Here is a 121896-nt window from a genome sequence, read left to right on the forward strand (position 1 = left end):
AACGGAAACACACTGTAAACTATGATGGGAAGAGTCGCCATCGTTGCACCTGTGTTTCATAATATTGAGATTGAAATGGGACCTAAGCAATCAGATACAAACTCGTTTGCTTCCCAGCACCCATATATACTGGATCTCTAATGTTCTTGTCTGTAAAACGTGCCACCAGAAAAAGCAGCAGGAAGAGGTTCATGTTGGGGAGATGCTTACACCCATATTTTGTTCTGGTGTCTTCATAAGAGCACTAACACAGCACTGCTCACTGTGGAACTTTCATTCCACCTCCCCCAGCGAGTAGCAACTGTGGAGTCTGCATAGGACGACCTCACCCCCAGCTTCAAGGGGCGGGGAGGGGACCCAATCAGTCTGAGCCACTAACATCATCCCCTTGACACGTACATCTCCCTTGGTCGCACTATTGTTTTAGGGAAAGGCGAGTGGCCCAGCCCCAAAGCACGCAGCCCCAAACCATCCCTGGCCATGGTGATGAGGGGTGGGCACGACCCAAGTTGTTCCAATCAAAGTGTAGCAAAAGATTCTTGTCTGACTGAGGAGACAAGAGAAGCTCCCACTCCTTCTGGATATGGAGATGGAAGCATGTTTCATGTTTCTCTGGAAGCTGGAGGCATTCATCTTGCAACCATGAGGAGAGCTAGCCTTCAAATGAAATGGACACGGTTGAAGATAGAATGGAGAGACACATATAAATGTCCTTCTATTGCTGAAATACTAGATCGAACTGATCCTGAACCCCAAACTACGGCTGGATTTTCTAGTCAAGTGAGCCAATGTTTCTTTATTGCTTAAACTGCTTTGGGTTGTAACTTTCGGCATTGCCATTATTAGGTTTTGTGCAAGGAAATGTAATCATTACAAGAAAACTTAAAATCTACAATCGGTTGAATTGAAGCTGGCAAGTAACGAGGCCCTTGGGTTGGAGTGTTGGCCTCTTGGTTTGCAGTCATATAGCAGGTTTAATAATTATCTGCGGTTCCTCAGGATACAGACCATGGTTCACCAAGGCTGCAGCACTGGAGCTGAGAAGGGGAAAGTCAGATGTTGAGGTGGGCCGGCTGCTTCCTGCAGTCTTCTGTGGGGTTCTCCAAGAAGAAGGTAAGCTTTGCACCAGAGGGGACCCATCTGAAAGCAAAAAGTGAAAGAGAAGAGAATGTAACTTTGCCAAGAGAGGCCTTCTCTGCTCTCTCAACAGAATTAGACTGCTACCCAAAAGAGCCGAAGGCCCAGGAACTCAGAGCTGGAGAAGCCAGATTGTCTTTAAAATTCCCCCTAAGCTGTTACTGGGAACAGAAGCAGGGTGGGGTGGAGGTGGGGAAACATAGCAGAAGAGAGGATTCAATTGGGTCCTACGTTTTTCTTGGACCCGTTGGTCACAGCTGGGGACCAAGTAAATGTCATAGACACGGTCACTGGGACCCCTTGGGGCCGGCAGGCATCCTAATTGTCCACAGCCGATCTTGGAGCAAGCTTTGCTGGATGGGATGGGAATGAGTCTGAGGTCTGGCAGGGCAGAAAATAGAAAGAGAAAGCCCACTAGAAGGATCTAGAAAGACAAGAAAGGCTACCAACAGTGGAATCCAGTGACCAGGAAATAGTCCCTGACCAATTTGCCCCACGACTCCAGCCCGGGGCTGCCAGTGGCACAGGTCCCAGCTCTCACTGACTACGCTGAAAATCAGTAAAACCGTCCCTGAGTTGAGCTCAGGGGATTCACTGAAGGTCCCCAGGACCTGGGGTACCAGGAAGGAGAGCTCAATCCTGATATGAAGGGTCAGGGTCAAGGTAAACTAACCAGGAAAGGGGTTGTGGCTGCAAGTGGGAAAAGCAGGCACGCAGGTAGTAGCTGGAAGGTCAAGGCAAGGACAGCGTAGACAGCAGGAAGTGCGGCCAGTGAGGGGCTGGGACAAAGACTGCACAGCAAGAGGACACACTCATCCTGTGATGCGGGCCTGCGGCAGGCACTGCTGCCCCTGCAGGGTGCTTCCTCCAGGCATCACTCCCCTGGGCCTGCAGTGCCCAGAGCTCAGCACGCTGACCGCCTGGGGTTGCAGTAGACAGAATGTGGGTGCGGAGTCCTTTCCCTCTGAGCCAGGACCCCCCCCCCCCCCCGACTGCCCTGTCTGCTGGTCTCTATCCCGGCCCACACCTAGCCAGCACCTTAACAAAAACCACTGTCAAGCAAAAGGTGTACAGCTCGCAACTCCACAAAAGCATAGCGCGTGTCTATAAATGAAACCAAACGTTGCCAGTCATGCATGTGGGTAAAGAGCAGAGAGCAGGTAGAGAAGACAAATATATGCACATGTAATGCTATAGATGTGTCTACGAATAACCTGCACATTTGCTCCAGGCTGTATGCTGCCCATCAGACGCCCACCCCACCCTTCCTGGAAGCACATTTGGAGAGGCAGTGAGGAGACAAACTGCTTTTGGTTAAGGAAAGAAAAGAGGCCTGCGATGCCTGTGGTACGGCTTTCTGCCACATGGGCATTCTCGTCTGCGGAGAAGCTTCTGGTTGCAGATTCTACATGTCCAAATTCAAATTTGTCACTGTCCCTTCCAGGCCTCCTTTGGGCCCCCATCTCAGTCAAAGGAGCCCCATCTCCCAGTCATCCAGGCCAGGGGCTCTGGTTCATCCTTCACTTGCCAAGGTGACCTTTTATAATTCACGTCTTTGCTTGGCATCCCCAGCAAGGAAAGAAGCCTTCATTCGCTCCCTGGCTCAAGTTTAAGGCCCTCAGTGTTGCTCTCAAGGCTCTGCTGAGCCTTGGCTCTCAAGCCTGGCACAGTTCCTGGCTCCCCCAGTCGCCTCCATATTCTTCCTGACTCCCCTTCCTGGCTGATTCTCCTCCAACCTGCAACCCTGAACCCCACCCCCAGGGACCTTTGCCCTATCCCCAAGACAGATGGTGCCCCTCCCATGTTTTCCTCACTGACCTCTACCACAGCTCTTTCTCACTCTGGGTGGCAATGGTTGATTAACGTGTGTCTGTCTCCTTCTCCAGACAGTGAGCTCTGTGAGGGTAGACGCCATCCATTTTGTTTTTGTGTCCGCAGCACCCAGCATAGGACACGGTGAACGTTTGAAGAATGAAGGGATGGATGGATGGATGGATGGATGGATGGATGGATGGATGATGAATAGATGGATGGATGGATGATGGCTGGATCGATGGATAGATGGATGGATGCTTCATGAAAGATGGATGATGAAAGGATGGGTAGATGGATGGAATGGATGGGTAGATGGATGGATGGGTAGTTGGATGATGGATGGATAGATGTTAAAGGCTCTGAATTTGAGGGATTTTGCAGATAGGGGAGATGGGAAGTACATAGACAGAAGAGAATGTTTTCCTATACAGCCTGTGGGAGACTTTCCCCAGAGAACAACACTAGGCTTCCCTACACATTGTCTCATACCAGACTCACTGGGCGGGTGGCAGGGGAAACAGGCAGCCTGGCAGGAGCAGACAGCCGCGGCCACAAGCCATTGCTGGCAGGAGACCCGGGCAGCCCATCTCCAGGTCCCTGTTCTTTTTAAGGAAGATTCATCTCACCCCATTTTTGAGCCAAATAAGGGCAGCTGCACCCTGGCCCTTTCCTCTGAGGGCTTCAAAATTGAAGGTCTGTGCCTCCGTTTAAGGACCGGAGAGCACTCACTTGGCCAAGACTGTCCGATGTGAAACTGGGTGCAGGCCGCAGGAGGGGTGGTTTCCATCTGAGCTCTCAACAGGAGCTAAGCCGGGGGTGTGACAGGTCTGAGCCCACATCTGGCGGCTCATATTTCTGATAACCCCTGAGGTCAACTTCACACTTTCAAAATATCCACAGATTCACGGCAACACGGTGTTAACAACCTGCAAAAGGGTTTACAAAAAAGAGGCAAGAACGCAGAGACTGAGTCAATCCAGATCTGCCCGTCCAGACTGGCCCAGTCTCCAGCTCTTGGCTACAGCCAAACTAACCTGACTCCTCCTACCACTTCCGGGCTCAGATGGAGCACAGTGCATGGTTCTGGTTCCCCACACGGGCTGGACAATAGGACCCAGAGTTGTGGAGGAGTTAATAACCATGAGGGCACACTTTCACCTGGAGAGCCAGGAGCCAGAAGGGGCTGGCTGATGAATGTGCCTCCCTCCCTAGAAACCCTTGACCCTGATGGATGGCTCTGCAATGTAGTCGTTCAAATGGTTTCTCCAGAGACATCTGAGGGTCCTTGAAATCCTGCATTTGCTTAGGGGCTGTGGCCTGCCTGGTCTCGCATCGCTTTGAACTCACTTTCCCTCCTTTCTTGTCTCACTTCCTTCTCTCCTCATCCTTGCTTCTCTGGAATTGCAGCACCCCCCTCCCTCCCCAGAAAGTCTCACCTCCAGCTCTGCTTTCTAGCAAATCTGGGCTAAAACAGAGCTCTTTATTCCTAGAGAGAGCTAACCCCTCATCTCATAAGTACCCCTAACCGAGGACATCATAGGTGTATAATCTGGGGGTTCACCTGATAGTCCCCCATCTTAGATGACATAATCCAAGTGTCCTCAGGCAGTTGTGTTATGCTCAATGGCATGGCAGGTTGTAGGCACCGGTGGCATCACAGGCCTCACTAGTAATAGTGTATTGTGGGTTGAAAGGTGCCCCCTAAAGTATGTGTTGAAGTCCTAACCCTGGTGCCTATGAAGGTGACTCAGAGAACTCTGATCACAACTCCAGCGTGTGTGTGGTGGGAGAGGATGGTGTTGTCCCGCCAACAAGCAATTCTGGTGTCGTACGACCAACCCCAGCCAGGTGTCATACAGCCCAACTCAGTCTGATATACCCAGAGACCGCAAGGGAACAAGCAGGTTACGAGCTCTGTCCTCCGAGGCTGCTGCCCACGCCCCCACTTCAGACCCCCGTCACAAGTCTCGCCATCACTTGTGCTTCTGACCCACCAGCTATACATGGGAGGTTCCAATGACCCCCCCCCCCCTTGGGTTTGATTAATGTTCTAGAGCGGCTCACAGAACTCAGGGAAACATGCTACTTACTAGGTTACCAGTTTGTTATAAAAAGGGTATAACTCAGGAACAACCAGATGGAAGAGGTGTATGGGGCAAGGTCTGTGGGAAGGGCCGTGGAGCTTCTGTGTTGTCTAAGTGTTCTGTATGCCCCACATCGCCACATGTTCACCAACCCAGAACCCTGTCCTTTGGGAGGCCTCATTCCACAGGCATGCTTCGATTAAATCATTGGCCATTGGTGATTGGTTTGATCTTTAGCCCCTTTCCCCTCCCCTGGAGGTGGAAGTGGGATGTCTGGGGGTGGGACTGCAAGTTCCAATCCTCTAATTACATGGTTAGTTCTCCTGGCAATCAGACCCCAAAAGTCACCTCATTAACATAACAAAACATACCATTATGGATGTCACCGCTTAGGAAATTGCAAGGGCTTTGGGAGCTCTATGCCAGGGTCAGGGTCCAAGACCAAATATAGAAGTGACCTTATTTCATAGGAGTGTCTTTGCAGATGTAATCAATTTGAGATGCATTATGAATTATGCTGGACCCTAATCCAATATGACTGGTGTCCCTATAAGGCTCACGTCACCATTCCCACCTCCACCTCCCAGTGCAGGAATGAAAGGATCTTCTCTGGGAAAATGTACAGCTTCTCATATCAGTTCCTCTCTTTTTGTACAAGTCATTTAACCACTCTGAGTTGGTAGGGAAGTCCATAAACTGGACTTCCAGACCAGAAACTACATTGTAAAGATGTTGTGAGAAGCAGAGATGATGAAGGTGAAAATTCTGCAAACCAAAAGGTACTCTGCAGTCTCCCTCGCTATTATCTTACAGCCATGTCGACCTGTCTGTGTATGACCAGCTTTGCATCTTTCAGAATTGAAACAAAAACCCTGGCAGCAGGTACAACCACGTCCCGTAAGACCACAACCTTCTCAGCAATTTATTTGCCACTGGATATAAATTTAATTGATTGCAGCGCTCCCTAAGATAATTTGTCACAAACAGAGCTTCTAAGGTAGCCGTTCCCTCGTTTTGCTTTGTACAAAATAACTGGAGATAAAGCAACTGTTAACAAAGAACCCCTTTTACCCACAGAATATTCTCTTGACTCAAGCAGAGCAAGGTGAATTGTCACTCCCAGATTTGGCATAAACGTTTGTGGCTCTGGGTCCATTATTGAACAAGTTTTGGGAAGCTCATCAGGCATCTGTCGGCACGCTGGCTGAAATCAAACATGTAAACTGAGAAGCATGAGCCCAGATAAACACCACCTGCCTCTTCATTTTCTAAGATGGTTTATTAATCCCTCCAAGTCCAAAATGTTTTTCCTAGACATTGAAAACTTCTTGAGGAACAATTTTTTTGCAGTGAGAGTGGAATCCCCCTCCCATCCCAGCCCATTGCTTTGACAGGTATTAATTATACCCTTGATCAGAGAGAAACATCTGCACACTTCAGCCTGGGGGAAGGCAATTTGCAGGCAGCTCAGCAGGCAGAGGATGGGAAACTGCTGGAGAGTCTTTCTGACCACTTGGCGGCCATGGCTGGGGTTCCCCACCCTCAATAAACAGTCAGGCTCCCCTCGTGTCTCTGGAGAATGCAGGACCGTGGAGGGGAGAGTGTCAGGAAGAAGCCCCCAGACTCGCCAGCTTTTCTCCTCTCCATATGCTATTTTTCCTTTTCCTTCCACTGAAAGTCAGGTCCATCTCATTGTTCCTGTCCACAATCCTCGAGCGGCCAGGCAGAAAGTCTTTTCATAAGTTTGTGGCATTCTCACTTGGTGGCAATGCTAGTCCTGACCTGATGTGGGGGCTTTATCTAACCCACTTGAGACGCATATGCCCAGATTTCTCCCCAGAAATATTCATGTGCGTGATTCCAGGGTGTGCCCAGCCCTCCAACCTCCTGAGGGTGTTGTTCAATGTACAGAATATAGGCTGTAGTACTTTTTAAAATTTTGAAACATAATCTGATTCTAAAATATATATCTGCACCTGAGGAACTGTCCACTTGTCCTTGGGTGACATGTGTGACCTGTTTTCACTCTCTCTACCCAGACTCAGGTGAACACTTACCAGACACACAAGAGCACATCCTGAGAGTTTTCCTGATGACCCTGCACACTAGTTATTTCTCCCCCAAGTGTCGCTCTTTGAGAGTAAGAATAAGGTGGACACAACTAGTTGAATCTCTCACTTTCTGTGTCACTTCCCTGTGGCGAGCCAGCCGCCACAAGTCGATCAGAACCTAAATGGGGGAGTGGGAATGAAATAAAAGACACTCACACAAATGCTAATGCTGCAGGTCTTCAGTGATGCTGAAGCCTCGAGTTTATTCTTCTTCACCAATATATGCAGTTTGAGTACGTGCAACTTAACAAAGAAAATATGCATTACCTTAGCAAATGTAAATTTTTAACTTTTACATAGAGGATACAAAATCACTGAAACTCCCAAAAGTAATTATCCTATCAATTACCCTGATAGCCATCAGGCCATCAGTCTTCTGTGTCCGGGAACTGGCCGCTCCCACCACATTCCTCAGTAGCTTGTAAGCACCCTCCAGGTGTAGGCAGAGACAATGCCTTAGGGGAGGAAACAGGTTAAGCATAAACCGAGCCATTCTGTTAAGGCTCAGAGTTAGCTGTAACCATGGCTCCCCACACTTCCCCATTGGGGCCTCAGTTTCCCCATCTATCAAAGGAAGGCCTCTACCTCCTAACATCTAGCCCTGTGTGCCCTTGGGCTCTAAAACACCAACTATGAATTCCAGTGTGATGGGCTGAATGTGTTCCCCAAATCCATATGTTGAAGCCCTAATCCCCATGGTGGCCGTATTTGGAGGCAGGGCCTCTAAGGAAGTGATTAAGGTTAAATGAGGCCTTAAGGTGGGTTCCTGATCCCACAGGGTTAGCGTCCTTGTAAGAAGAGACACCTGAGAGAAGCTCTGGTTATATTCTCTCTCTCTCTCCTTGAACACAGAGGAAAGCCCATGTGAGGACACAGTGACAGTGTGACAGTCTGCCAGCCAGAAAGAGGGCTCTCACCAGAAACTAAATCAGCCAGAACCTTGATCTTGGACTTCCAGCCTCCAGAATGGTGAGAAAGTCAATTTGTATTGTTTAAGAAATGTGGCATTTTGTTATGCCAGCCAGAGCCGACTAAAACATACAATAATTATTCTAGTGTTACAGGGTAAGAAAAATAAGCTCAGAAAGGTGACATGGAACCTTAAAGGATGAGTGAGAAATTACCGAGCGGAGGTGGGAAGGGGAGGCTATTCACCTAGAAGCACAAGGTCGTGGAGCTATAAAGGCCAGTATGTTCAGGGAACCGGGTAGTCTGGGGTGAGGACTTGGGGTGCCATCCTAAGACAGCCATATGTCCTGAAAAAAAAATTGGGGCATATGGCCTGGCTTGAATATGTAAATGAGCTTAACTCTGAGAAATGGAAGTTATGAGGGTACAGCCTGTATTTCAGGAGTGGGTGGCACAGCCTCAAAAGACCTCAGTTCTGAGAATGTCAGTGGGATCCACCCCATGGGCAATAGCTGAGGTTCTTTTCACCTGAACACAGAATTACGGGAACTCAAAGGGGTACTGAGCAACACTGAACCATACTGTGAAGGCGGGAGAAACTCTCCTCTACCCTCCAGGTTCTTTCTGGTCTAATTATCAGATAGACACAACACAGATTAACAAGAGAAAATAACCAAATTTAATGCATACACATGTACGGGAACCCCGCATACATGAGAGAGTCAGAGACCCCACATGCACAAGAGGTTCCAAGATAAAAAGGGAACATGGGGTATACGTGACATCCTGAGCTAGGGATGAAGTAAGGCGCCTTGGGGGCTTCAAAGGGTCATTGCAGGATGATAAGAAGAGTAGATGTTGAATAAATAGAAGTTTGCCCTGCCCTCTAGCTAGGTCAAAAGAAGTCATCTCTGATAATCTCTATTATGGGCAAGGCCCCTAATTCAAATTCTTCTAGGTAGTTAAGTGGGGGCAGAAGTTTCTCTCCAGCCCACAGGGTCTCATTTGCCTTTAACTCAAACCAACCCACGTACCACTGAGGCACATCTTGGGGTGACTCACTGTGAAGCCCACAGCACCACGGAGTGAACAGAGCTTACTAAGCCCTCAGAGCAGCGTCCAAATCAGGTCCCAGTTTACAGCTGATCTCTCTGCCAGTGTAGCTGGAATATGCCACGTCCTTTTCCTCTTGCTTCCTACTGTCTTCTGTATTAACTGCAAATCTACTTCTCAATCTCAGGAAGAGCCACAGGGACCATCCCACAGTTCCAAGCTAAAACATGATGGAAAAGAGTTGTCAGTATCCTTTTCTGCACCTGTCTTCCACTGGCTGCTTTTCTCCTTCCAATGGCCGCCTTTGTCTGCCCTTGAACAAGTGTCTGAAGGGACAACTCCCCTCCCATGCAAATGGGTGCCCCTATTTTTCTGGGCAGCCACTGAGAGAATTTTGAGCTTGAGGGTTAGAAGAAAATGTCATCTGGGCAGACTCCCTAAAAGCCTCTGCCATTACAAAAAGTCCCTTAAATGATAATTGCTGACTTTGTCCTGTTATCAACCACCCCCACCGCCCCCCAAGCAGCTGGGCTTAAAAAATGCCTGCTGCCTGCCTCCCTGGGGTTGGCTCCTTAACTCTTACACCCCCAGTAATATTGCACATGTGCACATATGCACGCATGCACCCTAAAACCACAAATACTAATTGAACACCGTGTTTAAGACAGGGAAGTTCTGGTAGGAAATGACCCCTGGCCTCAAGCTGTGACAGTTGTCTTGCAAACAAAGTGTGTAAATCTGTGAAAAACTCATTGACAAAGCAAGAGTTAAATAATACCAGCGCCAGTGGAAGAGATAATCCCTCCGACAGAGATAGCTTAATGTTTACTGAAGCTGTCACCCACTCAGCTCATTGCTCCCAACAGCTCCGAGAAATACCCAAGGCAAAGATGGAAGGTAGGACGGAGGGGTTCAGCTACTGGGATTCTGGGATTCTTGGCAGTGACAGGAAGATTGGCCTCTCAAAGTCCTCACAGGAACAAATGTTTCCTTTGTAGTCTTTGGCAGCTTGTCTGTTCCAAATAAATAGACCAGCTTAACAAATAGACCTTGATTTTGATGGTTTTAAAATGGGAGCGGTGTTGATTTGCCCAGTGTCTGACTTTTGCAAATATCCTCCATTTGAGCTCTAGAGCACTCCTGTCTCCTGGTGTAAATTGACTTGTAAATGAACATAGCTAAACCCTCAAATCTCCGTAACCAGGATGAAGGCTGAAAAGGGCGCCTTCCTCCTATGCAGACTTGTGGGTTTCTCAAGTGGTTTCTTTGTGAAAATTTTCTGACCGTAGGTGCTAAACCCTTTCCTACCCTAGCAGACACAAGAAAGCCAACTGGGGTCAGACCCCACTAAAGCAGACTCAAGCCAGAGGCTGGGAGGGGGCAGCCTCTGACCTGGGACTGGAGGAGTTACCAGGAAAGGCATTCTCCACCCCACTGCTATTTTCTTTTCTCCTTCTCACATAAAAAAGGAGAGAGGATTGAGAACTTGGAGCGGTGGTCCCAGCCTGTGGCCTGGGGACTCGGGGGGATAAAGACTGCTGGCAGGACTCGTATGTGGGATGCCCATCGCTTTATCCCCCCATCTGCCCATCCATCACAGCTCCACCAGACATTTCACAGCCCCTCCCACAACCACCTCATAACTATGCTAGATGCTATCGTCCTTGCTCTCATGGGTACACACACACACACACACACACACACACACACGCACACGCACAACTAATGTAACCCCCACAGGGCAGTCTGTTTGAAACTTGTGGCTGGACCACTGGCTCCAAAGCATATCACGTCAAAGACGAGCTCTGCCACTCACTGGCTTTTGGGCCTGAGCCTCCCGTTTCTCACTGGCAAACTTCCAAGTCAAGTAAACGAAACGGAACGCTCTCATGTGTATGAAGTCTCTGAGTACACAGTAGGTACTCAGTAAATGTTCGTTCCCATTCTCCTTCCTGTTAGATGATCACTGTGAGCCTAAAACTGGCCTACAGGACATGGGGACATAACAAACCATGACGAAATTGGGAAAGACCTTGGATGCTGTACCTAAGGAGTTCATTCTCCTGCTGTGTGCGAGGGGCTGCTGACCCGCTCCTGCGCAAAGCACTCAGCTTCCTGTTCTCTGCGGCGTCTTGGCCATTATCCCCAGGACCCAGACACATAGCGGACATCAGTAGGGTGTCGTCAAATAAGGGTCTGCTGGCATTTCCCGTCCATTCTAGGAACTATATGGCTGTGTTTCTCGGCCATCCCCATGTATCATTTACCATACAGACTCAGCTGCTATAGACATGAAGGAAATAAACTTCCATCATGTAGGCCGTCCAGGGAAGCTGTGATCTTTTATGGGGGACCTAGTTTCCTCAAGGCCTCATGCTAACAGTTGTACGCAGTATCTAATTTAATGCTCCTCATAACACCAGAACATATGACACTATGGGCTCAATGTTTGCCTCAGCCCAAAATTCATATGTTAAAGCCCTAACTTATGTGGCTGCATTTGAATATGGGGCTTGTAAGGAAGTGATTAAGGTTAAGTGATGTCATCAGGTGAAGCCCTGACCCAATACAATTAGTGTCCTTATAAGAGGAGACACCAGAGAGTTCTCTCTCTCTCTCTCCCTCCCACCCCCCACGCACGCACGCACACACGCGCACTTCACCACATGGGAACACAGTGAGGAAGCATCCGATTGCAAGCCAGGAAGAGAGGCTTCAGCAGTAATCAAATCAGCTAGCACCTTGATCTTGGACTTATAGCCTCCAGAACTGGGAGAAAATAAATTTCTGTTGTTTCAGCCACCAGATGGTATTTTGTTAAGGCAGCCTGAGCTGACTAAGACAGATGACAATTATTCTAGTATGACAGGTAACAAAAATCAGTTCAGAAAGGTGACATGACGTGCCCAAGGTCACACCGCGACTGCGTGGTAAAGCCAGGATTGGGGCCCGAGTTTGCCAGACCCCCCAGGTCAGTGCTGTTTGCACTGTTCCACAGCTGCCTCTTTTGATGGCCACATGTGGTGTGGTGAGTATGTGGGCAGAACCCGCAGTCCTGTCTCTAGGGCAGCGTTTCCCAAAGAGTGTCCTGGGGAACCCTGACTCTATGGGATGTGTGATGGATCAAATTGTGTCCTCCAGATAAGATACACTGACGTCCCAAACTCAATACCTTAGAATATTCAGAAGCAGGTCGTTACAGACACAAAAAGCTACTGTATGATTTCATTTGTACGCCACTCAGATAAAGGAAAAAATATATGGACAGAAATCCAGTCTGAGGTTGCCAGAGCCTGAAGGTGGGAGGAGGGACTGATTCCAAAAGGGGCAAGAGGGAACTTTGGGGGAGGATGCAAATGGTCTGCCTTGATCAGGATGGTGTTTACACAGCTATGCACATCTAGCAAATCTCACAAAACTGTACACCTAAATTTTATGAGTTCCATTACACCTTAATAAACCTGGTTGAACAATTTTTTATTATTATTACCATACTCAGAGAGTGTGTTTCCCTTTTTCTGCAAAAGTTTGTCATTAAAAGAAAGAAAGGAAGCATGATTTATGTTAATTCTTCCGACTAGTACATGACTAAATGCCATATTTTGTATAGAAAGAGCTATAAATAAAGATACATATCACACTCACATGGTCCCTTATGTACACGGCACCTGACAAGGAATTTCAGAGTTGCTGCTTCCGTACTAGAGGCTGAAACAGAATGAAGACGAAGAAAGTGGTAGTTAGCATTCTGTTCTGCTTCTCAGCACAGCCAGGGGAGGTAGGCAGGGCCAGCGTTAGTATTATTGCCATTTTATTAGTGCACAGATGAAGTTACAGAGCTGCTGAAGGTCACACAGCAGCTTGGGGACAAGCCCTGCACTTGAGTCCATGTCTTTTCACCACCAGAGAAAATCACGTTTTCCCTAATCTTCTCCCCAGAAGCAACAAAGTGAAAAGAATGAGGCAGGAGCTCGTACATAATTGTAACCCCAGTTGAGGAGAAAAATCCATGAGCAGAAAGAAAACTTGTTTACAGACCTGTGGTCTATTTTGGGTGCTTTCCACAAGCCAGCTGGGTAGCCATGAAAACACCGCCCACGTCCCAGTACCCGGAGCCTGGAGGTGGCGCGGGCCCAGGTGTGACAGGAGCTGGGACACACCAGATGCTGCATTTATACAGCTTCTTTGTTGTGATGGGTTACGCAGTGGGAAAAGCTCCTCTGGAGACAGATGACGTGGACCCCAATTCTGTTCCATCCCACAGTCGCTGGGGTATCTCAGCCAGTCAGGTGAGCTTGGTGGGGTGTGGGGGGACCCCAAGACAGCATGCACCTGGCTCCTGGGACAGCCGGGAGCCCCTTCCACCCCTAGGGCAGACCTGAAGAATCTTCTCTTGTGCAGCGCTGGGGAACGCTGACTCCTGTGTCCCCATCTTGTGGCCCTTCCTTTTCCTCCCAGAGTATCAGAGGGGCATCGGCCTGGGAAGCCTCCTCTGTGGTTACCCCTCCCTTATGTTGGCCCCATCTTGTTCATCCCAAAGTGAGTGCTCTCACCACCGAGGGATTATCAGAGGGCATTTTCAAAAGAGTTCTGACGGGGGTGGAAAGTGCTGTGGAAATTCTGGGCTAAACTAAGAGTCATGGGTTGAATTGTGTCCTCCACCAAAATATGTGTCAACGTCCTAACAACCCCCAGGACCTCAGAACGTGACCTTATTCAGACATGGGCTTGCTGTAGATATAAGTAGTTAAGGTGAGATCATACTGGAGTGGGATAGGTCATTAATCCAATAGGACTGATTGGTGTCCTTATAAGAAGCGGAAGGCTGCCATGTGACGATGCCAAGAGGCAGAGACTGAGGTGTGGCAGCTGTGAACCAGAGCACCCAAGGACTGCCGGCAACGCCAGAAGTTGGAAGAGGCCAGAACACATCCTCCCACGGATTTCACCAGGAGTACAGCCCAGCTGACCCCTGGATGTTGGCTTCCAACCTTCAGCTGTTTGAGAGAACAAATTTCTATTTTTTAAACCACCCAGTTTGTGGCACTTGGTTACGGCAGCCTTGGGAAACTAATACACAAAGTTAAAAATCATTATTTACTTCTCAGAAACTTTACTAAGCTAACCTGTAACAATTTCCAGGAAGGAGGAAATAAGCTGCATTTTCTCAATTTATTTTACCACAGAATTCTTTTCCTAAAAAAAAAAAAAAAAAATTAGTCTTCCATGAAAGGATCTTTGGGAAATGGGGCTTTTCAGGACTCATCTGTGGTACCCCAGGGGGATGAGAGAATGAGGGGCCCAGCAGGGTCCATATGGCCTGGGTGCCCCTCCCTGGAGGGTGCTCCCTCCCACCGGCCCACCTTCAGGCCCCACAGAGAGCCCCACTCCTGTTCAGTGAAAGAACGAATGAATGAATGAGCTACTCTGATGGGCAGTGATGCCATCCCACTGACAGGTGACTGACCCACTGCCCTCAGGGGCTCATCCCAAAGGGAGGCTCCATAGGACAATTGCTAGCCTCTCTGGCCTCCCCTCTCTCACCCTTTGCACACCCAGAGCTTTAGTCACGCCTAAGGTGTGCCATGCTCTCTCTCCTCTGGGCTTTGCACATGCTGCCCCTGTTTTCCACAGTAAGCCCCACTTCCACCCCGAACCCATACTTTGTCCTCTTTGTCCTGTTGTCCACTCATTCTTCTTCTTCTTCTTCTTCTTTTTTTTTTTTTTTTTAAGGAGGGTGCAGCTCATAGTGGCCCATGCAGGGATCGAACCAGCAACCTTGGTGTTATTAGCACCACGCTATAACCAACTGAGTTAACCGGCCACCCCTACCACTCATTCTTTAAGGCCAAGTTCAAAGCCTACAGAAGCCCCTTGCAGACCACAGCTTTTCCCCTAGGACCGTACAGAGGACCCTATTACAGGGCTCACACCTGTTCCCCAGCCAGGAGGCCCCAACTGCAGACATAGTGAAGAGAGATGGGCCTCAGTGTCCAGCTCAGTCAGGCCTCCTCGCTCTGACCTTGGGCAGTTTGCTTTGCCTTTTCCAGTTTCTGTTTGCTCCTCTATAAACTATCTATTTAAAAGATGTTTGTGAAAATAAAATAATGTATAAAAGGTGCCAGACATCCAATATTATAGATGTAAATAAAATTGTGTTATTAGTACTGTTTTTATGATGGCATTTGTTTAGGGGCATATCTTGCCAGCTGGACTGTGAACCCCTTGAGGGCAGGGCTGGTTTGTGTCCTTCCTCTCTAAGTCCCAGCCCCCAGCACAACACAGAATCACAGAAGTGTTTGCTGACTGAACCAGAGAGGCTCCCCTGGGGCACAGCAGGCTGCCCATGTGCTGTCAGCCCTTCCTCCTTGTGTTTCACAACCTTCCCCATGACTCAGGTACCCTGGCAGCATTACTGCTCCCACAATGCTCTGGCTCTGCCAGTTCCTCAGCCATCTTTTTCACCTTTCCCCACTGCGTGAGCCTGACAGCTCAGAGTAATGGTGAGTCACGGGGAATCATCATGCAGGGGTCTCCCCCAAGCACTCCATTTAATACCCACACCCACCTCAGCACTTAACAGCACAGCAGACAGCATTTCCTATCTCAGAAAGTCCTTGTCAATTACTGAAGCAAGCTGAAAACTGCTGTAGCCAATCCCACTCAAAGGAAGTACCTGGGGAGTAGGTGGGTTAAGAAGCTGCGTAATCGCTTCAGGGTTCCACGCTGTGGGGGAAGAGGTTCCCTCCCTTTGCATGCTGTAACTCCTCTGTTTTCCAAATTTATTGATTCTGGATGTCCTAATACACTGATAAAAGCCATATGAAAAAGCATACATTCATCAAACAGATATTGAGCATCTTCTAATCACCAAGCTCTATGGAGATAATGGAGACAACATAAAAAATAAAAATTTCTACACTTAAGAAATATGTTCATTAAGGTACAAGCTAAACGGCTAAAACAGAAACTCCCTAATTACAATAGCTCAAACTATAAAAGAGTTTATCTTTCTCTTTTGCAACAGTCCAGGGTGAATTCTACTCCACAAGGTCATTCAGGAAACCAGCTTCCTTCTATCTTTTTTTTTTTTCTTTTTGTGGTATAACACGTACATAATAAAGTACAGAAATCTTAAGAGGGCAGCTCAATTAATTTTTATATACTGAGGGTGCCGAAAAAATGTATACACATTTTAAGAAAGGAAAACACTGTATTAAAATGGTAATACTCAATACATACCGATAACAAAAGATGAATACAAGTCATGTGTATACATTTTTTTGGCTCCCCCAATATGTATACACCTGTATAATCACCACCCAGATCAAGGTACAGAACATTTCCAGCACCCAAGGACCTCCTGTCTTATTGCTCTGTCATACCTTAGGGTGTTATCTTCACACCATGGTCAAAATTCACTCATATCATCATCTCTATGTTCCAGCCCACAGGAGGAAGGTGGGAGAGGCATGTGATTTCCTGATAAAAAATGTGTTCTGGAATTGTACACATCACTCCCCTCCACCTTCCATTGACTAACGCTTAATCATATGGCCATATAGGCTGCAAAGGTAGCTGAGGGAAATTGCTTCTAGTGGAGCAACCACATGTGCCAAAAAACAAAAAACAACAACAACAAAAAACCCTCATGAGGTTCTACTCCCAAAAGGAAGAAGGATAGAATGGATCTCAGGGAAGTCAGATAAGCAGGGCGAATAGCCAGACAGCACACGTACTCGTTCCTCTGGAGCCTGTTTATTGAGGAGATTCATGGAGCAGGGGCAGGCAGGCCTCAGAATCTGGGAGAGACATGGGCTCTAGCCCTTTGGCCATGAGGCTTTTTAGCTGCATAATTAGAGGGGCTTCAGCTTCTCCCTTAGCCTGATCAGAGGCGAGGATCCGACAGCAGTGTGACATGGTGGGTTTTGACTCCAACTCAGCCCTGTCATCTCAGCATCCATGGTTAGGAGACCACCAGCCCCTCCCATATTGTTATTGGGCTGGAGTTGGAGCCCTGCTATTACAGCTTGTATGACCATGCCATGATGTGGCCACCTCAGGAATCTACCAGAATTGATTGCCTCAAGCTCTTGGCTTTAGCTAGTCTCCATGGAACTTTGAAGGAGACCAAATTATAGGGAATCAGGTTTGGACAAATTCACCATTACCTGTAAATGGGACAATTGGTAGTGAGGGTCACAATAGGCTCACACTATAGCAGTGATATCAACCAGCTATAGCAAATTCAGTGTGATAGATGCTCTAATAGAAATCCAGAAGGAGTGCTCTGTAGGGAAGGCCATCAACACGAGAGAAAACACTTAAATTGAGTCATAAGGCAAGAAGGGGCTCTTCAGTGCATAGGGGTAAAGGACACAAATGGCAAGGAAATAGCATGGGCCAGGCACCAAGCAGTGTGACAGTAGATGCAATAAGTCCCTTAAAAAACAAACAAACAAACAAAATTAAATATACACAGGGAAGAAACACAATAACAAGAAACCTATGGTAATGTAAGCTTATTATAGTAAGCACTAAATATACCTGGCCCTAACTTTCCTGGAAGTCAAAGAATAAAGGAAACACACCAGAGTATATAATTTTCACTGCCTAATATAAATAACTACTCAAGTTTGTCGAGACTGATATCTTCCCAAAGTGCTATCTGGCATATACTTGGTTTTAAAATTAAAGGACTTCAAAACTTTTTAAAAATTCAAAATTATAAGCAAGATTGGTAAAATATGTCTACTATAATATCTTAGAAAGTCTTAGCAACCTATGTAATATTAAAGGTAGCAAAAAGTAATATAATTCTAAATAGAATCCAGCATAGAATTCTGGTACAGACAATCAGATACCTAACCACACCTTATGTCTGCTAACATACACCTTACTTAGAGTTTAGGCTAAACTGCTGTGTCAGAGGCCCCCAAATACAACAACTTAAAATACACATGTGTTTCTCTTTCACATAACAATCTGAATGTGTGCAGTGGGCCAAGGCTGGCAGGTGTCTCTGCTCAATGGGGTCACTTAGGGACCCAAGTTCCTTCTGTTTGTTGCTTTGCTATCCCCTACGCTGTCATCACTGTCCACATGGTGGACACTGGCTCCTCAAAACCACTTCCACATCCCAGCCCCGGAAAAGTGGAAAGAGGAAGCAGGGCAAGAAATTTATGTACTTAAAAAAATAATTTGGAAATTGCATGTCCCACTTCCTCTCACTCCTATTTGCCAAAAGTTAGTTATATGGACAGTTAGCTGCAAGGGAGGCTGTGCAATGTGGCCGATAGTAGTTGATTATGTGCCTGGCTAGAACTCAGGGGCTCCTATTGCCATAAGGAAGAAGGGCAGTGAGACGTCTCTGTCTCAACATCTAAATACAGCTCTTCTTCACACAGATAAAACAATTGAAGGTCAAAGGCCTAAGGAGTCAATAAGCACTGAGCTCACCAGTGGGCAAGGCTTTACATTTCTTTTTTTTTTAGTTCCATTTGCTGCTGACTCTCAATTACTGGTAAAGAGAAGAGAGTATTAGAACAATTTAGGAATGCCTTTGATAAACTCTCCAGGCAACAGCTTCAGATTTCTACTCCATTAAACCCTCTGCCAAGATAAAGGTCCACTTAAGCAGGTAGTTAAGATGACAAGCTGATGTTCCTTCTTCTAATTTCTGCTAAATCTGGGTGATGTTTAAACCCAGTCAGGCTGCCTCACACCACCTAACCCACTGCATGCATTTTCCAGGTTATGAAACTCTCAATACCACTGACAGGGCAGACACTTGCCTGCACCAGCCAGCAAATCCCCAGCAAAGCTGGGCCAGAATGGAGGAGAGCAGCAGACCCAGGGCCCGGTCCAGAGCACCTGTAATCACTGTGCAGAGATAGTATCAACAAATGAAGCGACCAGATTCCTGGGAACTTGTCTGTTCTAAATGGAATTCTCTTCCCCCCACAAGCAGGACCAGGGGTTAAGAAGTGGTGCTCTGACTCATAGAGACCGTGAGTGGTTGCCTAAGGACACCAAAACAGGAGATGGTTGAGAGGGAGTGCATAGCTGCAAGCTGAGCTGGCGTTTGATGAGGTGCCATGGACTTAGGGCAGGAATTCCAGCACTCTCCCACACGGGGCACCTCTCCCACAGACCATGAGCTTGTGAGGCCTAAGGGAGGCCCCTCCTGAGGACGCCTTCTATGCAGCAGCGGGAGGCCCCAGTCATGAACCCAAGACCACAGAACATGAGCCTTCATAATATTCTAATTAATGTCTCCCTCCTCCCAAAAGACTTTAAGTGTCTTTGACTGTTGTATCCCTAGTACCTGCCATACAGTCGGTGTTCAATAAATCTTTATTGACTGACATCCTCCCAACTCAGGCCTGGTCTGGAGCCACGGTGCAAGAGCGTTTCTTGAGCATCAGTACCCGCCAAGAACTGAATCAGGTATTTCCCCATATGTGGTACCTTAGTTCATCTTAATAACTTTGACAATTAGGTATTATTATCCTCGTTGGGGCCAAGAACAGAGCCCAGTGGCCTCTCTTAGACACTATGCCCTCGTCTCAAGATTAAGACTTCCAGGATGGAGGAGCAGACCCTAAAGATGGCTTAAACTCCTCAGCATGCAAAGAGCACAATTCCAAGGGCTTGCATCTCAAGAGAGGGCAGAAAAGAAAGGGATCGACTCTCACTGAGCGCTGCAAAGCAGCAGGTGGCGGTCTCGGTACCTTACACTCTCTCACCTGATCCTTACACAAGCCCTGGGAGCTATGGTCACGTCATCCCCATTTTACAGAAGAAGAGGCTAAAAACTTGCCCAAGTCCCTCAGCTACAGGCAGCAGAGCAGGCTTTGAACCCAGGTCAGCCTAATGGCTAAGTTCCAGCTCCTTCCATTTCTGCGGACTCAACACTTGAGGTTTGCTGTAGACTAAACTGTGTCTCCCAAATATCCATGTGTTGAAGCCCTAACCCCCATGTGACTGTATTGGAGATGGGGGTCTTTAAGGAAGTGATTAAGGTTAAATGAGGTCATAAGACTGGTACCCTTATAAGAAGAGGAAGGGACACCAACACCCTCTCTCCATGATGTGAGGACACAGTGAGAAGGCAGCCATGTGAAAAGGGTCTTCACCAGAAACTGACCATGCTGATCTTGGACTTCCAGCCTCTAGAACTGTGAGTAAATAAATCCCTGTTGTTGAAGCCCCCCAGTTGATGGTATTTTGTGATGGCAGCCCAAGCAAACTAATAGAAGATTTTTCAAATACCAAATAGCTCAGCATTAAGTGAAACAACCTCTAAGGACTCCTTTCCTTGTTGTTCAATATTTTAGGGGGGGAAATCGCTTGAATATCTCCCAAGAGGAACTGGGAATTGCCATAGGGCTGGGGCCTGCTGGTTCAAGTTCCTCATGAAGAATTCACGGGGCACAAGGACTTCCCCAGAACCTCCAGAATCCTTTAAAGCAGTTCTTCGCAGTGTGAAGATCCTGCGTTACGATTCCCTGGCCCTCATCACCCCTCCCTGGAGGGTGACTGCCTGTTCTCTTCAGAAGGCATCTGTTCTGCAAAGAATCCTGCATACCTTCCTGGTTGACACAGAGCATTCACACACATAGCAGCTGTGCCAGAACAGTGAGGAAGGACTTATCATCTCCCCAACTTCCCAGATAGGGAAAATGGGGCTCAGGGGGGTCCCCTGACTTGCTGAGTAACAGCAGTCTCCGAACTCCAACCCTGGTCTTCCAATGCGAAAACCAAGGTTCCCGTGTCAAAGTATAATGTAAGGAGTATATCTGAATGCATTTTGTTCAGTAAGTGAGTCAATTCATGGCAAACAATTGAATGCAAAATGACAATGAAATGATTAGAGCTGTTTGAACATCTCGCCAGGCAGAGGGAAAAATTACACAGAAACAAGGAGAAGGAGGAGTGGGAGAGGGAAAAGGGGGGCGGGAGAAAGAGAGGACTGCATTTTCCTCCTTCTTGTTCACCTAGGCTCCTACGGACCACCACCCAAGCCATTCTGTCTGGCAGCCATTGACAGACCATGAGCCAGGCGCTGGGCGAGGGGCTGACACTCGGAGGTGACTGGGCAAGGCCCGCTTGAAGCTCACTCCCCCTTGTCACATCTCCGCCAAATTATGCTGAGCAAAGCAGACCCAGGGATGGAAGGCGTATTTGTCTCCAGGCTAAGCCAATGGTTCTGTCACCGTGAACACGTGGCATGACCTCAGGGTCCTCTAATGCTCTGATCACACACTCCTTGGGACACACGGGGTTTGCTGGTAAATTCAAGTTAGTGCATTTACAGGACGTTTCCTCATTTACAAAGAGATTCCAAGTTCCACATCTCATGTATGCCTCACAATACCCTTGAAAAGCAGGTAGTGTAACCAACTCCATTATACTGAAAAAGAAAATGAGGCTCAAAGAAGCTAATTCACTTGCCCAAGGTCAAGTGACTAGTAACTGACCAAGCCAAGGTTTGAACTCAGCTCTTCCTGGCTCCAAACCCAGTGCTCTTTCCACCCTTCCAAGTTGCCTCCTGGCCCTGTGCCCAGCTCCTCATTTACATACACATATGTGCACCTAACCTGGTGCAGAGAGTCTAGACAGATTTGGAGCTGGGCACAACTTAAATTCACCTTGACTCTGAGTGTGCAAGAGACATGTGCCCTTTCAAGGAAACTCTTTGCACCTGTTTCCAAGAGGGATCTGAAGCCAGTGAAGAATGCCTGCCATGAGCCTTGTAAATCACTGAGCCAGACCAATGTGGGTTGGTGCCACGGTTAAGGTGACTCACTGTAAATCTGCAGGCAGGAGACAGGCCTGGGAGCCCCAGTTCACGCCACAAGGCCTCCGTGGGCTCTCTCCAGACTCTACCCAGCTGAGTCCCCCACCCCTGTCCCTTCCACATCCTCAGCATATCCTAAAGCATCCACTTTTCCATCAACAAAAATATAACTTAAAATATATTTGAGGATTCACCACAAAGAACAGACTGACACCCCAGCATCTTAGCAGGTATGGGTTTGGCCAAAGCAAATCCTTGTGGCTTTCAGCAGCATCACACGCTTTTTCAAAAGTGAAAAGTGATTCCAACCTTCTCAGGGACGTGAAACCAGAACCAGAGTTTCAGATCTGCATTCTGACGTGTTTTGTAGAGCATTCCACTGGAAATAGAAATGCTTTTGCTTCTTACCAAAACATACGAAGTATCTCATTTCTGAGCACTTTGAGTGATTTTTTTATCCCCAGGGGTGTGGTACAAAGGGGTGATACATGAGATTAGCTTGTAATTCTCTTACAAATGTTTTCCCTCTAATATCTAATTATCCCATTCAAATCCAAGCACATTGTCTTCTAAATTTCTAAGTGGTTTAATCATTGAACTGCTTCATTAACTTGGATACATGCTTGGGAATCAAGCAAAAAAAATTTAAGAAGAACTAGAAAAACAAGCGATGTCAGACACGGGCATTCCTGAGTTCTAAACACTTGTGGACTTGGGAGCTGAGGTGCTTCTATCAAAACCCACTAGTGGAGTCTTTTGGCTCTGGCAGGTCACCCAGAGGGATTGTCCTAAAGTCTCTGCTCCTCCCAAGCCAGTCCCCTCACTTCCTTACAGAGGGAGGCCATCTTGTCATTGCCATCGTTCTCTCCTGCTCTCTTTGCACCATGAGTGGGAAGTGGGGTCCCTCCTGCTGTGTCCAACATTGCCATCTCCTGGCTCATATGAGGGACTTCCATTTGTCTCCCAGCGGCAGCTCTAGCCTCACCTCACTTTATTCCTCCTTCCTTCCGGAGGAGATCTAGTAAGATCCCGATGCATAGAGTTAGCCCTGCTTCCAGGTGGCATCCACTCCACAGGAGGAAAGCACCACCTTCACAGACCACTTCCCAATCAGCTAGCACAGGCCAAGGAGCAGGTCCTTCCTCTCACCCCTCTTGTTGATGCCCCCCGATCTTCCTGGCGAGTGGTCTCCCTCCTTGTGATGTCAGTGAACCTAGTGTGGCTCAGCCTGGCGGCCTTTGGCTGGAGGGCACTGACTACACACACGTTTATTTACTGAAGGGGCTCCATGCCACACATGCTACGTGGTAATCCGGTTTCTCCCCACACTACGCTAGTAAAATTCTTCTCATGTCCTGTAGTTGTAACCACCCACCCCCCTGATCTCCTCTCCTAGCTCCTGTCACACTTGCTGAGCTGCCTCTCCCTCTATAGCTCCTGTGCATTGTCGTCTTGTTCTGGATGCTTCTTCCTTCATCCCTGGATTAGAGCGTCTGCAGGCTTCTGCTCTCAGCGTCGCTGTCTACATCATCTCCTTCAGAGATCCCATCTGTGCCCACCTTAAACTCTACCTTCCACACAAAGAATTTCCAAATTCTGTCTCCAGCCTCGATCCCTCCATGTGCTGAGCACATGGACCCCCACTTCCTGCTAGCATCTGAGTCAGAGTATCTGAAATTGCGGTCCTTCCTTGCCCCATAAGAGCTGACGCTACCTCATGCCTGCTCACCACCGCCTTCCTGGGTGGCAGAGGACCAGAGCTGGGGACACATCTATGAGTCCTTGTCCTGCCCACTATGCAATCCAGGACCATAATCACGACCTGTTTAGATTTCTGTGTGTGCGTCTCATGCGTAGAGAACCAGAGAACTGAGCGTAGTGGAGATCACTAAGTCTCTCCATTTTGTTTGCACTGAGAAAACAAGAACCCAGAGCAAGAGAAATGACTTCACCAAGGTGACGTCAACTAAGAGGCCAGAGCAGGAGTAGGACCCGTGCATTCTGGCTCTGCGTCTGGCACTCTTTTCTCCACCCCCCACCCCCCCCAGTAGCTCTCACATGATACCCGCTGCCTCCTGACTGGCCTCCTCCTGAATCACTCCCCCCATCCGCCTGTTCCCTCACAGTCTCCATGGTGATGTTTTATTCTCCCACCTGAACCTCTTCGATGTCTTCCCAGGTGCTGCAGGCCAAATAAAGACCCCAGTCTTTCACCTGGCACGCGGGGACCTAAATGGATGCTCCTTAAGCCCACCCTGCTTTTGCCTCCTCCAGTCTTGTTCCCTTTCAACTCAAATGGCCAGTCAGCATCTCCCGCTGTCTGTGGCCCCACCCTGGCGATGCTGGAGTCCTCCGTCAGCACCTGTGGCCTCCTGCGACTTGGCCCAGCTCCCTGTGGGTAAGGATTCACTCTGCTGGGTGGTGGGCTCTGTGGGGTGGGAACCACTTCTTAACTATTTTTGTATAACTTTCCCTTTGGGCCCAATGCTTAGCACACACCAGACATTTGACAAGCAGGCAATTAATAAAGGTGGAATGAGCGAAGTGACAGTCCTTTTTCAAAGCACTAGTTCTCTGCATATTAACAAAACTTCTTCCAAATTGTCACTATGAGTACCGTCTATATTGTGAAGGATTTTCAACGGAAAGAGATTCCAAAGTCAGCCTGCCCTCTAAAGATGTTGAGTAGGGAAATACTTGTACCTCAGCTCTAAGTAAGGCCCGAGCGGAGGCCCTTCTGCAGAGTCACCAAGGAGTCTCTCATAAATGGGGGTACACATACCTCCCACTAGGGATCACTGAGCCAAGAGAACCAGCCCTACTCTCAATGACTTCCTCACTACCTCTCTACCATGTAAAGACTGCAAGAGGGGCGCGGGGTGGGGGGGCTAAGGGACAAATGCCCAGCACCAGGGAGCTCAGAGCCCAATAGGACTCGCAGGACACCTCTGAATAGACCTCTCCACCGAGCAGAAGGCTACAGATGCAGTCGAAGGGGACCCAACAAGATGCTACCAGATTGGGGGGGGTGCTGATTCCGAGGGAGAGGTGGCCTCTCAGAGCTGGATCCAAGGGTTTGACCCTTCCACTCAGCCATCATCGACAACGTACCCCCTCGTGGCCATCAGGCCATCAAACAGGCTCTGTCACATGCAAAGTGATGCCAGTCATGGGGATGGGGTGGGTGGGGGGAGTTCCTCTTGGTAATTCTTTCTTTAGAGAGAAATGCTTTCCCAGAACTACTGCCCCTGAAGACTCACCCACTTCCATGGGCCAGGATTGGGTCTCATTCCACATTTAAACCATCACTAACAAGGGGAATAGAACTGTCACGGCTAGTAAACCTTTACCCTCTGGGGTGTGAGGGGCCCAAGAAGCAAAGAGCCCCACATAACTGAATAAAAGTGGGGTTCTGTGGGCAAGGAAGAAGGGGGGCAGTGGCAGTATCAGCTACTAACCCCAACACACTGAACACTTCGTAGCTGACTGCTGACCGGCACACCCGCTCCTGTGATGTAACAAAACGTTAGCAATGAGGCGGTTCTGGGCATAGGGAGAGTGCTCATCAATGGCTGCCCCAGATCTGGGTTTTCCATTCAGTGCTGATACCTGTGAGTCATCTGGCTTCAGGCAAGTCACTTAACATCTCCCAGCCTGTTTTCTCATCTGAAAAACGGGTGTTACCTTCACCGAGGCACTGCGGTAAAGATGAGATGAGGCATGGTTGTGCTCTGTGTAACCTTATTCCACGTAAAGGGGCCTACTTGTCTTCTCCTCAAAACAGTGTAAAAGATGATCATGATATAGGAGGCAGTTTGCTGGCTTGGCACCAATGGAGGCTATTTTGGGAGGATTGGTTACTAAGAAACCCGAGGCTCTGGTAACCTTGACAACCATAGGTAAGGCAGAATGATGGTGCATCCACTTTCTGCATTCCATTCTTACTTCCGCCTCACAAAGCTTGGTATCTGGTGATTTATTTGTCAAATGAGGCATCTCCTAGGGCCGAGCAGGGCCTGGAATTGGCCTTGCTAAACTACTCTTAGACAAAGTGATCCAGATGGACTCTAGAAAGACACAAACGACTCCCTGCCTCTGAGGTCATTGTGGCAAGTGCAGAGCGCCCTCCTGGAAAGCCCACTTTCTGCCTCCCTCCTTGTGTGGTCTTTGGCACCACTCCAGCCTCACTCCAGCTGGCCAGGGTACCCCAAACACTGTGCCAGCAGTCAGGATTGTATATAGTAGACCCTCATTAGCAATTACAAGGTTGCAGAGCAGCTATCAGGTACAGGCAGGCTACCCATAGAGATGCAACAGTTATGCTGCCTTGTAAACCCAAAGTGTGTGAACCATTGTTTTTGAGTAGATATAGAAGATGTTAGTAGATACAAGTAAATATAGGTGTGTAGGGTATAAAGACTCCCAGTGCTACAAATACCCACATACCCACAACCCAGTTGAAGAACCAGAACTCGGCTGGCACCTTCGTAGCCACGGGCATGCTTCCCCATCCCACCCCCTCCCCCACGTAGAGGTGCCTCTACCATGAACTGTGTGTTTACATTTCCCTGCTGTGCATACATAGTTTTACCACGTTTGTATCCCTTAAAATGCATTTAGTTTTGCATATTTTTGAACTTTACATAAATGGAATGATATAGGCTCATTTTCTTACTGCTTTTTTTTTTTTGCCCACCATATATTCCTGAAATCCATTTTTTTTCTTTTCTTTCTTTTTTTTTTTAAGTGGTTAGACATTTATACAATTTGCAAAGTGATCCTCCTGACTAGTACCCACCTGGCACTATACATACCGTGTTGCTCCAAAAATAAAACCTAGCCGGAAATCAGCTCTAATGAGACTTTTGGAGCAAAAATTAATATAAGATCCGGTATTATATTATATTATATTATATTATATTATATTATATTATATTATATTATATTAAAAACCGAGTCTTATATTATAGTAAAATAAGACAGGGTCTTATATTAATTTTTGCTCCAAAAGACGCATTAGAGCTAGATTGTCTGGCTAGGTCTTATTTTCAGGGAAACATGGTAGTTATTACCATATAATTGACTATATGCCCTATGCTTTACTTTACAACCCCGTGCCTATTTTGTGACTACCAATACATATTTCTTAATCCCTTCACCTTTCTCACCTTGCCCCTCAACCCCCTCCCATCTATCACTGCAACAAATCTAGTATCCATCTGACACTATACAGTTATTTCAATATTATTGACTATATTCCTCATGCTATACCCTCCATCCCCATGACTACTGTGTAACAGTCAATTTCTGCATCTTAATCCCTGCCCTTTTTTCACACACACCCAAAGCCCCTCCCATCTGACAACCATCAAAATGTTTTCTGTATCTATGAGTTTGTTTCTGTTTCATTTGTTTGTTTACTTTGTTCCTTAGATACCACACATAAGTGAAATCATATGACATTTGTGTTTCGCTGTCTGACTTACTACACTCAGCATAATATCCTATAGGTCCATCCTTCTTGTCGCAGATGGAAAGACTTCATTCTTTTTTATGGCTGAGTAATATTCCATTGTATATATGCACCACCTCTTCTTTATCCATTCATCCAGTCAGGGACACCCAAGTTGCCTTCATATCTTGGCCATTGTAAATAATGCTGCAATGAACATATGGATGAGCACATCCCCTCAAAGTAGCATTTTTGGATTTTTTCGGTTGAATACCCAGAAGTGGGATTCCTAAGTCCTTCTTTGTCTCTTGTTTAGTCTTTGTTTTAAAGTCTTTTTTATATGGTACAAGTACTGTTACCTCAGCTTTTTGTTTGTTTGTTTCCATTTTCATGAAATATCTTTTCCCACCCCTTATTTTCAGTCTGTGTGTGTCTTTCAATCTGAAGTATGTCTCTTGTAGGCAGCATATGTAAGGGTCTTGTTTTATTATACATTATCCCCACTATGTTTTGATTAGAACATTTAATCCATTTACATTGAAAGTAATTGTTGGTATATAATTGTTGCCATTTTATTATTCATAGTTTTTATTTATTTTTCATCTTAAAGAAGTCTCTCTAAGACTCCTTGTAATATTGGTTTGGTGGTGATGAACTCCTTTCGCTTTTTCTTGTCTGAGAAGCTCTTTATCTGTCCTTCGATTCTAAATGATAGCCTTGCTGGGTAGAGTAATCTTAATTGTAGATCCTTGCTTTTCATCACTTTGAATATTTCCTGCCAATCCCTACTGGCCTGCAAAGTTTCTGTAGAGAAATCAGCTTATAGTCATGTGGGAGCTCCCTTGTAGGTAACTAACTGCTCTTCTCTTGCTGCTTTTAAGATTCTCTATTTGTGTTTAACCTTTGGCATTTTAATTATGATGTGTCTTGGTGTTAGCCTCTTTAGGTTCATCTTGTTTGGGATTCTCTGTGCTGCCTGGGATTGTATATCTATTTCCTTCACCAGGTTAGGAAAGTTTTCAGTCATTATTTCTTCAAACAGGTTTTCAATTCCTCGCTTTCTCTCTTCTTCTTCTGGTACTCCTATAATGCGAATGTTGGTATGCTTGATGTTGTCCCAGAGGCCCCTTAAACTCTTCTCATTTTTTTGGATTCTTTTTTCTTTTTGCTGTTCTGGTTGGGTGTTTCCTGCTACCTTATCTTCTACATCGCTGATTCAGTCATCTGTTTCATCTAATCTACTCTTGATTCCCTATAATGTATTCTTCTATCAGTTATTGTATTCTTTATTTCTAACTGGTTCTTTTTTATGTTTTCTATCTCCATTTTTATGTTTCCTATCTCTTTGTTGAAGTTCTCCTTGAGATCACTGAGCATACTTATAACCAGTGTTTGGAACTCTGAGTCTGGTAGATGGCTTGTCTCCATTTTGTTTAGTTTTCTGGAACTTTGTTCTGTTCTTTTATTTGGGACCTGTATCTCTGTCTCCCCATTTTGGCTGCCTCCCTGTGTTTGTTTCTACATATTAGGTAGGGCTGCTATGTCTCCTGATTTCAGTAGAGTGGCTTTATGTAGTAGGTATGCTGTGGGGCCGAGTGGCACCGTCTCCCTGGTGACCTGAACTGCACACTCCAGGTATATCTCTTGTGTGAGTTGTGTGTGCCCTCCTGTTGTAGTTGAGGCTTGGTTGCTGTTTGCACATCAATGGTAGGACTTGACCCTTGGGCTCATTACGAGGACTGGCCATGACTACAGTGGAGGAGCTGTGGTGCAAGGGCTGACCCTACAGAGCAAGAGCTGCCTCAACAGGGCTCTAGTGCCTGCCCAACCTGCCCCTTGGGTGTGTGTCATCCTTGGAGGAAGCTGGGTAATGCTCCAGCTCGTTTCAAAGCTGGCTACTGGGCATGACAACCCCAGGCCACCTGGAAGGGAACCCACTGCAGGTCAAGTTCAGCCACAGCCCATGCCCCACTTGGGGCCACCTGGCAGGAGTCACAAAGCAATCTGCAGATGGCGGCCACCTGTGCTGTGCTTGGAAATGCCTCGAGAGGCCAAGCTGCAAACTCAGGCAGCTGCTGCTAGTGCCAGGCTTAGGACTGCTAAGCCAGAGGTACCTCAGCCAGAGGTACAGAATATGTTAAGCCAGATGCTGCTTATCTGGGTTCCATGAATCTTTGAGAGACTTTAGGAAAGTCTGTAGCATGAGCCAAGGCAGGCAGTTGGTATGAAAAAGCTACTGGAAGTGGTTTCGCTGTGCCCAAAATTTAGGCCGGGTCTCAGAATCACCAGGGCATAGTGAACAAATGGTGTCAGCCAGCTTGATGGAGACTCAGATATTGCGGCCACCTGTGTCTTCACGCAGGGAGGGGGCGGGCTCAACGAAGAAACAATGGCCTCCGCCTGCTCTTCCATCTGGGAGAAAGCTGCCACTCCAGACATTGTGCTGAAGCCAGAAAACTTAGTTTCCCCTCTCTCCATATGTCCCTGTCACCTCTCCAGCTGCTGCCCCAGCCCTGGAGCTCAGAGCCAGGGATTCTGTAGGTAAGTCCATGTGTGGGCTCTTTAAGAGGAGCTGCTGGGACTTTAGCTTCCCTCCACCTCACTCAACCACAATTTCTGCTGGTTTTCACAACCAGAAATTATGGGGATTTCTCTCCCTGGCACTGGAACCCTGGGCTGGGGAGCCTGGTGGGCTGGGACACCTTGCTCCTTTGGGGGGACCTCTGCAGCTGAGATATCCCTCCCAATTTTTAATGGTCACACACAGGTGTGGGACCAGCCCGTTCCATGTCTCTGTCCCTCCTACCAGTCTCGAGGTGGCTTCTTCTGTGTGTCCTTAGTTGTAGGGCTTCGGTTCCACTAGACTTCAGACGGTTCTCAGTGATGGTTGTTTTGTAGTTCAGTTGTGATTTTTGATGTGGTTGTGAGAGAAGGGAAGCCCAGCATTTACCTACTGCGCCATCTTCACCGGAACTCTGAAATTCATCCTTTTTAATGCACACATTTGTAGCGCATTTGTTTTTGCTTCTGTAGAGCATTTCATTGTGTAAATACACCAGGAACTTGGGCCAGCCCAGTGGCTCCGGAGGTTGGAGCTCCCTGCTCCTAATGCCAAGGTCACCAGTTCAATTCCCACATGGGCCAGTGAGCTGTGCCCTCTACAACTAAAATTGTGAACAACGGCTCTCCCTGGAGCTGGGCTGCTGTGAGCAGCCAGAGGTTGGCATGTGCTGCCGCGGGATACCGTGTGCTGCTATAGGCTACCATGTGATGCCATGAGGCGGCCGGCAGCCAGCATGAGCGGCCAGCAGCCTGTGAGAGCTGCTGACCGATGACCAGCAACAGACGGCCTCAGCCGGGGGGAACGCAAGGCTCATTAACACCAGCACGGGCCAGGGAGCTGTGTCCTACACAACTAGACTGAGAAACAACAGCTTGAACCTGTGTGGGGCGGGGAGGAGGCGGAAGAAAGGGAAAAACACAAAATAGGAACTTATTTATTCCTCCTCCAGTCAATGGACTCTAGTCAACGGACACTCAGGCTGTTTCCAATTTTATGCCACTAAGAACAATGCTGCTGTGAGCATTCTTGGTAAGACTTTCTCTAGAATATGGCCTAGGAGTGTAACTCTGCTAGGTACTAAGGTGTAGGCATTTTCAGCTTTACTAGGTAAAGTCAAATTGGTTTCCCAAGTGCCAATTTACATTCCCACCAGCAATGGACAGATTCATGAATTATCTTCGGGTCTCTTTAATGAACAGAAATTCTTAATTTCAATGTTACCAAAATCTATCTATCCATTTTTACCTTTATGATCTATACTTCTTTGTATCTTGTTTAAGAAATTCTTAACTACAGGCCATAAAGATAAATAGTATCATCTTAAAGGGTTATAATTTTGACTTTCATAGCTGGGTCTTTAATCTGTCTGGAATTGATTTTTGTAAATGGCATCAGGAAGAATTCTATTTCCTTTTTTTCTATATGGTTATTTTTATCTCAGCGCCATTAATGAAAAGTACATCTCCCCACTAGTCTACACTGCTTTGTTTTGTCATAAGTCAGGCTTCTGCGTTTGCCTGATCTGTTTGCCTGATCTGCCTGGACCTACATTTTGTTCCATTGGTTTATTTTTATATTTAGAGTATGCGTCGTCAATACGTGCACCTTTATTTTTATAAATTTTATACGTGATAATATGATTAAACTACCACATTGTACACACTCTAACCAGTAAACCAAACATAGAACATTAGAACAGATAAAAAATAAATATAAATAGGGGTTCTAATATTTGTCCCAATCCCCAACGGACCATCTTATGCACTCCCACTTCGGAGACTGTGACCTTGAATCCCACAAACCCATGTGATGCTGCAGGAGAGCACTGCATGAGAAGTCTAAGGATATTGGGGTGGGTGCTGTGTGAACTCAGAGCCTAGGAAGAAGAAGCATCACTGTTGGGGAGCAGCAGCCTGGCCCGGTATCTTTTCCAAGGGACAGGACTGCAAGGTGGTGGCCCTAGGTCAGAGTTCTCTCTCCCAGGCAATGCTTCCCCCTTACCTGCAGTTCTAAGCTTTTTTGCCAAGCTCGTCCTTTGACTAGGTCCACATGGATCCCTCCCACATTAACACACAGTGACACTCAGGTTGTGCCCTTCCTGCTGGGCTAAGGACATTTTCTCTCTTTTTAAGGACTAGAAGTGATCCATATTCAGATTCCACCAACTTTTCCCCATCGTGGCCTTTTTCTTTTTTCTTTCTTTTTTTTTTTTTTTTAATGAACCAATGCCCTTCCTTCTGTTTTGAAGGATCTGTTCAGCTTTGTATATTACGGAATAAGCTGGGTGAGGAAAGACATCCAACTTGGTGGTGTAGAGTTTGATATGGTAATTCTGAAAATCTAAAATGACATCCACTTCAGACAAGCAAAGAACAATAGCCAACATCGCCCTGACAATCCTAGGAGACACAAATATTTTCATTACATCTGAGGAACCCAAGAATCAGGGAGGTCACAGCCTTGATCTACACCACACCTAGTGAGTGATGCGGGCAGGACTTGCATGCAGGTCTGTCTGGCTTCACAGCCACGTGTGCTCTTCTCACTGCACGCATTGTCTCCCCCCATTGCCAGGGGCGACTAAGTGAAGACAGGAGCTTTTGTAGGAGTGGCGTTGGCAGTGCTATCGCAGTCAGTAATTATAAGCTGACTTCAATGCCATATTTAATTTTTGTAAATACTTGGATTTTTTATTATAGATGAATAAAAATGCCCATTACACTAACCAGATACCTAGAATTAGAAAATAAGAAATGATTAAACCACTGAAATATCTACCGGTATATAATTATTCACTGCCAAGAGACTTTATGTTTTTAAAATAGTCACAAAGAGCAGGAATAATTAAGCTGGCATTATTCCTCCATTATTAGATCACCACTGTGTTGTCACACAATTAATGAATCTCCCTCCTGATTGAAACTGAAATGCCGATGAAGATTAGTTGGACTTCGGGGTCAATCACGGGAAACGATAAAAATGTCATGGGAGTTTTCACTCAACAAACCCAGAAACTGGGAGTGCACGACGTCAGAAGCTGGCTGCTGTCCTGGACAATCTGCCCGGTAACAATGTGACTTCCCTTTGATGCGATTGATTTGATGCAATTGGAAGAAAGTCACGTCGAGGTGACAAGCTGTGACTGCTGATGCTTCCTCCCCTAAAATTGACCTGGACAAATGACAGAGCCAGAGGAACACAGATCAGAGGAACGAACCACAAGAACAAGGAGATCCAAAAAATCGAGAAAATCCAAGACTGGCTTAAGTGGTGCCTGGTGTTGAAAGCTGGCTCCCAAACATTACCCACAGAGCCTGCTGAGCCGACGAAGCTGAGTGTCTTGCTCACCGAGGTAAAGGGGAACATCACCTCCCAAAGGTTTGCAGCATCTCAGAGGGGAGAAGGCACCATCAAATTTTACTGAACACAAGACCCTACTGTGCCTGTAACCCGAATGCCCCTGGGAAGATGCACGTTTCCCCTGGAAGGTCTGCCTCAGGCCCTGGGACGACAGGGATGGACCGTAGACCGAGAAGAGGCACCAGAGAACTTTGGGAAGTGGTGAAAATGTTAAATATCTGATTGTGGTAATGTACAAGAATGTCTACTACACTTGTCTAAATGCATCAAAAGGTACATTTAGGAGCATCATTTGTATGCAAATTATACCTTAATAAAGTTGGCTTTTTTAAAGGGGATGGATGAAACAAGATTGGCCAAATGTGTCAAGTGGTGATGAATACACGGAAAATTATTATTTTATTCTATTTTCATTGGTATTGCAAAATTACCATAATAAAAAGATTTTTTTTTAAATCTAAAGATACATCATTCAACTTCCCACACTCCACCATCCACAAAGACCCGCCCCCCCGTGGGACTGAAAAGTAAGGGCAGGAACCCCTGACATTTGCATGTTATTTACAAAATATGTTTCATAAGTGTTAACACTTATCCCCACTAGAACCCTGGGCAAGGATAGATTGTCGTCCACTCTCAGACGGGAAGACTCTGGGATCTCTGGGAAATGACTTGCCCAAGACCACACAGGTGGGGGGCAGGCTGGGACCCAAGCCCAAGGCGCCTGACAGAAGGCATGTGTTTCTCCCACAGCACTTGCCTCAAGGTCTCAGGGCCACGGGCACAGCCCCCACATGGCCAGACTTCTGCCTGGCCCAGCACCTTTCCAGGCTCTCCAGACTTTCCAGCAGGGCAATTCTAACCCAATGATTAGCAACTGGGGCTGGAGTGAGTTGTCTATTAGTTCCCAGGGTTATGTCTTACTCAGTTTCCCTTGAGCCCCAACCAAGAAGCTAACAGAGGGAGGCGAAGTCCAGGGCAGGGTCAGAAATGCCCGGCTGCTTGCAGAACATGACGATTGTCTCCAGTTTCTGAGAAGGACTTGACTCAGACATGGTTACCTACCTATATGTCAAAGGAACACCGTTTCCTGGCGTCCTGAGCCCCAGCTCCATGTCTCAAGGTGTCGCTCTTTAAGAAAGAAACCAGCAGCAGTCTGGCCATCTCTCCAGCTGGATCTCATGAAGTGGCTATGAGGATGACACAAGTTAGCTCCACGATGTGCCTTCAATAAGCATAGTAGCGAGTTCCTGCCATCCCGTAGGACAAACCAAAAACATAATGATAAAAACAAAGAAACTCATCAGAAAAGACCTGGGCTTGACCCCACCCAACGCCATTTTGTATTAATTTGTATACCTAATAAGAGAACCTGAGGAACGGCCCTGTCACCCCACTTCCATCTTCAAGGACCTCTGAGAATGAGAGGTCCTTGTTCTAAACTTTCCTAAAGCTCTCCCAGCCCCCAGGGCTGGGCCTCTCCATGTCCGTCAGTGCTCTCATCCCACAGCCAGGCTGAGAGGCCACATTCTGTAATCATCAGGGACATGGGGACTGACGGACGTGACAGGACGATACCATTGCACTTCACACTGATTTGCTCGGGGAGCCCCTCCCCCACCCTTGCCTGAAGGAAGTCCTGGTCCCTGTCATGTTGTCCTTTATGGCACAGCAATTGCTAGGTCTCCCCTGTGCCAGGTGCAATGGCAGGGGTACTGCATTTCTAGACTTTGAGCCCCAGCATTGCCAAAACCCTGTAGTTGTCGTTCCCCAAACATCCTGTGTTTGCAGAAGCTGCTTCAAGGGTCAGAAACATGTTTCCACAGCTTCCAGCAGGCTGACTCTTTCTTGTGAAACAAGACCTGGCTCAGACATCTCCTCCTCCAGGAAGTCTCTGCTGATTGCCCAGCACTGGGTTAGGCACCCCTCAATCTGGCTTCTTCCCTCTAGTTTGGTGCACTTCCCCCAAGAAAATTGTTTGCTAGGTTATCTCCTCCGCTCAAACATGAGTGCACAGAGGAGGAGATTGGAACCTTACTCATCCTTGCATCTCCGAAGCCCGGCACACAGCAGTCCCTCAGTACTTACCAGAGAAGAGAATTCCACAAAGAGAGTCCCAACAGCAACCTCTGCCTCAGAGACAGCTCACCATTTATCTACTGGAAGCCGGTGTTAGTAGAACTAAATCATTCATCAGTGGGCTAAGAGCTCTCCCTGAGGCATGTGAGGTGCCAGGAGGGAGCGCCAAACAGGGGACTGCAGCCTTGGAGGTCTAATACCTTCCCCCATTGTCTGTATGTCATTAAAAGCTGCTGAAAGTGAGCTACAGGTCGAACCAGCCAACACTGATGCGGGAGGAGCCGCAGGGGGAGGGGAAGGAAGGCACTGGCAGTGTTCTCTTGGGAGAACATATGACCCCACAGTGATGTCTTAAGAACATTTAGTGATGTCTGATTTAAAGGGTAGCAAAGTACAATTTCCAGCTCATTTTCCCTGCTGGGAACCCGCTCTTACCCTGTTCCCCTCCAGTTAACTCTGAATTCCGGGAGGTGACCCCGGCAAAGCTTTTCAGTTCTTTTACTGTAATAAAAGCCTTTTATTGACTACCTGTGAATTTAGACAAAAAGGAGGTAATTTTTACCAATCTCCTGAGAAGCTTTAAGTAGGAAATTGGCTGACAAAACCCTGCAGACATTCTAGAACACCGTGTTCCTGTGTAATTTGGTCTCCTGTTCTAGAACACTTACCTCTGTTGAAAAGACGCTGTTGCTAGGATACGACCAATGAGTAAACATCCTGATTTCTATTATTGTTTCATAGAATCCCAGCCTCTGTCGTTTAGTAAAACAGCTCCACTAAGGGTGCCTCCAACCTCCTAATTGTGTTATCTAAAGGACACTCTCTCATCCCTCCCCAGACCTGTCACTCACTAACTCAGGAGTTTATCTCTGTGGCCTCTAGAATATTCCTTGTCTCTTTGCTCCTTCCCGTGTGCCTCTCCCCTCAGCCTACCCCTTGAATATGGCTCACCCCCAGGTTTCTCCCCCAGGGCTGGGATAAGGTGACGCAAGGAGAGAACCAGGCAGCAACATTTAGGGAGGCCCTAACCCTCAAGACAGGCCCGTGCTTAGAGGGAGGGCCTCCTGCAATTCTGCACCTCAGGCCCCTGGCTTGTGTCTCCTCTCCATGCCATCTCCCCAGGCAGAGCGGCTCCGGCTGCCCCATTAGCTCACAGGCCTCCCCTCCTACACACACGGGGCTCCCCCTAGGGCTTCTCTCCAGCCGCGGGCCCATGTATCCACCTTCCTTCTAGATGTCTCCCCTTGGATGCCCCAAGTTCCTCCACAGCAAACCCCACCTATCTTCCCAGCAAACTGCATCCCCTACCTCAGTTCATAAGGTCACCTTCATCCCTTAGTTACCCAAGGTAGATAAGTGGAGTTACCCCCCCAACACCTGATCAGGCTGACTTTACCTCCTGAGAGACTGCTCTATATCGTCGCTTCCTCGCCAACCCCACCATGACCGCCTGCCATTAGACCCTTGTATCTCTCCTGGACTGCTGCAGTCATCACCTGGTCCCTCTCCCTGCCTCCAGCTGCATAACCCACCTGGGCCAGTCACTAGGACTCGCGTTCCTCCTGCAGTTAAAATCCACGTGCACGGGAATCTGTGCGTAGAATGGGTTCTCTTCCATGGAGGACGACTTGGAAATACTGATAACATTATAAACGTATATGCCCTTTGACTCAACAATTCCACGTCAGGGAACTCCTCCCGCGTACACATTCCTATCAATTGCAGCATCATTTGAAATGGCAAGAAATTGGAAACAACCACAGTGCCCATCCAACAGGGCAATTGTTGAAAACAACATGCTGCACCATGGAACATTTTAAAGCCAACAAAAGGCCTGCGGCTGCTCTCTGCGTACCAATTAGGATGACTTACAGGCACAGAAACAAAAAGCCAGGGCCACCCCAGTTGTACCATGTGCTGCCGCTGTGCCAACAGGGAGAGGTGTACATCACGCTCTTACCGTCAGACTCTCTGGAGGAAAACACTACAATGGGGAACAGTGACTGCTCTCCAGAAGAGGAACTCAGGCTAAGGGCAAGGGGGACTTACTTGTCACTGTATACTTTTTGTACCATCTGATTTCTTTACGTTGAGCATGTTTGATGTTTTCAAATAAAAATATGTTCCACCTGTCTTGGGTACTGCAGCCAGTGACCTTTCTGACGCGCAAATGTGATCACGTCACCCCCTGTACTTGAAATTCTTCAGGGCTCTCTAGGACAGGGTATCTGGGACAGTCACCGTTTATGCTCATTATAGAGCAATTAACACCTGGTAATTATTTTTAGCATCTGTTCACTCTCAAAAATATCCTAGGGTGGACCATAAATCGTATCCAGTGAACCTAGAGATACAGTCCACCCTAAGGTTCCTTTAAAACTTCAGAGCCTGAAACCCAGTTTTACTCTAGACAAGGATGCTGTAGGTCTGATGTCACGAGTGTCTACAGCTCGGGTGTAGGACAAGCGTGACTGAAAGGCTTGTGACCGTCTGTAATTGAACTACAGAGGCCTTGGTTTATATTTGCTCTCTGGGAGAGACCATTGGGAAAAGAAGAGGGTTAGCTCCCCTCTCTCACTCCATGACTGATAAAAGTAATTTGAGTTTGTCATAGAGAGAGAAAACAGTCTGGTTTAATGAGTTCTTAGTGCTAGGAAAGAGCCTAGTATTTGGTTACCAAAAAAGATGAAACTTGACCTGCCTGGAGGTCAGCAGATGTAGGTGTGTCTTCAGCTGAGCTGGGTACCTGTGCCCTTTCGGGCCCTAATCGGAATCCCTGGGACAGAGGATGAACTTTTAAATCCTCTCCTCTCAAACACTGGTGAGAGCAACCACAACGCCTGCTCCTGGCAGCCCCACAGCACATGTCCTTGCCCCATTCTCCACCCCCTTCTCCCACACGGGAGGATTCGGGTTTCTAGGGCAGAAAGCTGACCCTCAGGCCCAGGACGCCACTGCTATTCAGAGTGGTCTGCTGAATTCAGCCTGGTTGGTTTTGGTGGGTATGGTGTCCATCTAAAAAAGAGTCCCTCAGAAGCACCCTCAGTGGCAATACTGCCTGGTGGTGGTGGTGGGGAGGGACCTGAGCTTGGCACCCAGTGATGTTGAGTGCAGATGAGGGGCATGGAGAGGAGAAGGGGTGTGGATTTGGAACTCACCTTGAGCATTCTTTACCTACAAGGGGTTTGAATTTTAGGTCCTCAAAAGTTCTTTTTACAGTAAAAGAAGATGATTTCTCCATCCCATATACCAGAAAGGTTGGGTTTGAGAACCTGAGGACTTCCTCCTATTCTAGGCTAACGTCTCATCCGGGGACCTCAGTCCTAGATTTAAAGTTTGTTAAAGCGACAAGTGTTTCTCTTCTACCCCTGTGCTCTGAGGGCAAGGTTACACCAACAGTGATGAGAGTCTCCACATCTTGGATGTGGACACATCCTAGGGGACTGCTAGTGTCAATATGGCCCCAGGACACTGTTCCTGTGTGTTAGTCCCTGGGGCCACCTTAACAAAGTACCATAGACTGAGTGCCTTAAACAACAGAGGTAATTATCTCACAGTTCTGGAGGCTGGAAGTCTCAGATCATGGTGTTGGTAGGGTTGGTTCCTTCTGAGGGTCCCTTTTTATGAGGACAACAGTCATATTGAATTAGGGGCCCACTTCCTACATTATGACCTCATCTTAACTAATTACATCTGCAATGACCCTATTTCCAAATAAGTTCATATTCACAGGGACTGGGGTTTAGGACTTCAACATGCAAATTTGAGGGTACACTATTTAACCCACAGCACCCTGCTTCTAGGTTTCTGTCTTCAACCTCAGAATGCACAGGTTGGACAGCAGGGCTGACCTCCAGAGGTCCCCCTGGCTATCCACCACTCGTGGGTTCCCCAACTCAGTCTCTCCTCTCTATGGCAACTGGAACAAAGAGGAGACCCTGTTCCCTTCATGGGGAAAAGTCTCAGGATTGTTTATAATGGGGAGCTCCTCCCCAAATGCCAGGTTTTTGGATGCTGCTTCTTGATCTTACTCTAATGGTGAGAATTAGGCAAGGTGAGATCTAAAGCAAGATTTTGTTTTCAGCTATTGTTGTCATTGTCCATATTGACAAATAGTCGTTGTCATTTATTGCAGAACCCTAAGAAGTTCTATCACAGAGAATCAGCCAAAGGGGGAGGAAACAGGACAGGGCTCAAATAACACATTTACCTCAGTTGGCACCTGGGTTAGTAGGATCATCTCAGGTGTGAGCAGCACCTTAGTTTCCAAGAGGGACTGTGGCCATTGCTTCATCTGGGGGCTGAAAAAAGGTGAAACTCAGAGGTAGAACCAAGGCCTGCGCTTCGCACCAATTCCTCCTGGGCCAAGATTCCTTTAGGAACACGTTTTATTGATTTCACTCACAGAAACGTGTTTCAATACACGCAGGAGTCCTACTTCCTGTTCCCCACCTGCTGCTGGGGCCACCAGGGCCTCCGCACTAACTTCCGCCTTGTCTGCAGCGACATCTGGTGGACATTGCCTGCCTCGCCAGTGCCTCTCCTGGCATTTTCCATCAGCCATACTGAGCCATGAGCTTCTGGTGAAGGCTGAGAAAGCGGGACCGAAGGAAATAAGCGCAAGAATGAAGCCAGATAGTGACAGGGCGGAAATGGACTCACGTTGAATCATTAAGGGCCAGTGTCGGCAGCAACACAGGCCCTGGAGTCCCACGGAGTTGGCTATGTCGCCCACCTCAGTCACCTTCCAGCCCTAAGACCCTGGTGGAGTCCCAGAACCTCTACGCCATCTCATGTCTAGAAGAAAAATAACTCTTCTTGGCTCACAGACTGAGGGTTACATAAGATAATTCAGATAAAGTGTGAAGTGGTGGCTGACCAAAATAAGCATTCAGTAAACACAGAAGTATTGATAATTTCTTTGTTGTTGCCCCACTCCAATCCCAGATACTCATAAACACACACTATAAAATTCATTCCTGCAACGAACGTTTTCTGAATGTCCACTGTGTGCCAGGCACTAAATGTCCAAAGGGAAGGGAAGAGACCTACCTCCTTGTGTTTTGTAACAAAGAAGGACTGGGACTGTCCTAGGCCACAGGAGTTCAGCACCTGTTTACTGAGCACCTAGTCAGTCCAGGCCCAACAAGACCCCCCTGTCAGAGTACCAATCTGGAGGACTGAGTGGGTGCATGGGGCAGAACCACAGGGTGGCCCCTGCCAAAAGTCTGTACCTGGCCCCAGGGAGGGAAGGAAGCCTTTCAGAGGAGGAGCCTCACAATCTAGAAGGTTCCAGAATGTTCCCTTTCCATTGAGAGTCTTTTTCTCTCCAAAGCACACTGCTGCAGGCAGCATCCATGGCCCACATAGAAATAGAGTTTCCCTTTGATCTAGCTTAAGATTTTTACCATTTTAATCTCTGCTCAGAAGTGGAGCCTGAATGGAGATGAGGTTGTTCCCCCTCTTTTTGAAATTGTGTAGCAGCTGCCACCAGAGAAAAGATAAAAATTCACTGGGGATTTTTCTTCAGATCTGCATTGTGCTCACTGGATAAGCTGTTGGGATTTTGCAAGTGAATTTAGAAAATTTGTAATATTAGGTTTAAATATTCAAAAGTTTCAGGGAGTAGGGTAGAGAGAGGAATTTATTTTAGAATTCCATTTCCCTGTGGCATCATCAAACAATCAGTGAAACATAGAGAAGCACTGGTAAGGACTGGGAGAAAAGAAACGTTTTCCACAAGGGGTGCCCACCACTTCTGATAACCAGGTGCTGGCTGCCGCTTCCAACATCCTGCTGCCCAGAGTTCTGCTTCCAGACACTTTGTAGCTTCTAGCCCTGGGGACATCATTAAATCTTTTCAGCCTTGATTTCTATATCCACTTACTTCGTAAATATCATTGGAGAGTCTGATGTGTGCCAGGCAGTTTGCCTGGGCAACACACGTAGGCCGGAGTCCCCTGCCCTGCCCTTTGGGAGCTCCAATCTGTCAGCAGGGTGAGGATTTAAGGGACTTAAAAGGCTTGTACCAAGTACACTGGCATATAGGAAACTTCTCAGAAGGGGCTCAGAAATGTTCTGGGCAGACTTCCGCCCTGTTTAAGTAGCAGAAATCAGGGAACAGGTTCCCTAAGGGTTCGTGAGGTTCCAGGGCTACTCCCCTTTTCTGTGTTGTTTATCACCCATCTGTAGGACTGACTGGAAACCCCCCAGTGATGGTGGGGTTCATGCAAACCCAGAGAAATAGCCGCAGAGAAGGAGCCCTGAGAACCAGCCTCCCGGCTATCCTGGTCCCAGGAAGTCCAAAGAGGGAGAAGATGGTGGTAGCTGTGATGAGAAAGGGGAGAGAGTAGGCGGTACTGGGAAGGAGACCGTAAATATTGGTCCTTTCCTCAGGCAGGAGCCAGCCTGGGCCAGTTTGGGTCTACAGGCCAAACTAACGAATGCCCCTTCTGGAAAGTTGTTCTGACCACCAGAGGTTGTGCTGGGTGGACGGCAGCCTCAAGTGTGATCAGAAGAATGCTTATTGTACCTGAATCAGTACCTGGTGACACGTCCCATCCAAGCCATGGAGAGGCTTGGCAAGGATCTATGCTTGCCCAGCGTATAGGGCTGTCAGATAAAACACAGTATTTGCAGCTAGAAGTGGAGAGGCTGTAGAAGTGGAGAAGAAGCTTCAGTCTGGAAGGAATTGAGCGCTTTGCGCCCAGGCAGCATGACCAATGCAGTGTACTCAGCAAGCTGAGTAACTGCAGAGATGGAATGGCCCTTGGAGATCAAGTTGAGGGTGCCATTTACATAGACGACAATCAACAGGGCCCCAGGAGTTAGGCAAAGCTGTGATCCTGGCCACAAGCATCCAGGAAAGGCTAATGTGTGTGTGGGGGGGGGGGGGGGGGGGTGGCGTGGAGGGCAAGTGGTCACAGAGCCAGTTAACACGAAGCGTGTCTGTCTAGCTTCAAATCTAATACTCATAATACTCATTCCATTGCAGTAAATTCATCTATGGCTCCAAGTAGTAAGTATGAAACTAACCCAAGTTGACTGTGAGTAAAAGGAATCCCAGGAAGAAAGAAACTGAGGAGCGGGATTGTTCCAGTGGGGACTTGAAGTAGAGTGAAGTGTTCTCCACCTCCCCGAGGGTCCTCCGACTTGAGCAAGGTGGGAAGGACCGCCTCGTAGCTCAGGACAGTGAGAGGCTGGCGCCTGTATACGAAGGAGCCATTATTGATTAGAAGAAGGGGCCAGAGCTAGTTGGGGCACAGGGAATGAGATATTCTCCTGAGGAGCTGCTCTGAGGGGTCTGTGCCCAGAGACCATGCCAGTGTATCCATTAGCCTCTCAAACAACCAGCAGACACGGATAACGCTGGTTGGACCTGGCTTCTAGTCTGTTCTGAGAAGGCAGATGCCAGATGTGTTCACAGGCACAGCCACTCCCTCTCTTGAGGCGTCGGCTGCTGAAGCAGGGGTAACTAGAGGACCCAAAAGGGCAGTGCAGCTAAGCTGTAGCCTCTAAATTGAGGCAATATTCTGAATATTTTCTTGTACTGATTTCTCCCATTAACTGAATTTAGATATCTTTTACAAAATTTCTTCCCTCCATTGGGCTGGATTTGGGATTTTAGAATGAGCTCGTGGATGCTCCTTAGAGAAAACAATCTAGAGTAACCTGCAGTCTCGAAATACGCTCCCTCGGCCCTGCAAAAGGGAAAACGGATTGTAACGGTCCAGAGCGGGGACGTGGCGCCACCTGGTGGTCCTTCGGACTCCGCTCCGAGCCGGAACCACGCCCCCGAGGAAAGAGTAAGTGGACTTTGGCCTTGAACCGGAACTTGTCCGTGGCAGTCTTGTAAATCTACCATGTTACACCAATTCAAACAAAATTGTCCAGGCCAAAACAAACGGAGAACTGCTAGGCATAGAGCTCTGTGGCATTTCATTCAGTTATATGTTTATTTATTGGAATGTCCATTCATTCGTTTCCCAGGTCCTTGCTAGGAGCTGGGAATGCAGACCTGACTGTCAAGGAGCTTCAGGATGAATGGAAGTCAGAAAAGGTTAGGATGGGGGACGGGCATTCTAGGAAGTGACAGCCAGAGAGCGAAGGCTTCCTGCGAGACAACACCGGGGGAGAGTGGGGCTAAGGCATTTGGACTTCACGGTACAGACCCTGGAAACACTGACGTTTGATTTGTGCCACTGTAGGAGGCTGGAAGGACCCTTTGGCGGGCTTCTAATTCTCAAAGGAATCCGAAGTCGGATTTTAGAGGTTATCTCCAAACAATATTTAGTCACAGGGTAGAATAAAATAATGTGATATTCATGAAACTAATTTGAACCTGTGTCCCATTACCAGATTATACTACTGGAATGTACTATATTATTTTTTTTTTAATTCTACAATTATCTTATGACTAGTACAACTGGATATCATTACATTTTTTAAATTAAAGCATTAATTCTGTTAAAAGTCAACGTGTAAAATTCATCATAACCTTGTAATCCTGCTTTGACATGTCTGCTTTTTAGTATGTCAAAAAATAAAATAAGAAAGGGGCCTGGGCCTCTCTCAACCTTTGGAAAGTTCTGGAAAGCTCTAGACAGTTCTGAGGAAGGATGGAATAAAAGAGAACCAAAGAAGGTGAAGCAAGGAGACTCTTAAAATAGTTCAGACAAGATGCTGAAACCTGAGCTAGGCCAGGATCTGTGTGAATAGAGAGGAGAAATGCCATTAAGGTGTCAAATTTGATAGAATTTGGTGATCGATTGTATAGAAGGAAAAAAAATTGTTTATAATCCCCGTGCCTGGGAATGACGAATGACGGCAGATCCTGGTAACTATAGGATCTCTTGTTTGGAGAGCAGAAAGTCAACATCTTCTGCTTTATGGCTTTTGGCAAAGTTATGGGCAGTGTCAGGCACAGCAGGTGTGGGGATGAGAGCTTGTAGGCGCAGGATGGAGTCAAACTGCTCCACCAAGAAAGGGAAGAATGATATGGAACATGGACATTCCAGAGGCTGCAGGACTCAGTGGTCCTGGGTGCTGCCCAAGGATTCCCACAGGATGGGCCTCTGGGTACCAGGTGGCCAAGAAGATACCTGGGAGAGGTTTGGTTCAGTCAAATGAAAAGCTGTGGGGAGTGTGGAGACCTGCTGAGGTGGAAACTGCCCACAGACATGGCCCCAGGAGACAGGAGCAGGGGAGGTCCAGGATGAGGCCCCAGTTTCTGCCTCTGATGACCTGGTCCCTGAAGACAGAATTCCTGAGGAGGAGCCAGCTTGTAGGGGAGATGATACAACCAAATGTCCCCAGGCCACACCAACCTGTGGCTTTGAATGAAGTTATATTAATAGGCCAAAGGAGTAAGTCCCATTTCACTGATTGTGGTACCTGGAGCTCAGCACAGCGCCCCTCAAAATTTCCCCAGGGATCCACATGTGCTGGAGGACCGATACCCTGGCCCCCGCAGAGCCAGAGCTAGAGGTCATTTTGCCTTTGTGCTCCCCTTCAAAGGAGGGGTTTCCTAGAACGCCTGTGCCTGTGCCCCAGATTTTCACAGAGGTGCCTTGCAGCCCCTGTCCTCATGGGAATCAGACATGAGTCCAGAGGGGGCTGCTGGTGGGGGCGCAGAGAAAGCAAAACCCAACCAGGCTCAACATGACCTGGGGCAACGACCAAGCGCAGAGGCAGCATTTTGCCTGTCTGCTCTCCTGCCAGATGCCACCTGGATTACGGAGAGCATCCTATGTCCTAGTGCATGCCGGGAGGAGGGGAGACAGATCCTCAGCGGTTGTGTCACTGGGGTAGGACGGGCACCTGCTAGACCTGGGTGCTCAAGCCCGTGGCCTGGACTTCTTCAAGGGAGACACTTGACAAAATGCACTTTACTTGTAGCAACTCCTCTCACCTTCTGCGACTCCTCCCAGCCCAGTGAATTTCTGACACATTTTTATAGGCAAAGCACAAAGGATTTTTAGGGCAGGGAAACTATTCTGTATGATACTCTAAAGGTGGATACTGGCATTATATATTTGTCCAAACTCATAGAATGCGCAACACCAAGAGTAAACCCCAGTGTAAATGGTGGGTTTTGGTTGACAATGTGTCAGTGTAGGTCTCATTGTAACAAATGTACCACTCTGGTTGGGGAAATTGATGGGGGGGGAGAGCAGGGGTATATGGGAACTCTGTACTTTACACTCAATTTTGCCGTGAACCTAAAACTGATCTAAAACATGAAGTGTATTAATTTTTTAATTGCAGTAAAAATTTTTAAATAAAGTAAAAATAAAAGAAATTGAACTTTTGTAAGCATTATCTTTTTATTTTAGAGTTAAAGAATTACAAGAAAATATAAAACTTTTTCCTGTAATTCTTTAGAAAGTCTACAGTTGCATAAAAATTTCTATCAATAACAAACATCTATTAAGTACGTGCAAGACACTGTTTTAGGATGAGAATTCATCAGTGCACAGAATGGCCTGGTTCCTTCCTCATAGAGCTTCCATTCTAGTGAAAGAGACAGGCAATACATAAACAAATATGTAAATAATTGAGTTCATTACAAATTGTGATCAGTTCCACAGTATTTGAGAGCGTGTGCAACTGGGGGCATTCCCACTTCAGATTGGTGGTCTGAGAAGAGCCTGAGGACGGGACATATAAGCTGAGACTGCAGTGAGAAGAAGTTGCTGTTAGTGCAAAGGCCCCGAGGCTGGGACCAGTCTACAGGGCTTGAGGAAGAAAAGAACACCAGTGTGACTGGAGAGGAATGAGGAGAGATGGGTTTGAGGTGACATCAGAGGCAGGAACTTGTAGGTCCTGAGGGTGGATTTTTCTTCTGTGTTTTATGGGAAGCCACTGCAGAGTTCTTGGATTTTTTTTTTTTTTAACAACCTTATTGAGCTATAATTCACGTACCATACAGTTCACCCAATTAAAGTAAATAGTTCTACTTTTTAGTATATTCACAGAGATGTGCAACCATCACCACAGTGAATCATAGAACATTTGCATCACCTTCAAAAGAAGGCCCATACCTTTCGATATCATCTAGTCTTCCATCTGCCCAACACCCCAGCCCTAAGTAACTACTAATCCACTTTCTGTCTCTATAGGTTTCCTCATCCTGGACTTTCATATGAATGTAATTGTATATGTGGTCTTTTGTCACTGGCTTTTTTGACTTGCATGTTTTCAAGCTTGGTCCATGTATCTTGGGCAAGGCAGCTCTTTTCAGCCAAAGGAGAGACACAGCTGGAGGCCACAGCAACCAAGACTCCCAGCAACTGGGGGAGTGAGTGGTTGACTTGTCCTGAGGTGGGTTCTGGGTGGCATCCACTGCAACAGGATACCAATAATGTCTGCTCTAAGAGGTGACTGCAAAAGTCCAGATAAGCGCTGGAACCAGGGCAGGAGTAGTTTCCTTTCCTTATTATCAAGGGGTATTCATTGTCATCAGAATAAAATAATAAGAATACATACATTTGAGGAAGACACTGAGCATGACAGAGTATCAGCCACCCTCCAGGCAACATGGAGGACACAGAGGAGTAAGCTGAGCCTCTGTCCTCGGGGAGCGCATGAGTCATTGCAGGAGACCCCTGAGCAAGGGCTGCTTACTGGACTTTGGAGTTGGAGAAGCTCGGTTAGAATCCGCGTGGATTATATAAATTTTCTACCAAGTATTGCACTTTCCCTCAACCATGATGTTCTTCTTGTGGGAAAATGACATATTGCTGTTGCTAACTGAACTATGTCGCCCCTGAAATCCACATGTTAAAGCCCTAACCCCCAATGTGACTGTCTTTGGAGACGGGACCTTTAAGGAGGTGATTAAGGATACGTGAGGTCATAAGGGTGGGCCCTCGCCCAATAGGACTGGTGTCCCTATGAGATGAGGAAGAGACACCAGGAACATGTACACAGAGAAAAGACCATGTGAGGACACAGCGAAAAAGCAGCAGTCAACAAGCCAGGGACAGAGGCTTCAGGAGAAACCAATGCTGCCGGCACCTTGATCTTGGACTTCCAGCCTCCACAACTGTGAGACATTAACTTTCTCTTGTTTAAGCAGCCTGGTATTATGTTATGGTAGCCCTAGCAAACTAACATTATTCCCACTAGTTGAACTTATGTGTCCTGCTTGGTCCAATAAATGCAAGGGGAGGTGAGTGAGGTGTGTCACTTCCAAGCAGATTTAAAAGCCTGTGTGTGGTTGTGCCGGGGGCTCCCTTCCCCTCTGCCATGAGAACAGCAATGTTCCAGGTAGAGTCTGCTCCATCACTTGGGTCCCAAAGTGAAGCTGATGTAGCGCAAAGCTGTAGACAACCCAGGACCGACAGGTAGCACGGGAAAAATAAACCCTTATTGTTGTAAGCCCCTGAGATGAGGGCTGTTTGTTACTGCAGCATAAGATAGCCCATCCTGATTTTTACACACTCTGCGATCCGTGACTCTGAGAGCTTGGGTGAGCTTTTTCACCTCTATGAAACTTGTGTATAAAAAGACATGATAATACCTGCCTTTTAGGGTCATTCATTCCTTTACCCAACACTTATTCACTAGGGGTCTGCTGGGGGTCAGCCCTGGGCCAGGCACTGCAACATAGAGGAAGCAGCAAAGACACAGAGCCTGCCCTCATGGACTTCACAAATCAGACAAAAGGAAGTGAACAAATAAATAACTATAAATTGTGATGATTACTGTGGTAGGCAGACTAATGGGCCCTCAAAGATGTCCATGTCCCAACCCCAGAACTAATGAATATGCTGTATTACATGGCAAAGGAGAATTCAGTTTGCAGGTAGACTTAGGGTCAACTCCTTAAAATGGGGTGATTATCCTGGATTAGCTAGATCGGGCCTGTAATCACAAGTGTCCTGCCAAGTGGAAGAGGGAGACAGGAAAGGGAGAACAGAGAGATGTGACATGAGAAGGCCTCAGCCTGACATTGTTGGCTTTGAAGATGGAGGGAGGGGGCCATGAGGCAAGGAATGCAGGCGTCTCTAGAAGCTGATTTTTCAAAAACCAAGGAAATAGGCTCTCTGCTCGAGCCTCCAGGAAGGTATGCAGCCCTGCAACACCTTGACTGTAGCCCAGTGACACCTGTGTTGGACTTCTAACCTACAAAACTGGGAGGTTATTTGAGTTGTTTTAAGCCACTAAGTTTGTGGTAATTTGTTACAACAGCCACAAGAAACTATTACAGTTGCTGAGAAGAAAGGAAAGCAAGGGGATTCAATAGAAAATTGTGGGGGGCAGGGAAGGGGTGCTAACTTTAGAGGGTGTGGTCAGGGAAGGCCTCTGAAGACTTGAAATTTAAGCAGAGCCCTAAAGGATGGAAAGCGGGGAGTCAGTTTTTGTGCAGATTTGGTAAGTTAATGAAGGTAATGAGTTTAGCATCATGCTTGACACACAGGAAGCAACCAACGTGTAGTGAGTGTGATGCTAAGATATATGTAGTACAGTTTTAAGAAAAAAATCCAACAGCTGACAGATAAGGCCATGTACTTTCCTGCCTCCGTGGCTTTGCTCCTGCCATGCCCTCTACCTGGAACACCTTTCTTCTTTTTGCCAGATGGGAAAAATCCTCCGTTGGTGTCAGGAGAAGCAAAGTCACGTGACATGGCAGTTCCTTCCTCAGGGCTGTGATTTCATTCACTTCTGAGCAAATGTGACAAATATGAGGATGTCCCCCAGAGGTACTTCTAGTCCAGCCCCACCTGCCTTCCTCTCCTCTCCTTTCAGGATAGAAGGGGTGCTATAGGAAGTCGGGGTGAGGGACAATGGGAGACAAGCAGCAACCACAGTAACCCAACTTGGGGTGGGGGTAGAAATTATAAGGAAATAGAGGGAAAAGAAACACCTGGTTCATTCATCAACATCCCCCCTCAACCCTTAACGCTTAGAAATATTCTGGGGGAAGCACAAAGTTATCATATATTATTCATTTTTTATTGTTGTTATTAACTATGTGAAATGCGGGAATTTGAGTTACCAATTCTGTTCATTGTCCTAGAAAAAAAATCAAGTTTTCTGGACTGTCCTTTGCTCCTCCTTAAATCATCTGGCTTATTCTTTTCTGTTTGGTGATCCAGCCTTTGAGGGCAGAACAGGAACTGGCGTCTGCTGTGCTTCAGAAAATATTATTGTCGTCCTTTCTGCTTTTTTCCTGGAATAATGGCCTGGAACTGGTGTGTGATCGGCCCCAACTTCCAGCCCAAGGCCAAAGGGACCCTCTGAAATGGTCTCACGTCACCCAGCTCTGGAACACTCCATTCTCATTTACTGAGCACCCAAAGAGCCATGCTAAATATAAGCTGAGTGTTCTAGAATTCAAGAAATTTAGTCATGTAAAAAGTTTTAATCTTCTGTTCTTAAAACTCACAGGAGCGTGGAAAGGAAGGTGAGTGGCCGTGGTCACTGTCTCTGCGCTCAGTGCAGCTGCTGAGGCTGATTCCTATAGAACTGCTCCAGAGGGGCTGCTGGGGGTTCCCCGAGCACACGCCCTGCACCGCGCCCTTCTCCACTTCCGTGCCTTTGCTCCCGAGCCATCCTTGCCTGGGACGCCCCCCTTCTGCCTCCCTGCCATCCCAGGAACCCTCTTCAATATCAGACTCCCTCAAGCAGAGTGAGTTGCTTGCTTACTGCGTGATCTCATAGAACTTTCCATACATACTACCTTCACTGCAGCTTTTTACTGACCTGCCTCCCACATTAGACTATGAGTTGCTACAGGCAGGGAATGTTTCTTAATCGTTTTAGTACCCTCCGGCCAGCGCAGGCCTGAAATAAGTGGATATTCAGCAAATATTTGTCAAATGAATAAGGGAAGGAAGGAATGACAGAGTGAACAGCGACCCCCTTCCTTTGTTTGCATCTATAGCTAAAGCCACCCTTCTACTTCAGCTTTCGAATTCAAAGCCTTTAAGAAAAGCCCGAATATTTTAGGTTCTAGCCAAGTGTACTGATAAGCCTACCTTTTCATGGCTGAAACCATGTTCTCTGTATTTCTTTTGTTCTCCCCACAGCAGCTAGGACACACAGGTCTTCACTGTGTAACTGTTGAGGGAAGCATCAACACACCCAACTCGAGCCTAGCCAATTCTTTTTGTTGTAATTTAACATCATTGTTTTGTATTGAGTAACATATATTAGATGACCTCAGGCCTTCTAAATGGTTTGGGGTGGTGAGGTGTTTGTTAGAGCTGAGATTTAAACTGTAATACAAACAGGCCATTATACACTTGGCAGCACCTTGAAAATAGCCTGCGGTACTGACAAGAAGGTATGTGTCTGGTCTTTGAAGTATTGCACTGTGCCAACCCATCGATGCAATGTGGAAACTACCCACGTGTCCATCAAGAGGAGAACACATCGACCGTGGTCCATTTATACAATTGTGCGCAACCAGCAATTATACGAATGAGCCGTGGACTTGCACTTCAGTGAAACAGTCAGATATAGAAAAGTACAGACTGATGGATTCTATTTTTATAAAGTGCCCAATTAGCCTATTGGATTATGACCTCATTTAACCTTAATTACCTCTTTAAAGGCCCTATTTCCAAATATGGTCATTTGGAGATAAAGGCTTCAGCACTATGGATTTGGGGGAAACACAATTCAGTCCATGACAATGTTATATTTCAGTAAAAAGTCACTTAAAGCAAAACAAAAGGCAAAAACACAAAACAAAAAAGCCCTTGGACTCCCAATCTTCCACAGGCAAAAGGAATGCTTTGAAGTCTGGGCAGCCCCCAGGGAAACAGGCTTCTCCCCTCCCACTTTAGATGTGGGTAGGAGACCAATCACCAGGGGACACCTCCTAGAGGGTGGGGGCAGTCACAGAGTTCCTCCCAGGCCGCAGAATCTCACTCTGATCAAGGAACTGCCTCTCCCCACTGTAGAAGCCTTACAACATCACACATCAGGATTTCAGAATTGCTGACCCAGGGACGGCTGTGTTATCTCTCACTTTTCTCTTTTCTGAAAGGCAGTGTTTATTATGAGTCTCCTGTCCTGCCCTAACATGGCGTTATACATTGGGAGTTTGGAGGTGGAAAGGATTGCTCATCTTTTTAGCTCATGAGCTCTACCCTCGGGGGCCTCACACCCTGACCTGGAGGGTCAACACATCCCCCAGATCTCCAGGACTTTGAGTTGGGTGCAGGGATGAATGTTGCTGTGGAGCCCCCTTGGGGAGGGACTAAGTGTATTCCATGTGTGGAAGAAAAATAACATGGCTACCTGGAGGCCAGAGGGTGGACTACAGCAGGAATTGTCTTGATCCTAACCAACCCAATTTCTCCTCTTGGCCACAGAAGACTATTTCCCAGCCTCCCTTGCAGTTAAGTTGGGGCCACATGGCTGGCTTCTGGCCAATGGAATGTCAGTGGAACCCTTGCAAACTTAGTTGTTCTCTTTGTTCTTCAGTCAGTCCAATGGTGAAGAACAAATCAAGGACCCTAAGGAGGTTCTAGAACTGTGCTGTCCAATAGAACAGCCTGTAGCTATACGTGGCTATTGAGCACTTAAAATGTGGCCATTGTGTGATGTGCTGTAAGTGCAGAATAGACACTGGGTTTCAAAGACTTAGTGTAAAAAAAAAAAGAATGTAAAATAGCTCATTAATCATTTTTATGGGATTATATATTGAAATGATAACATTTCGGATATCTTGGGTTAAACTGTATTTTTTAAATTAATCTCTACTTTTTTAATGTGGCTACTAGAAAATTTTTAATTTCATATGTGGTTTTGGCTCACACTGTATTTCTATTGAACAGCCCTGTTCTAGAACAGTATTTCTTGGCCTTTTTTTTTTCATCATGCCCTTAGGAGCCTTTTTAGACATTTCTTTTCCTAATTTCCTCTCTCCCATGAAATCTGAAAAACACGGATATACTATGTATCTGTTTATGTACTGTGGCCCCTGTGGGAGCTAAGATTTTTTTTCACCCCTCTCCTCCAAGAACCAATTTTTGCCTCCTTGGGGCAATACCTCTCATGTTGAGAGTGCATATTTTAGAAGATGGTGGCATTGTAAGGTGGGAAGACCCAGAGTGCTTGAGTTACCACATGGGAACCTGCCCCCAATGAGAGCAAGAAACAAACCTTTATGGCATAAACCACTGACATTTTAGGATTGTTTGTTTTAGAGGCCACTATTGATTACCCTGACACACCAAATCCTGTATTTTATAACAACATCAATAAACCCAAAGAGATCTTAGAGAATCAAAAATCAGGGGCCCATGGGGCCTAGCCTACAAACACTCTGAATGTCTCACCATGTCACAGAGCCCTCCAGCACCACCCCATCATCTGGCTTTGGCTGCCAGTTTCCTCTTCATGGGCTCAGTTCAACCCCAACTGTGCCTTCTTCACTTCCTTTGCTTCCTCTGGAATGACTTTCTCCCGTTAGTCTGGCCAATCTTCCAGACTCAGTTCCACTTGCTCCAGGAAGCTCTACCAGTGGCACTTGCTCCAGGAAGCTCTACCAGTCACCACCACTGCTGGGCCCCATTGGGCTCCTAAATGCTTTTGTCATAATCAGAGCTGTTTTATGCATAAGGTACTACAGAGAAACAAACTACTACTAATACATTACTAATACAAAAACAAAATGTTCAAGTCCACTCCAAACATAGGAGGGGAAATCAGAGTGAAAAGATACCATAGTCGTAGCCTATTATACTTTAAGTAGTTTACTTTTGCAAATTTTACAAGATATATGACCACGTGAACGCATTGCTAGGGCCCCTCCTAGGGCGAGGAAGGAAACCCTGCAAGGAGCCCTGAAGCATAAGCCTCACGGGGTTCTACGGAAAACCCAGTCCTATCTATGAAAAGCTTTGCACCGTCAGGTGCCCTGGACATGGGAACTTTTAAAGTAATTCAACAACAAACAAAACTTGGTGAATTATGTTACATATAGCATGTGCTTAGCAAGTGTTTTTTGACTGAATACTCATCCGGGAACAAGAAAAATTAATGTTATTTAATAAGGTCCTAGATGCACTAAGGGCTCAAAGAAAGTTATCCTCCAGGGACACAAAGAGGAGAAGGGGTGGGGTGAAGCAAGGGATGAATGCGGGCTGGATGGGTAATGGTTAGAGGCAAGGTGGTGATAAAGCGAGAATAAGGACCCAAGAGGTAAGGAAAACCAAATACTGGACTCTAAGGTAAACAGTACCGAAAGCCCAGAAGGGGTTGTCTAGGGTAGAGGGCCACGAGGGAAGAAGAGAGGTTGGTGAGCCCGCCCCCATCAAGTCCCACCTCCCGCCGCTCGCCCCGCCCCCGTTAAAAAAAAAAACAACCAAACCGGTAACCTCTACTCGGCCGCCACCCATTGGCTATAAGAATCAGCGAAGCCTTCAGGGACCAATGAGGCGCGGCCACGGCTTGGCGAGCGCCTTCCGGCCCGCCCCCGCCGCGGCGCCCCGCGCCTGCCTAGCGAGCCGAGGGCGGGACGTGGAGCGACGGGGGCGCGGCGCAGCGCGGCAGAGCTGAGGCGGCGGCGGGACTGCGCGGCGACCTGGGCGCTCGGCATGGCTCATCTGGTGCTCGGTAGGCACGGCCCTCCTTGTCCTGCGGGGAGACCAGAAGGCCCCGCACCCCCACGGCCATCCGCACCTCGGGGAGCTGACGGGCGCGTGGCCTTGGCCGGGCCCGCGCTGGGGAGGGGGGGTCTCAGGCCTGGCCCACGAGGGGACGCGAGAGGGAAAGTCTTTGGAGCCCGGGGGACAATGGGAGAGCCCCGAGGCGGTGGGGAAACACTGGGGGGCCGTAGCGGGAGTCCTGGGGGCGGGGGTGCCCTTGGCCGGAAGCCCCCGCGCGGGCGCTGGGACAGAGGCGCGAGGCCCTACGGGACTTGGGGCGCGTGGGGCAGTGAGGCGCCTTTGGCGGGGGCTTCTGCGGCTCACCCCGAGGGGCGCGTGTGCGCGAGCACACGGGTGGAGAGAGCCCTGACCCTGTGCTCGAACCCAGGGCGCGGGGGACTCCAGGGGCCGCCCCGAGCCCGGTCCGAGAGCCGGTGCCGAGCCCTTGATGGAGGGGCGGCTTGGGGCCGGCCCGGCGGGAGCGGAGGGAGGCGCGTTGGGGCCGCTGAGGCCAGCCTGGCTCGGTCCCCGGTGGAGGCTGGGGATTGGAATGCGACCCAACAGGGCACCTTGTCTGCTTCAGAGTCGAGTGTGCACAGGAGCGCCACGGGCTCCTCGTACTGCATCTTGTCCTGACCACCTGTTTTATGGAATCCCTACTTTAAGAAAAACTGGATCATCAAAAACCAGCCCTGGCAGTTGCCTTAGAAAGGACCAGTGCCTTCCAAAAGCGGGTCTTAAAACGATGACAGAGCACTTGAAGTGTGACTCAACTTCACAACGAAGTAGAACCCGGGCTTTCCCGAATTCTGTAAATGTCTGTTTTAGAGACCGCAGTGGAGGATCCCGTCCTTCTCGGGGCTCCTGAAGGTCCCAGCCATGGCGCTCTAAGTCTTGACCCCAACTCTGGATCCAGACCCCAGGGTGTGCGCCCCAGCATTACTAGCTGTGTGACTGGGCGCGTTACTTAACCACGCTGGGCTACTACTCCATAGAATTGTTCGGAGGATTCATGAACTAATACATGTCTAAAGAGAGTAAACAAGATATAAATATTTGCTGTATTATTGCAGAGGGAATAGGTGTGGGGGGAAAAAGATTTTAGTCGGTTTAAAAGTTGCCCACAAGTGAATTCAGACCAAGCTCCGAAAGAGGCTGTGATTCTGTCAATTAACTCATTTTAATCAATGTAATCAGCCGTTTTGGGAGCCCTCTTGGTTTCCAGATGACTGCTTTGGGACCATGCACTCTTGCTAGCAGGTGTGGGGCTGCGATGTTACTGATGTGGATTTATAGCATCCTTACCTACTGTGGGGGAAGCATGGCAAGCCACAGATGGCAAAACCATCTGCTCACATCCACTGCAGACTCGCCGATGTTCAGCCCCCTTGGTACTCATTATCAGGGAGTGGACTGGTGATGTCAGTTTTAGGAACAGAGAACATTATTGGTCAGCATTGACCTAGTTTATCTTAAGTGGGCCCAGGATTTTTTGTTTTCTTGAGGGTTTTTGTGGGGTAGGTACTGCCTGTATTTTTGCTGTTGGAATTACACACCTTTTAATCTGTTTTTCTGAGTATTATGTTTGATTCATGCTAACTTGACTAAGTCACACTGCCTTTTAAGGAATTTAGGTCTCAAGCCTTTATCATCAAGACATTTCCATTGGATGGCCATTTATAAGGAGGGAAGGCTCTTGTGAGTACCAGGCAAAATTTAAAGACAAAAGTCCAATGCTATTACTAGAAAAAGAAATAGCCCAAGTCCATGTTACACTGAGTCTCAGTTATCACGACCATGTTGGTACGGAAAGGAAGCACATTCATGAAGTAAAAATCCTGGCCCTTCTCTTTGGTGACTCCAGCCTGAAGAGGAGAGTGCATTCTTTATTGCTGTTCTGATTGGTGAGAGAAGGAAAGGAACCTAATTCTCCCGGCACAGTGATCTACCTAATGACCCTCCTTGGCATTAAACTTCTGCAGTCTCCAGACCTTGGCTTAGAAATTTGGGTTACATAACCATGTTCTATCTCTTTTCTAATCATGAGGCGTTAGGCAGGTTACCCTTCTGTGTCTCAATTTTCTGACCTAAAAATGGGCACGATAGTACATACCACACAGAGTTCTTAAGTGAGTTAATGTATGTTAAATATTTAGAACAATACCTGGTACATAGTGTCATAGAAGTGATATTCTTAGTGAAGATGTCAGTTTCTGGAGGGTAGTTGGACAAGTAAATACATCAAAATGTTAGCCATGACCCCAGCACCCCTTGTAAGATTTTCTCTTAAATAATCATATTCATTGGGGGGGGGGGGGGGGGAAGTAATAAGAATTTTTAGAATTAGCCTGTTAATAGTGAGAAATGTGAAACAATCAGATTCAGTCAGTAGTGGATTTGGCTACATGATATAGCCACTAAAAATGATTACATGGGGGTAATAAGTAATCTATAATTATGTAGAAAATGTCTGTAACTTTTTTGAGTGACAGAAAGTTACAGAAGGGAATATATAGCAAGAATCATATAAAATTTTAGACCTCTGTTGCATGGAGATGTCAGTAAGAATATTCACCCAAATATGAATAGTTCTAGTTGGGACTCTTGATGGCTTTTCTTTTGCTTTGCCTTTTTTGAAAATTTCACAATGAACTCGATGTATTGAACAAGTATTGGTGCATGTTGATTTTTAGAAAAAAACAAAAAGGCAAACTCCTTTAAATGTAGTAGATCTCCATAGAGGATTATCCAGGACCAATCTTACTTTCGTGCTTATTCAGAATTAGGACTGTCTCTGCTTAGGTTCTTAATTTACTTGCTTCTTTAAATATATCAAACTATTTAACGTTTCCTGCAGCAATGGAAAGATTATTGAGGCGTATCATACACTAAAAATGTAATGCAAATTTAGGTAATTTAATTTTTCTAGTAGCCACATTTAAAAAGGCAAAAAGAAGTGAGTGAAATTCATTTTAATATATATTTATTTACTCAGTATATCTAAAAATACCATTTTAGCATGTAATCAATATCAAAAATATTAATGAGATAGTTTACTTTTTCTTTCCTACCAAGTTTGAAATTCAGTGCGCTTTTCACACCTGCAGCACATGTCTGTGGGGTAGTCACCTGGGGCTAATGGCTACTGTCTTGAGTAAAAGTTATCAAGGGAGCCCCACTTTGGTTGGCCTGACCTCCATCCACACGCACCCTTTGCCACTTCTTGAAATGGAAGAGGAGGTCATCGTATCACAGCTACCCTCTCACTGACTCTGGGTTCCCTCCCCTCCTCCTGACTCTGGGCATTTTATTTTGTTCCCTGATTCCCTGTACTTCATCTTTAGCCTCTCCCACTCCACACATTTCTTCCCTTCATGCTCAGTTCATTCCCATCTTTAAAAAGAAACCATCTTTCTACCCCACATTTGCTTGCGTTCTCCTGCCTTTTATAATGAAGCTTGTTTAAAGAGTTGTCTGTGTTGTTTTCACCAACTCGTTCCCTCCTGTAGACCGTCTGCTGCTTGTTTTCACTACTGCTCCACCGCCGCCAAGGGCCCCAGTGCTCTCGTTGTCATCATACCCAATGCACAGTTTTCAGGTCTTTCCAACCTGACCTCCCAGTAGCATTTGCTACTGTTGCCCATCCCATCTTTCCCTTGGTGTATGTGACACTGTTCTCCTGATAAGTCCCTGATCCACTGTCCACACTGCAGCCAGAATACTCCTAGGAAGCAGATCTGATCATACCCGCCCCACGCCCACATGATAACCCTTTAGTGGCTTCACGTCACCATTAGTAAAGCCTGCAGTTTTATTTCAGAAATTCCCACATTAGCATTCTCTCTAATTCAAATGCAGTATTCTTAAACAATGTAATTGTTTGTTCATGCCCTGGCACGCTGAACCTTTTTATCTTGAGCACTAAAAAGACAACATGGTTTAATGGGAAAAGCTTGGAATACGAGTCAGAGCTGCTCTGCCGCTTACATGGGTCATAGATGAGCCACTGGATCTCACTCTGCCTTTGCTTCCTTATTTACAAAATGGGGATGATTCCTGCTCTCTAGTTAGTAACGCTGTGAAAAATCAAGGGATCTAATGTATTTGAAAGTGATTTGAAAATTGAAAGCACTGTGTAAGTCTCAGGTAGAATATTTAGCAATAAAACAGTTAACGTTGGTGTGCATTCCTTCCCGAAGAAATTTACCATTGGGTTATTCAAAAACAGCTCCATTTGAAATCTTTCAAATGCTGTTTACAAAGTAAGCGTATGAAAATGTGGCGAAGATGACACACACTCTACCTTACGATACAGGTCATTCTTATAATTTGTTGTATCGATAGATTAAAACAAAGAAATTATGTGATCATCTTCATGGATGCTGAAAAGACAATAATGGAAATTTATTTAATATTATAAAATTTATCTGTTTCAGCCCAAAAGCCAGCATCATGCAAGTGGAAAGATATTCCTGGTAGTCAAGAACATTTCATTATTTAGCATTGTTCTAGTGGAATTAGGCAATGCAATTAAAAAAACATAAAGAAATACATAAACTTAAATGGAGGAGGTGAAATTTTGATAGCATTACCAATTCAAAGGGCTTTTGAATTCTTAAAATATTCATAAGTTAATTTAGAATTTGTTTTCCTATATAGTTGTTATAAACTGCATTTAAGTTCCCAGAGTGGCCAACAGAAGTGTACTTGGTCCACAGTACAGCTAAACTGTGTCATTAATAATGCAATAGACAGTCTTCCCTTTATAACCTTATTCACATGAAAACTCTGTAAGCTCATCCAGCATTGTGAGTGCCTGCTGACGTGCCATTGCAGTGTGAGCAGAAATAAAAGTATTTGTAAAAGCAATCGTTGCCCTTGAGAGAGTCCCAGTCTAGTAGGAGAGACAAATAATGATGTTTCCCTTCAAAAAAAAGCTTTAATAAAGGTAGTGTGCTAATATTGTAACTGAATAACACAAGAAATAAGTACTGTAGGGATTACCCAAGGTCACAAGGCTAGACATAACTTCCCAATTTTTCAGTGTCCTTGCCCATGAAATGGCGATAATAGTACTACCTCACAGTGTGGTTGTAGAGAAGGAAGGTATTAATACATGAAAAACACGAAGAATAATATTTAAATCTTTTTCCAGTGCAGCTCAAGAGATGAGAGCGTGGACGGTCTGTCCCCTTGCTCGGCACTGCACCAGTGGGAGTAAAATTCCAGGGGCTCCAACAGCAGCAAGGGGTGCAGGGGCCCCGGGACCTGACCCAGGCCGTCCCCCTTCATTGTTTGAAGGGCCTCGGTCAGTTGAAGAATACTCTGGTTACCTGGGTTTCTGGTCAGCATGAACCCTGCCGTTAATGATGTGATTTTGGTGGTTCCTCCAGGTCTGGTGAGCTGTACGTTCCTTCTAGCAGTGAATGGTCTGTATTCCTCCAGTGACGATGTAATCGAATTAACTCCATCAAATTTCAACCAAGAAGTTATTCAGAGTGATAGTTTGTGGCTTGTAGAATTCTTTGCTCCGTGGTAAGTATTATAAAACAGTTGTAGGTTATTTATGGTACTTTATAAGGAAAGATACTATATAAAAATGTGATTTTATTCAGCCAAGTTTACTGTTTGTTTAAAAGAAGTAGAGAGGGAAATGGAAGCCCCCACAAAGTGTGGTCTGTTAAAAGCCATGGAAAGTGAGTCCATTGAAAAAAAATCGTTGAAGTAACTAAGCAGGAAAAAAGCAAGAAAAAACTCTTATAATTTTAAGACGATGTAAGTAAGATGGGGATGGATGGGAAACTGATTTTGCGAAGAAGGAAGATTGGGCAGAGGAAAGGGACGAACCAGTGATCCACTCCATTCTGTTTGTGGAAAAGGATTGCTTCCAGAAATACGTAATTAGAAAAGCTGGTTTCATTTAAAAATTCTTCTCTTGCCTTGCATTCATTGTTGGAAAAACCCTTGTGGGGTAAAGATCTAATTACCATTAAAATTAATGGTGAACAATTGTATAATATGTAGTCAGAACACAGTATGTAGTTAAACATTTAATGCAAACAAAACAGAAACTCAACAGATAGACTTATAGAGACAGATGAATGGAAATGGTGCAAAATAAGCACGAGACTGTCAGTGCAGTAAACGAACAGGCACAGGTGACCTGCGAGGAGACTCGAGCCCCAGCCCCAGCCAGCTGTGATCTGTGCGAATGAACTGGGGTGACCTGAGCTCCAGGGGATCCTTTTAGGTGTGGGCTGTGCCTTCCAAGCATGTAGGGCAGTCAGTCAGCTTCTTACCTGAGTGGGTGCATTTTATTTAGGGTATTCCTGATGAAAGGTTGTCCTTTATTGCTTTAATTTTCCTTCCTGGAAGACCACGAAACTGAGTTTTGGAAACAATGCCAGGCCTCATGGATTATTTCACTTAACGTTCAATGTAGCAAATTAAGACAAAACCCCTCTATTTTAAAAGTTAGTGTTGCCACGTGTGGATACTGTTCATTTTAATGCCTTTATTATTTTTTTAAAAGCTCCTGTGTGTTTTTCGGTTGTTAAATCCAAATGAGAATTCTGTATGGCTTAGTTCATTCATATTAGTAAATGCACAGATAGTAATTGTGCAGACTGTTATATTGTTGAATGCTTTTGTGTGCAGTTTTTACAAGTTTAATCTTTATCGTTTATGGCATGAGTGATTTGCCTTGTTTCTGGGAGCTGTGATATACGAGAGTGTGCCTCATTCCAAAACAACCAGACTGCAATCTAGAAGGCGGGGTCTGGATCCGGTCATTAACTGACTGTCGCACTGGCAGAGCTGTGCTTCATGGCGCGCCGGGTCCCAGAATGTCAGATTAGAGCAGGCGCTTTTACCCTCTTTGTGCTTGGACGTTGGCAGCTTGGTGAAGGCTGTGAATCCCTTCCTAGAATAAAGGTCTTAGGTATCAAATAAAGCACACAGGATCACAAAGGAAACCTAAAATATTAAAATAACAATGAAAACAGTCAAATAAATCATCTGTCGTTGTGTAGTCCTCCTTCACTAGGACAGTAAAGACAGGCTCCAGCCGCAGACCCACCAGCCGGCTGCCTGAGTTCTCAGGTATGATGAGCCCGCATGATGTTTGCAGGTATCTGTAGCACAGTAGTGGTGGTAGGACAAAGTCACAAGTAACTAACCAACTGTGGTGGCTCGTTCATGTTCATAACTGAAGAAAATCCTGAATTTCAGTTACAGGTTAGTGAAAATAGAGGGGGCGGTTGCCATCATAGTTCACAGAGGCCCTAAATTTTTATCCACAACCCTTTGGGGGGTGCGGAGGGGGGATCTGTGGACCTCAGGTAAAGAACCCTTGGGTTAGAAGGTATGCTGTATTTATATTTATGTGGCATTTTGATCTGTCTTTACACTGCTTAACATTGAAATTGAAGGGGGTATATGCTCTGATAATCTCTGATTTGAGTCCTTTCATGATAAACTGAAATTAAAGAGGCACAATGTCCTGTAAAAGTTTGACTCCCGGACTTCTAGGTAGCTCACCTAAACACCAAAACGTAGTCTCTGTAAGTACGTAGAAGCAGCATTTCAGGACATTTCCTTGAAAGATTTTTGAATTACTAGATTAAGGTGATGTTCCATAGAGATTCCAAATGTGGACTCGGGAGTAATCAGTCAGTCAGCGCCGCCACGGAGTGATTGTGATATTGGGCAGGTTTCTTCACATCTCAGTCTCTGCGTCGTCCTCTGTAAGATGAAAATAACAAGGCCTGCCTTCGGCGTGGCTGTGCTGATGGAATGAAATCCTGTGTGAAGGGTGCTCGTCAGGGTGCTGGCACGTGGCATCCACTCCTGTGGTCCTGAGAGACCTGATTAGAAGAGAATTTACTTGGTTTTTAAAAACCAAATCACCTAAGGATAGACTAACTGTGGTACCTTCATTTAAAACAATGAAAATGAAGACTATAGTTGCCTCTAATGGCACAAACATCACAGGCTTGTGTCTGTATCATCATTTTTTAAAAGCACTTTTCTAGGTACATTATAGTTCACAACTTCTTCAAATACTAGTCCCTAAAAGATTAGGCGGTTTTTCCTCACGGTCTTGTTTCTCCGTTTGCCTCGCTCCTGCTTTTTCACCACCACCTTGTGTCCCGCGCTTTCCCACTTGTTAGGTGTACTAATTTGGGATTGTGTGTGCATTTGTAACTGCGTAAGCTGCCTCCGGAGCCAAAGCACATTGACGTTTAGGCTCTGACGCAGTTATCTCGTCTGTAAAATGAAAAGGTTGGTCTGGATGAGGAAATATCAAGCCATAATAGGTTTAAGAATCACTAGCCGAACTTATTAAACTGTAGGTTCCCTTCCCTAGGAGCTCTGATTGCTTACGGCCCAAGAACCTGCATTTTTGCCCAGCCTTACACCTCGAACCACATGTTGAGGCACAACTTGACCAGATACACGCTAAGCTCTTGCTTAGGTATAGAGTTTAGAATGAGCGTTTGTTTAAACTCTGAATATAATGTAATTGAGCTGTAATGTAGAAACGTTTTTAGATTACAAGATGAAAAGAGGTAAGCTCCTTCAGGTCACAGAGCGTGTTTTATTGATGCCCATGCTTAACTCCCTGCAAGCCTGTACCCCTCAGTAGACTGCTGCTGGCTGATTTTTGAATTGGGGACCAAAGACGTTAACTATTATTTGTGTTTTTGTCCCCTAAAAGGTGTGGCCACTGCCAAAGGTTAACACCAGAATGGAAGAAAGTAGCAACTGCATTAAAAGTAAGTTTTTAAGATGTCCACATTCACCCGTGTATGTTTAAATAAGTATGCAAATGGATGTAATGTACAATAGGAAGCCAATTTGCCTATCAAAGCTCAAAACCCTTGTTCTGGTGCCAGACTCATATAGGGAGCAAAGGGATAATACACATTTTGTTGTCTTGTTTTGTCAATTCTGTTTCTCAGATAAATGACATAATTACTCCTCAGTCATGCTAATTCTTGAGTGCTGCAGCGTTCCCCTCCAGGGGCTAACTTGCGTTTTACCCATCATTCCCCTTGGGAACGGTTTCCCAGACTGAACCCTCATTCGTCCTGTTTGTAAGCCTAACCCTGCCCTTCGTTATCTTGTCTCTGAGTCCATGAATCAGATGATAGGTGCTTGTGGCATCTGCTCTGGTTGAAAGAAAAGTAGTTATTTCTTTCCTGTTCCCACAGGGTGTTGTCAAAGTGGCTGCAGTTGACGCAGATAAACACCAGTCCCTCGGAGGTCAGTATGGGGTGCAAGGATTCCCTACCATCAAGATTTTTGGATCCAACAAAAACAGACCAGAAGATTATCAGGGTAAGGACTTTGCTGACTACTCCTTCCCCTAGTTGAACTTTTCATTTGAGCAGGTAGGGAAAAATTAGACAAGAACTAGGATTCTATGACTTACTAGCCCTGCTGCCTGCAAGTTTCCCAGCCTCCTTGTGCCTGAATTTCCTTAGCTCTGAAATGGCACAGAGCGATTCCTATACGGGTACAAGTTCTTTATCATTCATACTAGTTTAGGCCTGCATGGCCTTAGCAGTGATAGAGTGCTCATGTTTTGTGCTTCTTTCTCAAAATTAAAAAAAAAAATGCTCGTTACTTAATAGTTCATAAAGATTTACAAATGTTTTCTTGCTGTGATCTTTCTTCCCTGTACTGTAGGAAAAGGGTCTAGCATAGCAGTGTGGAAAAAAGGCCCTGTAATTTGAACTCAATTTAAACTGTGTTGCTATTACTGTGGAGGATTTCGCCCATGAATCTTTATGCCTTGTAACATACAGTATGAAAGCTGTTATTTAGTGTCCCAAACTACTGATAATAAGTACTACAAATTCTCCCTGTTTTGTAGACAAGTACTTCAGCTGTATCTGCTGTTAGTCACTGAGGCAACTGAATAGAGAATTCTGGCTCCAGATTCTCAGGCTAAATGTTATCCTAGTCTCTCTTTTCTTTTATGGATTAGACCTATTACTTAATTTAAGATATCACAAACAGGTCATCGTATTTAAGATAATCAGAATTGCTAGGTTGAGGCATATTCATGGTCCTGAGAAAAAGTATTGGGTATAATATATTTAAAGTTTAAATTATGTTTCATTTGATAAATTCTTTTTTAAGATTTTGTTACATGGGATATAGAGGTGACTAAATGTAGAGTCAAACATCTTAGGTTTTGCTTTATGTGAGAAAAACAAGCTTGTGGAGTAATGGGGTTGGGGGAGAGAATCAGCCTCACAGTAAAACAAAGTGTTATTGTATTATGCGTATTTGGTGGCTTCGTTGTATCCAGCTGATGGAAAACACATTCTCAGAAGAGGGAACGCAAAGGGATTGCAGAATCTATAGAGTGTGAATTTTGATGACAGCCAGCCTGGCTTTAATTGCTGGCCTCGTCACATTCTGGCTTCATAGCTAAATGGAATACTTAACTCTCTGGACCTGCTTCTTCTCCGTAAAATGGGAATGTGAAAATCTACTTTAGGCTACTAGAAGATTCATTGAAATAGCACATGTAAAATGTGTGACTTGGTAAATACCAGTGTACTTGGTATATCACCCAGCCGGGGGTCAAGATACTAGAGATAAGGAAGGCCTTAGACACATCCTTTCTTCTAGGCTCCCCAATTCTGAAGTTCCGTGAAATGACCATTTTTCTGAGAATACTAATTTGTCCTGCTAACTTATAAAAATTGAATGTTTAGAATAGAGGTTAGCATTTGGCCTGTTGCCTGTTTTTGTAAATACAGTAATAATTTGCTGACCCGTGGTCTAGAGTGAGAAAATCCTCTGTCTTTTTTGCTAGTGTATTCCTTAACTTGGTATATTTCCAGGTAAAGATTGGTGGAAGGGGCACTGGCTCAGAAGACAGAGACACCTGCTGTAGATAAGGAGCGGAAGCCTGTTTTTATGTTGCGCTTCTGTATTAGGAAGTAACACACTTGGTACCTTCAGCCAGGGTTGCAGTACCAGCTGATCTGAACATACTCTGAACATTGCTGTACTGTGTTTTGTTTCTAATGTCAGATCTGGGGTGTTCTCAGTTTTTCTCTCTTCCTAGGTAGTTTGATTAGAAAACTTTTTTAAAAAGTGAAACTTTCTGAAGAGATTTTTATTAGAGTTTTTTGCATTTGAACCCTGAAGATCACCTCATGGCATATGTGATCCTTATACTCGTGAGTCAGTTAATAGCCCCCCGACTTTTTCTTGAGCATAGAGGTTTCAGTAAACTTCGAAAGGCTATTGTCATTATTGAGTCTTAACACAGGGTTTGTTGTTTATGTTAGGAGTAGGTTCAGCTACGGAGCCTAAGCACTCAAAATCACAGCGTTTTAAGCAAGATTGCAATAAGCGTGGATTGCTTTCCAGTTACTAGGCTTTAGACGCCGTGTATCCTACTTTTTACACAGCCTTTTCTGTCCATTATCTCAAGAAATAGCTTCTTCTATTTTCTCATTTGGTGCTTTGTATTTAGAAATTTCCCTTGCTTTCTTAACTAGATAATAAGCTTCTTATCCATCTCTGTACATATTATTTGTTCGGCAAACGTTTTGAATTATTCTCATTAGTAGATGGTATTTATAGTAAATGCACAGGAAGTGCTTGTTGCTAACAGCCTAAAACTGAACAAGAGGAATTGGTTTTCCAAGTGTCAAGAGCAGTGCAGCATGGAGAGGGATTGGCTGGGTCCTAAACAGGCAGTGACAGGCCTGTTAGAACATCAGATGAAGCTGACATGTGCGAAGGTCAGGTCTTCAGTGGGTCAGTGTCTGGTAGACACTCAGCCCAGACACCACCATTCAGCTGCTTGTCCTCTGTCGGCCTGTAGGTGGCAGAACTGCCGAAGCCATCGTGGACGCTGCCCTGAGTGCTGTGCGCCAGCTTGTGAAAGACCGCCTTGCCGGGAGGACTGGGGGATACAGTTCTGGAAAACAAGTAAGGCTTCGTAGTGTCGGCTTGTAGTGCGTGATGACTGGGAAGCCCGAGGGTGGAGCCCTTGTAGAGATAGTTGTGGATTTTTGTTTGTTTTTTAAGTATTTTAAATGGGTGAGCTTTCTATTTAAAAATAATAGAAGGTTGGGTCACCTGATGCCAGAGGGAGTCGGCCATCCTGCACATTTGGCCTAATCAGAATCACCGTCATCGTAGCCAGTCATTCCCAGGGCATCTCGCCACAACTGCAGGCCAAGCCCAGGCCCCAGAAAAGCTTCCTTAGCCCAGGGCTGACACAGAAGAGTTTGGACTGCAGAGGGAGACGGAGTTCCAGGCCGTATTCCAAAGTGCAGAGAAAGAGGCCAGCTCGCCTGCAGATCAGCTTTGGGATGACCTCTTGGCCTGTGTCTGTGGCAGCCAGCCCAAAACCCATGGAAAGTTCTACATAAATGCATAGGGCAGAAGAGAAAGAAGTTCCTGTTCTATGGATTGGTATATTAGATGCCCTCCTATGAAATGTGATGTTTAACCGTTATATGCTTATGTTCTTGTGAAGAGGCATTAAATTCTTAGATAAAATAGCCCTTCACTCTGCTGCGAGACCAGTCAAACGAGCTTTTTTATGCAGATTGAGAGCTTACCCAGAGATTTCTTGCTCTTGACTTTTATTTCAAACTTGGACATTTAATGAGCACAGTTGTCTCACCTACCTTCATGGCTTTTGGCCCAGGCCACAAAAAGCAATACAGCGATACTGACTGTTTCTTAGGCTTAGTGCTGAAGAAAAGTATTTGTAGAAGGAAAAGGATTACATGTTATTTTTAGCTTTCGTGAATGATAGAGGCTGTGAAAAGGTAGTAACTGTCGCTATGTGTAACGTTCTGGGATAAACCAGCAGCTGTGCTTAAGTCTGAATTAGAATAGTGTTTACTAAGGTGATTCTTTAAGCCACGTTGAAGCTTCTCTTACAAATAGTGACAGAATTCAGATACATGTTATGTGTTACACTGAATGCACTGGTAATTGTTTGAAAGTAAATACTGTTTACCAAGTACAAATAATACTATTACACCATGTCCCCAATTTGCGTAAAGTAGTTTTCATTTGAAAGAAAAACTTTGTTAAAATGTAGAAGCGATTTTCATTTTATGTATATTTAGAAAGGGAACCGTGTTCTTTTTGGCCACGTAGTTTAATGTCTAATGTCACAATGACAGGGTAGAAGTGAAAGTTCAAGTAAGAAAGACGTGATTGAGCTGACTGACGACAGCTTTGATAAGAACGTCCTTGACAGTGAAGATGTTTGGATGGTGGAGTTTTATGCTCCGTGGTGTGGACACTGCAAAAAGTAAGTGCTTTGTAGCAAGTACTTTTTAAAATCACGGTGGTTTTAATACATTCATCTAGCTCTCTTTGAGCTTTGTGGGGTTTTTATTTGTGGTTTTTTGTTTGTTTGTTTGTTTTTTACCCTCGTCACCCATTTTGCCCACCCTTACCCCCTGCCTCTGGCAATCCGCAATTTGTCCTCTGTATCTAGGAGCTTGGTTGTTTTGGGGGGAGGTTTTTTGTTTGTTTGTTTCTTAAGATTCCACATGTAAATGAGGTCCCTTTGAAAGAAGTGATCCAGATCATAGATATCGCCAATGTCTCCTCCCAAGAAGCTCTGACTCTGAATCAGTGTTAAACATTGGCATTAGTGCCAGGAGTTTCCTGTCATATTTTCAAAGATGAACAGGGAGCTAGCAAATTCGGGAGGAGTGACAAAGGACCGGGAAGCAAAAGTGAAGGGTAGTATCGTGTCCTTCATAAAGCTACACTGAAAATGTTCTCCAAGTGTGATGTGACTGGGTTGGGCAGAAGTGCACACATCAGTTAAAGGATTTGCTGAGAGGTAAAATGTTTTCCTGTAGCCTGGAGCCAGAATGGGCCGCTGCAGCTACAGAGGTAAAAGAACAAACAAAAGGAAAAGTGAAGCTTGCAGCTGTGGACGCTACGTTGAATCAGATGCTAGCTGGCCGATATGGCGTGAGTATGTTTACGAGGCTCTTTTCTTCGTGAAACACATAGATTTTTCAGCTGTTACTTCATCCAGTATGCCAGGCCTCCCTGTGAAGTAGGAGGGGAGGTGTTGAGCCTTTTTGTAACGAAGAAATTAAGTCACTTTATTACAACTAACAACAAATAAGTCTGAAGTGATGACTACGTTTGTTTGCTTTTTCCCAGTATTTCACAATTTCTGTGTGCTTAATGTGATCCTTTAGCTTTTACAAGTTGTTCGTAAGACTTTTGAAGTTGGTTCATTTGTTCTGGAGCAGATATATTAAGTGTATATCCAGGGTTTGAATGAGATTTGGCCAAGCCTGGCAGTGAAGCTGTTAAAACTCCCTGACTGACAGACCTCTGTGTGTCGTCCCTTTGACGTCCGTGCAGGCTGGGGAGCATTTTTGTTACACTGAATTACCTAGAGGTAGTTTTAGAAACCATAAAGATCACATTCTTACAAATGTTAATTTGATTTTTTAAAAATAGATTAGGGGATTTCCTACAATCAAGATATTTCAGAAAGGCGAGTCTCCTCTGGATTATGACGGGGGGCGGACAAGATCCGACATCGTCTCCCGGGCCCTCGATTTGTTTTCTGATAATGCCCCACCTCCTGAGCTGCTTGAGGTAAACCACTTCAGTCATTCGAAGTGAGGAAAACGTTTCCAGTCGGGATATTAAAGCAGTAATGACACTTTTTATCTTTTCAAATCAAGCTCTTTTAAAATGCTCCTTAAAGTGTTGTTGTATTTTCAAATGGGCAGAACCTGTCTGATAAATGGCTGCTTTTTGTAACTTTTAGCACTAAAGTAATTGCACTCTGAACAAAAGTGTACCTAAGCTTCTTAAAAATAGAACATTCTTTCATTTTTTCATTCTCAAAATAATAGCTAACATTTACTGAGCGCCTAACCACATAACAGGCACTCTTCTGGTGCTTTCATGTGGATTTTCTCATTTAATTACCATGTGAACACTTACAGGGAAATAACTGTTTTTAATCTCCATTTTACGTATGGAGAAACTGAGGCCTAAGGAGCCTCAAATTCATATAAATACATAACACTTGTAAACATGCCTGTCTGTCTTCCTATCTAAATGAGTAAGTGTCAGCGCCAGGCTGCGCCGGCATTCTAATTTCAGAGACTGTGTATATGCAAGTGCCTCACCACCATGGGTGGATGGCTCAGGAATGAATAATGGAGATCTTACAGGGTATCACTGGCGGTGTTTCTAGAACTCAAATGAGGAAGTGTTCTTTGGGAGAAGTCTTACCCATCTCTCAAATTGCTTTACTCGTTAAGGAAAGTGATGGTGCTAAGTGTTTGTTTCAGGCATACCTTTAGTCTTGGGTCATGTGGCCTTCCAACTGTCCCTTGTCTTCTGGGTCCCACAGATCATCAACGAGGACGTTGCCAAGAAGACGTGTGAGGAACACCAGCTCTGTGTCGTGGCTGTGCTGCCCCATATTCTCGATACCGGTACGATGGACAGAAAGAAACTCACTTTCCATTCGTTGTTCTGGGCGGCCTGCCCTGGCAGCACTTTCTAAATCAATTAATGCTACAGACTCCTTTATTTTTATCTTTAAAAATTGTTTCTGTTTAAATCAGGAGCTGCAGGCAGAAATTCTTATTTGGAAGTTCTTCTGAAATTGGCAGAAAAATACAAAAAGAAAATGTGGGGGTAAGTTATTGAACTTACTGTCTCAGTATCATTTGGGTAGGAAGGTATAGTACTTCTTGAAAGTGTCTAGTTCCCTCTGTTTTCTGTAGAATGTGTGTCCCCTGTGTTCGCTTTGGCGTGTTTTTGTTTTTTTATTTAAGATATAAAAATAATTATCACCTAGGAAGAAAAGAAGTAATGCAGGTCTCTTGTTTATAAAGCACTTATTTGTACAGCATGCTTTTTCTCAGGAATTGTAATTTAAATTATGGTTGGGGTCCCAGGCTAGCAAGCAAAAACTTAATTAGTCACATAGCTGAATTCCTGTAGGACCTTGAAGGCTAGATAAAGAAAGAAGAAATAGAGGCGTGTTTCTTTACCTTCTTCTGAGTGAGTGACAGTTCTAGGCAAATTTTTAGGCAACATGTGCCTGTGTCTCCTTCCCATTTACCTTTTTGTTTCTCATCCTCAACATTCATTGCGGGCCCAGGTGCCTCGCGTTCCCTGCTTCCCTCTCATTGACTTTGTACGTCCTCTGTCAGTTCAGCAAATACTGATTGTGTGCCTGCAGCGGCTGCACTCTGAAGTGCTTCATTTTCACCTTGGCAAAAGTTAAGAAATCTGGTTGAGCATTTTGTGTGTATTGAATAACGACATATCCATTTCTTTTTTAAAAAAGTAGTTATTACACTTTTTAAAGAATAACAACCTAAACGGTATTGGTAACAAAGATAGAAAATTTATGAGGTTTAGTGGACAGTACTTTGGAGATTGCGGGCAAACTGTCTTATAGGTAGAGCCGTCCATTTCGGGGACTCCTGGAGTTAGGGCTTAGGGAGAGGAACTGTAGTTACTTAACACATCTAGAATACATTATTTTTTTAAACTTACCTTTGTTTTTATTTCGTTCCATAAAATATTTGAAGTGTAATCTTTTGTTCTTAAATTAAAATCTACTATTTAGATTCTAATTTGAAAGGGATCTTTGCCCTGAAAACGAATCTGCTTTTCTAGGTGGCTGTGGACAGAAGCTGGAGCCCAGTCTGAACTTGAGAACGCGCTGGGGATTGGAGGCTTCGGATACCCCGCCATGGCAGCCATTAACGCACGCAAGATGAAATTTGCGCTCCTGAAAGGATCTTTCAGTGAACAAGGCATTAACGAGTTTCTCAGGTAAGTTTTTGCTCTTTTGACTTGTTTTGTTTGGTCTGTTTGTTTGGTTCTGTTGGTGGTTTTTGGTTTGAAACTAGGTTTATATAGACCAGGCAAGAAATGGAATGATTTTGCATTTGACATTCTGAAGAATGAGATGTTTATAAAATTGAGTTTTAAATCATCTTCCTTTGCTTTTTTTCTCCTTTTCATGGAAGTGTTCTTCATAGAGAATGATGCTGACAGTTTTCCTGTTCTTGGGTTACTGTCATTCTGTGCAGTTGGCCTTGGGCTCTTCCCAATTCTCGTAAAGATCTAATGGGCGTGAAGCAGTCCTGTCTCAGCCTTTCCCACCCGAGCATGCTTTGTACCCTTGACTGATGACGTGGTTTCCATTTCTGGGCACTGGCTTGAGAATGTAGTTGTTTAAAAACAGGTGTACTTACTGAGTGACTGTAGTAACGGGCAGCCACGCAATCGGTTCTCAAACTCAGAATCCAATTTATAGAGCTCTCGGTGCTGCCCTGCTCGTCGTCAACTCACCCTAAAACTGACTTAATCATCTTTCAGGCAAACACACAGCATTGACTTTGTACGTTTTCTCAAATGTGTGGTGATTTGATTGATTCCTCTTCCCCATAACTGAGTTCCACGAGCGTGAATCTCTTTTACACAGAACTTTATCTCTAGTCACTACTGTAAAGCCTGGCTGATAATAAGCTCTTGGTACGTATTTTATGAAGGAATGGTTGAATTCTTCTCTCTGGAACAGTTTTAATTCAGAAAGACTTCTCTGCCCTCAGGAAGCTTCCTGTTGGACAGGACGTGGCATATTGGTGGGAACACTACTTATAAAAGGAACTTCATCCATTTTCACCCGCTAATTCTAATGCTGAAATCCTTAGGAAATGTGTGAGAATAAGTAACAGTGAGATTGTGCCTTTGGGCTCACTTCTTGGAAATTACAAGTTCTAACCCCAGCTTTCATTTTATTCACATTTATTTTCAACCAGTTTTCCCTTTCCAGTTGGTTGGTTTTTAGTTCAGAGGAGGTAAATGCTTCATGGAAAAGGTACAGGGAACAATAGTATGTTGTAAAACTGAGAGAGTTAACTTTTGTACTTGAGATTATACAAGCCCCTGGTTCTTAACCTTTGTGTCTTGTGGGTAGTGGGAAACGTCCAACCCACCCGGTTACCATGTGGTGATGAATGGGAAGGAAACATACGTGACAGTGTACTTGTTTCTGGGTACCCGGGAATCTTGCCTAAGACTAAGCATGTGCCCTGCACCTCACCCAAGAGGAGACTGCTTCCAACGGGCCGTGCGTGGGCCTGGAGACAGCTGCTGTGGCATCCGCTGCGTGCGTACTCGCGAGCAGCTCAGACCTGCCGCAGTCGGACTACTGCACACAGTCCATACGGGTTTTAACCATTTATAAGTGTAGTAGCAGCAATTAAAACTGGTCGACCCAAGACAACATTAGTGATTCCTGCTGCTTCCCTTGAAAGTATCATATTGTGTTCCTCTTGAAGTAGCGGCTAGAAAAATAAAAGTATGTACTTGGGCGTTGTGCTCCCGAAAGTGAAGAAAGGACTTGGATTTCGTATCAGTTCATGACTGTTCGATTTCTTTGAAAGCAGCAGCCATGTTTCTCCAGGTTCCTTTAATTAGAAGAGATATGTTAGCGTTTAGCCCAAAGAAGAAAATGGTGGCAGAGGGGAGGAACAGAAATGAACTATTAAAAAACTTGTTTTCAAATTACTGAATTCTGCCCCATGGACACAGTTCCCTCAGCATTTTGTTCCTATTTAAGGGAGGTTTGGCATATCCCCCCCCCCTTTTTAATTAAAGTTTATTGGAGTGACAATTGTTAGTAAAGTTACATAGATTGCAGGTGTACAATTCTGTATTACATCATCTATATCTCACATTGTGTGTTCACCACCCAGAGTCAGTTCTCCTTCCATCACCATACGTTTGATCCCCTTTACCCTCATCTCCCACCTCCTGCCCCCCGTACCCTCTGGTAACCACTAAACTGTTGTCTGTGTCTATGAGTTTTTGTTTTTTCACTTATTTGTCTTGTTCTTGTGTTGTTTTCAGTTTTATTTACCACGGTTTTGGCATCTTTCCGTTCATCGTTCTGTTTGCTCGTACTGCTGACACGAAGTAGGAAGCTAGGAAGCTTTTTGTTTTTATGCAACGTCCCCGTCCACCAAATGTCCCAGTAGCGATACATCCTGGTATTTTACCAATGGGGAGGCTGATGTCAGAGATGGTAAATAACCTGATTAAGGACACAAAACTAGTGAGAAGTAGAACCACTGGCTTTCTTGTTATTGTTCACATGGGTGTGGATTTCCCACATAAGCCAGAGCTTGGATTGGTCTGGGCCCCTTCCTAGTAAATTGAGCCGTCCTAGCATAGCTTTTAGACAGACTACGTGAGGCACTTGCTCTGCCAAATACTTGTTAATTCTGCCTGGACATCAGCCAGTCGTCAGCATCCTGTCCTGTGTTACACTAAGTAATAGTTCCGTGAATGGCAGTGAAGTGGTTTTTTCAAACATATTTATCCTGTTTTCTGAATGTAACTGATACATTCACATCAAAGTTTCTCTACCTTGGCAATCTTGGCGTTTGGGGCCAGATCATTCTTTGCTGCTCAGCATCCTACAATGCACAGGACAAAGGCACTGTAGGATGTTTAGCAGCACCCCTGGCCTCTGCCCCCCAGATCCCAGGAGACCCCCACACACAGAGTGTGTGACAATCAGAAAGGTCTCTGGATGTTGCCAAATGTCCCCTGGCAAAAATTGCCCCCATTTAAGAACCACTGATATACATTGTCGGAAATGCAAAGTAACCATATTACCCAGTTTTCCCACCACGCAAATAACTTGTTAAACACATACAGGAAACTTGATATACTGCTTGGGCTGTTGTCCTCTTTTACTCATGTTCCAAGCAACCTTTACCAGAGGGTATTTGGAGGCTCCTTTAAGGAGGCCTTGTTCTCAGGCTAGGAGGGCCTCGGCACCTTTCCAGTGAATGTTCTCTGTCAGTACCTGCCAAAGGCAAAACCTAACACACTGCTCCGCCGAATAATTTGTCTGCCTTCCAGCTTGAGGTGTGAGAGAAGGGCCACCATCCTCTGTGGATCGTGGAGAGGCCTGTAGTGTCTGGTTTGAAGTGCTGTTCGCTGTTTGGTCTCTGAGAAGAGGAATGGAATTTTAGTGGTTAAGATACCGTCTTTCAGAAAGTGTCGCTCGAGTCCTAAGCTATTGACTTTGATAGTTTTCACATAATTAATTTGCATTTTAGCAAAATGAATTTGCAATTTTTAAATATTATTGGTAGTAACTGGCTTTACCTGATGCCAAGGCCTTAGGAATTTTGTGCCTGGTTGTAGTATTGACCCTGATTGAAAAGGTAATACTGTTCATGAGGTTTTTCAGGAGCAAGCGGCGAGAAAGGCCTCCATGTAACCTCCATGTAAACGTAGGGAACCAGCCATTCTTTACAAGTTCTTTCTTCACCCGCCCCAGCAGTCTGATGCAAACCTTGTTTTGCTGTTTCCCCCAAGGGAGCTGTCTTTTGGGCGTGGGTCGACGGCACCTGTGGGCGGTGGGGCTTTCCCAGCCATCAGCACCAGAGAGCCTTGGGACGGCAAGGACGGCGAGGTGAGTGCGGGCGCCAGGCTGTGCGCGGGACTCAGCCGGGCTCCCACCATCCTTTCCATCTTCCCGAGCCCTGGGCACTTCGCTACTTGTAGACCAAATCCTTTCCTGTGGACCTAACCTTGGCATGACGCCAGAAATAACAACCGTGGGCCTTCCAGGAAGTTCTTTTTCTCAGTACTTTTCATCCCATCCTCCCCATTAGTAAGTGCTCCATGGCACTTGGCATTCCTGACAGACATAGCCAAGATAAATGTCAGTAACGAAGTCACTTTCCTGCTTATTACCCCAAAGTGAACATTTAACCTGCGATTCATTTACTTCACCTTACAGAAGTGGAACATTGTGGCTGTGCAATCAGCATTTATTCCAGTACACTTCTGCCCCATAACTGCAGTAAAATGTTTAAGTGCTCAACTCTTCAGACATCTATACCATAGACCTGCCTTGGGCAGAAACTGGTCTGTAATCTGGGGTCCCTCGAGAAATTGGCGTGTCTGTGAAGTGAGCGGCTGAACTTGCAGGGTCGCCCTGTCTGGGTCTGCGATAACCTGCCTGCAAGGCCTAACGGCCGTTCTGTTCACAGCTTCCTGTGGAAGACGACATTGATCTCAGTGACGTGGAGCTGGACGACTTAGAGAAGGACGAGCTGTGAGAGGCTCGGCAGACTCCACTTTTCTTGGGAGCGGATTTTTCCAGCAGTGAAGGAACATTCTTTACAATCAAATGAATCTACCAGTGGCCTTGTGAACCAAGAAGTAGCACTTGATTGGTCATTTGAAAACACTGCAACAGTGAACTTTTGCATCTCAAGAAACAATGAAAAATTCTATGAATTGTAGCCAGTGAATTGGGTTGTATTCTGTCAAGTAATATTTTGAAGAAAACTGATGGGCTGTCAACGCTTTTCCTTCCCGCTGACTGCTGCTTGAGTGTTCTTGGAGGCTGTTTCTTAGATATGTTTTTTATGTGATTCTTTCTTTTGAATATTAATGGCTTTTTTCCATTAAAGAATAAACCAATATTTTGGATAATGCCAACAAATGTATGAAATTAGTGTCCACATCCTAAATACAGCCTGATGTTTAGCCAATAAGTTAATGTTATGAAGGGATGACCCTGCTGTCTTCCTTTCTGTAAATTTGTGATTCACATGACGCCGTCTGGATGCCTGCCACAGCACAGGTTTTAAAATGTGCCCTGACAGAGGTTCCAGTTGCATGTATGAAAAGCAAAGCGAGTTTATACAGAAGGATGAAAAACAATGGGTCGTCAATTGAGAACTGCATTTTATGCCCAATATGTTGTCTTTGGGCCATCAGATTATTAGGAAATATAACTGGTTATGCAATTAGCTCAAGGTTTTTAAAGTTGTTTCTAAGTCCTCACAAAATGTCCAGTAATACATGAAATATAGCAGCAGGCTACCAATTTATGGGCAGTCCCCACTTATGTAAAACATTCAGAAAAATGAAGTTTTGAATTAAGTTAGCGTACGAGTGAAGACACAATTCAAAGGACTGAGAGTATTTCTTTATTGTAACTTACAAAAAAAATAAATACAACTGTAACTAACTTTTGTGAGCAGTTTCTCTAAAAAAAAAATCTAAATTCTGGAGGACACTTAAACTGTTCTGGCTGAGGGAAAGAAGCGTGTGGAGTCGTCTGCGTGAAATGAAAGCGTCGTGGTGCCGCCTGTTCTAGTCGAGGAGACTGAGATCAATGTGGAAATAGACGTAAGGGAAGTAGTCTTGGTTATTGAGTTGCAATCCAGGGATCTCCACAGATGCCTACAAAAGAAGACAAAGTCATGCTCCAAGTGCATAAACTAGTTTATGGTGTTGATGTTTTGGAGGACGCTCTCTAGGCACTGACCATGTTTTCTGCCCTGCACAGCCCCCCCCCACATACACGCACACAATCTCTTGTACTTTCATATTTGTGAAAGGTAAATATTCACAGTCTCTGGCAAGTAGCATTTTGCAAAGGTATCTCCCATGTGGAGAGGCTGACCTGAGAAAGGCAGCTGTTTCTGGGTCATATACCTACATCCAATAGACTTGCAGCTGCTACTTCATCCAGATGTCTGAAGACGGAGTTCAGAACCTCTCTTAAACGCTTGGTGGATGACTTCTTATGAGGCTGGAGGAGCACAGCCTGAAAATTCACTGGGAGTCCATACCTTCTCAGACAAAACACATAAATACGTTACTCCACGTGCAACTACCGTGTTTCCCCGAAAATGAGACCTAGCCGGACAATCAGCTCTAATGCATTTTTTGGAGCGAAAATTAGTATAAGACCCGGTCTTATTTTCCTTATATAATATAAGACCGGGTCTTATTTTAATTTTTGCTCCGAAAGATGCATTAGAGCTGATTGTCTGGCTAGGTCTTATTTTCGGGGAAACAGGGTGTGAGTAGAATGAACTGGACAAGAAATAAAAGAGTGGGTTCTAATAACAGTGAGAAGCTTTAGCCAACGTAGCGTGAGAAAATAAAACTCAGCTGAGGGAAATGTGTAGGGCCAGGGGCGAAACGAGTTACTGGATCTTTCTGGGTAGCATCTCTAGAACATGCTAACCCACTCCTGACGGATAGTTCTTGACTGGAGCCGAGGGCCTTCCCTGGCCATGTGTGGTCATCACATGGTGAGCGCGCATGGGGAATGGAGGCAGTTGGACTGATGGTTCTGACCCAAAGCATTTGTCTAAAACCCAGCTCAGCTGAGTTTTCTCCAGTAAAAGAGCAACAACAACAAAATGATTCATCAAGCTTGTTAACTCCTTTTGTTGAGTTTGGGTGGACAGGAAAGATTTTAAGTGGACTTTGTGTATCTGAGTACATTTAAGATCACTTGCTGGCAGCTATTCCTGTGGTGTTATCCAAAGATAATTGAGTGCTGTATAAATAATAAACACGCATTTTTGTGACTCAGCGTTTATTTTGAAATATACTGTCAGCAAATGCTCAGATGTTCCATCCTTATCACCTGCATGCCTTCCTGTTCCTCGAGCCAGGTGTGTGACAGCAGTCCTTAAGACAATACCCATTGACTGGCCTGACAGGGAAATGATTCACAGGGGCAAGATCGGTGAATATGACGCAGTTTTGATTTCCCAATCAACGTCCATAAATTATCCCCTGGCTCCCAAACTTTCCCAGTCCTCCTTTCTGGCCGGTGGTGGTGCAGTGTTCAGTGAAATACCGAGATGTGAGAAAGGTAAAGGAAACGTAAATACGGGCAAGTGGGCTCCGTGTAATTGCCTCAGGCCTACCTCAGCCTGCACCGCTCTCTGAGAACACTGGAGCCTCCTCACTGTTGCAGGAGTTCAGTCCACGTATGGTCCCCCCTTCCCTTTACCATAACACCATCTTGCCCTGTTTAAAATAAAAACTTCCGCAACTCCTTAGAGCTCTCGTTCCAAACTTTCGTATCCAGTGTCCTATGTCACCCAGTTGCCCGTCACCACTACACTCTAGCTTCTCCCGCCACCAAATGCCTCACCGCCCAACCCCAGGGACATCAAGCACTTTACCCTTCCATTTCTGACTCTTCCCTCCTGCCTCTGATGTCCTCGCGGGCTTCTCTGCCTCCACTGCTTAAATGTTGGGGTTCCCTAAGGTGCCCCTTTGATTCCTTCCCTCTGTATGACACCCCCTGGGTGAGCGCAGGCACACACATCAATCACAGATGGGTCCCTCATATCTGCTCCCCACCAAAGATCACCCAAGATCCAGGCCAGTGAGCCCCCTGGCCGCCTTCTCCAGTCTCACCACAGCCCCACCACTCACCTGGGCCCATTCCTATTTTCCATTCTCGGCTGATGTAACCCTGGCTCACTTCACCCTGAGGTTGAACTAACGCTTCACTTTGAGGTCAGTCCAGAGACATTCAGCACCTACTCTGTCCGACTGTGGGCCAGATGATGGAGGTAGGAGAGGCGAGGCCGCCCAACCCTCCCCTGCAGCTCCAGTGGAGGCGAAGGGTGAAAAACAGGCTGAGAGAAGGAAGACAGAGCAACAAGCACTAACTGGGGCAAAGACCAACGGAGGTCAGAGGACGCAGGTGAACGTTGCCTGTCTGCTCTAATGCGCTTGTGTAACATGTATTTTCTGAGATTATGATCTCGCCATAGGATGGAATGTGAAAAAATCTTTAAAAGGATCAAGTAGCTCTACGCATACTGATGAGACTATAATACAAAGCAGATGAGAAAAGCAAGTTGCAGGATATTACATGTAAATGATCCCATTTAGCGGATGAGAAGGGTCTTAAAACCATCGTGATTATTATGGGCAGTGGGACCACGGAGAACTCTTCCCACAGCATACACTCCTGAACTTAATTTCTTTTACACCGTTCATGTGCTTATTATACAGCTGTATTCAGGGCACTGATGTTCGAGGCAAGCAGGGCTGGTCTACACCGTGGATGGCTAACACTCCAGATTAGCTTTAGAACATACGCCCTTCAACCCAGCACTGCAACCCTTGCCATTACAGGCCTCTGAGATGGGTGGGGGGTGGGGGGCGGGACAGGAGCCACAGTCAACTCTGATCTGTGTTTGGACAAAACCTCACTGGCAGCCACATGGAGAGTGAACCGGAGGCATGGGCCCAAGTAGGAGCCTATGGCACCAGCCCGGCAAGCTGAGGCGGAGACGAATGGAAGAGGAAAAGCAAAGGTGGGCTGGGCGGTGTGGTGGAGTGGGGAGCGAGTGGGGTTAGGAGGTGAGGACCAGGGAGCAGAGGTGTCCACGCGGGCCCTGAGGTTTGCGGGAAAACTTGAAGCCACTGGCAGGAACAAGGAAGCTGGAGGAAAGGACCCGGGAGTGAAGATGAGCCCGATCTCCAGGAGAAATTACGCCCCGAGTCGGGCAGGACCAGGAGACACAGGAACGAAGCATCGGCAGGGAAGGGAGGGCAGCCACAGACGGCCAGGTGAATAGCTAGGAGAGAAGCATGGAGCAACCTGCAGTGCAGGCAGGGGAAGGGGCCAGGGAGACCACCAGACAGCATGCGAGGGCTGGAGGAGCATCTGAGCCTGCTGGACAGAAGCTTCCAGAAAAAGGGTGCAGCCCGCCGTATGTGTGTGACACAGCACATGTTCAAAGCATGGCTGAAAAGCAGGCTTCAGAAAAATACTTCCTGTTTGATTCCCTTTGCATAAAAGTTTAGTAAAAATTATGCATATCTGTAAATTGAAAAAGGCGAAAGAAAAATCTGAAGGAGTACACACCAGCATGTTAGCAGTATTTTTCACTTGGTGTTAACATTTCAGGTGATTTTTATTCATTCTTTGTGCTTATCTATAGTTTCCAAATTTTCCACAGTGAACCTAGTTTGTTTTTTTGTTTTTTTTAAAAAAAGGTAAAACAAGTTTTGGTGGTGGTGGTTTGGGTTGGGTTTTACTTTCTGTGCTGCCTTGGGTTTGGGCCACAGGTCATGGTGCGAATGCTGTTATTCCTCCCAGGCGTCCCCAGGCCCTGGCAGGCTGTGAGGAGGGGTGCGCAGAGGGACCAGCTGGGCTGAGTAGGAGACCCTCGCCCCAAGTCTGGCAGGAAAGAGAGCAGCAGACAGCAGGGGCCCAGGGGCCGAGGGAAGGTTTACTGGGCTCAGGGAATCCTAACACGTTGCCAAGAGCCAGAAGGAGCAGAGGGTGGTGTCCTGAGGAGGATGGAGGGGCCGGAACGGGGAAGGGTAACACAGGTGGCCCCAGAGCTGGCTCCTTAGCGGCCACCTCACTGCAGCACAGCCTGGGCCAGGCACCTCGTCCACCTACCTGAGCACGGACTCCACGAACACTCTCAGTGCCTTGATGTGGATCCAGGCAATAAAGGCTTCGCTGAAGTTCACCTTCAGCCAGCGCAGCAGGGGGCCCTGCAAAGACAGGAGAGCCATGACGCCTCCTGGCCACTCCACCCAGCGCCAAGCCAAGAAAGGACACAGGATTGGCAGAGCGAGCCCTGAGCTGAGAAGAAACACCCAGGGGCCAGCAGAAGCAGCGAGTCGGTCGGACAAGGCTTGGGCAAGGCCCAGGGCCACGTTCTCCAAGGAGCCTGTTGCCAGGGTAGCGCAGCGGGCCAGCCACCTGGCAAATGCGTGGGGCCACCTCAGACTGGGCTACGGGGGCTGGGCAGCCCCTGACCTCGGGGCTTTCAGCAGGCGGCTGACAGGCTTCTGTCTGACACTGCGCTGCCAAGGGGCCCACTTCCTCAGAAGGCTCTGGCCCAGTCCCGGTGTCATCCACCACCTGCCATTTCCAGGGGCTCCTAGAAGCCCCACCTCACATGACCACAGCCCCACAGGGCCATGGCAGCTGTCACAAATGCTGGTGTGGCCAGTCATCTGAGGGAGTATTGGAGCAAAGGCTGTGACCTCCCACCTGATGATACCTCCAGCTACCCAAAGGTCAGGGGTGGGTCCAGCCAGGGCAGGACAGCAGAGCTGCCTGGCCACCCCCTCCCCCAGCCAGGGCCTGCCCCCGTCACCAGCTCCAGCCACCTCCAGGCAGGGCAGAGCACCCTGGCCCGCAAGCACCAACCACTGCTGAAGAGGCTGAGGCAGCACCAAAGAGGCCCTACAGATTAAGAGGAAGGCACCATTCTGGACTCCTTGAAGATGTCAAAAGCCGTGTTAGAGAACAGAAAATGCAAGGATTTGCTTTCTCAGAAGATGCCTGTGCTGGCGAGGAGAAGCGAGCCAGGGAACCCCAGGGCTCCCGGGGGTTTGCTTACCTCACCCTCGCCCTCACACTCTCTCTCTCTGTCGGTGTGCCCCGCAGCGGGCCTATCAGGGTTACCTAGTGGGGTGACCTTAACCTTGTGGTCCGGGAAGGTAGATGATCCCTTTTTAAGAGCAACACAGGAAGTTTGCTAAAGGCACAGAAATGATTTATTAATCTTTCAGGAAACATGCATCACAAACACAGAAATAATTCTCTTTGCCTGAAAAGCATGGGAAGGCAAGCTCAAGAAGGCTGGCCCACCCTCAGGACTCGGGTGTTGGGTGGAATGGACATGTGACGTGTGACCGTCACCCCCCAGGCGGGTGTTAGAAGTGTCTGGTTCCATATTCCATGGAAAGAGCCAATTGCTGGCAGAGGGGTCAGTTCCCACATCCCCGCCCTCTGCTTGGTCTCCGTCCGGACCCTCCCCATCAGCAGACAACGACAGGGACAGCTGGAAGGCGTCAGTGCAAAAGGCTCTGCCTGTGGATCTGTCTGTCTGTCTGGGCTTGGTCAAGGCGTCTGCACCAAATCCAGCACATGGTAACCTCCGTACGGATCAGGGTGCACTTAAATAAGCTACTTGAGAAAAAACAGTCAGGCATGCTGTTAGGACGTGTCACCCTTAATCATCTTTCTCTCAGATACGTGGCAAGCTCAGGAAAATCCCGCCCTGTGCTCTCAAAGGGGACTGATGACACCCAGGACCCAACCAGTCCCCTCCGGTTGACAAGCAACCAAAAGAATGCAGGACGCAGGTCATACTGACCTACAAACAGGCTAAGGGCTAAGAGTCTCAAGAAGCTGGGGCAGGGCTTACCCCAGCTGTCCCCCGTCACTGGCACACAGCGAGAACATCGCAAGGGACTCAATGTTTCCAAGTTACTGTGTCTCCTTCCGAGCTCCAGTTCCCCACCCCGGAGAGACTGTGGCACAGCTCCCCGGGGCAGTGTGGGGATACAGAAGTCTACACCACGTAAAAAAGCGCCAGCTGGCAACCTGAGACCCAGGTGGCAGGTGTCGGGCTCGTGTGTCACCTTGATCCTCAGGGGGTCTGTGCCAGCGCACAGGTAGGTGCCAAAGGTCCAACCTGACCACCTGTCCTTCGAGCAGGGCCTAACCGCCTGGACACTTGTGGAAGCTGCCACTCTCTGGCTCCTATCCAGACAGACACACTGTGGGAGCTTGGGGCCAGGACTGAGAACAGGGAAAAGAGACAGCTGGAGCGTTCCCGGGTGTCAGGGCTGCAGGCTGTGGGTCAGGAGGAAATCTTTTGGATTTCAGTTCTGATTGGTGAACACCTTTCCTGCCTGGGTGGGTGGGCCTGAGGCCTCCGGGCCCAGGACTCCGGCTCAGCCCTTTGTCTCAGAGGATCTGAGAAGTACGTGTGTTCATCTGATGTTCACATATGTCCATACACGTATGTGTGTGTTTATGCTTGGGGGGAGGAAGGTTGAAGTTCCCCACAGTCATTTTTATGTGCCAGTTCCCGTTTCCTCTCAAAAGGGGCAGGCCCGTCAAATGGGCCTCTGAGAACCCCATTTCAGGGGCCCCATGCTCACTCCTGAGGGGCGACTTGTCTGGCGACTTGTCTGAAAAGGCCATTGACCCAGAAAGGTCAGGTGGGACGTGCAGAATGCCCCAGCCGGAAGCTGGGGGACGCTCAGGGCAAACACTTGGCCACAGGGGAAGCACTCTTGCTCTTCACCCAAGCACGTACTTACAGCTTTATGTTTATACACGGACTTTTCCTCCGCGAGGCCTGGGGTACATTCTACTCATGCTTTCCCTAATGTTTGCACTAGAGGTAGGTGCTCCCAGAACGCTGCCTGGTGGGGCTGGGGGAGGGGGCCTGAAAACGCCCCACCCAGCCAGGAGCCATGTAGCTTAGCCACCACCACCACCACCCACGCCCCCACCCCCCTCTGCAGCTCACCACGTCTGGAATGTGCCCATTGTGCAGAGTAGTAGAGTCCCTTTTCCTAGGCTACACAGTTCACATTTCAAAAACGAAAGTCTGGTTTCCTGCCTCTTGAGCTCAGCTGCCCTCACACATGACAAGTTTCTGAGTGGCTATTGTCGGAAGTCTCAAGGATAAGCACCCACTCTTTGCTACAAGCACAGGGCAGGTAGTGTAGGATGTCACATCACACCCAGAAATCACACCACCAAAGACAGCAGGGTGACCGCTGGCCTCCCTCTCCGAGCCGGTGGCACTGTCTGGAGCCCTGCCTGCTTTGCGCGGCCTCAGGGCCATTAGGCAGGGTCCCTTTCCCTGGGGAAATGCTCATCACCTCTCAGAGCCTCAATTTCTCATCTGCAAAACTAAGCTAAGGGTCCCTTCCTGGAAGGGCGGTGCCAGGTGAGATCTAGCACGGAAGGCACCCAGCGCCACGGCTCACGGCTCAGGAGCCACCGCCACAATTATTTGTGCCTGTCACCTCTTCCCAGACCCTGCTCTGGCAAGCCCAGGAGAGCACATGTTCCTGGGTGGTACGTGCCCAGCGGAGTGGGGACAACGGAGGCCTTTGGTGGGGTGCAAGGAGGCCCCTCAACATCTTGCCAGAAAATCCGCCGGCCGCTGTCATATACTCACATATTGTTGCTTCTTATCAGACAGCAATCTGGTCATCTCTTCCCTTTCCCTTTTAATTTCTTTTTCATCATAGTAAAATTCACGGACAGTGAACCTTAAACCAAGCAAATGAGAGGCTTTCACTACGAAGCGTAGCGTCAGAGCAGACACCCCGGAGAAGCCCACCAAGGCCCTTACTTGTTTTCTTTGGCTTTGGTTTTGAAATCGTCGATCACTTTTCGAAACAGGGTCACCGTGAAGAGGCCGCCCTCCTTGTCCTCAGTGATCAGCCTGTTGGAGAGAAGCGTCTGCTCGCTGGACTCATTCCCAGGTCCCCACGCTGTCCTTTCCCTCAGCAGGCAGGTCACCACAGAGGTGGCTTCTGTCCCCTCAGTCCGGTGGCCCATGCACAGGTGTCCTGCCAGCATCGAGGGCAGGGGGACCAGGACATCCCTCACTACTTCTAACTGTGCTCTTGGCTGCCTGCTGTTCCCCTTCCTCTCCTGCCCCTTTCGCTCGTCCTCCAAGCTAAGGCCTCCGGCCAGCAGGCCACCGAAATGCAGGCCCCCTGAGGGGAGAAAAGGACTGGAATCCAGCTGTGCAGCGACCTGGGGTTTGGCTCCTGTCCACAAAACGCCTGAGAGATGAAGCCACTCCTGGTCTTAGTCACCTCATGTGCGCACAGGTGCCCTTGGCTCTGACGTGTAATGGTTGCAATGAAGCAGGGCGGATGGAGTTCCAGTTGGTGGAAACCATTTCACAAAGGCCATTTCACATCCAATGTCACAGTGTTCTAATTAGACACAGCTAATTAGACGACACACCTCAATGTGAAACCACTGTGCCCACTGTCCCCAGTGGTACGGGGGTTGTTGGGGCCAGTGGGCTAAGTGTCTCTGAGTCCCGCTGGCCAAATGACCTGATAACAGGAGCCCTCAGGCCCAGGCAGGTTGTCATGGGCATGCTGGCTAGGTCACATTTCCTGTTTCTCAGAGCCCACACCCATAGGGGCTGACCCTGGGCTGCAGAGACCTCTCCAGAGTGACTTCTGCAGACTCTCAGGTGCCCTCTGACAGCACAGGGCCTGGGGGCTCCGGTCTGAGAAGCCAAGCCTCTCTCCCAGCTGGGGTCCCTGGCACTTGGCAGAGGGGCAGTGTTGGAGAGCAGGGAATGCTCCTGCCAATCAGGCCAGCTTCAAGGGCCAGCTCCTCTGCCCGTCTGTGCCCCCTCCTCCTCCCCTGCAGACATGGCTGCCCCGGGCTCATTCCTCCAGCCTTCTGTGTGAGTTCAGGCTGTGACTGTCCTGTTCCCTGCACCCCTCAGTTTAGGTCCTGATTGCTATCTGCTGTGAATCTGTGTCCCTGGGAGACACAGCCTTGCAGCAGACACCTCAGGCCAGAAGCCTCCAGGCTGGGAGGGGAGTGGGCAGGGCTGCCCTCAGGCTAAGCTCTGTGTGGTGGGAGGCAGATGAATGAGCATGGCTGCCCACGCCTCACTGTCAAGTCTTTTAAACTTACAAGCTATTTCAGACATAGCAAAAAGGCATAAATAATAATACATACCTATGTATCTGCCACCCAGCTAAAGACACCAAACAATTGTCATACAGTAGAAACCAAACCCCGTGTCCTTTTTCCCCAACTGCGTTCTGCTGTCTGCCCGCAGGTCACCACTGTGCTGACCTTGGCGTTTCTCATCCCCAAACACCCCCATAATTCTACTGTGTACTTGCATATGCCCAACTCACATGTGGTTTAGTTTCGTCCATTTCTGAAGTTAAATAAAGAACTCATGCTGTGTGTATCGTCGGCAGCTTGCTTTTGCCACTCAACACCATATAGTGAGATCTACCCTTGCTGCTGTATGCAACTCTAAATTGTTGGTTTTCCCCAGTTGTGTGGTGTTCATGGCTTGAGTATATTGCTTTATCCCTTCCGTCACTTTTCCCGCCCTCACAGGCCACACGCTGAGACTGTTTTCTGCCCTTGCCCCACTCTGCAGCCATCATGGCCAGGCCCTTGCTTCACCCTCAGATGGGGAGAATGGACACCGAGCTGACAAGGCAGAGTGGAGGGCAGCAAAGGAGGGTAGGCAGGGAGGGCTTCCCAGAGGCGGGGGCAGGGAACTGGGGTCAAGCTGGGATCTGACTTACTTGGTTGACCGAGGGACCACCATGTCTGAGAGGGATTCATAGGTTTTTTGCCATTGTATGTAGCTTGGTCTGTGAGACAGAATCATTCAGTGAGTTCTGCAGAAAAGGCTGTGGGGTGTCTTCAGTGTTTAGGAAATTGCACACCTCTTCTCCCAAGGGATTGAGGTGAGTAGGACTGGGGCTAGAGAGAGCCCCAAACCTCCCCTGGCATCTCTGAGAGGCCCCGAGCACCACGGAAGGCCCTGTATGAAGGACTCAGCCAGTGGGACCTGCTGGGAGCTTTCTAACCTGGCCCTGTGTGGCCTTGGGCCAGACGACTGACCATAGCCACCCCCACCTGCCAGGCTTGTTGTGAGTGAAATGAGCCTGTCTGTGGCATCTGGCACATAGTAGGTGCTCAAGAAATGGCTGCTTCTGTCACTGCTATTACCAGCACAAGCACTGTCACCCTGCTTCTGTTCCCACCACACAGCTGCCACTTAGGGCCCCGGGATCCAGGCCGTGAGGGGCCCCTGCTTCCTCTCCGTTGGGCAGGGTCAGTTTCCTTCCATGATCATCAACACAGGGTGAGACCGCAAAGCGCCCAGCTTCCCAGGCCACTTACTTGGGGACAATGACCAGCAGTGTGACCAGATACTCGGAACCCAACACAAAGTCTTCCTTGTTCACAATGTCGCTCAGGGTCCGAGTGAAGAGGTTCTCCCTGAATCCACGTGGGACAAAGGGGGTGTGGTCAGCAGAAAGACACATGGAGGCAGCACACACCTGGGCAGAGCCACAGCACACAGGGCCTGGGACAGGAGTGGCGGAGGCTCGCGGCTCTGTCTTCTGGGCGGCCGGAACTGCTGTGGCTGGCAGGGCCTCAGGTGTTATCACCCGTTACCTGAGGGGCTGCTGAATCCAACACCTCAGTCACCTGTGCTGCCCCGCTGCTCCGGTGCAAGCCGGGGAGGGGCCCGCTGGGGGCAGGCAGCTTAAGTTACTCAAGCGTCAACACAGTGGCTGGCTGGCAAAGCCACCCGGGCCATCCTGGGCAGAGACAGGCCCAATTAGAGCTCCGGTTCACTTTACACAGCTTACAGGCCCAGCAGCCAGGGGACACTCACCTGGAATAGCTTTCTACATGCCCACTGGAAGCTGGTCTGAATCAAGGTCAGGTATTTTTAGCACATGGATCAAAGCTGCTATATCAGCAAGTGAGCCAAGATACAGCGAATGAGCCTGTCCCATTAGCACACAGGCCCTGGTACTAGCTAACATATTAGCACGTGGCGCTTCCCAAATAAATGGTTCCTCAAGCGCTTGGCTGAGGCCAAAACTTTAGGGAAAGTGCCGTCCCCCAGAGGCTCTCCAGCCTGCCCAGGACGCCTGCACTTCTCTCCTTCCCCTCCTGCGCCATCACTGGTGAGTCCCTTCGGGTCCCGCTACAAGGGCACTATGCATGGGCCTCCCTGTCATGGCATTTCCACGCTATCCTTACACTATCAGAGCTCACCTGTTGGCTTACACCTGTACCCCCTGCACAAAACAGACTTTCCACAAAACATTTGTTGAATGAATGTATGAGCTCTCGAAGGACAGAAGTTATATCTTATTCTGCTTTGTATCTTTAGGGCCTAGCATAAGGCCTGAGAGTATAGTAGGTGCATCATAAACATTTATCGAAAGAAGAAAAGAGTAACAGAAGAGAGACGTAGAGATGGTTTCACCCTCTTGACTCGCCCCTCCCTCACTCAGTGTGTATGTTCAATAGATCAGTCAGCGTTACCGGGAATCAATGAATGGACTTCACCAGTTGACTGAAGAGGTTGGACCAGATGTTTGTTCGAGTCCCAGACAATTTTAAGAAGTCTATAATCTGGGGGTGCAAGGGGATGGCCCACCAGGTGAATGGCCCCATGGCCCATTGGTCAATGTCATGACAAATCTATGCCAAGGTCACCATTTAGGGCTTTCTGCCATTGGCACCCTGCCACTTTCCCATCCTCACCCCTCCCTGGTAAGGCCAAGCGGGGAGGCAAAACTCAGCTGGCGCGGATTTACTTCTGATACAAAGTCAGGCAACCAAGGACAGTTTCTAGTTGAAGTGCCTCTTTCCCTCTTTGGTTTTAAATTTCCCATGAATGTCCTATTTGCTTTTTTCACAAGAAGACAGCTGGCCCGGTGACTATCAGAAGAGAGAAGCAGAAGTAGGAGGAACCTCCCTGGTGACTTTTTCCTTTGCTCACAGCAGTGAGCCAATCAGAGGGATGGCTGTCCAAGGGGACTGCTGGTTCTGAGCTCTCCTGGGCCACTTCCCTTCTCTGGAGTATCTTCAGAGAATCGCCAATGGAAATAGATCCAGAATCTGGGGACACTGGGAGGATCCAACGTGCCAACTCAGCCCTGTTCATGAGCCGCTTCCAGCCTCCCCAGCAAAAGCTCAACTGGCTTCTTCTTACATGCCTCCAATAACAGGGAGCTCACTGCTTCACAAGACAGTTAAAGCATCGTGACACTGGGCTTCTGTTTTTCTCTGGATACCTCCTCACCACTTTGGTGACTGGTTGTGTCTGCTGGGCCAAGCAGTCTGTTCCCTCTCCCATATGGTGTTCGTGCAGGTGGGGAGAGAAGGCACCTGAGTCCCTGAGGCTGCTCAGCTCGGGAGTTGCTACGGGGCCACTGCCCTCGGCTAGTCCTCACAAAGGCCAGGCTCTGACAGCCCTGCCTCCTGCTGCCTATGCTAGGAGGGGCCTCTGTAAAGCCTCCACAGGGGAAGGATCTTGGGAGGCTCCAGGTGTTCTCAGTGACCTGGGAGAGGTTGGGAGAGGGAAGGAAACACCTTCCAGCCTCTGGGCATAGGCAGGGAGGCGCCATCAACCCCAGCTGGGCCTTTCCTCCCGGTCCTTTGCTCCAGGTCTTCCTCTCCACAGTTCCTGGGGAGGCAGGAGTGCCTCTGTGTCTGTCTGTCTGTCTCGCTCGCTCTCTCAGACACACACCCAGGCTTGGGTCACCCAGTGATCTGAACGTCTCTCACGTGCATCAGCCCTGCCAGGATCCTGCTCCAGCCAGGTTCGGAGGTGCGAGTGGAACACGGCACTCACCTGGATTTCTTCTCCAGATTTTCCAGGTTGGTCTTCAGAGTGTTGTAGGCGGCTGTGCGGGATTTCAGGTCAGTCTCGATCTGTGCCAGTTGCTATTTGGAAAAACAAAAGAGTTTATAGAATTGGTCGAACTTTTCAAAATGGCCACAAATGGCTCCTGGTGCCCCTAAGAAAAAAAAAAGAACCCTGCCCATTTGCCAGGGATGGGTTACGTTTCTCCCCCTCTGCTCTCTGAGACGTTCCACATTTGGCATAAGGCCAAGGGAGGCAGAAAACAGGGGAATACCCCCCTTTGCAAATATGGAGGCCCAAGGCATGAATGGCTCTTCTAGGATGACGCAAGGCGCTGAATCTTCTCCCAACTTCAAGCCCATCTGTCTGTCAGGGCTCCCACCGCCCTCCACACCATTTGCTCTCAGCCTTTGCCAAAGGTCAGCTCAAGCCGACGCCCATCCTGGCTTCTGTGGGGACTTGCCATGGCTCGGCACTGAGTGTGCCCAGGTCTCCAAGCTCAGCTGTGTTCCACAGTGGCCCCTTCCGGCTCTGCACAGGGGAGAAGGCTCCTTTGAGCTCGGAGGCAGTCACCAGCCTGACTTAATGTCAGGCAATCCCCTTGTTGTAGAAATTGCAGGAGCATGCCCCAGACCCCCTCCTGCAGTAGGCAGGGAATGAGACAAGTGGAGGACCAAGACCCAGCTGGAGAGCCTCAGGTGCCCCACTGGCCCAGCCAGCCTGATGTCTCCCCACAAGGGCTCAAAACAGTGAAAGAAAAATGCCTGCCTGAGCCCAATTCACTGGAAGCTCTCAAAACACAGTAGCTGTTAAGACAGTTTCAAAAGAATGCTCTGAGGTCACTGACAGCAGCAGTCCAGGGCCACAGTGAGACCCTAGCCTCCGGGAATTTAAAGAAAGCCCACCAGCCCCTGTCCTGCAGGCTCCACACTGCAACAGCAGAGCCCACGAACACAGTATTGGGTCCACAAATCTAGCACCCATGTTACGTTGGGGAATACTGTGCACGAGGTAGGTTCCTACGCCCTGACCCACGTGGGGGCAGGGCCCGTTCCCAGGCTCCTGAGACACACTGTGACCTTCTCCTCCCACTTCTCTCTCCTCAGCCCACGGTCAGTGACATGTCACTGGTGGCTTGCAATCGCCACGGGGGTAGTTTTCCCACCACGTCAGCAAACGCAGCAGATCAGCACATGCTGACATGGGGACATCTCCAGAATCCTTATGTGAAGAAAGGGGGCAACCTGTGGGAGATGGACAATTCTGAGTTGAAATATATATAGTTTTTATGTAGAGGGAAGGCTCTACTTTCAACGTTAAAACATGGGCTCCCTTTGGGGACGTTAAAGGGAGCAGGAACGGAGGATGATGTCACAGGAGGTCTCTTCACGTTTTTTCTTTACATTTGGGTATGTTTGATTTTGGGGGGTTAGAGTTACAATTTGTTTGTTTACAATTTTGAAAAATTTCTTACTTTGAAATGATTGTAGGTTCTCTGGAAATTGTAAAAATAGTATAGAGATCCCATGGTCCAGTTTTCTCCATTGGTAATATCTTATATAACAACAAACAGCACAATATCATAACCAGGAAACTGACATGGGTACAATCCACGATCTCAGTTTTTAAAATAAAATTTATTGGGTTTTTTTGAAAAGGAAAAAAAAATCAAACAAGCAAGGAAACCCTGCAATGTCCTCATTTTTCTGATTTCACCACAAGCCAATGAAAAACTACAGAGGGTGTTTGGGAACCAGTGAAACAGTGATGGGAGCTAGGGCTTTGGGACTCAGTCAGGCCCAAACCTGAATGCCAGCTCCAGCTCCGACCGACTGTGTGACCTGCTGTCAGCTCCTGAACCTCCCTGAGCTCAGTGCCACGGAATCACTGTGCGCAATTCCAGCCCACGGAGCAGGTCACTCAGAAAGGCGAGTCCTTTCCTCCACCAGACCGAGCTCCTCAAGGGCGGCCGGGTCGGGGTCATCTCTGCACCTCCAGGCAGAGCGGCCAATCCAGGGCAGTGCTCTGCCAGGCGTGTTCAGCAGAACCAAACAGCCCTGCCCTGCTCCTTCTAGATGCATCCCACCACCCAAGGCAGGCAGAGGCTGTCAGGGCCTCGTGTAACGCCCCCGGCAGCACCCAGAGATGTTTCCTGGTGGCAGAGATGCCAGCAGCCAGCGCCCCCAGTGGGTCGGCAAGGAGCAGGCCCCCAGCCAACCACGGTGGACCTGCTCGTGGTGGAGGAATACACCTTTTGCTGTTACACCAGTGAGATTTTACGGGATTTTTTGCATGCCCCCCGCCTGTGGAGACTGACAGAGCCGTGCTGGGTGGCTCCCTGACCAGGTGACACGCTGCATGCGGTGTGCAGGGCCGGCAGTGGGTGGAAGCCCTCCCTTATGCTCACGCCTCTTCATTTAAGTGGGGGCAGGCGGCTCAGTTCCCAGCTGTTGGGAGGGCCCAGGGCCTCCCTTGACTGTGTCAACACCGGGCTCCTCCCAGGGAGAGACCTGCTTGGTCACCCAGAAGACTCTACTCAACATCCAGCCACGCAGCGACTTTTGGCTCCCTGTGGCTCTCCCAGCAAAGGGAGTTCCTTGACTAGGACGGTAACAGAGTTAGACCTCCCACTGGGGGAACAGGCCTGGGCCAGGGCTGAGGGCATCACACATGTGCTCCTGGGGCAGGACGAGGTGAGGGAGCCCCACCAGCCTCAGAGAGGCTCTTTGGCAAGGGCGCCACGCACACAGGAAACCTAGACCTGCATTCCCACCCCAGAGTGATACCTCAACCCTGCAGGCCTGGGGGCAGGCTACCTAGGCTCAGCCAGCCTCCCATCTGGAATAGGAGGACGGTGACACCGACCTCTCAAGGGTGACATAAAGAGTAAAAGAAATAAAAGAGCCCAGCATGGTTCCAGGTCTGCAGCAGTGCCACCAAAACTGCCCTCCTCCCCCTCCCTGCTTTCCTGCCAAAGTCACTCTCTGGATTGCCCTGGACTAGATAGAAGCCAGGTTCTGCCCTCTACCCGCGTCAGCTGATACCCGATGTGCTCTGGGGCCTTCATCACTGGGTCTGGGGACCCCGGGACAGCCAGCCCCATGAACGCTGTCCCAGAGGACTCAGAGAACAGCGCTGACCACCCTGCCTGGTTCATTAGCACAGGACAGGGCACCAGGCCGGCCCCACAAACTACCATGTGCTTCTAGGTTGGTGGTGAAGGTGCATAGGTGCTCCAGGCAGCCCCTCCTCGAAGGGCCTTTCAGAATCACTGCCCAGTTGTCCCAGGAAGTGCTGGGACCTCTGTGATGAAAGAGGAGCTGCGCTGATTCCTGTTTGATCAGAGACACAGCCGGGCACCAGCCTGCCATGAGGAGATCGGCCAGACTGCACAGGGACGGGTCCATCTCCGTCACCTGGCCCGCCCAGCCACACCCAGGTGGCTCTGTCACTCTGAGCAGACAACAGGAAGGCTTTGTTCCTGGCCTGGCTGAGACTCTCTCCCAGACACCTGGGCCAGCAGGAGACATGACATATGAGGGGCTTGGTATATCGTAGAGGGAGGGGGACAGGAAGTCATTAACTGTTAGCGCTCATCCTCAGTGAGACAAACAGGAGTCAACACGGCTGTGAGCCTGCCACAGTGTCCCCAAAGACCTGTGCCGCAGTGCTTTTATTCATGAAGCAAAAGCTGGAGCCCACTGCTTACCAAGATGGTGGAACCATGGGGTCAGCGCTCACTGACCTCCCTTTTGTCACTTTCACCTCAGATCAGGGGCAAGAACCCCAGCAGACATGTCTCAAGAGTTAGGGCTCCTAAGCCAAACTCTCTGAGAAGCAGACAGTTCTTGTCAAGAAACAATCACCCAGGTAGTGGGGGGTGTCAGGTTCTAAGAGTAGGTCAGGGTGGGGTTGACTCTCCAACAGTACCTTTTAAAAAGAAAAGAGGTAGGGGGAGCTCAGTGAATGGGCACAGGATTGGAGTCAGACATCGGTAGCTCAGAGAACCCATCGGTCAAGGGGACTGTCCTGTGAGATGCAGTCACCCAGTCAGGTAACAGGGCTAGAAGAGACTGAGGTCGGGCACATGGTCACCTGTTCTGTTCCCAGGGCTGTCCTGACACCCATAGGTTTCTGACCTTGCCAAGGGCATGGAAGACCATTCCTCAGAAACCCACCAGGGCCCAGTGAGGGCTGACAAGCGGCAGATGGGGAGGGGACCCAACAGGGCTAGAACCCAACCTCCTGCCTCTGGCCTCCTGGAAAGTCCCTCTCTGCTTCGCCAGGGTCTGAATGCCACATAGATCTACCTCAGATGGTCAGATGTCCCCAGTCACGGAAGTTTAAGTATGCACAGAGAGAAGGCACTTCTCTTACCTTTGTTAGAGTGTCCACCACACTCACCAGTGGCTGCTTCGCAGGGTATTTGGCCATGTCCCATTCAAAGTGGGTCACAAAGGACGTTAAATCAACTGGAAGAACACAAACACATTTCAACAAATGAGTGGCATTCTGCAGACAGAGGTGGCCTGAGCTCGAGCCATGTAGAGAGATCAGAGGACAGACTCAGGGCTCTGAGACGGCAAACACCGCCCAGGGGAGCAGAGTACTGAGCCAGCTGGCTGGCCAGCGGCCGTATCCAAAACCCCAATGAGAAACATACCCCCAGCCCTAGGGACACTGTCACAGGTGCACTGGTGTGCCCCAGAATCTCACTCAGATGACCCCAGAGACCAGCATTTGGGAGATCCTGCAAAGTCGGGAGATTTTTCTGAGGGCACCAGGCTAATTCCCCGCCTTTTCCAGTTGCTTCGGCCACATGCCCCTGCTGGGTTATCGTTCTGATTTGAAGTACCCTGAAGGCACACCAGAGAGCCCCCAGCCAACCCCCGAAGACTACCCAGCCAGTCGTGCGTGCCACCTGCTCTCAAGACAAGCCATCTTCCTGCCTCCTGCAACCAAGCACTAGACAGAGGTGATTTCAACACAACATGATGTGTTTTAAAGAAGGCATTTTAAACATTATCAAAATGCTGGAGTTTGTGAATGTGGATTTTAGTATCTGGCACGGATGTGCATTTTCAGTGTAGGTCCTTTATTTTTATTTGAAGTGTCCTTATAAGAAGAGACACCCCATGTGCTCACACAGGCCATTGACAGACAGACACAGCTAAGGACGTGGTTCTCGCCAGAAAGCAAACCTGCCAGCACCTTGAACTTGATCCAGCCTCAAGAACTGTGAGAGATGAATGTCTGTTGTTTAAGCCCCCGAATCTGTGGTGTTTTGTTGTGGCAGCCTGAGTAGATTAATACAGATTTGGGTATTAATTGGGTATTAATATAGATTTGGGTATTGCCACACTGCGGCAGGGAAATGACTTTGGAGGAAGGATCCAGACCTGGGAGGAACTGCATTAATGTCTGGATGAAAGCAGGGGGTACGGTCAGAGGTGGAACTGGAAGGTTGCCAAGGACTCCTCCTATGGCGGCAAGAGTCCCTGATCCCATTTACTGAACCCTGCTGTGGGCCAGGCCCTGGGCAAGCACACTTATCACACACCTCTCCTGCTGGTCACACACTGATAGGTAGGAACCATCTCCCATCCCACAGGCCAGGGAACAGCCAGCCCAAAGCAGGAGACACTGGGCAGGCTTTGGGATTTCTCCCCCATCCCGTCACCCCTCTCCCACCTCCAGCACACCATGAGCACCCAAGCCCAGACACCCTCAACCCCTGATGCTGTCTCACTGCTGCTGTCTGGTCCTTTAACATCAGGATGGAGACCGACTCCTCCTGAAAGCCTGCCCAGTCGTCCCTCCCCTGCTGGCCTGAGCACATGGATGTTTGCCAATCCATCACACTGATGACGCTGTCTGATCACCCCTCATCCTCTTGCTCTTATGGGATCCTTGTGTCCCCAGAGCCTGTCACAGTGCCCGGCACAGAGCAAGGACTCCACACACACACAGACCTTCCTAATGACCCTGGTGATCGTTCTCACTCACTACCCAGGTTGCTCAGAAGAGATACATTTCAGACCAAGCTCTTCTCTCCATGGCTTTTCACGAATTCCAAGTCCTTTGTGGTATTCAGACTAAAAAGAATAAGTTGCCTGTTTCCACGATGATTATAATCCCTCTGCAGCTCAGCCCCTCTCCTCGTGGTGTCTCCCAAGCTCTCGGTCTCCATTTCCAGCACAGCACGTATGCGCTGTGGGTCTGCACCCCAGGCGAGTACCCCAGGAGGACGATCCTTTCTGAATGCCCAGCATTCAGCACAGTGCCTGGTACTCGACAGCTGAGCAGGAGTGTCCGGTGAATGAAGGAGGAGAGAAGGGCGAATAAGGAGACCATTGCAGACCTCCTGCAGAGGCCTGGGACTGTGGCCTCCTCCAACACCTCCTCTCCCATATCCGGAATGCCAGATCCAGCTCCAGACGCTGACCATTGCCCCAGATCACTCATCCAAGGGCGGCCTTGCCCCGTCCACGCACACGGCCATTGATGAGAACATCTTTGGGGAGGGTCCTCCACCTGAGAAAGCAGCAGCCCCCTCTAGCTTCCAGTACACCCAGTACTGCAGCTGTCGCTGTGCCTGCTCAGGAAAGAGCCAGCCTCGCCTCCTCCTCCCCTCCCCTGGCTGAGGTTGGCAAAGCCTGATCTCTAAGGGAGCAGTGCAGGGCTTGAACGGATGGCGTGTGTGTCCAGACCATGACCCAGACAGGCTCGCTCCACATCAAAATATGCTGCATACAGCTCTTCAGCAGCAACGATCACATGTGAGAAGCAAAGCCAGGCCTTCCCGCAGGCAGTACAACAAAGGACTTGTGACCAGGACCTGTGACCACACGGACTACAGCCCAGAATGGGGCCTTCTGGTGTTCATGACTTCTGTGCACATTCTAGGGCCTGGGCCAGACAATGCTGTTTGCTCAGCTTCTGGTGACATCAAATGCATCTGTGCCCTACCACGCCTAGCTCAGCTAGGGGCAAAGAGAAAACAAAAACAAAAGTGCCCAGGCAAAGCTAAGAGCCTATAAAGGGATGAAGTCCACTGATAGGCGAGACAACCAAGACCCAAGGTCACACAGTGCATTACGCAGCAGGACCAGATCTGACGCTTCCAAGGTTGGGGCTGCTGGCTATCCATGCAACCCAAATTCCCGGGTATGCTCTGGAGGAGATTGGATTAAAACCCCACCTGCCTGGCCTACCCTGAGTCCCTCCAGTTAGTTCCGTCAATCACCAGTTCTATGCTCTGAAGAAGAAAAAGATTTCCCCATCCAAATGCTATCAGGAAGCCTGAACCAAACTAAGTTTGGTAAGGTCGCTGGACTGGAGTACTTTTCAGAGCCTTTACTATGCCCTAGCATCGTTGACCTTTGTTGGAAAGGCCTGGGGTATAGAACAAGTCTTGGAAGTCACAGGGACCCAACGCACAGGATGCCTAGAGATAAGGAAACATATTAAACAAAGCTGAATGCCCTCCTGTGAAGAGGCAGCATATCTTAGAGTTGGTGCCATCTGGACTGCGGATGGACGTGACAGAATCATAACATCTGATATTAAGTAATGTGACTGCTGAGTAGAATGTAAGCCCTTTGATCACTATTTTAATGTAAACTTGAATCCTCATGCCTTAAAGACCAGGTTTTTATGTAGAAAAGCAGCTCTCAATCATAAGTCAGCTCTTCCGTCCAGGGCCCTACGAGTTACCTGCTGGGAAATGAGATCAACTGATCTTTTTAACAAAATAGGTTTTTTTTCTTTTTTACTAGCATTAGCTAGAAATCTCAGTGTAGCAAACAGATTGCATTCCAATCTGTAAAGATTTGTATTCATCCTAAAAGGATTTGTGGGCTCCAGTTCTACCAGCTTGAGCAGGTAGGAGAAAACGCAAGGCAAATGGCTCCTTCTAATAGCTGAAACCAGGAATGGCTTGTGTGGACACAGGGGCTCCCTCAGGAGGCTCAAGAGAAGCGGGCTGCTTGTACACGTGATCCCCATCCGGGTGGCACAAAGCTAAGCCTGGCACTTGAGCTGCCAGGACACACGAAACAGCCAGCCTCCATGAGCAGGCAGGAGGACGCTGGCAATAGCCATCAGGGAAGGAAGTACACTGCAAGACCAAGATGCAGAAGTCCACCTGGAACCTCAGAGTCAAAGCATCCCCACTCCAGGACGCATGCAGAGCTTCTGGAGAGGCGGGGGAGACATGAGGAAGAGGGGGAAGGAGTGAAACAGTTGGTATCTGTGTCATATGGATATTGAGACCAAGCTACGAAGTTATGTCGTAACCTGATCACTACCCCTACAACCAGACCAAGCATCCACCTTCCCAGAGACATGCGGGACCACACTGAGCACAACACGGCAAACAATGCATAACCTACTCTTTAAACATTTCATTTTTTCCTTCAAACCTGCAATGTATTAAGGTGGCATTACTCAACCTCGTTCGCATACAAAGCCAAGATCAGGAGTATGAACATTTCCATTTGTCAATTTAAACAAGCAAATAAAAAGCTCTGTAAGGTTGCCAGGAGGTGACAAAATATAAATTTCTGGGTAACAAATGATATGAATAGTAAATATAGAATCTATATTCTCATTTTCAATACATATACATGCCTAAAATCACAGGTTTAATTAACTCTACAGATATTAAACACCTAATTCTAAAGTTTCTAAAGTCGCAGACTTTTTGTCTTGCACATTTTAGCGCATTCAAATTACATGTACGCAATTCATGGACCAAAACATTTTTGGTCTAACTCTCATTTACTGAGCACAACTTAAGACTTCAGCCTGAGGCATTCCTCAGCATGTGAAGGCATTTTTCAGCCTCATTTGAGGAAAGGGATAAATCTGTTGTGGGGTGGGGAACAGGATGGAACTTTCCATGCAGGATAGAGAGGAGGCTGATAGAGATGGGAAGGGCCAAACAACCATTAGGCCCCCACTGAACCCATTTCCACTTCAAATTTCATTGAGGACTTTAGCTATATGGTAAGAAATGCTGAACGTTTTAGAAAGGAGACAACGGGACAATACACTGGCAAAGGGACATGTCTTTAAAACATTGGTGCTGTTGACCTGAAAGTGGAGTGTATGGCCTCTGTCAATTCAGAGGCTTGGGGGTTGGGGACGTGCGTGTCACTTCAGTCATCACCGTGTGGTCACAGCTAGGGCTACCGATGGGCCAGCATGAGCTGAGAAGGCACTGAAATGAGAACCCTCGAGCGACCTACCTCCGTTGGCCAGGAGATTCTCCTGAACCTTCCCCTTGGCGTCTTCCATTACTTCCACCACGCTCTGGGCCATTCTCTTTATGAGGCTTTGGGAACAAAACAAAAGGCAGGTTAGAGTAGGAAACTCCCCTCAGAACAATCTCAAGCTCCGCTGGCAGGAGAAGGAATGGGCGCCACACTTTGGGGGAATAATTTGGCAATATGAGAAAGAGACTTAAAATGCTAGTAGCCTTTGAACCAGTATTTCTACTTCTGGGAAACTAGCTTAAGGAAATAGGGCAAACAGAGAAAGCTTTCTGAACTAAACGATGTTCTTTGCAGCTCTGTGGCTGACAGCGAAAAATTGGAAACTACTGTAAGGTCAACAACAGGAGATTGTTCAAGTAAATAATGGAATATCCAGTTGAGGGTTTATTGGGCAGCCATTGAAAATAAGAATTTCTAAAATGGTGGAACAAGGCGTGCGTTATAATGTGACGTGGAAAACAAACAAGATACAAACATATAGAAAGTACGGATGCAACTATGTGAAAATGTTCTTCCTAGTTTACCTATTTTCTACTATAACCAGGTATTGCTTTTATAATTAGATAATTAACCCTTTTTCAGTCTCCAGAAAGTATCCTGAATGCTTCAGAAAGGATGAGAAAGGAAAAGTACGGGATTTGGAGGCAGAAGGACTCAAATTTGCATGGCTCTGCCAATTACCAAGTGTATGATTTTGTCCAAATTTATTTAATCTCTTTGAGCCTCAGTTATCTGTAAAATGGGGGTGATACCCATTTTGCAGGATGATTATAAATACTAATATAACTAATCAGGCACTGAGCATCTAGTAGCAAAGAGTGTACTCTGCGCCTGGAAGCTGACCAATTAAAAGCCAAGTAGAAAACATGACAATCTAGGATCAAAGTAAAAAAGTTCTGATGATCCAAACAATTGCCTCAGTCCCTTTGTCCAAATTCTCCTGGCTCCTAGGAGGGAGGTGGTGTTTGCAGGGAGGATGGATCAGGTCATTGATTTCCAAATGGAGAACATGGTCTTCTGCTGTTATACGCACTGGCCATGTTGGCCACACAGAGCGTGGAGGCCTGGGGCGAGGGCAGGGAGGGCACTGAAAGACCCCAGATAAGGAAGAGAGCGAGGGAGGGAGGGAAGCCACTTGTTTTCCTATTATGGCATATTTCCAGAAATTAACACTTCCACTGTATGTGATTGAGATTTTTTTTAATAACACCTATCATTTAGTGGAGTCTACCAAGTGCCAAACAATCTATAATCATTATCTCATTTAATCCTCACAAAAATTCTCAAAGATGTCTATTACGCCATTTTACAGATGGAGAGACTGAGGCCCAGAGAAGTAAGTTGCCCCTCCATCTAGTCCCAACCATCAGGTCCATCAGTGGACTCCAAAGCTATTGGCCACCAGGCCACACTGCTATCTTTACAGTCACTATGGCCCATCCTCGGCTTAAATCTCCACACATGTGTTGGCATTTCTTAGAATAGTAGTTCTGCATCTTACTAATTATAACTTGAGCAAGTTACCTAACTAATCCCATTTATTTCCCCAGCTGTGAAATGGGGATGATACTGCTCATCTCATATTTTTATTTGTGGAGTTTGGTGCGATGCATGTAAAGTGCCAGGCCCTGGGATTTTGGGGCAGATATCTTCAGATGTGCTCTTGGCAGCCTGGTGGAGGTGGACACCCTCCTGGCTCTCTACCCTCCGGTTCATGAGTAGATTAGGCAGGAGATGGGGTGGGTTGGGGGAGAGTGAGTGTGGTTCCCTCCCAGTCCCTGTAACCTGACTCCTCTCATCCCCTCTGGCCCTCCAGCCTAGGGGTGTGACGCCACCTGTCCACCTGCCTGAGTTCTGGTGCCACCCCCCTGTGGTTCTCCTACAGCTCCACACAATAGTCTGGCCCTCCTCAAAATAACCTAATGAGTGGATCTTCTCTTATCTGTTAGAACCCTGACTTGATAGATAAATTCATTCATTCATTTCACTTATTCTTTTAGCAAATTCCATATACGAGGCACCTGTGTGCAAAGCAGGGTTCAGTGTCGAGAACAGAACAAAGTCCCTGCTCTCAGAGAGTGTTTATTGTAATGCTGTCAATGGCTTCTCTTTATCAATATTACAGTGACACATGGTCTCCTAGTGCCATACCCCCTGTCATACTTTGAGTAATTATTTGTTTACATGAAAGTAGTAGTAAGTCCAGCCCCTACCACAATGCCTGATGTACAACTGTTGCTCAGGAAATGTTTGTTGAGTGAATAAATGAACTCTGGCGCGCCACCTAAAATAACACACATGCTTCCTTCCTAACTGATCTAAAAACAGAACTCATCGCTTTGTTAATGAAATGACTCTGCTGCTCCCAACTTTAGCCTTGATAGAGTTTGTAACTATAACAAGTATGGCCGCATGCCTGCCCTTAGGCATGTCCACCACTCCGAAACATCTCAGAATAATGTGGTCTGACGAAGCTTAACTGCTTGAAAAATCGCTTATTGCACAAAGCAAAAGTGTCCCTGACTTAGCTGTGATCACAGACTACAGTCACCAGCAAACTGTGATGTCACCGAATCACAACAGCTTTGTCATTGGAAGCAAACTGAAAGTCCAGATGCTATTTTAAATTTATTTTTTTCACTTCACACATCATTGTGAACACCTTTTCATGTCATCAGAATAGAGCTTCCTCACTGCTTTTATTTTACTGTGTAGTATTTCCTTGCGTGGCTGTATCATAACCAATTCCCTGTTGTTGGACGTTTGGGTTGTTTCCGCTTTGATATGGTGTTGCAATAATACACATATTTTGCCCACTTGTGCAGGTACATATGCAGAATAAGTTACTAAAGAGTAACTACTGGAATAAGAGGTATAAACATTTACAATTTTAGCAAATAGGCCAAACTACCCTCCAGAGCCAGTGTACACTCCCACTAATGGTGGATGTGAGCATACACTTCTCCAAACCCTCACCAACACCAGGCATCATGAATCTGTAATCTCTGCCAATCTGGTAGCTGGAAATTTATCTTGTGGTTGCTCTGATTTGCATCTCTTTGCTCATCAGTGAGGCTGGACATCTTTTCATAGGTTTATTGACTCCCCAAATGGCTGTTTCCTTCTGTGAATGGTGTGTTCATATCTTTTGCCAGTTTCTCTAATGATCTGTTCATTTTTCTAAAAAAAATTTACTTGTAACAGTTCTTAGGCTTCCCATTTTTAATTAGCAATAATCGCGCCTCGGATAAACCTCATTGGCTACGATACTGCCACTGCACAAAGCTAAGCTTCCCATTTTAAAGATGAAAAAAAATAAGATTTAGAGAGCCAAAAATCACTCTACCCAGGGTAACAAGTGTCAGAGCAGAAATCGATCCCCGAATCTACCTGACTCCAAATGCCATGCTCTTCAAAGCTCGTCTAAACTCTGGCACCTTTCTCTAAAACACTTGACAAAAACACCAGCCCATATGGGAAGATATAAAAATCATATTTTTAATTAAAAAAGCAAATTGCAAACAGTATGTAATCTTGATTGGGGTGTTGGTTATACTGATGTACCCAACAAAATTCATCAACCTGTTCATGTCAGATTGTACATTTCACTGGATGTAAATTTTACCACATGAAAAAAAAAAACGTTTTACAGTAGATATGATCTTAATCAAGCGGCCAAAGTTAACATCATCAATAATGGGAAAGATGACTAACGTGTTTCTGATGATGCACTGAGAAGAACATGCCTCTCTCCTGCGGTATTTCTGCCAACGTGGGTAACCTGAATCTTATCACGAGTAAACACCACATGAGTTGAAATTAAGGAGCATTTTACATAATAACAGACCTGTACTCTTCAAAAAGCACCATGTCCTAAAAGTCAAAGAAAGCCCGAATAACTGTTCTAGTTTAAACAAGATGAAAGAGACATGACAATTAATTGCAAAAAACAGGGAGTCCTCTCCATGTTTATCATCTGAGAAAATAGGAGATTTTCTTTGTTATTTATAAAGAAACCTGTTGAAATAATTGGTGACATCCAACTAAAATTGGTAGATTAAATAACAATTCTGTATTCCTGATTTTGATCGTTGTACTAAGGTTGTATGAGAGAATGCCCTTGTTTTTAGATAATATACATAAAGGGACATCACATCTGCAATTCACTGTCAGAAGACAAGAAAAAGTGAGAGAGAGAGAGAGAGAGAGAGAGAGAGGTTAAAGTAGACATGGTAACGGGAATCTGGGAATTCTTTTAACAGTCTTGCAACTTTTCTTGAACTTTGAAATTAACTCAAAATAAAATGTTAAAAAATGTTTAAGCATGTACAGTATATAATCCAACTTTAAAAAATTACGTCAGTATTTACATAAATGAAAATCCTGACAGAAAGACACCAAACTTTTAACACTGCTTATCTTCACACATACAAGAATGAGGACTTTCCCTTTCTATGTATTTCTGTAATGTCACATTTGAATTAATTAAGACATATTAGTACTTTTGTAGGTAAAAAAAAAAAAGAACAGGAACAAATAAATAATAAAAATAACATAATAAAATAATGAACAAAATAAACAAACAGCAGCATTATTTACAAGAGCCAAAAGGTGGAGGCAATCCAAGTGTCCATTGACGGATGAATGGAAAAACTAAATGTCGTACATTCATACAATGGACTATTATGCAGCCTTAAAAAGGAAGGAAAATTCTGGCACATGTGACAACACAGATGAACCTTGAAGTCATTATACTAAGTGAAATAAATTAGTCACCAAGAAGAAAAATACTGACTGTACACAAAAAACAAACAACAACAAAAAACAGGTTCTGTGGAAAGTAACCTCACGGGTGATCTGATCATAATTTCCTAACTGGGCAGTTCACCATGAGTAGTCAGGCCCCAGGCACATAACTTTTTAGTAAAAAGTTTATCTCTGCCTTAAGCAAGCCCTGTCCATTGTTTTTGTGCATGTAGGTTACGACACGTTTGAAATAAGCAGTAATCACCCTCAAGAGAATACATAATCTTAACTCTTTTTTAATCCAATCTCCACCCCCAAGAAAGCACGTAATCTTAACTGTGGTGTAATCCCATCCCACATTGCTTCCTCCCACCTTCAGCTAATCTTCCTTATATTCCTTCCTTAATTTCATATGCATAAAAGACACAGCAAAACTGCCATTCTCCAGAGCATTTGAGATCTTGCTCCCCACACACGTCTTCAATTTGGCTTAAATAAACTCTTTCAGAAATTCTCAACAGGTTTGGACATTGCCTATGCCGACAGTATGATTCCATTTATATGTGGCATCTAGAGTCAAATTCTTAGAAACAAATACAGTGGTGGTTTCCAGGAGCTGGGGAAAGGAGGGAGAGCAGAGGTGGGATTTGAATTTTTAAAATAACCAGCATTTATTAATAATAATTTTAAAAAACAATGGTATTGCAAATAAACAAAGTAATAAGTAAACAAAAGAATAAGTCAAGAGTGTGTTACTGGGGTCAGTCCATAAAGATTTCTTTCAAATTAATCTCCTTTATCTTGGCAGTCAAATGGGGAGCTGAGTAAGATGGGGCAGCTGGGTCTCCTACACCCAGTTGTCTTGGAGAGTGTGGGTATCAGGTTCCAAGTTGCTTAGTGCAAGTCTGTGACGCCACAGGAAAGAGGTTTTCCCTCTTCCCTGGGTTTTCTGGATAATTCAGACAAAAGCGGGCTGAGGTAGGTCTCTTTTTTCAGAAGTTACCCCAAGTCAGGGAAGAGAGGGCCAACAGGTGACAGCTGGAGTTTCCACAGGGTTTTAAAGCAAGAATAACAATAGTGTTTATCTAGTGAGCTGTTCTCAGAAAGGCACTTTGCATAATGTATCCGCATTCTCTTCACTAACAAGGGGAGGCCCCCAAGAACTGAGAAAACTGAGGCTCAGAGAGGCCAAGAAACTTGACCAATATCCCTCCGCCAGTGGCCATGACATCAGCTAGTTCTGACCACTACCTTGCCTCTAAAGCAAGCCTCTGCCCACCACACCAGCTGCTCTCGGCCCACCAGGGGATAAGATGTCCCGCTCTGGATAACCAAACTTCCAGGCACAGTTCTGTCCTCAGCATCTCAACGGAGGAGCCTGGACAGGCCCAGCCTCTGCAGTCACAAGAAAGAACCCTGAGCCACGTGAGGCCCAGATACAGCCACCAGCTGGTAACTCAGGGAGGCCCTGGGCACCTCACCCTGCTCCTTTGTCTCTGCTTCCTCCTCACCAAGGGACAATGAAATCATCTCAAAATGCCTTGAAGCAAAGTCATCAGGAAAGTGACTGGAGAGCAATTCAGGCCACAGAGATACCATGCTTTAAATTTGGCCTTGCTTCTGGGAAACTGGAAGTTGCAATGGCTGATGTTTCCACCTTTAGAGGGGTATCCCCTGCGTATTGTTTGTAGAGCCACTCAGCAAAATTACCCTTCTCACGCAAAACACAATTCGCTTTGTCAAGTTGGCATTATTCGGCTTGATTCACCCACATCATGGCATAATATTTCTTGGCCCTCTTCAAAAGCCAGCCTACCCTCAGAGGAAAAGTGCCCATGGTGTGTGTGTGTGTGGGGGGGGACATGGACAGGGCAGGTTCCTTGTTCCGAAGTGCTGCTTAAATGCTCTAGGGTCCTGTAGTCTTTTGGGGAAAACTAGGCAGTCCCCTAAGTGTCCGGATTGGAAATGAAAAGGAGTAGCTCTCACATTTGTTTAAGTTTTGGAGAGTTGGCCAGAAAGTCAATCCACCTAGCAGCCACTGGTCACTGTGCCCAATTGCAGAAGCTCCACTCACATGGAGCCCCGCCCCACTCACATGGAACCCTGCCCCACTCACATGGAACCCTGCCCCACTCACATGGAACCCTGCCCCACTCACATGGAGCCCCGCCCCACTCACAGGGCATTTGCCGCCCCAGTGCACACAAGGTGAAGAGGGACCTCAGAGTTGTGCAACCTGTAGCCTGCCCTCGGGGGATGAATGGGCAAAGGCCAGAACAAGCAAGTCCAAGTCACAAAAGTGGAACTACAAATGGCTGATAACACCTGAAAATATGTGTATACCCTTGCTGGTAATCCAAGAAATACACATTAAAACAATCACACACCATTTTCACTGTCAGGTAAATAAACAAAGTTTTTTCAAGGCACTAAACTGACCAGGGTATGATGAAATGGCACTTCCTTGCAACTTCATTGAAAAACAATTTAGCAATATGTACAAACAGCTTTAAATGTGTCTGTATCCTTTGAACCAGTAAATTCACTTAAGGAAATGAAACTTTAGGAGATAACCAAAAATGTAGACATAAAAAGAAAAAGAAATAGAAGAAAAAGGGGGAAAAAAAAACCAAAAACCAGAAAGAAAACAAACGAAAAAAGACAAAACTGTAAACAGATTTGTGCAAGATGTTAACAGGATGTTCATGATAATAAAATGAAGTAGGTATTTTATTACCTTAAAAAATAAAATGAAAGTTCTCCCCCCCCCCATTTAAAAAATCCTTAACATTACTTTAGGGTTATGCCCAGGAAGTGTGACCATAACAGCATCTGCCCCCAGAATCATCGCATGGGTCACAGATGGAAGGGCCGTTAGAGACCAAGGAGAGGTGGGGACTTGCTGCAGGTCACAAGGCCCCTTTGTAGCTGACCAGGGCTAAAACAAGGCCTCAGTATTTCCTGCCTCAATTTTAGAGCAATACATTGGATGTAATAAAGTACTGTTTTCCCATAAGACCTCTCCACATTTAAATTCCTTGTCTGTTTCTGCTAAGAGAGTTCTTGTGAAATAAGAAAACAACAGACTGTGCAGGCAAACATTTTCTCCGCACGGTGAAGACAGCTGGGACTTCACACCTGGTCGGTCCCCTCTAGGGCTACATTAACACACATTTCATAGCAAATCTGTGTTTCTTTTCCTGGTTTATCTTAAAATGCCTGGCTTTACTTTTGCATGCAATGTCCACTATAGGCAAATTCATAGAGTGTCTAATGACCAGGGGGATGGGAAGTGGGAGGCGACTGCTAATGGGTACAGGTTTTCTTTTTGAGATGACAGAGATGTTCTAGAATTACATGGTGGTGGTGGTTGCATTACTTTATAAATATACTGGAAACCAATGAATTGCACATGTCAAAGGCGTGACTGTTATGGTGTGTGAAAGATATCTCAATTAAAAAAACATATCCTGTGATAAGACAGGGGATTGTCTAGTGATGGCACTAAATCTTCTATTTTGAGATTTGGATCTTTGGTATAATTCCATTTAACAAGTGCTGGGACTTTTAACAAGGCTTGGGACGTTCAGAAAGTTTTTTTCTCTTTTCTTTGCCTCTCTCCCCTCCCGCCAAACCTTAATAATTCTGTTTACTATCCATTTACTATGTATAACCAGTTTCAATGATTCTGTTACTTCAGCCATGCAGGCCTTGTGGCTTCGGAGAGGTTTTGCAACTGTATGGGACCCACTCCTGGCTCCAACTTAAATCTACATATGCAAAGGTTGCCATAATAAACCATACTTTCCCCCACCCCAACAGACAAAGCTGAACACCATGGAAGATGCCCATGACAGACTGAAGCAATTTACATCCCTAGTTAGAAAATATAAAACTTCATTCAGAAGAAACAAAGACTCTGAGGCAGTAGTTTCCAGCAGGCTCTGCCCAGCCCAGCCTCCTCTTACTTTAATAAATCTTCCTTCTGTATTTCTACCTGCTTCGTGAATACTTTCACACACAACATCCTGGTCTTACTCTCAGCTTCAAGGTGGAGACTCAGCCTGGAGGAGAATGTCAAGGACAACTCTGGCCCTTTATGCCAGATGTCATCCCCTTCTCCAAAGTTCCTTGGCCCTGCTCCCTTCTTCTCCTTTACCACCATATTTTATAGTTACCGTAAGTTTATCCAAGCCTTTCCCTGGGCTCTGTCCCAGACAGGTCACGCCATCTTTCTCCAGGTTCCCTTCAACGGTCTCCTCTCTGCTTTGCCTGCCTCTTCCAATCTGGCCTCCTCCTGTCCATCCCTCCCACAGCAGCCAGAGGGATCTCTAAAAATACACATCTTAGCGCGCCATTGTACTGTTTAAGCTATGCCAGTCATTTCCCAAGGTGTTCAAATATTGATGTTCAAATTCCTTAGCAGAGTTTACAAGGAACACCCCAGCCTGTCAGTCTTCCTCTTTCTCCAGCCCCTCACCCCACCCTTCCTGTCCCACACCAGCCATCCAGAGCCACCTGGAATATCCCGAGCTACGTGGATGCTATTCACCCTTTATAACAGAACAAGTACCCCTGCCTCAAGGCAAGTCACCCCTAACGAATACAATAGTGTTGGATAACACCCCCACTCAACACATGTAGCTTCTTGCATTCAACATAAACATACTGAGTGCCCATTAAATACCAGGCAATGTTATGGGGAGACCAGAGTGAACAAAGCTGGACAAGGGCCTTAAAACGTGAAACAGGACATCAGTCGGATGCTCCTGCTTCACTCAGTATGACCCAGTGTTGATCGCCTCATCTACCTCATCTCACAGAATGTGAACTTTTCAAAGAATGAACATTTGCTTTTGGAAAAAAAAAAAAAATCTCAGTGTTCCCTATGTCTTCAAAATAGTACTCAACGCAGCTGTGATACCAGGCTTAGTCCATGGCAAGGGGCAAGGCCTGCGACCCCATGCTTAGAGGGTCCTAACTGTGGCCCTCCCCCAAGCCACGTCCATTCCATAGGATCAGGAAGCAATCCACAGGTTTGAGGGTCGAAGGGGATATGTGAACTAACACTTTGGGTACCCAGGATCTTAGCTGCATTTACCTGAGAGAGATGAAAACATATGTCAAAACAAAGAGTGTACATGAGTATTCAGCTTTATTTTTCGTAGTACAAAACTACAAACCATCTAAATGTCCCCCAACAGGTGGATGGAGAAGCAAACTGAGGCTTCCATGTAAAATAGAATACTACTCAGCAGGAAAAAATGACTATTAAGAAGAACTCTGCTGTGTGGAGAGTAGGGGAACAGGAGATGGGTTAGAAGTCTATTGTAAAAATACAGGAACGTGATGAAGCTGGCATGGAAGAAGGCAGAGCGCTGAGAAGTGGGCAGATACAGAATGGCTTTTAGAGGTGGATCCCACAGGGCTTGATTCTTACTGGAGTGTCAAGGGGACAGTCAGGACGAAGGTGCCCAGACTGCTTGAGCACCGGGTGCGTGGGCTAACGGAGCCTTTGCTGAGATGGGAAAGAACATGTAAAAGGAGAATGTATCCATGTAAGCAGTCAGTTGAAAATGATATTAATTTAGGACATGAAGCTATGCAAAAAAGGACCATGTAAGCTCTTAGAAAGCAGAACAGTCTAGACGGCTGCCATCGACTTCAGAGCCAATACAGAGTACGGAGCCAGCATGACTGGACTGAGGTCTGGAGAGCAGTGGAGTTGGCCAAAGCCTACGATGGACTTGCCTTCAATGAAATCCAAGGAATTATTTTGTGAATTTCACAATGTTGCCTCAGGCTGGCCCTTACCCCATGCCTGCTGCACAGAAGCAGCCAGCTGACATTCCTTCCTTCCCTGCTGGCTGGACTTCTGGTTTGGTGAGAGCTGCTGGAAGTTTGGGTGGTGAGGTGGGGGCGGGGAGGGGGCCTGTCAGGTGCTGAGTCACCTAAGGCAAAGCAGAGACTGTCCCAGCAGGGCCTGAAGGAAGGGGTGAAGGCAAGGCAGGTGGGGGAGAAGCTAACTGCCACCTGCCAAGGACCTGTGACCAAGGAAGGGAGAGAAGCAGGTCGACCGGGTTAAGGCCTGACACGTATCAACTATGTGACCTTGTACAAATGACTTAACTTTGTAAACGTGAGTGTTCTCATTTTTAACGTGAACATTCACTCAGCAAACAGGGCTAGATGGTAAAGACGTTATGAGGAAATGAAGAAATGGGTAGCACCTAATCCAGTGCCTGGCACACAATATGTGATTAATAAATAGCAGTTACCCAAACAGGAAAGTGACACCCATCACAGAGTATGGAACTCAAGACAGAAAACAATAAAAACAGAGGCACTAGAGAACATCAAGGAGGTGTAACTGTCGTAGAGCTTGACACATCCGATAGTAGCAGCAAAGGGCACACAGTATAAAAACATGGACATAGCAGATGTGAAAACCATTGATAATGTCACTTCAGTAGACAAATCAACTCTATACAATGAAAGGGAATACACCCATCCCAGGCACCATGCACCACGTAGACAAAGCAGCACTATATTAGGTCACAAAGAAAACCTCAAATACCCAAGGAAGAAATAGCACTTACTTCATTCTCTAACAACAAAGCAATACAATTAGAAATGAACAACAAAAACAGAAACAACCACCGAAAAAACCCAACCTTCCAGAAATTAAGAAAAATCAACACTAAAAATTTGCAGAATATCTAGAAAAAACTGATCATAAAAATTCCACATGTCAAAAGTTATATAATACTCAGAGAAAAGTTTATTGCTTTGAGCATTACAGAACAAAACTAACTTACTAAATAAAGTAAGCAAGCAAGCATATAGCTCAATATGTTTTATAGGGAAGAGCAAGAAAATAAACTCAAATAAAGCAAGAGAAAGGAAATTGGGATAAATGCAGAAATTAAAACATTCGAAATCAGAGAATTGATCAAACTGATCTCAAAAACTTGAGCAAGAAGCTGCTTCTTTTAAACAAAGAATGAAATAGATTGGGTAGCCTAATCAAAGGAAATGAAACACCAAAAAATGATAAATTAGCAGGGACAATTATAAAACCCACACAAACACATGTTGGTAAACTGCAGGCAAATAATTTGGAAAAGTTGATGAAATGGAATATTTTCTAGGAAAATGAAATTTACCGAAATCAGCACCCTTCTTTGCCCCAAGAGAAAACGAAGAGACCAACAATACTGGAAAATTTGTGAACAGAACTGCTCCGAAAAAAAAAGCAAGTATAATAACATGACGATGACTTATATTAAACTCTCCAGAACAGATCATCCATTGCCATATAAAGCAGCTATGCTCAGTTACAGTGCCAGGACCAGCACCTGGGAACTTGTAGAAATGCAGACTCCAGGCCCCAGCTCAGACCTACTAAATCAGAAATTCTGGAGGTGGAGCCCAGTGATCCATGTTTTAACAAACCTTCCAGATGATTCTGATGCACACTATAATTTGACAGCCACTGATTTAAAGTGTTGGGAGATGCTATGCCAAGTGTGGTCTGCTGGCCAGCAACACCAGAACCCCTGGGGAGCTTGTAAGAAATGCAGACTCCCAGGCTCAGCCCAGACCCAGAGTCAGAATCCGCATTTTATCAAGATCCCCAGGGGGATTCATGTGTGTTTGGGAAGCACGGTCTAGAGCTCTAGCCCAGTGTTATCCAATAGCAATATAATTGAGCACATATGTAATTAAAAATTTCTTGTAGCTATGCTTAAAAAAGTAAAAAGAGTAAAATTAATTTTAATAATATATTTTATATAGCCCAATGTCCAAAATATTATTTCAACAGGTAATCAACATAAAAAATTTATTAATGAGATTTTACTTTTTTTTGTATTAAGTGTTCGAAATCTGATAGGTGTTTTATACTCGTACACATCTTGATTCCAGCTAGCCACATCAAGTGCTCAGACGTCTATGTGGCTAGTGGATGCCATGTTGAACAGTGTAGAGAGGACAGAGAAAGGAGGAAAGCTTCCAAATCCTTTTACAAAGCCATCTTTCCTACATTATTACGGCTTTTCTAAGTTTGTGCTGTCACACAATAGACCACAATATTCATATTGTGGTTAAGAATGAGGACTCCAGAGCCAAACTCCCTGGTCTCTAACCTTTGCTTCATCATCAGTGCACATCTGTGAGAGGTCACAGAGTACGCCCTCAAAAATGTTAACCATCATTATGTGATGACGATCGCATTATGATGTCAGTATTGTTATTCATGCATACTGAGGCAAAATCTTAGAATATTAGCAAAAAGAGTTCAACACTCCAAGGAAGGTTTCTCCTTGGAATGCAAGGATGGTTCAGTAATTATATTTATTAATAAATACACCATATTAAGGTCAAAGAAAAAATAAAACATAGGAACAATTCATTACATGCCACGAAAAGAGTCTGAAAAAAATGCAATACTCATTCTAGATAAACGCCTAGTAAAACAGAAACAGATACTTCCTTAATGTGATAATATATATTTCAAAACAAGAGCCAAAAGAATATTTAATGGCAAGACACTAGAATTATTCGACTTAAAGTCAGGAACAAGACTAAGAGGTCCAAGACCACCACTGATAAATTAAACATTTTGGGGGGGAAATATTAGCTGATACAATTAAGCAAGGGAAAGAAATGAGAGAAAATAGGGAGAAAGTATTGCTTGTAGACAAAATAATCACATGCCTAGAAAACCTTAGCATATGAGCTGAAGCGCCATTAGAAACAATAAGGACATTCAGTTAGCTGGCAGGTCATGAAGTTAATACATGAAAAGCCCTATTTACAAACAAAAAGCATTTAAAGAAAACATCTCATTTATAATAGCAACAAAATAAAAAATGTAATACTTAGGGAAAAATCAATAAGATATTGTGCCAGACCTTTAGTGAATAAAACATTAAAGCTCTACTAGAGGAACAAAGAAAAAATGTAAGTCAATTGAAAAATGAGAGGTGCTCATGGAAACACTCAAAATTATAAAGATGTCAATGCCCCCTGTTTTTAGTGTAATCCCAAATGAATTATCAATAGTATCTTTGCTCCAACTATGTGCCAGGTTCTGCCCTATTTACTTGGGATATATATTTACAAAAAAACTTGTGCTTAGTCAAAATAAGGTAAATATTTGGACAGCATCATGAATGCATATGAGTGTATGTGTATGTTTTGTTTTGTTTTACCAGAGAAGGAACCACATGACACCCTAATAATGGTTCCCTTTAGGGAAAGGAGTTGGGAGTAAAGTGGAACTATTTTCTTTTTTTGTACCTTTTTATACCATTTGATATTTTTAAATGTGTAAATATATTACTTTTTTTAAATGTCAACAGTAATTATCTGAGCAATGAGTAACACATTTTCAAACGTCTGTATTTAAAAATACTATTAAGTGTTATCATAAATAATAGCAGTGATTGATTGTAGAGGCTGGGAGGGTGAAAGGAAGGAGGAAAAGGCCATTTGCTGGTTCATATAAAGCCCAGGACCCAAGTCCTGCTGGTGGGAACCAGTTAGAGGCAGGGAGCTGCAAACAGACAGACAATCCATTAATAGGCAAGTTGGTGAATCTGAATCAAGGGTCTATTCCCCCTCTGTCACCCCCAGCCCCTCCAGCTCTTTCTAGCAGCTTCTTTCTGGGCAGGTTTCTTCATTTGGAACATGAAGGGGTTACATTAAATTTCTAAAGGCCTGTGCATCTCTAATATTCCAGAAATCTTTCTTCCATTCATTCATTCTGCTGGTCATTGAGGGCCTATGGTGTTATAGGTTCTGGGTATCTAATTGTGCAAAAGACTGGCCTTTTGGAACTTACAGTTTGGTTGGGGAGACAGCTAAATAATCCCTAAGAAAATGTAAAAGTCCACTGTGGTGAGTGCTGTGAAGAAGGGGTCATACTCAGTTGTATCAGGAGAGGGTAAACCAGAAGATCTGAAGACAGGGGGGTGGGAGGAGGGGGGTGGGAGGAGAGTCTGGGGGGTAGATGATAATGGGGGTAAATGGGGCATGAGGAAAGTCTGACGCAGTCTTCAGAGAGAGCAGGAGAACAGCGAGCACACAGTAGGACTACGAAGCAGCTTTGAGGAATCAAGAAATCACACAGCATACACAGGCATTCAACTGATATTTGTCTAATTAATCGCAGAAATGTCACGCAGATAATCTCCACCTGATATTCTTGCAGGAACAGAGAAGTTTGGGTAATTTTTTAAAATTACACTTAGCTTCTCTTTAGAATGCCCTTGGGTGGACGGACTCCCTAAGATCTGCATGCCTGAGCAGACATCCACGCTCAGCTGTGTAATCTTTGATCGGCCAACCCTCAGTCAACTGCATGGAACCACGTGGGTTGAGAAAAGCCAACAGCTATTCCACAAGCCAGGGAACGCACTCAGGCACAAGTGACAGTCACCAATGTACCATAGAAGCCCATGAGGGAACCTGAATGCCCGAGAGCCTGGTAATGTTTCAACCAGCACCACAAAACTGGCTAAGATACTGTGAAGGACTCCACACACTGGGGGGAAATAGGTGTTGCCTTTTTAAAAGAGAAAGTCGTGTGTTTTCTCAAATATTAGTGTAAATACAGACTAAATTAACAAAGACAGCATGGGAGAATAAATCAAAAATAAAGGTAAGTCTCAAGTAAGCAAACCCCGCCTTCCAGCTAACATGGAAAAACACTCTAGTGCCCTGAGTAAATAAATAATAAAAGGATATGGAAACGATACACCCTGAAAACTCTTGTCCCTTCTCTATTCTCCTGGCCAGAAGCAGAGCTGACAGGTTTATGCTGCCCGGGTTACAGAGTCAGCTAGCATTTATTTATGTAATAACACTTGAGTACTTTCCGAGAATCGGTAGGGCATTTCAAAAACCTGAAACCGGTCTCCTGATGTTATTAGTATATCCCATTATTTTACCCCAAGCTCCAGTATTAACTCCTAAGACAAGGTACCCTGACTCCTGAACTACATAAATAAACACTTGAAATAAGAATTGTGGGGCTCTCAGATCGCACCATTTTTCTCACTCCATCCCCACAGAAAGGCTTCTGAGAATATATATACAAGGAAAAATGAAACAATACACAGTAATTTTCATTCTTACCACACCTAGCCTATTAAAAAAAACACTTTAATTCAAATAGGTCATATTTATTTCACAATTATAGCCTTAACTTACTTGCTCACACATTTTGATATTATTTCTCAAGCAGGTGCTATCCCACCATCACAAGCAAATTATACAACAAACAGGCACAGAACAAAACACTAATGCTTACTGGGGGGAAAGAAACAAAAGAAACAAAAGCGGAAGTAATAATCCAGGATCACAGAATTTTAGAGCTAGAGACTTTGCTGGATAAGAAAGAGGTTAAAGGACTTGTACTAGGGAAAAAAGTGGGTAGCAAAGAAAGGTCTAAAAAGATCAGGAAAAATAAAATGCTAAGTAGCCGTCCTTTCTGCAGCAGGCCTAGGAACAATTCACACTTCTTATGCCAGCGTGGTCACACCTCACTGCACAGCCTCATGCTGTGGTTTGTCTGGCCGAAAGCCATCGTCAGCCTAGGGCAGGGGGCTGGCTTCCACGGTATCTGTCAGACCCACCTCCCCAGGGGGCAGAACAGCCCAACAAACTAGCTATTTCAGGATCGAGCCGCTTTTTCTTGGACATGACTTTTTCACAGAACACGTCCTGTGATAATACTGGATTTAAGATGAATTTATCCCCCTTCATTCTTCCCTGAAAGCACAGAGATGATCACTATTACCCCATTTTACAGATAAGAAAGCCATAGGTTAGTTCTCTTTCTGAAAGACTGTGAGCTGCAAACTACCTGGTGATGAGGACTGCCTTTATGTCGTTAGCCCAACATCCCACATAGAGCAAAACATTACCAACAAGGGATGCTTTTTAGTCTTAGGCAACTGCACACAGAAAACCTAATTCCTGGCCCACGAGGCCCATCTGCGGGTCAGAAATTCTCAAAGTATGACCACTAGAACTCCTAATTATCCATTTTCCATAAAAAGGCATTTAAAAGGGAGGTAACAGCCATATCACCATTCCACTGACACGAAAAAGTAGCACATGTCCACAGGCCCTGAAAACCTGAAACCCTGTAGGAAGGCAGCGAGATCAAGCAGTCATTTCAGCAGGTGTATGATCTGATCCTTGAAGACTGTTTCCTCATCTAGCTCATTGGCATTTTTTCAAAATCACTTGTTATACAACAGATTTTCATTTTCACCAAAGTAAGGGATTATTATTATTTAAAAACTGCCTAATAAATTATGGCAAATCCATATGGAAAAATATTACAGCGAAATGGTTAATGGTGAGATGGAAAGAATAAGACATGAAGGGAAAAAAGCAAGTTACAAAACATGCATAACATGTTATCACCTTTATTAATATACGTATGCATAAATAATATGTATGTGTAGGAAAATTGGATATACACAGTACAAATATAACAAGCAGTTATCTCTAGGTGGCACAATTATGGGAGATTTGTATTTGCTTTTCCATGCTTTTCTATGATCTATAAATATTTGCAATGATTTTGTACCAGATTTGTAATAATTTTTAAAAAAAAAGATTTTCAGACTCTAAAATATCCTCAGACATTTTAGGTGGGAGTGTAAATAGGGCGAGCTTCTAGGAGGGTAATTTGGACAGATCTGTAACATTTCACATGCAAATACTCTTTCACCTAGCATTTGGACTTTTAATTATCCCACTCCTACAGATACACAACGAAGTAAGGAAAAGGACTGTAATTATAGAGTGTTTGCAATAGCAAAAGACTAGAAAACTTAAATGTTCATCAATAGGGAAATTCAAATAAATGAAGGCAACATCTATTCAAGGTAATGCAGCCAGTAAAAAGAATGTGCAATTATGGACTGACATGAAACTATATCTAAGATACGTGACTAAGTGAAAAAAGCAAGGAGCAGAACACACATTATCATTTGTAGAAAATGGTTTCTAAGAACATAGTCATTGCTACTTGTATGTGTACTGGCTGTTTCTGGAAGGCTCTCCTAGAAAATTATAATAACGTTGCCTCAAAAGCGGAGACATGAGGGAAGAGGAAAGAGGAACACAGATCAGAGGAAGACAGTTTTCACTGGAGAGCCTTCCTTTTGTACTTTGAATTTGTTTCCGATGTGCATCTGTTACTACAAAAACAAAAGCAAACAAAAAGCCTCGAAGGAAAAAGGCACCAATTAGTATTCAAAGTGTTTCAGCACCTTATGCAATAGTCCTCTTGGTTTGGAAAAATGCTCCCTCCAGCAAATACAACTATGCAATGGACCCCGCATGTGGCTGTTTACCCAGTGTCCTCACAGGGACCAACCCTGTGGACCGAGTTTAGACAAGAATGTGCTCAGCCAAAGCAAGAGCATGTGTCATCTGACAACAGCGTCAAATTCTCACTTGTATGTAGTAAATAAGAAATATTTTACCTTTCAGCAAAGGTATCGAGTTTCCCCAACTCATCAGAGAGGCCAACCAGGGAATCCAAGGTCCCCACCTAGGAAGAGCATAAAGAAGTCAGAGGCTCACGTTTCGTGGCAGAGAAGTAAGGGTGCCTTTTCAACAATAGTACAAGGAATTCTGCAACTTCCATCTTGAGTTAGTTGTCCTTGGTCAATAGTCAAACTGGAAACTGGGAAGCGCTCTTAAGGGAAACCAGTGGATTGGGGATTTGTGTGTGTGTGTGTGTGTGTGTGTGTGTGTGTGTGTGTGTGTGCTGGATAAGCTGTCATATTTCTGTCTTTGGAAGAAGTGACTACTACGTTGTGATCTGCCCGCAGATCATTTTTCTATTTGAATGGTGGTCTATTAGTCATGGATTAATCCCCATAGCCTAGGAGATATACCAGAAAGTAAGTTAAGGAAGTTATTTCTAAAAGCCTTTCTTCTCCAAGACAGTCCCCAATCCCTTTCTCTGTTCTTCTTTGAAATCACTAATGATAACCTTGCTGGGGCAGAGGGCAGCTTTTTCCCCCTCCCATTTCATCATTCATGGCAGTCCTTTTCAGATTACTTACAAGGATCTGTTTCTTGGGGTGGAAATTATTACAGAGTCCAAAACTGTATTTAAAGGTCTATTCACAGAATCAGAAGGAAAACCGTGTTCATGTTACTACCCACCAATCAGACATTAAAAAGAAATTAGGAAATTAGGAAACTTGGATATGTCTAGTAGGAGAAGTTGCTTCCTTTTAAGCAACTTGATTTTCAGCAACTTTGGGCAGGGGTGCCATTTGTATCTTTGTACCCTCTAGTCTAGTGCACTGCCTCACACAGAGTAAACGATGAGTGGATGCTGACTGTCATGGCGTCCGTCACTGGACAGTGGCCCGTGTGAAAAGTCAGCAAGATATGGGTTCAGAACCCAAGGCTGCCACTTACTGGTCCTACAGCCCTGGTCTCTTTTCTCAGGCCTTCCTGATCTATAATGTGGGACTTGTCGAAGATTCAAGATGATGCCTTTAAAGTGACTGACCATTAGCATAGTGCTTGATAAACGCTAACAACTCTAGTAGCATCACCAAGAACTGGGGCAGCTGACAGGGCAGCTTTTTAGGCAGAGGGGCAAACTGAGGTTTATATGGCAATTTGCTAAAAGGGCTACCTCTGGGTGGTTAATGCCATCCCTCCAGCCCCCACAACGCTTCCTCCCCTTGGAAGCCTACAATCTTAGGAAGCACCGCAAAAAGTCCACTCTGTTTGAAGTAAGAAGTGTGTACCTTTCTGGCTCCTCTTTCATGTCTGTTTCATTTGAACTTTGTTCTCCACGGCAAGAGCCCTTAGACACTCATGCACTGTCAAATCTCTTTCTGCCATCTGCCCAGTTACCACTAAGTCCCCTTCCTTCCTCTCTGTCAAAATCAGAAGGATCCTGGATTTCCTGCCCTGCTCCCCGTTCAAAAACACAATCAAGGCTGAAGCTCTCCAGGCCTGCACATGTAAACTATATTGTTGGTCTTCTTAGATGTTGAAGACAAAACAGGAAGAATCCAAGAAACTCACAAGGACCCAAGTGTGTAAGATGCTCTTCGCACTTTTTGAAGACACTGCTGCCTGCACCCTTCTCTCCCTGTTCATTTGTTCATTCTGTCCTGTGGCTCTAGATCCACAGGCACCATGAGTAATTTGGGGCTGTGGCGTGAAGTCCCCCTTGACCATCATTACCCCCAGGCTGATTCTCAGTGTTGCTGCCTTTGCCCTGTTATTTTCTCCTTGGCTTCCCAGAAGACACCACCCCCACTCAATCCGTCACCTCCTTCCTCCTCCCCGTGAACTTTACCTTGAAGTCAGGAATCGCAAATTTGGTGTTATTAGACAGGTTGGACTTGGACGTCACTGTGTTCATCCTCTCTAGAGCTTGTAAATTTTCCTTATCGCCGGGGGCAGAAATTAACCAAAACTCCGACATGTTTCCAGTCTTCTTTTATCCAGTTACTGACCAGAAGCACAGCCACACACACAAACAGAAACAGAAGCATCAAATATCTCTACTTCTTCACCACTCCCGACCCTCAGAATTAATCCTCTCCAGGATCTGTCACTTTTCCCAGTTCCCATTCTTGGCCCCTTTGACCTTCCAGTTCAGATTCCATAATTGTAAGGACACCCATTTGCACAAAGCTGACGGGTAATGTTATCTCCACTAGAACAGCCCTCGGGACTTCACAAAGACTCCCAAACGTCCTCCTTCCCTGGGTTGTTCTGAGTGATTTTCAGGAAGAGAGGGGGTGGAGGAGAGAGCCTGCTTACTTCTCCTTCCACTCTCCCCTCCAGTGAGAGACCCACACCCAACATCATAAAATGGGGCGGAACAGTATGCTGGGCTTGGGCGCCTTCTGGAATGATATTTTCCTCCCTCCCATGTTGCATCTTCTGGGATGCAGGATGGGGTCGCGGCAGGAATGAGACAAGGGGGTGTTTTCATAATAGACCACCTGGGCAAACGCCAGCTCTTAACTTACCCACCTTGAGATGGGTGATAGCTTTAAAAATAGATTTCAGAAGATTCCTCTTTTTATAAAGTAAGAAGGGAAAAAAGGAGGGTGTTGGGAAGGGGGACTACTAAAGTCGCTTTCCCACAAGACTAGATGTCCACTCTCCAGAGTGGGTCACTTGCTGGGCCCGGCAGGCAGTTTCTGTCCAGTATCTGCGGCCTCTAAAGTCGACCAATACCGCCCATTCAAACGTGTACACACGCACACCTTTCTTGCCTCCGCCTGTTTCTCCCTTCCCATTGCCTCCTCCAAAGTGTCTCCGGATAGCTAGGGAAAAAAACTCAGGACAACAGCCAGAGACCCATCATGGAAGCTTTTCTTTTTGACTCCCATTTTACTCCAGTCTAAAATAATCTTAGTCCCTGCTAACCCCGCACGCACCGAACGCAGTTCCTTTCTGTTTTATGGCCGGGGAGAAACTGGCCCTGCGCACAACCTGGGGAGATGCCACCTGTCTGCCTCCGGGGATGGCGCAGCGGGGACACCGGCTCCCTGGTTCCCACGGAGAAAGCGCAGACCAGCACGGCGCCTGCGGGGACCGAGAGGACGCGGGCGGCTCGCGATGGGCCCCTGGTCGCGGCGCGCGCGTCGCCCCCAGCCGCCTCGGGTCCCTGATCCCGCGCGTCCTTACCCGGAGCCAGGGAGCCAGGCGAGCAGGCTGCGGGTGGGCGCGAGGCCGGAGCGCACCGCCGGCTCCCGGGAGGCAGCGGCTTCTGCGCGGCGCCCCGCCCAGAGCTTTTATCAGAGCGGGAGGTGGCCCCCGCCCGCCAGGTATTTGCATACCGGCCGCCCGCCTCCCGCCGTCGCCGGACTGGGGGGCCTCCGGCCGTCCCGGGGGACAGCGGAAAGCGGACGCTGCCCCTCGGGTCTTGACAAAGACCCCAAAGACCCTCGCCGCGGAGGCCTGGTCCTGGCGCGGTGCTGGGGAGATCCGACGGAGTCTCCAGCCCCACAACGTTGCAGAGCAGACGGCACAGAAGACGACCGAGAGTAGCGGGAGAGGTGAAGTTCTCGGACCCGGACACCCGCCCTCCGCTGCAGCCACGCTGCGTCGCCCTACCCCCCACCCCCACCCCACAGTGACAGGGGATGGGGGTCTCAGCAGAATCACCGAGAGACAGGACTGACCTATGGAAAACGACGCAACAGCTGCACAGGGTTTGGAACACACCTGGGCACGGGAACAGATCTTTCCGGCGACGTGGGCGTGAGCTGCCCTTGTTGTCCAGGAAACTCCCCGCTGCCGGAGGCGCCCACCTCACCTTTACCTCCTTCCAAGTTGCCCTGTATCAGGAGGGACTTAAAACTTATTGTCTAGTACCGTGATGTGAGTTCGTGATCCGTGCTCTTTGAAACACCCCAGAAACTAACGTGCAAATGTTAAAAAATAAAGAAAAAAGAAAACTCTTGAGAATTTTGTTTTCCCTGGAGAAAAGGAGGAAATGTTAATACATCCTTCTCTGTGGGCAATGCTTGCAGTGTTTTCTGGGAAAGATTTAAAAAAAAAATCTCAGAATTACTACTTGGGAGGGTGTTGAAGAAAGCGTGGTTGCTTCCTTGAGAATGGGCTCCCCCTTACTGCCTGAACCTAAGACTGTCAGATCTTTGGAAAGCGAGTAAGGCCAAGGCATAACCCCATAAGCTGGGACGCTGGGATGAGAAGGTGACTGTTAAGGTCACGCCACCGTGAGCGTGAGCACACTGCAATCCCATTGTGGATTTGGAACTGGCAGTTTGAAACTCCCAGCACCTACGCTCCGCATCATCCTTATTGGGACACTCGTGCGCATTAGTCAGTCCTTGCAACACCTTCCTGAGGGAGGACACCTGAAACTGAGGGATGTGGAAACCTGGTGTGTACAATGAGTCTAAGTGGCAATTCCAGGGAAGGAGTAGCCTGCTTGGACATTGTTGTGGAGTCCCCAGTTTTGGACTTTCCCCAGCAACGCCACTTTCCAGCCAGGGAAAGCAGATCCCTAGAGGTGGGAGCAAAGCTCATTTATGAACAAGTGTGGGGATGCCCACAAGTTGCATGACCTGTGTCACACAACGGGTCAATGACAGAGCTGTGAGTGGAACTCAGGCCTCTCAGCCACATCTCGTCTCATGTCTGTCCCACTGCTCCTAGCAAGTCTGCAGGACTGGGTCATGATTCTGAGAGAGAGCCCATGGTTTCCATTTAGGTCAATGCTTTTTCAGTCTTCAATACGCAGGACCATTGTTCTGGCTTCTTGGAAGTTGGGCAACAAACACATTTAGAAATGTCTCTGAATTTGTTTATGGCACCATGCTTTCTATAAATATGGCTTTCTCTAACTAGCTTGTTTCATGAAGTAAAAGAAGAGTCAGACACAAAATAACTCCTAGACAAGTGACTCTGGGTGGTAAACACACTATATATATATATATATATATATATATATATATATATATATATATATGTATATATGTATATATAAATGATGTGTTACAGAATAGTACACCTGAAATCTATGTAACTTTACTAACATTTGTCACTCCAATAAACTTTAATTGAAAAAAACAACTCCTAGACATCTGATTAAGAAAATAATAAGGACCTACAGTATTCCTTGTCTTAGTTAAAAATCTTACTCAAAATCTACAATCTTTCTGGTCTTTCACATCTTCAGCTTCGTGTTAAATATTGGCATTTATAATAATTGATGACTACTACTAGCTTGCCTTTTTTCAAATACCTTTTTTTTTCTGCGTATAAAGGTATTTCTATGCTTCTTATAGAGGATTTGG

General features: G+C 46.6%; 2 protein-coding genes, 1 long non-coding RNA gene and 1 pseudogene across 7 annotated transcripts; 1 reads left to right on the forward strand and 3 right to left on the reverse strand.

Moving 5' to 3' along the window:
- Positions 1–31321: 31321 nt before the first annotated feature.
- On the reverse strand, positions 31322–39785 carry LOC109455810 (uncharacterized). Of its 2 annotated transcripts, none has more exons than XR_002138750.3 (3): positions 39576–39785; positions 34352–34536; positions 31322–33097 (listed from the first exon to the last, which is right to left on the reverse strand). It is a non-coding gene; the product is annotated as an uncharacterized LOC109455810 (long non-coding RNA). The 2 variants fall into 2 exon arrangements; XR_002138749.3 differs by lacking the exon at positions 39576–39785 and adding an exon at positions 35375–36479.
- Positions 39786–53785: 14000 nt separating this feature from the next.
- Positions 53786–76051, forward strand: PDIA6 (protein disulfide isomerase family A member 6). Its single transcript, XM_019749189.3, has 13 exons — positions 53786–53941; positions 59367–59508; positions 62693–62750; positions 63189–63315; positions 65831–65937; positions 67152–67282; positions 67845–67959; positions 68464–68604; positions 69374–69458; positions 69591–69663; positions 70657–70815; positions 74383–74479; positions 75063–76051. Exons 1-13 carry the CDS (start codon positions 53923–53925, stop codon positions 75129–75131), a joined length of 1323 nt encoding a protein of 440 aa, XP_019604748.1. The 5' UTR covers positions 53786–53922; the 3' UTR covers positions 75132–76051.
- On the reverse strand, positions 75988–119894 carry ATP6V1C2 (ATPase H+ transporting V1 subunit C2). 4 transcript variants are annotated; one of them, XM_019749297.3, is made up of 15 exons: positions 119759–119891; positions 119509–119656; positions 118413–118567; positions 116563–116630; positions 98279–98364; positions 93405–93499; positions 89016–89107; positions 86537–86635; positions 85933–86001; positions 83979–84071; positions 83802–83895; positions 81216–81353; positions 80261–80358; positions 76526–76658; positions 75988–76266 (listed from the first exon to the last, which is right to left on the reverse strand). In XM_019749297.3, exons 3-15 carry the CDS (start codon positions 118539–118541, stop codon positions 76177–76179), a joined length of 1284 nt encoding a protein of 427 aa, XP_019604856.1. In that variant the 5' UTR covers positions 118542–118567; positions 119509–119656; positions 119759–119891; the 3' UTR covers positions 75988–76176. The 4 variants fall into 4 exon arrangements, with proteins under 4 accessions (XP_019604856.1, XP_019604935.1, XP_074187788.1 ...); XM_019749376.3 differs by lacking the exon at positions 119509–119656 and having other exon boundaries at positions 119759–119894; XM_074331687.2 differs by lacking the exons at positions 81216–81353; positions 119759–119891 and having other exon boundaries at positions 119509–119648.
- On the reverse strand, positions 101481–101592 carry LOC141572019 (U4 spliceosomal RNA; annotated as a pseudogene).
- Positions 119895–121896: the final 2002 nt, after the last annotated feature.

The sequence above is a fragment of the Rhinolophus sinicus genome, chromosome 2 (assembly GCF_057876585.1).
Source record: "Rhinolophus sinicus isolate RSI-liver-muscle chromosome 2, RSI-T2T, whole genome shotgun sequence".
NCBI classification, from domain to species: Eukaryota; Metazoa; Chordata; class Mammalia; order Chiroptera; family Rhinolophidae; genus Rhinolophus; species Rhinolophus sinicus.

Coding starts and splice junctions, on each gene's coding strand:
- PDIA6 (XM_019749189.3), top strand. Junction 67,283..67,844: donor TGGTGTGGACACTGCAAAAA/GTAAGTGCTTTG, acceptor GTTTTCCTGTAG/CCTGGAGCCAGAATGGGCCG. Junction 67,960..68,463: donor TGCTAGCTGGCCGATATGGC/GTGAGTATGTTT, acceptor TTTTAAAAATAG/ATTAGGGGATTTCCTACAAT.
- ATP6V1C2 (XM_019749376.3), bottom strand. CDS start 118,541: ATGTCGGAGTTTTGGTTAATTTCTGCCCCCGGCGATAAGGAAAATTTA. Junction 83,896..83,978: donor ACCAAAGCCAAAGAAAACAA/GTAAGGGCCTTG, acceptor GCTTGGTTTAAG/GTTCACTGTCCGTGAATTTT. Junction 76,267..76,525: donor CAGCTGCAAGTCTATTGGAT/GTAGGTATATGA, acceptor CTTCTTTTGTAG/GCATCTGTGGAGATCCCTGG.